Source organism: Cibotium barometz, chromosome 11 (genome assembly GCF_041138505.1).
Source record: "Cibotium barometz isolate CiBa-2024 chromosome 11, ASM4113850v1, whole genome shotgun sequence".
Classification (NCBI taxonomy): Eukaryota; Viridiplantae; Streptophyta; class Polypodiopsida; order Cyatheales; family Cibotiaceae; genus Cibotium; species Cibotium barometz.
Window position 1 is genome coordinate 8,421,954 of NC_141056.1, and position 122,963 is coordinate 8,544,916.

General features: G+C 40.3%; 3 protein-coding genes across 4 annotated transcripts; 2 read left to right on the top strand and 1 right to left on the bottom strand.

Moving 5' to 3' along the window:
• Positions 1-11,922: 11,922 nt before the first annotated feature.
• LOC147633715 (uncharacterized) lies at positions 11,923-14,074 on the bottom strand. Its single transcript, XM_086805579.1, has 3 exons — positions 13,787-14,074; positions 13,189-13,275; positions 11,923-13,068 (listed from the first exon to the last, which is right to left on the bottom strand). The coding sequence occupies exons 1-3, from the start codon at positions 14,072-14,074 to the stop codon at positions 11,923-11,925; spliced, it is 1,521 nt and encodes a 506-aa protein (XP_086661705.1).
• A 1,894-nt stretch (positions 14,075-15,968) lies between these two features.
• LOC147633716 (uncharacterized) lies at positions 15,969-16,661 on the top strand. Its single transcript, XM_086804476.1, has 2 exons — positions 15,969-16,473; positions 16,557-16,661. Exons 1-2 carry the CDS (start codon positions 16,059-16,061, stop codon positions 16,583-16,585), a joined length of 444 nt encoding a protein of 147 aa, XP_086660602.1. The 5' UTR covers positions 15,969-16,058; the 3' UTR covers positions 16,586-16,661.
• Positions 16,662-25,440: 8,779 nt separating this feature from the next.
• LOC147633717 (uncharacterized) lies at positions 25,441-98,041 on the top strand. Of its 2 annotated transcripts, none has more exons than XM_086804478.1 (2): positions 25,441-25,894; positions 97,905-98,024. In XM_086804478.1, the coding sequence occupies exons 1-2, from the start codon at positions 25,480-25,482 to the stop codon at positions 97,931-97,933; spliced, it is 444 nt and encodes a 147-aa protein (XP_086660604.1). In that variant the 5' UTR covers positions 25,441-25,479; the 3' UTR covers positions 97,934-98,024. The 2 variants fall into 2 exon arrangements, with proteins under 2 accessions (XP_086660604.1, XP_086660603.1); XM_086804477.1 differs by lacking the exon at positions 25,441-25,894 and adding an exon at positions 97,401-97,821 and having other exon boundaries at positions 97,905-98,041.
• The last annotated feature ends 24,922 nt before the right edge of the window (positions 98,042-122,963 follow it).

Sequence of the window (122,963 nt, forward strand, 5' to 3'; positions counted from 1 at the left end):
TAGCTGAGGTTGACATCTGTAAGAGTGAGAAAAAGGTCATCCTTACGACTGGTGAGAGCATGTGTCTGTGCCTCTTTTTCTTCTTCTTCTTCTTTTGTTTTTTGTGGAAGTGTGTGTAAGGGTTATATTTGATGAGAAGTGTGTTAGTGGTGTGAGAAAATAAGAAGGTATGAGTTTACAAGCGAGAAGGTGCATACCGTAAGAGTGCATGTTTATGTACCATGAGATGGCAGGGTACGAAACCCGTGAGATGGGTAAAAATCTTGAAATAGTTAAACCCGTGAAACAATTATTCTATGAGATACGTTAAAGCTATGAAAATGCAGGGTAAGAAACCTATGAGAAGCCTGCTAAAACCCGTGAAACAATTATTCCGTGAGATAGGTTAAATTTGTGAAAGTGTAGGGTACGAAAACCATGAGATCCATGCTGAAACTACGAGATGGGCTAAAATCATGAAACAATTAAACCCGTGAAACAGTTAAACCCGTGAAACAAATTTTTCATGAGATAGGTTAAAGCTGTGAAAGTGTAGAGTACGAAACCTGTGAGATGGATTAAAACTCTGAGATGGACTAAAACCGTGAGAGATGGGCAAAAACCGTGAAATGGTTGAGCCTCTGAAATAGTTTGAAACTGTGAAAGTGCAGGGTACGAAACCCGTGAGTCAGTTTAGAACCGTGAAATTTCTGGGTGCCCGGATTTTCTGCATTTTTTGATTATTTTTTAAGAGTTAGTGAGTGTAGGTTTATGTCGTGTGGAGCAACGGATCAAACATGGAATAATCACAATTCGTGAAATGGTTAGAACCTTGAAAGTGCAGGGTTCAAAAACCCGTGAGATAGCAGGTGCACACACCCAGTTTTGTATTATTTTTTGATGAGTTACATTATGATTGTGTAAGGTTTCATAAACCATGAGAGTGTAGGTTTGTGTAGCCAAGGGAATCAAACACGCGCATGTAGTCAATCACACTCAGGTTCTTGCATTATTCGATCCTACCATGCAATTTCATTATGTAAAAGAAGGAAAGAAATGGAAAAACAAAAAATACACAAAAGCAAGGCACAAGCTTCCACCTTAACTTGAAGATGTCGAATATGCAAGCAGACGACGAGTTGGAAATCAAGCACAGGGAGATGTAATGCTTGGGGATGTTACACGATGAAGAATTGCAAATGCAGAATGCACAAAAAAAAAGAACGAACTTAATTTTATGGCGTGGTCGTCGGACTGGGCGACTGCCTTAATGAAGTATGCCACATGGCTTTCAATGATTAGTCGAAGGAAAGGTGACTGTTTCATGCCATAACCATTTAGAACTAGTTCACGACATGAGCTATTTAGACTGGTTCATGGCATGAACTGTTTTGGATAGAGTGCGTGCAAGGTTGATACCCTACATGCCTTTCATACTCAAAAACTGTTTTGGATAGAGTGCGTGCAAGGTTGATACCCTACATGCCTTTCATACTCAAAAACTTGATTACAAAAGTGGGTTGAATGAAGTTAATGATCATGTTTCATTTTAAACCTTTTTTACCTTGTATCCACTTTTGAGTAATGGATAGCTTTGTACTTCCTTTTTGTTTATTGCCATGGAAACCAAGGTGGTACTTTGGGCACTTCTGGGCATTTGTTGTTGCAATCGTTTTAACTTCTGTGAGAGTGCTTGATCTTTTCTTCCATCCAACTGAAGAGTGCCTCTACTGAATCTTGTTGATTGAGATTTGTCTCTATCTCCATTTGTTGCACCTTTTGTTTTTTCTTCTCAATAACATTACCCAGCTCCTCTATTTTGGTGGGTGCAATTGGTAGGATTGCTATCTTTAGTTCATCCCGTTGAATTGTCTTCTTTCTCCACACCAATGTTTGTGCATTCCTAGCATTTGTTTTAGTCGGGAATCAGCTTTGGTTGCTCTTACTATCCCTTTCTTTGTTTTTGAAGGTATTTGCAATACGATGGACTTTGGGGTGGGATTTTGGCACCCATATTGTTGTATTGCCTTGGTGATAGCCTTGTGCTGCTAGAAAATCCCTTCAAATCCATTTCTTATGAGTGCCTTGTGGATTGTGACTTTGTTTGGAACACTCTCGGGCTAAAAGTTGAAGGCCATCTCTGTCCCTTGTCTATAATTTGAACTTTTTTCCATGATTCCTTATTTACTCCCTTTACAACATTGTATAGTTGGCTTTCGAGTTGATCCTTGGCACCCACTACTTTGGTTATTTTTTGCGTATGTATTGTGGGGTTGATGTCTTCTCTAGTAAATGAGTTGCTGTTACTGCCCTTGGTGTTTCCATACCATCAATCATAGCTTGCTTCCCCTTGTTTATTGGGCTCCATAAGGGAATGGTAATGACATTGTTGCCCTCGTCCAGTTGTGTCGTCCTCTTTTCCCACTGGATATTACAATTACTGGTGCAAATCCAAGATCGTCTCCCAGTATCATTTCTTCCTCCATAGATCCTACAGGCGTAAGAAACACCTTTCCAACCAAGGGATTATTTCTGACGGAAACATTAACACTTAGAGATCCCTCAGCTTTCATAGTTGACAAGTGCACACTTTGTACTTGTGCATTGGTGGCCTCAAGGTGTGGTTTGTCTACCTCTACCCATTTCTCATAAAAGATTAGATTATGATGTGATCCCGTATATATTAATGCAATGCTCGTCGTATGACTTTTAATCATAGAGACTTTCACCTTGAGTCGTGCTGGCTCAATGTCCAGTTCATCCTCATCAAGGAGGGTTAGTGAAGCCATATTCACATGCAATACTCTTTTTTGGAGTATATGTTTGGCTTTGGCCTCTCTTGCCTTAGCTTCTTCCTAAGCTTGCTTAATTATTTCCTTTGCTAGCTCATTCCATTGTTTTAAAAGATGCTCGTGCATAAGAATCTCTTGGGTCAATGGTCCATAATATTTTTAAAGCTTACTTCCATTGATGTAACCCTCCATTTGTACGCCCTTAACTATTTCAATTCGAACTGACCCTTGAGGTGTGATTTTAGACACTCGAAAAGGCCCTAATCCTCTATACTTGAGTTTCTTTTTTATGGTGCTTCCCACACCATACATGAGGACAAGGTCCTCTGTTTCTAGTTCCTTTTATTTCAAGTTATTGTAAAACCAATGTTTTCTTCGTAATTAGACCATGTGATGCAATTAATCGGGTTTCATCAAGTTTCTCTAAGTCAACTAGCCTCTCGGCTAATGCATTCTCAATCAATCATTATTGCACCACAATTCTCAAGCTTGGAACTAGGTACTCCATAGGCATTACTGCCTCAAAACCATAAGCTAGATGGAAGGGAGTATATCCTGTTCGCTACCTTATATGATGTTTGATATACCCATAGAGTTGCCGTTAGCTTATGTTTCAAATCTGTTCGACTTGCTTCTAATGTTTTTGTCAAGATAGTACACAAAATCTTGTTTGTACTCTCCACTTGACCATTAGCCCATGGATAATAAGGAGATGACTTTCGGTGGACTACACGGAATCCAACAAGTAAGATCAATCACCTCATTATTAATGAAGTGTAAACTGCGATCATTGACTAATTCTCATGGGCAACCGAATCTCAAAAAGATTTATTCATATAAGAACTTAGCTGTTGTTTTGTGCATCAGCTCACTTAGAGGCTCTGGCCTCTGCCCATTTTGTGAAATATTATGTGGCCACAATCAAATATCGGGCTTGTGTTGGATGCACAGCTGGACAAATAGGTCCAACAAAATCAATTCCTCATTTCTCAAAAGGTTGTCTTACAATAACACGGATAAGTGGCATCTTGCTTCTTTGTTGTGGAATAGAAAATTGCTGACACTCTTTGCACCTTTTAACAAACTCCATGGCATCCTCGAATAACATAGGCCACCATAGTCCTGCTTGAAGCACCTTGCAAGCTATAATTTTTCCAATGAAATGTCCTCCAGCTATCCCTAATAAGTGTGCTTCATCTAATATTGTGACAAATTTGTCTTCCTACACACATCTCCTTAAGACATTGTCCTTACCTAGCTTGTATAGTTCTCTAGCCAATTAATTGATAAGGTGCAGCCAGCTTAATAAGCTGATGCATTTTATCTTTATTAAAGGTTCGTTCTTTGCGAAAAACCATAAGCTAGATAATCTGATATTTCTTCGCTCCATTCAGGCACCATGTCTAGTTTGAACAAACAAGCATCTAGGAGGTCATCTCATCAACACCAGTTACTAGCTCCCCATTTGGAATTCTTGACATATGATCGGCCAACACATGTTGTGTTCCCTATCTTACCACCGTGAAGTTGAATTCCAATAGTAATAACAACTAGCGTGTGATTCTTCCCATGGTGCTGCATGGTGGACAAATAATACAAATTTGTTGGCCAATAGCTCGCCAATAGGTAATGTCGATACTTCTTGACCGCATAGACCATGGCCAAACCTTCTCGTTCTGTGGTGGTATAATTCACCTTTGCATCATTCAATTGGCGAGTTGTGAAGCAGAATAGGTAGTCCAGTCTGAACTCACCAAGCTGTGCGAATACACATTCGATAGCGAAGTTCGATGCATCGATGTGTACATGGAATATAAGATCCTAATTAGGAGGTCTCATAATGGATGCACTGGCTTATACTACTTGCTTCAATTTATCATATGCTTCTTGAGATTCTTCAGTCCATTCGAAGACAATGAGCAACCTATATAATGGTATGGCAATTTTAGCATAAAATACTATGAAGCGGCGATAGTACCCCACGTGGCCCACAAAACTCTGTACCCCTTTGTAAATAGTGGGTGGGGGCAGTTCCAGAATCAATTTAACTTTGCCTTTGTCCTTGGAGATACCATTCTTAGTGACAATGTGTTCCAAGATCACATCGTGTTTGACCCAAAATTGGCATTTTAAAGGGTTTAAGGATATACGATACAATGGACATTGCTCAAACACCTTTCTCAAGCAAGCTAAATGGTCTTACCATCGGGAGTGTGCACATACGTCATCAATGAATACCTCTAACCACTTTTGTAATAAGTAATCTTTTAAGGCTATACACATTAACTGTAGGAACCTTTTTGAGGCATTGGTGAAAAACTTTGTAAGAGTACTAATCCAAAAATGTACTAAGCACTAATCACTCCTTTATCTAAAAACAAACTAAGTACTAATCACTCTCTAATCTAAGATATCAAGATTTAAGCCAAGGAGCTCTGATATCGAATGTAATGGAGCTCATGAAACTTAAGCTAAGATATGGGATAAATCACCATGGAAGATTGCAATCAAGCTTTTTAACCATGATTCCTAAGCGGTTTAACCTCATACATGAGATATCATTTCATGGCATAATGTGAGTGGATCAACACATGAGATCACTTGCATATACCGAGGATATCATCAAGAGCATGCATGATAACCTAGCATTAATATTTATGCACAAACACAAGAGGATAGAATGTGTATTAGATAATCATGGAGAGCATGAATTATGTCCTATCATTCATCTTGATGTAAGACGACACAATTCATATCCATAAATACCACATAGACATAAACACGCCAACTAAGAATGGAAATTTCAACATCAAATGCAAATATACAACAGAGCATAGGTCCAATGCACCAATGACATAGGATGCATGACATTTGTGAGACGATTCTAGACCCCAATAGAGGGGACCCCCATTTTCATTTTTATGAGGTGCACCATGCATCTACGCCATCCCATTCACTAGAAAGAAAAATACCATCTCATTGTAGAGGACTTCCTCCTTATTGTAGACGCTATGGGCAATTATATGAACACACAAGGAACAATTGAGCCATTGCAAGGCATAATATTAGCATGGAGACACACGAGATAACATTTCAAGGCATAATGTGAGTGGATCAGCACATGCGATCACTTGCATCTACCAAGGATATCATCAAGAGCATGCATGATAACCTAGCATTGTTCTTTATACACCAACACAAGAGGATAGAATGTGTATTATATAATCAAGGAGAGCATGAATTCTGACCTAGCATTCATCTTGATGCAAGAAAACACCATCCGTATCCATAAATACCACATACCCATAAACATGCCAAATAGGAACAGAAATTTCAACATTAAATGCAAGTATAAAGGCAAGGATATGTCCAATGCACACGACTGACATAGGATGCAGACATTTGTGAGATTATTCTGGCACCCCAATAGAGGTGACCACACTTGTCATTTCTAGGAGAGGTACACCATACATCTACGCCATCCCAACCACTAGAAAGAGAAATACCATCTCATTGACTCCTCATTGTAGGCGCTATGGGTAATTATATGAACACATAGGCAATGATTGAGCATGGCAAGCCATAATCGTACACCAGGGAGACACACGAGATATCATTGCAAGGCATAATGTAAGTGGATCAACACATGAGATCACTTGCATCTACCAAGGATATTATCAAGAGTGTGCATGATAACCTAGCATTGATCTGTATGCACCAACAGAAGAGGATAGAATGTGTATTAGATAATCATGGAGAGCATGAACTATGACCTAGCATTCATCTTGATAAGACAAGACAATCCATATCCATAAATACCACATACCTATAAACGTGCCAAATAGGAACATAAGTATTTAACATCAAATGCAAGTATACAGTAGAGCATATGTCCAATGCACGACTGACATAGGATGCATGACATTTGTGAGATGAGTCTCGCACCCCAATAGATGTGACCACCCTTGTCATTTCTAGGAGGTACACCATGCATCTACTCCATCCCAACCACTAGAAAGAGAAATACCATTTCATTGTCCTCCTCATTGTAGGCGCTATGGGTAATTATATGAATACACATGGAATGATTGAGCCATGGAAAGGCATAATCTTAGCATGGAGATACACGAGATATCATTTCAAGGCATAATGTGAGTGGATCAACACATGAGATCACTTGCATCTACCAAGGATATCATCAAGAGCATGCATGACAACCTAGCGTTAATCTTTATACACCAATAGAAGAGGATAGAATGTGTATTAGATAATCATGGAGAGCATGAATTATGACCTAGCATTCATGTTGATGCAAGACCACACAATCCATATCCATAAATACCACATAGCCATAAACATGCCAAATAGGAATGGAAATTTCGACATTAATATGTATCTTGCCTATACCTAATATTATCAATATGCATTTTGCATTTACATACATAAGCAAGATGCATATTGATTATGTAATTTTTTCACTATGCATGTACAAAAGAGACAATGGAGAGCATTTCCCAAGAGAGTGAGAGAGACACACAAAATTAGAAGAGGAAGACATGTGATGATGGCTTCTGAGAAACACCACAGCAGCTTAGGCTTGATGTGGTGTTGATGGCAGAGTGTCCTCAGTAGAAACCTAATTGCCCATATTGTTCACAGCTTCTAATGCGACCAAAGCATATGGGTCAGAATACCTATATTCATGTATACATTTGCAGATGGGAGCATGCATACGGCATGCACATATATAAGAAAGATGCATGTTGATATACATACATACATAAGCAAGATGCATGTTGATATACATACATACATCAGCATATTAATGAATATAACATAGCCATATTAATGAATATAACATGCCATATTAATGAATATAACATGCATATTAATGAATATAACATAGCCATAAACATGCATGTTGATATACATGCATATTAATGAATATAACATAGCCATAAACATGCGATATAGGAATGGAAATTTTAACATCAATATACATCTTGCTTGTACCTAATGCTATCAATACATGCATCTTACATATACATACATACGCAAGATGCATATTGATAATGGCAAGGCACATGCATCCATGGCCATGAACAAAACCTCTGATGGATACATCTTCACGAAAAAGAAGATTACAAAAACTCTCTAGAAAAATAGGCTAACTAAAATAATCTGATAGTCCTCCTCCTCCAAGCTATGCTGGTGCCTACGATCCCCCTATCATCATAATCTCTGACATCCCTATCTCATTAGTGGTCAGAGCATGAGCACATACTTCAATCTACATTTTTTTTAACAATACGCTTGTTAATTTTTAGAAATATGCCAATTCTTTTAACAATACGCTTGTTAATTTTTAGAATAAAGTCTTTAAAAAAAAGAATTTATTTTAGTACTAAGTATATATATAAACTAGAAACAACCGTTGTACTTACAAGTGCGATGACGCAAGGTTTGCCACCGTTGCTGAGGCATAGGTGTGCCAAGATGGGTTACAATACATGTCCTCATCCTTGTCCATTTCGGACTGCACATTGCTATTGCATCTATCTCTTCTTTCTCTTGACCTCATCTTTTATATGTGTCCATGCCTCACCCCACTGAGGTCTCAAGAGGACGTATGCTCTTCTTCTTTATCAAGCCTTCCTCCTATATTTTTTAACAATGATAAGATTAAGTTATGAGAGTTTAAAAAAACTTTAGAAAACTTTGTATTTCAATGAGCAAAACCCTAAACTATATAACCAATAATGATGAAAAAATGTATGCATAATGCAACAAATCAACTAAAGCGTAATTGATCCCCTTGGCATAGAACAACCCATATGTTTGTGTACCCTCCTAGAGGTATATGAATATGTGTTTATTGAGAGCTTGCCAATGCTTAATTGCTAGGCTATGCATAAACTTTCTTAATAGGGAAACACCATAAGCTATGTCTAGCTGTGTCATCATACACAAGTAGATAAGGCTCACCTGCATCAAACCTACTGAGATTTATGCATGTCTCAATTGGTGTGGTAATATTCTTGTAAACCTCCATGCAAAACTATTGAGATTGATACATGTCTCAACTGGTGTGGTAATATGCTTGTAATCCTCCATGTAACACCTTTTCAAAATACTATAAACATACTTTTATTAAGACATAACTATGCCACCATCATTTGGCCCTGTAAAAATCATGTCCCTGCACTCATTTCTATATGCATCTACATACTTGACCTAGTACCCTTCATCTAGATGAAATTCTCTCAATGCCTTTGAACACGATAAGATTATTCTAGAGCGTGTCTATGGTGTGCAGGATAACACATTGAACATTGGGCCTTTGGCATGCACAATGCACACAAATGTGGTCCGATAGTAACTAAAATTTGCAAGAGTGTATTTGTGGATCCCACCCTCACTCTTACAAATTTTGGTCACCATGGTATACATTGGGTTGCAATGTGTGTTGGAAATGACCAATTTTTAGGGAGCTCTCTAAGGCCACATTACATTGAAAAGTGGGCCTTTGGCATCAGGAATTTAATATTCACGTGATCATAAGTTTTTTTGTGATAATAACACATGTGAACAAGTTATTCACATGTTCTCATGTTACCGTTCACAAAATAACAGGTCACTTGCCATTTGGGAACCCCTTAAAAGCTTGGCTACACATGGGAATAAGCTATTCACATGTTATCATGTTACCATCTTCACATAATACAGGTCAGTGACCACCTAAGAAGATTTTTTATGCCCGACAAAGATAAATTTTTTAGGCCCTTGTGAAAGCTTTGTGAATATAACATGTGATCACAAGATTTTTTGTGTTATTAACATATGTTATTAACATGTTCACATGTTTTCGTTTACGTTAGTGAAATCCCTGTTTGGCATGCACATTGCAACCAAATGTGATCCTATGGTGACTAAACTTTGCAAGAGTGTATATGTGAGTCCCACGCTCACTCTTGTAAAGTTTGGTCACCATCAGACCACATTTGGTTGCCAAAGTTTCAATGTGTTGTGACCTTAGAGAGCACCTAAAAATTGATCCTTTAGCATGCACATTGGATGGGTGGCCAAACTTTGCAAGAGTGTATATGTGTGAAATATGCATTGAAAAGGATGAGTTTTTAGGGGGCTCTCTAGGACAAAAACACATTCAAAATTGAGCCTTTGGCATGCACATTGCAATCAAATGCGGTCTGATGGTGACAAAAATTTGAAAGAGTCTATATGTGGACCCCACCCTCACTCTTGAAAAGTTTGATCACCACCTTCAAACCACATTTGATTGTAATGTGTGTTAGAAAGGCCCAATTTTCAAGGGGCTCTCTAAGGCCATAACATATTGAAAATTGGGCCTTTGCATGCACATTTCAACCAAAATCAAAGAGAAAAAACATTAGGAGGGTGTGCATGTGTAAATTCATGTGTATTATGTAGGTTTGTGTGTGTGCGTGTGTGTGTTTGTGTGCGTGTGTGTGTGTGCATGCGTGTGTGTGTGTGTCTGTTTGAATTCATGTATATTATGTAGGTGTATGCGTGTGTGTGAGTGTGCGTGTGTGTGTACGTGTGTGTGCGTGTGTGTGCATGTGTTCATTACTAAACAAAAAAGTGTGTGCGTGTGTGTGCATGTGTGCTTTAGAGAGAGAGAAATGATACCCTTCTATATGTAACCAAAATGGGATGATGTATTCACATAAGAGAATAATACATAGGATAAATCATTAGATTACAACATAAGGGTGCTAGCACAACTAATCTAGGCTTAGCCACCAGACAACAGTAAAAAAACATCATATAATGACTACAAAAATAAGTGCTAATAAGCCAGATACTCTGGGTTTAGTCGCTGTCACTAGCCAATCTAGATCATCATCTACAAAATGACCTCACTCTTGAGGAGCCTTTATAACTTGTTGTGCAATAGTAGAATCCCATTGTACAGTCTCCACCCTAGGTGCACACAATAGTATGCCTATTCACACTACCTTAAGAGCCCTCTATGCATCTCTCTCACGATGGTCGTAGTCTAGCCTATCTCTGTAGCCAAAGAGTGAAGTCAGCATGCACACGTGTCACACACTCCACACATTTAATCTCCTAAATTGTCATGACTCTATGTCAATATGTTGCGATAGATGTGCCACTAGGTCCAGTACCACTAACACACCCAAGTGTTGTGCACTTGCTCTCCTCTACAACAACTTGTAGCTACTCAAACTCTGTATCGTTCCACTTCAACTCTACTGGCTCTCCTCGAAGCCCTCTAGGGGGAGGGTCTCGTTTCCCAACTCATGAGGAATGTCTTGCAAGTCCTCTTGTGTCGTATGAGAGACTGGCCCCCTATCTCTGGATCAATCTTTACTCTCCCTGAAAAAAGGTCATCAATACCCAAAACTCGATAGGTGGCTAGGTCAATGTCAAATCTACAGATTGGGCACCTAGCTTGTCAAACCTAGCGTATATGCACATGTCACATCGACGGGCTGAAAACATTCAGCACTCTCCCTCGCATAGAATTTGGGGGGCTTGTGCAGGAAGTGGTCATCATGCTAAGATCTTCGATGGAAGTTGAGGATATAAGGCAAGGTAAGGGTCGGACTCCTCGGCTGCAAGCAATCTATGAAGACTACTGAAAAAAGTGCTCCTCCCTATGCTTGGCTATGTGGCACCTCGTGACCTCCTCATGTAACCTTTGCCTCTGCCCCCTCGTTTGTCCTCTCATCTTCTTTATGTCTATTCCCATGTGCTCGACCCATGTAGTCTACTTCTACTGATGTTGGCTCCATAGTAAAAGGTGTAGGTTTCTACACAACACAGAAAATATAAATAAGCTACGTAGAAAAACTACACAAGACATTAGAATACATGTAAGCAAACAAATAAAAAACAGGTACCAACCTCAATCACTAAAGGTGTTGTTTGTAAAAATAACTACACCACATGCTGGATGCTCTTGGTAGCAAGACGTACATTGACCCCAATTTGTAATTCAAATTCCTTAACGATCAAAACTAGCACAAGTCTTAGAGAGAGTGTTGGATCAATGTCCAAAACTCCTTTAACTCCTTATATTGTTTAGAACTTAAGTTGAGAACTTTAAATGCAAGCCAAGTCCAAAGAGATTCAAGTGCAAAACTCCTCACATAGTTTTAGACACAAGAACTAGAGCTTCCCTATGTGCAATACAATGAATGCTTGTAAGATGGGGAATATCACGCTTCAGCTTTGCTACCAAACCTTCATTACAACCAAGCATGGAGCTATCGCCATCAGTAGCAATGCCCACCATGCGATGCTTCTCAAGTCCAAATTCAGCCAACACTTTACTCAATTCATCATACTTGGTTTGTGCACAACCATCAGATACAGGAAGCAGACGTGCAAACTCTATTTTGCTCAATCCCTTTCCATTCAATGGTATAAAGCAAACATATACAATCAAATGTTTCTCCATACCTCTGTCTGTTGATTCATCTAGTGTAACACCATAAAAAGGACTCTGTAGCAATTCAGCAAGATGACGATTTTTTATGTATTCAGATATGCAAAACATGAAGTCTTTTCCGGCTACTCTATTTGTGTAAGAAGAGTAGTCGTTTCGTTTAGGCATGCTCTCTAAACCCAAGGCATAAGCAAGGTCGCATAGTTTCTCATACTTCCTCAAGGCCAGGTCTTCTCTTGCATTGAAGTATGCAAGTTTCATAACTGTTATTACTCTAGAGGTATTTCTACATGTCATCACTTCCATGTGTGCAGGCAATTGTACGCCACTCTCACTACGAAATTGTGATGCAGCCCATGCATGTTCTTTAGACTTTCTAGGCTTTCTGATTGCACTCAACATAATCGTCTTGCAGCCATTACCTCTACCCCAAGGACCTTTTAGTTTGTACTGCTCACACCAAAGGCATTTCATAAACTCCTGTCTACCACGGACTATGTGCTTAAGAAAAGCATACTTACGTGTCCACTCTTGCCGAAACTTACGTATTGAACCTTTCTTCGCTGTTTGTGTTGCTTTGCTCTCTTCCATGCCTATTGAAGTCGCATTGAGAGCTTCCTCTTGAGTGCTTTCTCCCAAAATCTCCAAATCTATACCAAGCTCATCCTCAAACTCCTCTACTTCTGGATCATCATACTCATCATCATTCTCAGAGTCTCCACTGGAACCAAATAGCTCCTCCATGACTTCTTCGGTTACCTTTTTCTTTTTCGGTCTCTCTACATTGATAATGTTATTCACTCTCTTGTTGCCAAAGAATTGCACAAGAGTAGGTTGAAACACCTGCAAATATTTTAACATTGTACATTAATGACCAACATAAAACCCAAATACTAATGATTAGCACAAAAGCATATCAAAATCAATCAACACAACTTGTCAACTAATAGCATGTCAACTTACTTTTTCACATTTGCTGCTATTAGCCATGCCCTTGGATGTTGAGGGTGCACCAAAAGTAGTAGACACAAACATATTGGGCAATGGGAACTGCAAACAAGTAAGATGAGCCATCAATTTGCTTCGAATGTCTTTGTCTCTCTATCTCTCCACGCATACACATACACACAAAAAGAACTTAAGGTTATAAGTATAATAGCCTTGGGAAAGCCTTTGTATACACTCATGAAAGCAGAAGTGACAAACACATACACACACATCATGCAGTGTGTATGAATGTCTATAACACTCTGTCATTGTGTGTGTGGCCTGCTGCTACATAGTGCCATGCACTATGTAGTAGTTACTGTAGCAGGCTAAACCAAAGAAAAAAAGGAAGAAAAAAGAGCAGAATGATTGGTGGCCACAGCATTCGATGGGCTATCTACAACATGCAGGTTCAGATTAGTTTCATGCAGTAGATGAGAATGATTCATGGCCTCTTGCTGCTGCACTTGATCTTCCTTGCTCCACAACTTCTCTTCGAAAGGCATCTCGAGTGGAACTGGTGAAGCCTCAGTAACAAGGGGATCAAGGACATGAGTAGCAACATTATCCACACATAAATTTCCTTGCTTAAAGCATCACGGCTGTGATCATCTTGGGCATTTCCCTGGCTCAGGACATCACAATTTTGATCTTGAACATCCAGACCATCCCATTGCACATGGTCAATTCCCACTGCAGCACCTTGGTCAGCAGAATAAGAGAATTCATTTTCCACATATCTTGAGATTTCTGTCCCATTGGCAGCCGCTGTAAGGTGACCACTCTCTACATCAAGCGGCAGCTTTGTGTGATCGTCCACATGATACATGGAGGACATCAAGCTATCATCACACATGCCCATGGTGTCCTGATCGTCAATGACGTCTCGGTCACACCTAGAGTCAGAGTTCTTTTGTTTCTCTTGCCTTGTGCAACATTGTTCCAACTCAGGGTCATGTGCCACAACTTGCAGGCGACCTTCATCTACATTTGGTGTAGTTTGCAACACTTCTGTAGGTAAACAACTCAGGGTCATGTGCCACAACTTGCAGGCGACCTTCATCTACATTTGGTGTAGTTTGCAACACTTCTGTAGGTAAAGAAGTTGCAACCAGACCATCGTCCTGCTCAACACTCTCTGTCCCACCCTTGTAATGAGTGTTCTTTTGTTCAGAGTCGTGCTCCATGACATCAACTTGGAGACTTTTATCTACTTGAAGAGTAGCTTGCCACTCTTGATCTGCAAGTAAAGGAGATGCAGCAAGTTCATTTTCTGATTTTTCCATGTGGGTGCGCTTGGCACTTGAGTACAGACCCTCATTGCCCAATAATTCATCAAAATTTTCCATCATTGATACTCCAAAATTCTCATCATTCGATTCGACTGACACATCTAATGGATGTGAGGGCTTCCTTTTTCTATGCAGATGGTTATCTGGGGCTTCAAGCCGGCAACCATAGTGAACAGTGTCAAGCTGTAAACTACCGTCTGTAGCTATTTCATTCAAATCCTTAATACTTAGCTCACTCTCTGCGGCCATAGTCCTGAAGGCTGATGCGCTTGCAAATCTCACTCTGCCCAGCACCACGTATCCCTTTGCTTTTATGCCGCAGTTGAACAGCCACCTTCATGCATGCATGCGCACATGAACAGAATAAACACAGCAAGGACAAGCAATTCGAACAAAAAACCAAAAACTACCACTTTGATGCCCTTACAAATGTCTCCGCAAATTCTCTCTGAAATGTACCTTCTCTCTACAGACAACTATGATGTATCTGCTCTGCAAACCCTAATTTGCCTGCTAAGCAAACCCTAATTTGCCTGCTAAGCAAAACCCTGATTTTCCCAGAGATGTATTCCTAAAACGATCTGCAAGCCCGGATTCTAACCCCGCCCTAGGGATGTATAAACTCTCAAGCCTCCGATGATCTGAAAACCCTAATTGCCTTGAGCGTATGCATGAGAATGAATCGATGGAGGTGCAGGGAAAAATCAGGGTACCTTTTTTCCGAGGCGCTGCAGATGAATCGCAGCCTGCCGCCCAAGATGCTGGTGAAGGTGATAGACCGATGCGGCGATGCCCGTGCAAAGTGTCGGAGTCTGGAGATCGTGGTGGGTTGCCTGGGCATGCAGCAGACCGGTGTGGACCCGAATCTCCTCTGTGTCTACGATAGTGCGGGCAGCACCTGCATGATGTTTAACGGCGCCTCCATCGACACCAACAGCATGCGTGCCCACTGCCTTCTCCTACAAGAACCCGCCCGTTCAGTTCCTGTCTCGCAGCCTGCAAGGCGATATGGATAATGGCGCCAACAAGCGCTACAAGGACAACCACTGGTTGGGTTAGAAGGAGATGACAAGATGTATAATGTATGTATTATAAACATATTTATGTAATTATTATATCTGTATATGTTATATACCCTTGACCCCTAAGGGTCAAAAATAGGGTATCATTTGACACCTTAGTTTTTATTTAAAGATTTCACTTTGACACCTTTTCCTTAATCGACAGGCGTATTTTGACACCCAAATTGGCTCTTGAAGCCCAAATTGGGAGTCAAATTTCCGGCCTGCCTTAGGGTCCTTACGTGCCGGACAAAATGCATGCGCGTGCATGCAACCCTACAGCCGGCGAGGCGCCGCAAGCGTTCCATGCATGCTCGTGTGGGCGGGTGCGTGCATGTAATGCGGCGAGGCACCGCACCCGTTGTGCTATATAAGTTTGTGCTGAGTTACTACACCACGGGAATGTACGTTCCTACACCCGTTGAGGTACGGCTAATTTTGTGAGGTGAGAGTAGTGTACGTATCATCAGTCGACTTTCGGGGGACAGTAATTATGGCTTGCAAGCTCGCCGTTGTTAATGCGGGGCTGTTAATACTCCTGCTGGTCGCGGCCTGCGCCAGCGCCAATTGTGAAGGGGAGAACGGGAAGTGGAGTGAGCAGCTGAGGGCCTGCGACGACTTCATGCAGAGGCAGCAGCAGCACCAACAGCACCAGCAGAGAGGGACGGAGCCTAGCCAGCGCTGCTGCCCAAGCCTGCAGCGCATCTCACCGGAGGACCGCTGCCGTGCCCTCAGGGAGGCCTACGGCCGCGAACGATACGTGGACGAAGAAACAGAAGCCGCTGAGGAGGGCCGACAGCCATACGAAAAGCAGCAGGAAGAGAAGACAATGCAGACGGCCTCCCGCCTTCTTCAGAGGTGTGATCTCCCCCCTCGTGATTGCAGCCGCAGCAGGAACGCTAACGGAGGTACGTTTTAGAATATAAACTCATCAATGATCATTGCATGTTTCTTCTATGTGACCGTTGCTTTGTTTGTATGCTGCATGCAGAGCTCCTGGACGACCTGCTGTGGTGGTGAGATGGGGACAGCTAGCTAGTCAAGGCGGTAGTACCGATGGGTGGGTGTGTATAAGAGGAGATTGTATAAGAGTGATGAAACGGTTCCCCCTTGCAATAAAACTGCCTTGTCTACGTCTTGCAATCGCTCTCTCTCTCTCTCTCTCTCTCTCTCTCGCTCGCTCGCTCGCTCTCTCTCTCGGCTATTGAACTCTCTCTCTCTCTCTCTCTCTCTCTCTCTCTCTTTGTCTCTCTCTCTCTCGGCTATTGAACTCTTTCTCCCTCCGTTATTGAACTGTCATCTTAATTGTAACGTAGTTTATCCGTCGTTAAAAGTGTACAAGAGTGTGTGTGGTTTGTTTCCCGTAATTCACCATCACAATAAGAGGCATAGACAATCAAACTAAAATATATAGAGGACTTTATCCTTTCCACAATTTGATGCAGCAATGTATCACTTATGGAATATATAAGTTAGCGCACGCCTTGTCATTTTGATATAGATCATGCCGTATTATTTTATTTTAAGAAAGCTCATTAGTTTCATAAAATAATATGTTCATGTACTTGGCATCTTTATGTGCCATGGTCTTAGCATACTCAGTAGAGCATTATATTGCATAGTAATTGAACCAGCTTTTCCGAAGTCACTTTTGGAATGAATATTGTTCTTGCGGTATTTGCAAAATGAATCCTGGCAACATTCGTATCAAAATAAAACCATTCAGATGTGATTGTCCGAGCCTCATTCCATGCTTGTCTGCGCTACTCTTTCTCTAAATCCTCCTCTAGGGCAGGTGCATCTAACCTAAATTGATGCTCTCCCTTCCCCATGTCCATGAGGCTTTCACCCGTGTGGACTTCCGCTTCTTCTTAGAGTGCTTAGGGGGTGGCCTTGCCTGAGTAAGTCCAGGCAATTTGAACAATGTCCATTGTTTAGGAGGCATTTTTCTATAATCAATTCTCCCTATGAAATCATTTGAACATTCTTTAAATCTACAAACCAAGTTTAAAATATATACTATTAACAAAATAGGATTAGCCTCCAGCTCCTTTCGCATGAGCTAAGTAGCGTCGTTAAATAGAGACTTCAGAGGCATTTCTCAGAAAATTAGAAAAAAACAATGGCAAGACACATGCATCTCCAACAGAGATGAGAGAAATTTACCTAAATGAGTGACTCATAGGATTAAACTCATGAATACTACGGCAAGATAGTAGCACCAATGACATAGGATGCATGGAATTTGTGAGATTGAGTCTGGACTTCAATAGAGGTGACCACCCTCTTCATTTCTAGGAGGTTCACCATGCATCTACACCATCCCAATCACTAGAAAGACAAATACCATCTCATTGTAGAGGACTACCTCCTCATTGTTGACGCTATGGGTAATTATATAAACACACAAGGAACGATTGAGCGATTGCAAGGCATAATCTTATCATTTCAAGGCATAATGTGAGTGTATCAACACATGAGATCACTTACATCTACCAAGGATATTATCAAGAACATGCATGATAACCTATCATTGATCTTTATGCACTAATACAAGAGGATAGAATGTGTGTTATATAAACAAAGAGAGCATGAATTATGACCTAGCATTCATCTTGATGCAAGACAACACAATTCATATCCATAAATACCACATAGCCATAAACATGCCAAATAGGAACTGAAATTTCAACATCACATGCAAGTATACATATGTCTAATGAGGAGAGCATATGTCTAATGCACGACTCACATAGGATGCATGACATTTGTGAGATGAGTCTGGCAAGACAACACAATTCATATCCATAAATACCACATAGCCATAAACATGCCAAATAGGAACTGAAATTTCAACATCACATGCAAGTATACATATGTCTAATGAGGAGAGCATATGTCTAATGCACGACTGACATAGGATGCATGACATTTGTGAGATGAGTCTGGCACCCCAATAGAGGTGACCACACTTGTCATTTCTAGGAGGTACACCATGCATCTACGCCATTCCAACCACTAGAAAGAGAAATGCCATCTCATTTTGTAGAGGGCTACCTCCTCATTGCAGGCGCTATGGGTAATTATAGGGAATGATTGAGCCATGGCAAGGTGTAATCATAGCAGAGAGACACACGAGATATCATTTCAAGGCATATTTTGAGTGGATCAACACATGAGATCACTTGCATCTTCCAAGGATATCATCAAGAGCATGCATGATAACCTAGCATTGCTTTATGCACCAACACAAGAGCATAGAATGTGTATTAGATAATCATGGAGAGCATGAATTATGACCTAGCATTCATCTTGATGCAAGACAACACAATCCATATCCATATAAACATGCCAATTAGGAACAGAAGTTTCAACATCAAATGCAAGTACACAGTAGAGCAATTGAAGGACTGACATAGGATGCATGACATTTGAGTCTAGCACCCCAATAGATGTTGCCACCCTTGTTTTTTCTAGGAGGTACACCACACATCTATGCCCGCCTATTCACTAGAAAGAGAAATACCATCTCATTGTAGAGGACTACCTCCTCACCGTAGACGCTACAGGTAATTATGTGAACACACAGGGAACAACTGAGCCATGGAAAGGCATAGTCTTAGCATGGAGATACATGAGATATCATTTCAAGGCATAATGTGAGTGGATAAACACATGAGATCACTTGCATATACCGAGGATATCATCAAGAGCATGCATGATAACCTAGCATTAATATTTATGCACAAACACAAGAGGATAGAATGTGTATTAGATAATCATGGAGAGCATGAATTATGTCCTATCATTCATCTTGATGTAAGACAACACAATCCATATCCATAAATACCACATAGCCATAAACATGCCAAATAAGAATGGCTAGAAAGAAAAATACCATCTCATTGTAGAGGACTACCTCCTCATTGTAGAGGACTACCTCCTTATTGTAGACGCTATGGGTAATTATATGAACACACAAGGAACAATTGAGCCATTGCAAGGCATAATATTAGCATGGAGACACACGAGAAAACATTTCAAGGCATAATGTGAGTGGATTAGCACATGCGATCACTTGCATCTACCAAGGATATCATCAAGAGCATGCATGATAACCTAGCATTGTTCTTTATACAACAACACAAGACGATAGAATGTGTATTATATAATCAAGGAGAGCATGAATTCTGACCTAGCATTCATTTTGATGCAAGAAAACACCATCCGTATCCATAAATACCACATACCCATAAACATGCCAAATAGGAACAAAAATTTCAACATTAAATGCAAGTATACAGGCGAGGATATGTCCAATGCACGACTGACATAGGATGCATGACATTTGTGAGATTAGTCTGGCACCACAATAGAGGTGACCACACTTGTCATTTCTAGGAGAGGTGCACCATGCATCTACGCCATCCCAACCACTAGAAAGAGAAATACCATCTCATTGACTCCTCATTGTAGGCGCTATGGGTAATTATATGAACACATAGCGAATGATTGAGCATGGCAAGCCATAATCGTAGTAGGGAGACACACGAGATATCATTGCAAGGCATAATGTAAGTGGATCAACACATGAGATCACTTGCATCTACCAGGGATATTATCAAGAGTGTAGCATTGATCTTTATGCACCAACAAAAGAGGATAGAATGTGTATTAGATAATCATGGAGAGCATGAACTATGACCTAGCATTCATCTTGATAAGACAAGACAATCCATATCCATAAATACCACATACCTATAAACATGCCAAATAGGAACATAAATTTTTAACATCAAATGCAAGTATATAGTAGAGAATATGTCCAATGCACGAATGACATAGGATGCATGACATTTGTGAGATGAGTCTGGCACCCCAATAGATGTGACCACCCTTGTCATTTCTAGGAGGTAGACCATGCATCTACTCCATCCCAACCACTAGAAAGAGAAATACCATTTCATTGTATAGGACTACCTCCTCATTGTAGGCGCTATGGGTAACTATATGAACACACATGGAATGATTGAGCGATGGAAAGGCATAATATTAGCATGGAGATACACGAGATATCATTTCAAGGCATAATGTGAGTGGATCAACACATGAGATCACTTGCATCTACCAAGGATATCATCAAGAGCATGCATGACAACCTAGCGTTAATCTTTATGCACCAACACAAGAGGATAGAATGTGTATTAGATAATCATGGAGAGCATGAATTATGACCTAGCATTCATATTGATGCAAGACCACACAATCCATATCCATAAATACCACATAGCCATAAACATGCTAGATAGGAATGGAAATTTCAACATCAATATGCATCTTGCCTATACCTAATATTATCAATATGCATTTTGCATTTACATACATAAGCAAGATGCATATTGATTATGTAATTTTTTTACTATGCATGTACAAAAGAGACAATGGAGAGCATTTCCCAAGAGAGTGAGAGAGACACACAGCTTCTGATGCGACCAAAGCATATGGGTCAGAATACCTATATTCATGTATACATTTGCAGATGGGAGCATGCATACGGCATGCACATATATAAGAAAGATGCATGTTCATATACATACATACATAAGCAAGATGCATGTTGATATACATACGTACATAAGCAAGCTCACGCATATTAATGAATATCACATAGCCATAAACATGCAATATAGGAATGGAAATTTCAACATCAATATACATCTTGCTTGTACCTAATGCTATCAATACATGCATCTTACATATACATATAGAAACAAGATGATGCATATTGATAATGGCAAGGCACATGCATCCATGACCATGAACAAAACCTCTGATGGATACATCATCACGAAAAAGAAGATTACAAAAACTCTCTAGAAAATTCCATGGATGGAGAAGTACAAGAAAAAATAAGCTAACTAAAATAATCTGATAGTCCTCCTCCTCCAAGCTATGCTCGCGCCTACGATCCTCCCTATCATCATAATCTCTGACATCCCTATCTCATTAGTGGTCAGAGAATGAGCACATACTTCAATGTACATTTTTTTTAACAATACGCTTGTTAATTTTTAGAAATATGGCAATTCTTTTAACAATACGCTTGTTAATTTTTAGAATAAAGTCTTTAAAAAAAAGAATTTATTTTAGTGCTAAGTATATATATAAACTAGAAACAACCGTTGTACTTACAAGTGCGATGAAGCAAGGTTTGTCACTGTTGCTGAGGGGTAGGTGTGCCAAGATGGGTTACAATACATGTCCTCATCCTTGTCCATTTTGGATTGCTCACTGCTATTGCATCTATCTCTTCTTTCTCTTGATCTCATCTTTTATATGTGTCCATGCCTCACCCCACTGAGGTCTCAAGAGGACATATGCTCTTCTTCTTTATCAAGCCTTCCTCCTATATTTTTTAACAATGATAAGATTGCTCACTGCTATTGCATCTATCTCTTCTTTCTCTTGATCTCATCTTTTATATGTGTCCATGCCTCACCCCACTGAGGTCTCATCAAGAGGACGTATGCTTTTCTTCTTTATCAAGCCTTCCTCCTATATTTTTTAACAATGATAAGATTAAGGTTTGAGAGTTTAAAAAAACTTTAGAAAACTATGTATTTCAATGAGCTAAACCCCAAACTATATAACCAATAATGATGAAAAAATGTATGCAACAAATCAACTAAAGCGTAGTTGATCCCCTTGGCATAGAACAACCCATATGTTTGTGTACCCTGGAGGTATATGAATATGTGTTTATTGAGAGCCTGCCAATGCTTAATTGCTAGGCTATGCATAAACTTTCTTAATAGGAAAACACCATACGCTATGTCTAGCCGTGTCATACACAAGTAGATAAGGCTCACCTGCATCAAACCTACTGAGATTTATGCATGTCTCAACTGGTGTGGTAATATTCTTGTAATCCTCCATGCAAAACTATTGAGATTGATACATGTCTCAACTGGTGTGGTAATATGCTTGTAATCCTCCATGTAAAACCTTTTTAAAATACTATAAACATACTTTGATTAAGACATAACTATGCCACCATCATTTGGCGTAAACTGTATGCCCAAATAAAAGCTTTGAAATCTACAAAAATATCTCATTGTTCCCTGTAAAAATCATGTCCCTGCACTCATTTCTATATGCATCTACATACTTGACCTAGTACCTTTCATCTGGATGAAATTCTCTCAATGCCTTTGAACACGATAAGATTATTCCAGAGCGTGACTATGGTGTGCAGGATAACACATTGAACATTGGGCCTTTGGCATGCACATTGCACACAAATGTGGTCTGATAGTAACTAAAATGTGCAAGAGTGTATATCTAGATCCCACCCTCACTCTTACAAATTTTGGTCACCATGGTATACATTGGGTTGCAATGTGTGTTGGAAAGGACCAATTTTCGAGCTCTCTAAGGCCACAATACATTCAAAATTGGGTCTTTGGCATGCACATTGAAACCAAATGTGATCCTATGGAGACCAAACTTTGCAAGAGTGTATATGTGAGTCCCACCCTCACTCTTGCAAAGTTTGGTCACCATCAGACCACATTTGGCTGCCAAAGTTTTAATTTGTTGTGGCCTTAGAGAGCACCTAAAAATTGGTCCTTTGGCATGCACATTGCAACCAAATATGGTCTGATGGATGGCCAAACTTTGCAAGAGTGTATATGTGTGCAATATGCATTGAAAAGGATGAGTTTTTAGGGGGCTCTCTAGGACAAAAACATATTCAAAATTGAGCCTTTGGCATGCACATTGCAATCAAATGCGGTCTGATGGTGACAAAACTTTGAAAGAGTCTATATGTGGACCCCACCCTCACTCTTGAAAAGTTTGGTCACCATCTTCAAACCACATTTGATTGTAATGTGTGTTAGAAAGGCCCAATTTTCAAGGGGCTCTCTAAGGCCATAACACATTGAAAATTGGGCCTTTGCATGCACATTTCAACCAAAATCAAAGAGAAAAAACATTAGGGAGGGTGTGCATGTGTAAATTCATGTGTATTATGTAGGTTTGTGTGTGTGCATATGTGTGTGTGTGTGTGTGTGTGTGTTTGTGTTCGTGTGTGTGTGCATGGGTGCGTGCATGTATGTGTGTGTGTCTGTCTGAATTCATGTGCGTTATGTAGCTGTATGCATGTGTGTGAGAGTGTGCATGTGTGTGTGTGTGTGTGTGTGTGTGTGCATGTGTTCATTACTAAATAAAAAAGTGTGTGCGTGTGTGTGCATGTGTGCTTTAGAGAGAGAGAAATGATACCCTTCTATATGTAACCAAAATGGGTTGATGTGTTAACATAAGAGAATAATACATAGGACAAATCATGAAATTACAACATAAGGATGCTAGCACAACTACTCTAGGCTTAGCCACCAGACAACAGTAAAAAAACATCATATAATGACTACAAAAATATATGCTAATAATAACCCAGATACTCTGGGTTTAGTCCCCGTCACTATCCAATTCTAGCCAATCTAGATCATCATCTACAAAATGACCTCACTATTGAGGAGCCTTTATAACTTGTTGTGCAATAGTAGAATCCCGTTGTACAGTCTCCATCCTAGGTGCACGCAATAGTACGCCTACACTGCCTTAAGAGCCCTCTGTGCATCTCTCTCGCAATGGTCGTAGTAGCCTATCTCTGTAGCCAAAGAGTGAAGTCAGCATGCACATGTGTCACCCACTCCACACATTTAATCTCATAAATTGTCATGACTCTATGTCAATATGTCACGATAGATGTGCCACTACATCCAGTACCACCAACACACCCAAGTGTTGTACACTTGCTCTCCTCTATAACAACTTGTAGCTACTCAAACTGTGTCTCATTCCACTTCAACTCTACTAGCTCTCCTCGAAGCCCTCTAGGGGGAGGGTCTTATTTCCCAACTCACGAGCAATGTCTTGCAAGTCCTCTTGTGTCGTATGAGAGACTGACCCCCTATTTGTGGATCAATCTTTACTCTCCCTGAAAAAAGGTCATCAATACCCAAAACTCGATAGGTGGCTAGGTCAATGTCAAATCTACAGATTGGGCACCTAGCCCGTCACACCTAGCGTATATGCACATGTCGCATCGATGGGCTGAAAACATTCAGCACTCTCCCTCGCATAGAATTTGGGGGGCTTGTGCAGGAAGTGTTCATCATGCCAGATATCTCGATAAAAATAGACATGGGGAATAATGTTAAAAGCTTGGGGCTAAGTTCTGGATTGGCTCGAAATCTTAGTGGTCCATGACGTGTTCTCAGTAATCTAGAATGGTAGTGAAGTCTCTACCAAGTGTTGTATGAGTTCTTTTGAACCAACTTGAAGCAGTTGTTGAAAGTGGTTATGTCCATGATGGAGCTAGGAGAACCACTCCCTAACGATGTAGTAAGCTGGGCACGTGATTACAACACGTTCTAGCATATGTAGGTGACATGGAGCACAAAAACAAGCCCTTCGTCTCAAAAAGATTTGGCCTACGATCCCTCTTTGTGCCCATGTCGGCATGGGTACACGGACCCATGGTGGAGCACAATCGTCAACCATATGTACCTATACAACCGAGGAGATTAGTTAAAAACACCTTATCTTTTCTTAAGGTTTTCTTGCGGAAGTATTAAAGTAGCGGGAATATGCTTATTATAGCCCTTAGGGTACCTTATCTCCTTACAAAATATAGAAGGCCTATCCTACAAAATGGGAAACTTGAGGCTGTCCATGTGCGTGCATGCAACCCTACAAGGCGCCGCAAGCGTTTCCATGGATGCTCGTGTGGGCGGGTGCTACACCACGGGAATGTACGTTCCTACACCCGTTGAGGCACGGCTAATTTTGTGAGGTGAGACTCGAGAGTAGTGTACGTATCATCAGTCGACTTTCGGGAGACAGTAATTATGGCTTGCAAGCTCGCCGTTGTTAATGCGGGGCTGTTAATACTCCTGCTGGTCGCGGCCTGCGCCAGCGCCAATTGTGAAGGGGAGAACGGGAAGTGGAGTGAGCAGCTGAGGGCCTGCGACGACTTCATGCAGAGGCAGCAGCAGCACCAACAGCACCAGCAGAGAGGGACGGAGCCTAGCCAGCGCTGCTGCCCAAGCCTGCAGCGCATCTCACCGGAGGACCGCTGCCGTGCCCTCAGGGAGGCCTACGGCCGCGAACGATACGTGGAAGAAGAAACAGAAGCCGCTAGGGAGGGCCGACAGCCATACGAAAAGCAGCAGGAAGAGAAGACAATGCAGACGGCCTCCCGCCTTCTTCAGAGGTGTGATCTCCCCCCTCGTGATTGCAGCCGCAGCAGGAACGCTAACGGAGGTACGTTTTAGAATATAAAGTCATCAATGATCATTGCATGTTTCTTCTATGTGACCGTTACTTTGTTTGTATGCTGGCTCCTGGACGACCTGCTGTGGTGGTGAGATGGGGATAGCTAGCTAGTATAAGAGGAGATTGTATAAAACTCATCTCGAGTGATGAAACGGTTCCTCTTGCAATAAAACTGTCTTGTCTACGTCTTGCAATCTCTCTCTCTCTCTCGCTCGTTCTCTCTCTCTCTCTCTCTCTCTCTCTCATGTGAGTATCAAAACACGAGATCACTTGCATCTAACAAGGATATAACTAAGAGCATGCATGATAACCTAGCATTGATCTTTATGCACCAACACAAGAGGATAGAATGACCAACACAAGAGGATAGAATGTGTATTAGATAATCAAGGAGAGCATGAATTATGACATAGCATTCATCTTAATGCAAGACAACACAATCCATATCCATAAATACCACATAGTCATAAACATGCCAAATAGGAATGAAAACTTCAACATCAAATGCAAGTATACATCAGAGCATAGGGCCAATGCACCAAGGACACAGGATGCACGACATTGTGATGAGTCTAGCACCCCAATAGAGGTGACCTGCACCCTGGTGATTTCTAGCAGGTGCACCATGCATCTACACCCCATCCCAATGGTGCACCTACACCATCCCAATCACTAGAAAGAGAAATACCATCTCATTATAGACCACAACCTCCTCATTGTAGACACTATGAGAACACATAGGGAACGATTGAGCCATGGCAAGGCGTGATCTCAGCATGGAGACATGAGATATCATTGCAAGTCATAATCTGAGTGGATCAACACATGAGATCACTTGCATCTATCTTGGATATCACCAAGAGATACACGAGATATCATTTCAAGGCATAACGTGAGTGGATCAATGCATGAGATCACTTGCATATACCAAGGATATCATCAAGAGCATGCATGATAACCTAGCATTAATCTTTATGCACAACACAAGAGGATAGAATGTGTATTAGATAATCATCGAGAGCATGAATTATGACCTAGCATTCATCTTGATGCAAGACCACACAATCCATATCCATAATATACCACATAACCATAAACATGCCAAATAGGAATGGAAATTTCAACATTAATATGCATCTTACCTATACCTAATATTATCAATATGCCAAATAGGAATGGAAATTTCAACATCAATATGCATCTTACCTATACCTAATATTATCAATATGCCAAATAGGAATGGAAATTTCAACATCAATATGCATCTTACCTATACCTAATATTATCAATATGCATTTTGCATTTACATACATAAGCAAGATGCATATTGATAATGCAAAACTTTTACCATGCATGTACAAAAGAGACAATGGAGAGAATTACCCGAGAGAGTAAGAGAGACACGCAAAATTAGAAGAAGAAAAGTGATGATGGCTTCTAAGAAACACCATAGCAGCTCAGGTGGCAAAGTGTCCTCAGTAGAAACCTGATTGCCCATAGTGAAAATAACTTCTAATGTACCCAAAGCATATGGGTCAAAATACCTATATGCATGTATACATTTGCACATGGGAGCATGCATACGGCATGCACATACATAAGAAAGACATACATAAGAAAGATGCGTATTGATATACATACATACATAAGCAAGCTCATGCATATTGATAAATATCACATAGCCATAAACATGCCAAATAGGAATGGAAATTTCAACATCAATATACATCTTGCTTATACCTACTACTATCAATATGCATCTTGCATATACATACATAAGCAAGTGGCTTCGCAGGCCTGGCCGCCTGGCTACGCAGGCCTGGCCGCCTGGTTATGCAGGCGCGTGCAATCCACCCGTCCCTGGCACTACGGATCACGCCGTGCCAGTCCTAGCGATGGGGCACCCTCACGGATTGATAATGGCAAGGCACATGCATCCATGGCCATGAACAAAACCTCTCTGGAAAACTCTCTAGATGGAGTAGAAAAAAATAAGCTAACTAAACTAATCTAATGGTCCTCCTCCTCCAAGCTATCCTGGCGCCTACGATCCTCCCTATCATCATCATCTCTAACATCCCTATCTCATTAGTGGTCAGAGCATGAGCACAATCTTTAATCTGCATTTTTTTAAACAATATGCTTGTTAATTTTTAGAAATATGATAATTTTTTTCAAAAAAAAATATGACTTTATTTTAGTACTAAGAATATATATAAAGTAGGGATAATTGTTGTTCTTACAAGTGCGATGAAGCAAGGTTTGCCACCCTTGCTAAGGCGCAGGTGTGCCAAGATGGGTGACAATACATGTCCTCATCCTTGTCCATTGCTCCACTCAGGACGTATGTGCTTCTTCTTTATCGAGCCTCCCTCCTATATTTTTTTAACAATGATAAGATTAAGTTATGAGAGTTAAAAAAAACTTTAGAAAACTTTGTATTTCAATGAGCTAAACCCCAAACTATATAGCCAATAATGATGAAAAACAGTATGCAACAAATCAACTAAAGCGTAATTGATCCCCTTGGCATAGAACAACCCATATATTTGTGTGCCCAATAGGTATATGAATATGTGCTTATTGAGAGCCTGCCAATGCTTAATCCCTAGGCTATGCATAAATCTTCTTAATAGGGAAACACCATAAGCTATGACTAGCCGTGACATACACAAGTAGATAAGGCATATTCCCATAGCTTGATTATACATGGTAGCATGAAAGGATCACCTACATCAAAGCTACTGAGATTTATACATTTCCCAAGTGGTGTGGTAATATGCTTGTAATCCTCCATGCAAAACTATTGAGATTTATACATGTCTCAACTGGTGTGGTAATATGCTTGTAATCCTCCACGTAAAACCTTTTCAAAATACTATAAACATACTTTGATTAAGTCATAACTATCCCAACATCATGCTACATAAACTGTATGCCCAAATAAAAGCTTTGAAATCTTTTAAAAAATCTCATTGTTCCCTGTTAAAATCATGTCCCTATACTCATTTCTATATGCATCTACATACTTGACCTAGTATCTTTCATCTAGATGAAATTCTATCAATGCCTCGGAACACTATAAGATTATTCCAGAGTGTGACTACTATGTGCAAGACAACACATTGAACATTGGGCCATTAGCATGCACATTGCACACAAATGTGGTCCGATAGTAACTAAAATTTGAAAGAGTGTATATGTGGATCCTACCCTCACTCTTGCAAATTTTCGTCACCATAGGACCACATTTGGTTGCAGTGTGTGTTGGAAAGGACCAATTTTCAGGGGGCTCTCTACGGCCACGATACATTGAAAATTGGGCCTTTAGCACACACATTGCAACCAAATGTGATCCTATGGTGACCAAACTTTGCAAGAGTGTATATTTGAGCCCCACCCTCACTCTTGCAAAGTTTGGTCACCATCAGACCACATTTGGTTGCCCAATTTTTTTTCAATGTGTTGTGGCCTTAGAGAGCACCTAAAAATTGGTCCTTTGGCATGCACATTACAACCAAATATGGTTTTATTGGTGGCCAAACTTTGCAAGAGTGTATATGTGTGCAATATGCATTGAAAATGACCAGTTTTTAGGGGGTTCTCTAGGACCACAACACATTGAAAATTGAGCCTTTGTTATGCACATTGCAACTAAATGTGGTCTAATGGTGACAAAACTTTGCAAGAGTGTATATGTGGACCCCACCCTCACTCTTGAAAAGTTTGGTCACTACCTTCAGACCACATTTTGTTGTAATGTGTGTTAGAAAGGCCCAATTTTTAGGGGGCTCTCTAAGGCCATAACACATTGAAAATTGGGCCTTTGCATGCACATTGCAATCAAAACCAAAGAGAAAAAACATTGGGGGGGTGTGCATGTGTAAATATATATGCATTATGCAGGTTTGTGTGTGTGTGTGTGTGTGTGTGTGTGTGTGTGTGTGTGTCTAAATTCATGTGCATTATGTAGGTGTATGCGTGTGTGTGTGTGTGTGAGTGTGTGTATGCATGTGTGTATGAGTGTGTGTGTGTGTGTGTGTGTGTTCATTACTAAAAAAAAGTGTGTGTGTGTGCATGTGTGTCTTAGAGAGGGCGAAATGATACCCTTCTATGTAACCAAAATGCAATGATGTATTAATATAATAGAATAATACATAGGACAAATCATGAAACTACAACATAAGGGTGCTAGCATAGCTACTCTAGGCTTAGCCACTAGACAACAGTAAAAAAACATCATATAATGTCTACAAAAATAAATGCTAATAACCCAGATACTCTGGGTTTAGTCACTGTCACTATCCAATTCTAGCCAATCTAGATCATCATCTACAAAACAACCTCACTATCAAGGAGCCTTTATAACTTGTTGTGTAATAGTAGAATCTCGTTGTACAACCCCCACCCTGGGTGCATGCAATAGTACATCTATCCACACTGCCTTAAGAGCCCTCTGTGCATCTCTCTCGTGATGTCCGTAGTCTAGCCTATCTCTCTAGCCAAAGAGTGAAGTTAGCATTTACACATGTCACCCACTCCACACATGTAATCTGCTAAATTGCCATGACTCTATGTCGATATGTCTTGATAGATGTGCCACTAGGTCTAGCACCACCAATGCACCCAAGTGTTGTGCACTTGCTCTCCTCTACAACAGCTTATAGCTACTCAAACTCTGTCTCGTTTCACTCCATTTCTATTGGATCTCCTCGAATCCCTCTAGGAGGGTCTCGTTGCATGACTCACGAGCAATGCAAGTCCTCTTGTGTCTGTGGATCAATCTCTACTCTCCCTGAAAAAAGGTCATCAATACCCAAAACTTGGTAGGTGGCTAGGTCGATGCAAATCTATAGACTGGGAACCTAGCCCGTCACACCTAGCGTATATGCACATGTCACATTGAGTGGCTGAAAACATATTGAGCACTTTCCCTCGCATAGAATTTGTAGGGCTTGTGTAGCAAGTGGTCATCATGCTAAGATCTCAGATGAAAGCTAAGGATATAAGGCAAGGTAAGGGTCACTATGGACTCCTCGCGGGTGCAAGCAATCTATTAAGACTACTGAAAAATTGCTCCGCCCTATGCTTGGCTATGTGGCACCTCATGACCTCCTCATATAACCTTAGCCTATGCTCCTTCGTCTGTACTCTCATCTTCTCCATCTCTATCCCCATGTGCTCAACCTTTGTAGTCAGTCTATGGACTACGTCTAATGATGCTGGCTCCATAGTAAACTGTGTAGGTGTCTACACAACAAAAGAGAAAATATGAATAAGCTACATAGAAAAACTACACAAGACATTAGCATACATGTAAGCAAACAAATCAAAAACAGGTACCAACCTTAATCACTAAATGTGTTGTGTGTAAAAATAACTACACCACATAATGGATGCTCTTGGTAGCAAGATGTACATTGGACCCAATTTGTAATTAAAGAGCCTTAACGGTCAAAAGTGGCATAGAGGCCAGGTCTGTCTCAAAGACAACTCAAAGGTCCAAGGGTGGTCTACTACCCTCCTGCTCGCTTAAAGTGACCCTTTCCCACACCAGTGCTAGGACGAGTAATACTATAGTCTACCTCCAATCCTAATACAAACTCTGCATATAACTGCTTCGTAAAGTATATGAAAATTTGGCGATGGTGCGGCATCCCCCCATGAGCAGGATACATATATCGGCTATAGATATGTGCCACCATGGCTAGGTGGGAGCACTCGGAAATAAGACGTGGTTTCCCAACTACAGGACAGACTCCCTGGCTATCTCTAAAAAGATCTAAAACTCAATCCCTAATGCCAAGTAGCTTGTCCACTTCACCGGTAGGACAAGCAAGGTGAAACTCCAGTGGTACGTTGCATCTGTGGCCACTTGTCTATAAACACGATGCTACCTAGGCTTCATAAGGAGGGTAGCCTCACCTCAATTCTGCCATGATGTGCAAGGTGGATGGTGTGTCACCCTCACTCGCACGGACCTCTAAGAGTGAACAATGAGAATGGGTGGGGGGGGGATTAAGGCTTTTATATCTCGACCAAGTTAGGGTTAGGTTTTACAGCCAAGGAACACATGTCACTCTTCAATTGGTTCCTTGTAACACACCTGTCATATATGCATTGGTACCCTCATATGGAAAATTAAAAATTTAAAATGTTTGGATTTTTTATTTCATTCGCAAAACATCGTCGAGCTAGACAAGTATCCATACTCAAGTGGGTTCCCATACAACTCGGTTGAGGTAACCATACATGGATGTCCACTATGTAACTCGACCAAGTTACACAGTGTCTTGTGGACTTCGTCCATGTAAATCGGTCGAGTTATGTGGTGATTGGCATTATCCTAGGTGGCAATTTTGGTAACTAGGCCGAGTTATGTCATGAACCTCTACTGACTGCTATGACTTGGGATGGTGCAATCGGGTGTCTAACTTGATCGAGGTACTTCAAGGGTGTCCCATCCGCATGACATGACCCCAAAGTGAGGACCATTATTGTATAGCCACCCTATGGTAGGGATTCACCAAGGCTTTGGACTCATTCACATGCCTCAATTTCCTAGTTACTGTAAGGAAAGAAAGCACATTGGAGCATCTGGACTCATCATTGACATGTGCTTTAGCACTTCTGTAATACCAATAGCCAACCATGAGTATTCCAAAGGAACTTTTAAAATGAAAACCAGGAACATGATCTATATTTGTTTTGACTCTACAGTCAAATTTATTGAAATATAAAGCTAAAGTGTTTGAATAATAATGAAAAGAAACTTTGAATAATAAGGTCTTGAAATCATACCAAACAAGAGACCCCATGCCATGTGTTTCTTTTCTCAGAGCTACAATTACTGATGCACCTTAGTTGGTGCTATGAAAGATCACAAATCTCCACATATTTGATGTAGTTACTACTTTAAAATTTAACAGTTCATCTTTTGAATTTCATGATAAGTATATGCTCTCTCATCATTTGTAGAACCACTCGTATTAAAACCATATGCATTGATGTCAAAAATAATGAGAAAGTTATCTTTCTTTGGAATGATATTTTGAAGATTATTTACATCCCCACAAATCACTTTATTAGATGTTGCTTTACCTTCTTGTCTAGAAAGAAAAAGCTCTTCTAGTTAATCTCCTTTGGTTAGAGCAGTATTTCGTATCATGGACACTTTTATTCCTATTGAAAGAGTGACTTCTTGTCATTTTTAGAGTTGGAGCCTTTTGTTATTGCACATGCTTTTAAAAATTTTGTTTATGTCAGCAAAGTTGATCCAATGCATTAGCTTTAGCATATAAACTTGATGTTGGGCACATCAAGTTGATGCACAACATCAAGTTTGTATGGCAATGCATCAACTTTAAAGCTTTGTTTATGCGGAAAAGTTGCTGCGATGCATCAACTTTAAGAAAATTTATTTATGTATGCAAAGTTGATGCATTTCATCAACTTTTCTACACAAACTTGATGTTGTGCATCAGGCAACATCAAGTTTGTGTAGCAAAGTTCATGCAATGCATCAACTTTAAGAAAAAAAAATTATAGAAAAAGTTGATTTTATTTTATTTTATGTATGCAAAGTTCATGCTTTCTTAAAGTTGATGCATTGAATTGCCACCACACAAACTTAAAGTTGATGCACTGCATAACTTTGCTACACAAACTTGATGTTATACATTGAGTTAACGTGCACAACATCAAGTTTGTGTGGCAGAGTTTATGTAGTGCATCAACGTTAAGTTTATGTTGCAATGCATCAACTTTGCATATATAAACAAAGTTTTTAAAGTGGGTGCATTTTTTCAATGGATGCATTGCATCAACTTTGCCATACAAACTTGATGTTATGCATTAACTCGATGCAAAGCATCAAGTTTCTATGGCAAAGATGATGTAATACATCCACTTTTAAAAACTTTGTTTGTTTATGCAAATTCAATGCATTGCAGAACCTTTGCAACACAAACTTGATGTTGTGCATCGAGTTGATACACAGCATCAACTCACTTGATGCACTACGTCGTCTTGCCACACAAACTTGATGTTATACATCAACTTGATGCACAACATCAAGTTTGTGTGGAAAAGTTGATGCAATGTATTAACTTTTCAAACACTAATATGTTTTTTAAAGGTTGATGCAATGCATTAACTTTGCAAACACTAATATGTTTTTTTTAAAGTTTGTGTGGAAAAGTTGATGCAATGAATCAACTTTGCATACAAAAACAAATCTTCTTAAAGTTGATGCATTGCATCAGCTTCACATATACAAATAAATTTTCTTAAAGTTGATGCATTGGATCATCTTTGCCACAAATTTAAAGTTTTGCATCAAGTTTAAAGTTGATGCAATACATCAACTTTGCATACACAAACATCAACTTTTCAAAAGTTGATGTTTGTGTATGCAAAGTTGATTTTGCATAGACAAACTTTAAGAAAATTTATTTGCGTAGCAAAGTGGATACATTGCATCAACTTTGCCCACACAGGAATTTGATGTTATGCATCAAGTTAATACACAATAGCAAGTTTGTATGGCAAAGTTGATGCAGTGTATCAACTTTCAGAATGTAAAGTTAATGCATGACATCAACTTTGTAAAGGTAATTGGCAAAGGTAACATAATGATACACGAGGCTATTTTTACTGTGGTAAGCCTAGACATGTGCAGGAAGATTGCTATAAGAAATAGAGTGACATGCGAAATGAAAAAGTACAGTAAAATAACTATACATCCTCTAGCAGAAATACTAATGAGGATAATGAGAGGTTGTTTGTTATGCAACATGTAGTCAATGTTGTGTCTACAAATGATGTAGTAGCATGTAAGGATGATATATGGTATGTTGATTTAGGTGCTTCAAACCACATGACAAGTCATGGTGAGTGGTTTAAGGAAATGAAGAGTCTTGAAAGACCAAGTTTTGTTGAAACAGGGAATGACACTGCTCATCTGATTGCCCATGTTGGAGATGTGCCATTGTCTATGTAGGATGGTAACGTGAAGTACCTTTCAGATGTACGTCATCTTTTGAATATTACAAAGACTCTGGTTTCAGTTGGCCAGATGATTTTGAGAAGGGTTTGCAGGTCCAATTTAACCTTAATGGTTGTTATGTAGAACAATTTAAAGATAAGTGCAGGTTGGTTGAAAAAGGCAACAGAGTGGGAAGAATGTTTACATTAAATGTAAATATGACTGATGTGAGTGCTGCAATGTTTGCAAATGGTTCAGGAGTTGTTGCAAATACAAACATTTGGATAAGAGAATTCGGCATGTAAATGTACAAAGAATAAAGTCAAAAGAAATTATGACAAGGTTGCCTAAGTTTAAAGTTAAAGGTATGTAGAAAGTATGTGAAGCATGTCAATTTGGAAAGAAAACAAAGCATGTATTTCCACATGATAAAACTGTAAGCAAGAATGTACCAGATGTTATGCATTCAGATGTATGGGGTCCTATGAAGACTATGTCTATGGGTGGCTATAGGTAATATGTAACATTCATTGATGACCACACGAGGAAAGTGTGGGTGGCTATAGGTACTATGTAACATTCATTGATGACCACATGAGGAAAGTGTGGGTGTATTTCATGAAGGAGAAGAGTGAAGTGTTCACTCCTTTTTAGAATTTCAGAGTAATAGGGCTGAAAAATAGGCAAGAAAGCATGTGAAGTGCCTAAGGTCAGATGGAGGGGAGAATACTTCTCCAATGAGTTCTCTGAATTCTTGTGAAAGAATGGCATTCAGAGATAATTTACATGTAGAAACACTCCGCAAAAATAGAGTTTCTGAGCAAAAAAATAAGCACGTTGCAAAGATAGCACGAGCATTGATAGCAGAAAAGAATATGCCACATAACTATTGGACTAAGACTGTGTCTGCAGTAGCAGTTTATATCATGAGCAGGACTCCTACTGCAGCCATACATGATGTAATGCCATAGGAGAAGTTTATTGGCAACAAGAAACCTGATTTGTCTCACTTAAAAGTTTTTGAATGTATTGCATATATGCATGTGCCATATGAGTTGCATACTAATATAGATCCAAAGGCTGAAAAATGTGTGTTTATTGGGTATTCACTTGAGCAAAAGTGATATAGATGCTATAATCATGCTCACGTGAATTGAGGGTAAGCAGAGTAGTTGTATTTGATGAGATGAGTAGCTAGTATGCTACTGAAAAAGATGTTATTGGAGCTAATGTAATTGGAAATGTGGTTGCACAAAATGCATGTCAGCAATCATAGTCATTGAGTGGACTAGGAGAGTCCTCATTCAGTGGTTCTATTGATAGGCCATGTTGGTACATCACATAAAGGCAAAGAGAAAGTGGTTGATCCCCTTGGTATGCCTGATATTTTTGCAGGGCATTCTCTTGTTAATGGAGAGTCTAGTGGCTTGGAGATGAGCCTTAAGATAAGGAGCTTGGGATTCTAGCCATGAAGAAACCTAGTGGGAAGAAGGCTATGGAAGCTATGAATGCAAAGTTACAAAGATCTAGAAGAGTCAAAAACCCTATGCATAGGTTGACTTATGATGGTTATGTGGCATATGACTATGCTTATATAGCAAAAGTTATGTAGGTTGTAGAACCCACATATTTTGATGAGGCTATTGGAAATGTGTGTTGGGAGAAAGCTATGGATTTGGGGAAGATGGATGCATTGTATGGAAATGAGACTTGGAATTTGGTGCCATTGCCTGAAGGCAAGAAAGCTATTAGTTGTAAGTGGGTATATAAGGTGAAACATAACAGTGATCATAGCATAAGTAGGTACAAGGCTAGATTGGTAGCCAAAGGATATGCATAGACACATGGGATTGATTATGAGGAGATATTCTCCCCAGTTGCAAAGATGGCAACTGTGAGAGTTGTGATTATGGTAGCTACAGCTAAAAGCTAGTTTTTACGTCAGATGGATATAACAAATGTGTTCTGCATGGTGACTTATAGGAAGAAGTGTACATGGATCAGCCACCTAGTTTTGAGGATACAAGTCACCCAGAGTATGTATGTAAACTTTGTAACGCTTTTTATGGGCTAAAGCAAGCTCCACAAGCATGGCATGACAAGATTGTTGAGTATCTTGTCACTATTGGTTTTCATCTGGCAGATGCAGATCACTCTTTTTATGTGCGCAAGAGTGATAAAGGTATTGTGATCATCACCATCTATGTAGATGATCTTATTATTGGGGGTGACAACTTGGATGAAATTGAGCATGTCGAAAGTCTTCTCAAAGGAAGTTTGAGATGAAGGATTTGGGAGATCTGTGCTATTTTTTGGGAATTGAAGTCATTCGCACACCTGATGGTATTTGGCTATCACAGAGACAGTATGTATTAGACAAGTTTTCCAAGTGTGGGATGGTTGATTGTAAGCCAATCTCAGTGCCATTAAATCAAAATGGCAAGCTTAGTGTGGATGCAAGTTATGAGGATCCCACTATGTACAGGACGATTGTGGGGAGTTTGATATATGTCACGATCAACATGCCAGATTTGAGCTACACTGTTGGGCTTAGAGAGCCAGTTTATGTAGGTTCTGCGTAAACCACATCTTAACAGTGTGCGACACACACTTCGGTATTTGAGGGCCACTTTTGATTATGCATTATTTTATGCAGTAGGTGTACCATTAGAGCTATATGGATACAAAGATGCAGATTGTCACTGAGTGAGGGAGGTAGGTGCCTTATACATGGGTGTTCCTTCAATTGCTTGATTAACTGTTGAGGCCACTTGGGCTAGGCTTGTAGACAACCGTTCTTTTATTTTCTCCAAGCTTGGTCCTCTCCCTAAGTGCTTGCCTTGAGAGTAAGATATTGACTTAGTGCTTTGTAAAATTGCATTTGCCATATCGGTAGTAGATGCATCATAAAGGGAAACTTGTGTCTATATCCTTTCCCTGCAAGCCAACTACCATGCTTTCTTTTTGCTAGGTTTGTTCTTGGGGTATTTTCATTACTTCTCTCTATTATTCTCATGAGACTGAACCCCAATGTGCTATGTGCACCTCCCACCAGTTCACCCAAGAGTCCATTGCTAACATATTCCTATCCATCACATGACAATTGTACCACCCATTGATGTATCAATCGAGCCTCTATTGATGTAGCTTAACTGGTAGGAGCCATGTGCCACTTCTCACACATTGCTTTGTGCTCTCCTTGAGATGTAGTGCACATATATTTTGTTGTGTGTGGGAAACCATGCTCTTCTCCCAATGAAATATGCAAGACCTCTCCCTATCTCTATCAGGACATTATTTTTCCCAACATTGAACACATTTTGAGCTACATTCCAGTTAACTTGAGCCTCATTTGCCATGAAACCAAATAAATATGGCCTATCACACAACCATGGTTTTCCATCACCTCATTAATACATTCCCAAAAAAGACATTGAGCCTCCATATCCTCCTCTTTCATTTCACATGTCGCTTGTTAGAAGATCGTGCATGCTGCACATCAAAACTGTAGTCATTTATGATGTAACACACTTGACCAGCTCTAACCACTTTTATCCTCTACATTTGTAATATGCTATCTTGGATCATACACATGACAAGCCATGGTCACCCAAGATGTTCATCGAGTGTGGTTGAACTGTATCCATGCATGTCGTTGCCCAGAGCCGATCCATCACATTCGATTCACCAAATCCAATCCTGAAGGTGACTCTAATGGTGGACATCTTGAAAAAAAAGCACTTCTCACCTAAGGACCCTTGTCCCAGGAACGTGCTTCCATGAAAGAAGTCATAAGTGCACTCTCGTTTCAAAAGAACATCCAAAGCCAAAGCTCTCCTTTGAAGGCCCATGTGCCAGACTAACCTCTGAAACCTAAAAATCAAATTGTTTAAGTTTCACACTTTACTTATCTAGATTTTAATAACTCTGTTATAAAAACATAATTGCCCAACTAAATTAGCTTACGACCTATCTTCCACTAGTGGTCCCATCTCCTCTGCAATGTTGATGAACTCTTGTTCCCCAATGAAATGTGAGGAACCACCTTCTTGCACTAGTGCTATTGATTTCTTTTACCACACACATTTGTACCTTTTTTGCCCCTGCGTTGCAATCTACTCCTAACACCCTAGACACTATTTGCTTTGTCCTATGAGTTAGTGCCTTTCATGTGCCTGCCTGTACAATATGTTCATGGAAACTAATATGTATCATCAATCAACTCATCGTCTTGTCTTCGGAGGGCATCATGTAATAGATGTAGCAATTGCATGTAGCGATGCACATCGTCGACACTGAGTAGTAATGGCAAAGGAGCTTTCCAGATGCATTGCTACACTTCTCTCCAATGGTTGGTGCCTTTAACATGCTTCTAGTAAAATGTGATGTATTTGAGACTCTGAGGTTATTTAAATCCAAAAAAATTTCATTCACACACTTCAAACTACCTAGGCAATGTCTTCTCCGATACACTCCAAGGAAGGCAATGTCAGAGGTTTGCGGCTTTAACCACCAGTGGGGATCATACTTATACTCCATGGAGTCCATTCTTGCATGTGTTCCCATGGTTGGTGGGGACTCAAATGCAATATCACATTATATTTCCTAGGAATCTCCACGACCTTGATAACCTCTTTGACATTCAACAAAATCTTTGTTAATGTGTTTCCCTTCTTCATTCTCCACCAAAGGTATTCTAAAATGCTCTTACCATCTCCTCTTGCAATAGTGGATGAGACTAATGCACTAGTTTTGTTGTTATCTTGTAAGGGGTTGCATAAATCTATAATATTAGACTAAGTTAGAAGTCCTCTAGGAGGACTATCTAAGATGGCTATTGGTTGTGGGTTTGAGTTTAATGAAGTATCAACTATTGGGTTTGAGTTTAATAAAGCATCAACTATTGCGGGGATAAATTGGCTAAAAGAGAGTCCTCAAGTATATAGAACTCCTCTCCCTCATGATTAGAGGTTGGCTCTAGAGGAATGTGAAACTCTTGGGACCCAATATTTACTATTGCATGTAATCCATAGAATGATAAGGGAGCTACTTGTTCTTGTAAGAACTTTGCACTCACGAGAACTCGACCATTACTGAAACATAGATTCTTCTTAGAAGATGGGAAGGAGATTGTACAGCTCATTGTAAAGAGGAACAGAAAGAAGTATGCAAGAACAAAAAAGAATGACACAACAAAGAAAATGCCTCCCTGGACATGTTTATAATCTAAGGGCTTCACCAAAAATCTCGACGAGATCGTAGTATCACAAGAAGTGGGCATGTCACAAGTTGCCACATCAAGTAAGCTAACTAATACATTTGGATTGCAGAGTTGGGTGTGAGGCCTACTCTTGCAATGCCCACCAACAATCATGTTGTCATCAATAGTACCACAATTGCCAAAGAAGAGGAGTCCATAAAGGAGATTCTCAGCCACCACCAACAAGTGGTTGATTAACACATCTCCACGAATTTGGAGGACCACTTGGTTAATAATCATCACTGCCTTCCTAGAGTGCCTCTTTGTCACCTCCTTGTTTGCAAACCTGAAAATTTGTACGAATGAGGATTCCATCAAAGGGATAATTAAAAGCATGAAAGAGAGCACATACCAGTCGACAATGGCAGCATTCATTGTCTCTAACAGTTTCCCTAGCCAAGCCCCTTCCATTCGACCATCGAAGTGCAGTTGGTCCCAACCTATCATTGTCATCAGACTTTGACACAATACTAGAGTAGACGGAAGGATGGCAACACATGGTTGCAAATATGTTTGTTGTTTGGGATGGCAACCATTGACTCAAAGCATGATAGGAGTGGGCAAAGACCACTCGAATTGAAAGAGAGAAGATTCCCAAGGTGATTTGTAGAGTGGTTTGATTCATTGAGGAGGAGGAGGCTGAGTTCTTATTGGTGTTCCACATAATAAACAAGTAATTGGATTGTATCTTGTTTTTTTGTGATTAAAATGAACAAACATCTTATATGTCATCATATACCTTATTTATTATGCATGCCAAATTGCTAGGGTTACTAAGATTCATGTGTTGCACATAATATGTTTATAATGCAACGTGTGGCCCTTGTCGATCCACATTGGTTGTTGGCAAAGTTCAGTGATGTGGATCATGCATGGGCCAAGAAAGCTTTTACTCATCTAGGGGCCTAATAGATCAAAGTGGCTGAAGCTTCCCATGGCGCTCCTCTCACAATTGGTTTTCAAGGTATGTGTGCGTCTCGTTCTCAGACCACAATAAGCCATGTTTTGATTTCAAAATATGTTTCTAAAACATAAATGCATTGCAATCGGATTTTGATGCCATGTACCATGCAAGCCAAGGTCAGTGGTTTGCCTCAGCAAGGGAGTAGAGAATACATTCTAAATGTATTCTCAGTGGTTTGCCTCAGCAAGGGAGTAGAGAATACATTCTAAATGTAGAAATGTTCGATAACAATTATAAAGATGCTCTGAAGGAGGTGGAGGCGCTATTTACAAAGAGGGGACATGAGCTAGCACAAATTGCCAACCCCGACTATGGCAAAGAGTTTTTCAAGAAAGTGATCTCCTACCAGGGCTAGGGTGAAAAGGCTAGCAATTTCACTACTCCCAAGCTAACGGAGATCGCTTGGACATATATTCCAAATGCAGAGTAAGATCTCTCACTCTCTCGATGCATTAAAGTTTTTTTTATATGTAGGTAGACACATAACGCTAGTTCACAATGCAGGAAGTGTAGGCTCCTTGACATATTGGTGGGTGGCGAGTTTGCTATGAGGGACGTTTACCACAGCCCTGAGTGCTTGCAGATCTTGGAGGAATTAGAAATCAAAGACAAACTAGAAAAATTTGGCCTAGGACGAATGGTAGAATGTCTCCACCATCAATAAAAAATTGTGTGCGGAGTACCTCAAGTCTTATGACAAGGCCACTAAGAGAGGAAATGTGACCAAAGCAAATGGAACTACAGAACAAGTACTACTCTCAGAGGATTTGATACGGGAAGCTCTACAGTTACCACCACCTATTAAAATCCACTCTCACAACTTCGAGAAGATGCCCTTGGAAACCATGCTGAAGAAAAGCTCTTACAACTCCAACGAGGCTAAATATGAAAATATCAGAGATTAGGTGATAGAGAAAGCTTGCAGATCCATGTCCCTCATAATGTAGGTGAAACCAATGGAGAGGTACAACAAGGTTTCCCTAATAGAATCGCCAAAGTACATGAAGAGGATGATTGGGCATGGTACATCCATAGGGAAATTGAAAACTATCTGAATCCCATAGGTAGTCTAGACTTCCTTTCTTATGATTGATCCATGGAATGCCTCTGCATACTGACTCAAATAGCTTAATTTTGGGCCTCTTATGGGTCTTTTCTTCCTCCTAATTGGTGACCCAGCTGCACTGTCTTGTGTTACTGTTGACGTCTCTCAGCTTCTAGGTCAGAAGTAGCTGAGGTCGACATCTGTAAGAGTGAGAAGAAGGTCATCCTTACGACTGGTGAGAGCATGTGTCTGTGCCTCTTTTTCTTCTTCTTCTTCTTTTGTTTTTTGTGGAAGTGTGTGTAAGGGTTATATTTGATGAGAAGTGTGTTAGTGGTGTGAGAAAATAAGAAGGTATGAGTTTACAAGCGAGAAGGTGCATACCGTAAGAGTGCATGTTTATGTACCATGAGATGGCAGGGTACGGAACCTGTGAGATGGGTAAAAATCTTGAAATAGTTAAACCCGTGAAACAATTATTCTATGAGATACGTTAAAGCTATGAAAGTGCAGGGTAAGAAACCTATGAGAAGGGCTAAAACCCGTGAAATAATTATTCCGTGAGATAGGTTAAATTTGTGAAAGTGTAGGGTACGAAACCCATGAGACCCATGCTAAAACTATGAGATGGGCTAAAATCATGAAACAATTAAACCCGTGAAACAGTTAAACCCGTGAAACAAATTTTTCGTGAGATAGGTTAAAGCTGTGAAAGTGCAGAGTACGAAACCTGTGAGATGGATTAAAACTCTGAGATGGACTAAAACCGTGAGAGATGGGCAAAAACCGTGAAATGGTTGAGCCTCTGAAATAGTTTGAAACCGTGAAAGTGCAGGGTACGAAACCCGTGAGTCAGTTTAGAACCGTGAAATTTCTGGGTGCCCGGATTTTCTGCATTTTTTATTATTTTTTAAGAGTTAGTGAGTGTAGGTTTATGTCGTGTGGAGCAAAGGATCAAACGTGCAATAATCACAATTCGTGAAATGGTTAGAACCTTGAAAGTGCAGGGTTCAAAAACCTGTGAGATAGCAGGTGCACACACCCAGTTTTGTGTTATTTTTTGATGAGTTACATTGTGATTGTGTAAGGTTTCATAAACCATGAGAGTGTAGGTTTGTGTAGCCAAGGGAATCAAACACGCGCATGTAGTCAATCACACTCAGGTTCTTGCATTATTCAATCCTACCATGCAATTTCATTATGTAAAAGAAGAAAAGAAATGGAAAAACAAAAAATACACAAAAGCAAGGCACAAGCTTCCACCTTAACTTGAAGATGTCGAATATGCAAGCAGACGACGAGTTGGAAATCAAGCACAGGGAGATGTAATGCTTGGGGATGTTACACGATGAAGAATTGCAAATGCAGAATGCACAAAAAAAAGAAGGAACTTAATTTTATGGCGTGGTCGTCGGACTGGGCGACTGCCTTAATGAAGTATGCCACATGGCTTTCAATGATTAGTCGAAGGAAAGGTGACTGTTTCACGCCATAACCATTTAGAACTAGTTCACGACATGAGCTATTTAGATTGGTTCATGGCATGAACTGTTTTGGATAGAGTGCGTGCAAGGTTGATACCCTACATGCCTTTCATACTCAAAAACTGTTTTGGATAGAGTGCGTGCAAGGTTGATACCCTACATGCCTTTCATACTCAAAAACTTGATTACAAAAGTGGGTTGAATGAAGTTAATGATCATGTTTCATTTTAAACCTTTTTTACCTTGTATCCACTTTTGAGTAATGGATAGCTTTGTACTTCCTTTTTGTTTATTGCCATGGAAACCAAGGTGGTACTTTGGGCACTTCTGGGCATTTGTTGTTGCAATCGTTTTAACTTCTGTGAGAGTGCTTGATCTTTTCTTCCATCCAACTGAAGAGTGCCTCTACTGAATCTTGTTGATTGAGATTTGTCTCTATCTCCATCTGTTGCACCTTTTGTTTTTTCTTCTCAATAACATTACCCAGCTCCTCTATTTTGGTGGGTGCAATTGGTAGGATTGCTATCTTTAGTTCATCCCGTTGAATTGTCTTCTTTCTCCACACCAATGTTTGTGCATTCCTAGCATTTGTTTTAGTCGAGAATCGGCTTTGGTTGCTCTTACTATCCCTTTCTTTGTTTTTGAAGGTATTTGAAAAACGATGGACTTTGGGTGGGATTTTGGCACCCATATTGTTGTATTGCCTTGGTGATAGCCTTGTGCTGCTAGAAAATCCCTTCAAATCCATTTCTTATGAGTGCCTTGTGGATTGTGACTTTGTTTGGAACACTCTCGGGCTAAAAGTTGAAGGCCATCTCTGTCCCTTGTCTATAATTTGAACTTTTTTCCATGATTCCTTATTTACTCCCTTTACAACATTGTATAGTTGGCTTTCGAGTTGATCCTTGGCACCCACTGCTTTGGTTATTTTTTGCGTATGTATTGTGGGGTTGATGTCTTCTCTAGTAAATGAGTTGCTGTTACCGCCCTTGGTGTTTCCATACCATCAATCATAGCTTGCTTCCCCTTGTTTATTGGGCTCCATAAGGGAACAGTAATGACATTGTTGCCCTTGTCCAGTTGTGCCGTCCTCTTTTCCCACTGGATATTACAATTACTGGTGCAAATCCAAGATCGTCTCCCAGTATCATTTCTTCCTCCATAGATCCTACAGACGTAAGAAACACCTTTCCAACCAAGGGATTATTTCTGATGGAAACATTAACACTTAGATATCCCTCAGCTTTCATAGTTGACAAGTGCACACTTTGTACTTGTGCATTGGTGGCCTCAAGTTGTGGTTTGTCTAGCTCTACCCATTCCTCATAAGAGATTAGATTATGATGTGATCCTGTATATATTAATGCAATGCTCATCGTATGACTTTTAATCATAGAGACTTTCACCTTGAGTCGTGCTGGCTCAATGTCCAGTTCATCCTCATCAAGGAGGGTTAGTGAAGCCATATTCACATGCAATACTCTTTTTTGGAGTATATGTTTGGCTTTGGCCTCTCTTGCCTTAGCTTCTTCCTAAGCTTGCTTAATTTTTTCCTTTGTTAGCTCATTCCATTGTTTTAAAAGATGCTCGTGCATAAGAATCTCTTGGGTCAATGGTCCATAATATTTTTAAAGCTTACTTCCATTGATGTAACCCTCCATTTGTATGCCCTTAACTATTTCAATTCTAACTGACCCTTGAGGTGTGATTTCAGACACTCGAAAAGGCCCTAATCCTCTGTACTTGAGTTTCTTTTTTATGGTGCTCCCACACCATACATGAGGACAAGGTCCTCTGTTTCTAGTTCCTTTTATTTCAAGTTATTGTAAAACCAATGTTTTCTTCGTAATTAGACCATGTGATGCAATTAATCGGGTTTCATCAAGTTTCTCTAAGTCAACTAGCCTTTCGGCTAATGCATTCTCAATCAATCATTCTTGCATCACAATTCTCAAGCTTGGAACTAGGTACTCCATAGGCATTACTGCCTCAACACCATAAGCTAGATGGAAGGGAGTATATCCTGTTCGCTACCTTATATGATGTTTGATATACCCATAGAGTTGCCGTTAGCTTATGTTTCAAATATGTTCGACTTGCTTCTAATGTTTTTGTCAAGATAGTACACAAAATCTTGTTTGTACTCTCCACTTGACCATTAGCCCATGGATAATAAGGAGATGACTTTCGGTGGACTACACGGAATCCAACAAGTAAGATCAATCACCTCATTATTAATGAAGTGTGAGAATTGCGATCATTGACTAATTCTCATGGGCAACCGAATCTCAAAAAGATTTATTCATATAAGAACTTAGCTATTGTTTTGTGCATCAGCTCACTTAGAGGCTCTGGCCTCTGCCCATTTCGTGAAATATTATGTGGCCACAATCAAATATCGGGCTTGTGTTGGATGCACAGCTGGACAAACAGGTCCAACAAAATCAATTCCTCATTTCTCAAAAGGTTGTCTTACAATAACACGGATAAGTGGCATCTTGCTTCTTTGTTGTGGAATAGAAAATTGCTGACACTCTTTGCACCTTTTAACAAACTCCATGGCATCCCCGAATAACATAGGCCACCATAGTCCTGCTTGAAGCACCTTGCAAGCTATAATTTTCCCAATGAAATGTCCTCCAGCTATCCCTAAGTGTGCTTCATCTAATATTGTGACAAATTTGTCTTCCTACACACATCTCCTTAAGACATTGTCCTTACCTAGCTTGTATAGTTCTCTAGCCAATTCATTGATAAGGTGCAGCCAGCTTAATAAGCCGATGCATTTTATCTTTATTAAAGTGTCGTTCTTTGCGAAAAACCATAAGCTAGATAATCTGATATTTCTTCGCTCCATTCAGGCACCATGTCTAGTTTGAACAAACAAGCATCTAGGATGTCATCTTATCAACACCAGTTTTACTGGCTCCCCATTTGGAATTCTTGACATATGATCGGCCAACACATGTTGTGTTCCCTATCTTACCACCGTGAAGTTGAATTCCAATAGTAATAACAACTAGCGTGTGATTCTTCCCATGGTGCTGCATGGTGGACAAATAGTACAAATTTGTTAGCCAATAGGTAATGTCGATACTTCTTGACCACATAGACCATGGCCAAACCTTCTCGTTCTGTGGTGGTATAATTCACCTTTGCATCATTCAATTCGTGAGTTGTGAAGCAGAATAGGTAGTCCAGTCTGAACTCACCAAGCTGTGCGAATACACATTCGATAGCGAAGTTCGATGCATCGATGTGTACATGGAATATAAGATCCTAATTAGGAGGTCTCATAATGGGTGCACTGGCTTATACTACTTGCTTCAATTTATCATATGCTTCTTGAGATTCTTTAGTCCATTCGAAGACAATGAGCAACCTATATAATGGTATAGCAATTTTAGCATAAAATACTATGAAGCGGCGATAGTACCCCACGTGGCCCACAAAACTCTGTACCCCTTTGTAAATAGTGGGTAGGGGCAGTTCCAGAATCAATTTAACTTTGCCTTTGTCCGTGGAGATACCATTCTTAGTGACAATGTGTTCCAAGATCACATCGTGTTTGACCCAAAATTGGCATTTTAAAGGGTTTAAGGATATACGATACAATGGACATTGCTCAAACACCTTTCTCAAGCAAGCTAAATGGTCTTACCATCGGGAGTGTGCACATACGTCATCAATGAATACCTCTAACCACTTTTGTAATAAGTAATCTTTTAAGGCTATACACATTAACTGTAGGAACCTTTTTGAGGCATTGGTGAAAAACTGTGTAAGAGTACTAATCCAAAAATGTACTAAGCACTAATCACTCCTTTATCTAAAAACAGACTAAGTACTAATCACTCTCTAATCTAAGATATCAAGATTTAAGCCAAGGAGCTCTGATATCGAATGTAATGGAGCTCATGAGACTTAAGCTAAGATATGGGATAAATCACCATGGAAGATTGCAATCAAGCTTTTTAACCATGATTCCTAAGCGGTTTAACCTCATACATGAGATATCATTTCAAGGCATAATGTGAGTGGATCAACACATGAGATCACTTGCATATACCGAGGATATCATCAAGAGCATGCATGATAACCTAGCATTAATATTTACGCACAAACACAAGAGGATAGAATGTGTATTAGATAATCATGGAGAGCATGAATTATGTCCTATCATTCATCTTGATGTAAGACAACACAATTCATATCCATAAATACCACATAGCCATAAACACGCCAAATAAGAATGGAAATTTCAACATCAAATGCAAGTATACAACAGAGCATAAGTCCAATGCACCAATGACATAGGATGCATGACATTTGTGAGACGATTCTAGACCCCAATAGAGGGGACCCCCATTTTCATTTTTATGAGGTGCACCATGCATCTACGCCATCCCATTCACTAGAAAGAAAAATACCTTCTCATTGTAGAGGACTTCCTCCTTATTGTAGACGCTATGGGCAATTATATGAACACACAAGGAACAATTGAGCCATTGCAAGGCATAATATTAGCATGGAGACACACGAGATAACATTTCAAGGCATAATGTGAGTGGATCAGCACATGTGATCACTTGCATCTACCAAGGATATCATCAAGAGCATGCATGATAACCTAGCATTGTTCTTTATACACCAACACAAGAGGATAGAATGTGTATTATATAATCAAGGAGAGCATGAATTCTGACCTAGCATTCATCTTGATGAAAGAAAACACCCTCCGTATCCATAAATACCACATACCCATAAACATGCCAAATAGGAACAGAAATTTCAACATTAAATGCAAGTATAAAGGCAAGGATATGTCCAATGCACACGACTGACATAGGATGCAGACATTTGTGAGATTAGTCTGGCACCCCAATAGAGGTGACCACACTTGTCATTTCTAGGAGAGGTACACCATACATCTATGCCATCCCAACCACTAGAAAGAGAAATACCATCTCATTGACTCCTCATTGTAGGCGCTATGGGTAATTATATGAACACATAGGTAATGATTGAGCATGGCAAGCCATAATCGAACACCAGGGAGACACACGAAATATCATTGCAAGGCATAATGTAAGTGGATCAACACATGAGATCACTTGCATCTACCAATGATATTATCAAGAGTGTGCATGATAACCTAGCATTGATCTTTATGCACCAACAGAAGAGGATAGAATGTGTATTAGATAATCATGGAGAGCATGAACTATGACCTAGCATTCATCTTGATAAGACAAGACAATCCATATCCATAAATACCACATACCTATAAACGTGCCAAATAGGAACATAAGTATTTAACATCAAATGCAAGTATACAGTAGAGCATATGTCCAATGCACGACTGACATAGGATGCATGACATTGGGTTTTGAGGATACAGGTCACCCAAAGTATGTATGTAAGCTTTGTAATGCTTTTTATGGGCTAAAGCAAGCTCCACAAGCATGGCATGACAAGATTGTTGAGTATCTTGTCACTATTGGTTTTCATCTCCCAGATGCAGATCACTCTTTGTATGTGCGCAAGAGTGATAAAGGTATTGTGATCATCACCATCTATGTAGATGATCTTATTGTTGGGGGTGACAACTTGGATGAAATTGAGCATGTCGAAAGTCTTCTCAAAGGAAGTTTGAGATGAAGGATTTGGGAGATCTGTGCTATTTTTTGGGAATTGAAGTCATTCGCACACCTGATGGTATTTGGCTATCACAGAGACAGTATGTATTAGACAAGTTTTCCAAGTGTGGGATGGTTGATTGTAAGCCAATCTCAGTGCCATTAAATCAAAATGGCAAGCTTAGTGTGGATGCAAGTTATGAGGATCCCACTATGTACAGGAAGATTGCACATGGGGAGTTTGATATATGTCACGATTAACATGCCAGATTTGAGCTACACTATTGGGCTTAGAGAGCCAGTTTATGTAGGTTCCGCACAAACCACATCTTAACAGTGTGCAACGCACACTTCGGTGATTATGCATTATTTTATGGAGTAGGTGTACCATTAGAGCTATATGGATACAAAGATGCAGATTGGGTAGGTAGCATCTCAAACAGGAGATCTACGAGTGGATTTATGTTTTCATTGGGGAGTGATGTTGTGACACGGAGCAGCAAGAAGTAGCCCACAGTTGCCTTGTCAAGTACAGAGGAGCTACGGTGGCAGCATGCAAGGTAGCTTGGTTACACAAGCAACTTGTTGATTTGGGATTGCATGTGGAGAGAAAGGTTGTCATTTATCAATAGTGACAATCTTAGCAGTATATAGTTGAGGCCAGGAACCCAGTTTTCCATGCACAGACAAAACACATTGAGGTCCATTACCACTTCATCAGAGAGAGGGTCTTGGCAGGTGACGTCGACATGGCCTACATCATCACACAAGATCAAGTTGTTAACATCTTCATCACGAAGGTCTTGGGAGCTAAGAAGCTTTGCAGATTTTAAGATATGCTTGGAGTTTATGAGCTGGAGTTGAGCTTTAGGGGGAGTGTTGAGATATCAAGCTCAATATAAGCTGACACTCACAAGGCACCTGCATGACCATTCGATATTTACATCACTGGCAGGTTTGGAAGTTGGCACTGACATATCTTCACAAGAGATTCTACAGCTAGACTACACCGACTAGTCCATATCTACCCAGTCCACTTAGCGTGTTCACTTTATGGACCGCTTGTATATACTCTATTATGTGAGTTAGTCACTTTATCTTCTTTGTAGACCTCTTTTGTTGTGTGAAGAAGAAGAAGAATTTTTCAGCCTCTCACAATGTGTTTTCTCTTCTAGGGTTTTGGTGAGTGTGTGTGTGCTTGCAAGAGCTCAAGCTCTCTTCTCCCCTGCATCTTTTCAGGAGTCCCCCACCGCTGAAACTCTCTGATCTTCTTTCTATCAGTTATTGAGAGAACTAAGAGAACTTGGAAAAAATAGCAAGATATTATAGTGATTTCTACTTGGTGAACCTCAAGTTATCAATTTGAGCCTTGTTAAGCATGCATCATGTAGGCTTATAGAAAAACCCTAATGGTATTTTTTCTTAAAAGGTGAGTTTTCATTTGGTAATTTTTTACTAGTGCAAAGTTACCAAATGGTAATCATCAATCTAAATTAGATTACAATTTGTAACTTTTTAGTCGTTTGGTTCCAAGGTGGTTACCAAATTTATACTGTGATAAGGTTGCAGCGATTCATTTTAAAATTGAAACTTTAATTTTGTTAATTGGAGTTTCTAAAAGGTGATCCAAACCATTGGATCACCTTGCCTTAAGTGTCAATGTAAAGGGGGTTTCTAAAAGTTATCAAACAACTCTAAATGTTGAAATTTGTTTCTTGTTCCATCAAATTTGTTCATGCATGTGGCAATATGTGTTAGTTTTGCATGTGGGTTTCTAATTGTGTGGACTACCTACATGCCCAACCCCTTCCTATGGGTTTAATATTTGAAGCATACCTTCAGTGTAATCCCCGAGAGGTGTTATATATGGGTGGAAAATTACCATGTCTCATGTGGTTGCATTAAGGGTGCTCGATTCTTTGTCATGGGTGACCTAGCAAACACAATTATGCTTGCACTACAAGTGTATCTGGGGGCATATAAGATTTCTATAATTGATTTAGTGAACCTGAAGCTCCGATTGAAACTAGATAAGTTTAAGAAGGCGAGGGTTAAGTTTTTTTTGGGGGATTTATGCTCGTAGGCACTTATTCCAACTCACTGTGCCTATAGGCACTTATTCCAACTCACGGGTTACAAAAAAGGGTTGTGAAAACCCTTGTAAAGCATAGGAATAATTATAACATTAAGGTGAGGCTTGTGTCGAATATGATGTTTTTGAGGTCATGTGTTGGGAATGGGTCAAGTTGATACGTGGCCCCATCTCACCTTCTTTATAAATCTAGAACCACCAACAAATTTATGCTTATGTGTGTATTAATTGATGATCAAGAGCCTCAGGTTAACAGGTATTGAGACTGAACATTGCCCTAGTTTTGATCATTAATTGATATAGATATTTATAACTTCTTCAACTTACCTTTTTCAAGCCTCGTTAGGTCTTTTTTTAATTGTAATGTGAAAAGACTCTAGTGTTTGTGGAAGTGGCACGTGGGAATGGTCCCTTGACTGGAGGGAGGGAAATTCAAATTTGAAATTTGAATGAAGGAGCCTAGCTATGGCGGTGGAAGATGGAGCAGAGAGAGAGAGATTTCCATGTGTGCGCACAGGGGCAGAATTGCGAGGGAGAGAGAGGTGAGCGGTGGGCATGTCTGGCCCAGCCCACAGCAGCCCGGATGGGAGAGAGAGGTGAGCGGTGGGCATGGCTGGCCCAACCCGCACAGCAGCCCGAATGGGAGAGAGAGGCGAGCGATGGGCTGTGAAGCGATGGGCCGTGAAGCGATTATTTAAATAGGATTAAAGCTATATTTAAATATGTAGGTTAACTATAGTAACTTAAAAAGACTACAAGTTTATATAGATTTTTAGGACTAATGGAGTCTAACCTTTTTTCTAGATCCTTGGTTCTCATCATGTGAAGTAGGTCTCTTCTTGGAGTAATTAGTTTTATTAATCTGCATTAGCTCCACCACATGGTAGAGCTAGACCTCAAATAATTCCAGCTCTACGATGTGGTCTAGGTAGAATACAGCTCTACCACGTGGTAGAGCAAGATCAAATGCAATTCTAGCTCCTTGGTTCTTGTCATGTGAAGTAGGTCTCTTCTTGGAGTAATTGGTTTTGTTGATCTGCATGGTACACAGTTAGATCGATGCATTCTAGCTCCACCACATGGTAGAGCTAGACCTTAAATGCAATTCTAGCTCCACCACATGGTAGAGCTAGACCTCAAAGTATTTGATCTAGCTCTACCACATGGTAGAGCCGTATTCTACCTAGGCCACATCGTAGAACTTTAAGGTCTAGCTCTACCATGTGGTGGAGTTAGAATGCATCAATCTAGCTATACCATAAACCACATTGTAGACCTAGAATGCCTAGAGGTCTATCTCTACCATGTGGTGGAGCTAGAATACATTGAACTAGCTCTACTATCTGGTAACTATATCATGTGGTGGAGCTAGAATGCATCAATGTAACTATATCATGTAACGGAGCTAGAGTTCATTGATCTAGCTCTACCATGTGGTAGAGCTATATCAAAATAATCTATCTAGACACCATGGTATCGCTAGAATGCTTTGAAGTCTAACTCCACTACATAGTAGAGATAGTCTTCAATGGGTTCTATCTCTACCATATGATAGAGCTAGTTCTAGCTCGGCCACATGGTAGAGCTATACTTCATGGTAGAGTCTGATGTAGGTTCCAATCTAAAAAAAATTGCTTGCTAGATTTGATTACTAGTTTAACAAGTCCAACATGATTATGTGCAGGATGGATTTCCAATCTGGAGGGAGGGTCTACATGATGTTGAACAATGATTCTGTTGTTATTGGCTATATGTGTAGAATTGATCCAAATTCCACTTGTAGTGGAACAAAGATTGATCAAGGAAATGTGTCATTACTTGTGGAGGAATGCTTGAAGGATGTGGAACTACCATTCCCTACAATGGATACCATTTATCTAAAAAATGCATTATGGAGTAATGTTCGTTGGCCAAAAATGCTTTTAAGGCCTTTCATAAGGGAGCTGGAATTTGGAGAGTGGAGTGAAAGATGCAGTGATGTAGATCAAGAAGCAGATCAAGAAGAGCCTGTGGAACCTCCAATTATAGATGCAATACCGATAACATCTCCAGAACTTGACATGCAAATCCGGACAATCTTGGAAGAATGAGATGGTTCTTCTAAAGGATGAGAGCATGATGCAAACTATCAATCAAGGGACTATCTTATATGTGTTTCCATTTGAATGTGTCAACTTTCAACAACTTGGTGATGATTGTGTGGGTGTGGCTATTGAAAGTGCAAATGAATTTCAAACTATGCCGCAAGTGGATAGTATCACCCTAGTTAAATGGCCTATTAAATAGCTGACAATGCTGGATGGGAGCCCATTGCAATGCTATGCTTCGCTTAATGGCATGCATGTTGAACATGCTGATGTATGTAATGAGGATAATGATGGAGATGTAACTAATGAGGTTATTGTTCCCCAAACCTCTACAAAAAGACGCTACACTTTCATAAACAGAATTCCAAAGCAGAGACCACAACCAGCTTCTGCATTATATATGTCACATGAATCAGTTCAAAGGATTTCATCCATTGATTGGTGTGCAAAAAAATGTCGTTAGCTAATCGATCGTGATGTACTAATGAGGATACGACAAGACTTTTGGGGACAATCTCAGGAGTCTCGTACAAATTATGTATATGATGTGCTTTCTACAGCTTGGCATCATGATTTAGCTCAAAAAATTAAATATGAATTTAGGTTAAATGGGGTGATTGTTTGTTGCAGAGCATGGTATGAGATGCATGGTATACCAAAGACATCCTTTTACCGTTACAGGGAAAAGTTTGAGTTCGGTGTGTGTCAATATCTGCATGGAAACACAGGGGTATTGAGGAGAGGCCTACAACATGCTAGTGAGGCAAGAGCACTACTTGATGAATTTGTGAACATGAACTCCGAGCCTGCGCCACACAAAAGTAGAACAATGCTAGATGGCTCAAGGGAAACTAGGTTGTCAATTCCATCAATATTCAAGCAAGTTGACATTTTAAATGAAATCAATGCAACACTTGAGCAGTTGGGACATGAGAAGAGGCTATCAAAGTCATCGTTTAGTAGAATTTGGAATAAAGAGTACCCACAAGTGTCCCTAACAAAGGCAAGTGAGGTCTCCAAGTGCACCTTATGTAGTGGTTTCAAGGCAAAACTAGAAGCCAAACCTAGTCTAGAAGAAAGAGCAAGGCTTCTCAGTGAAAGAAATATTCACATGCGACAACAACAAAGTTGCAGGAGCTTATACTATGCATGGCGCATATTTTTGGAAACCCAACCACAAAAGTATGTATGCATCATCCATGTCAAGATGGATCAAAAGAAAATAGCCATTCCCAGACTACGGGTCCTTCCCAAGGGTGTGGATTCGGGATATAATTTACCAATTGCATTGATTGGTATGATCACTCATGGCCATGCAAAAGGTCATTTTATGGACACTTTATTTTGAATGGTTTATGGCCATCTGATCCCAATCTAACAATTGGCTCACTTGCAAGTTGTTTACATAACTTAGAGAGGATGGATAAGCATCCTCTTGGTGATCTAGTAACAAATGGGCTTCCAAGGAGCAATGTTTCACTTATACATGCTTTAAATTCAAGGACAGCTTTAGACAACCGCAATATGGGTGATGGTAAATATCCCATTATTGAACCATGTATAAATCAGGGAGACACAATGAATTGGGTTTCCTCGTTTCGCAAGTTACCGGAAAACTTGTTGCTACAACTAGATAATTGTGCTGGAGAAATTAAAAATCGGTACTTAGTTGCCTATTTGTCATTTCTTGTTGCACGGGGTACTTTCAAAACTGTACAGTTGGGATTTCTAATGGTCGGACATACACATGAGGATATAGATGCCATGTTTAGCAGGTTTTCATAGAAATTAAGAGTGGGGCAAACCTTTACTTTACCACATTTGATGGATACTTTAAGAACCAGCTCAACTTCTTCTCCAACTCCCTTCTTGCTTACAGAGGTCCTTGACTTCAAGGCATATTGTGATGGCTACATTTGTGATGGGCAAGAAGCACTTATAGGTCACTCCAAACCACTTCTATTCAGGTTCTTCATGGAAGGAGACACACCGGTAATGCAATTTAAGGCACATGTAGCTATTCGTAATTAGAGTGGAAGTATCTGTCTTTGGAAGACAGACAGTGAAGGTAAACCAAGGTTACCAAAAGAAGATCCACCTCTACTATCAATGGCCGAGCATATAAAGATGCATGTAGAAGTAATATCAGGATTGAAGGGTTACATAAAATTTTGGCAGAATCTAAGTAATGGTTCATTTGTGCCAAGATATTATAGGCCGGTGATAGATTATTGGAGTAATGTAATCGAAGAGCTTGGAAAACCAATACAATCAGAGGCAAGAAAGTACACAAATTTTTGGCCAAAATCTAAAGGGTCCCATCAATTAGATGATATGAATGTTGAACAATTGCAGGCACAAAGATTCTTCGGTATAGAAGAACATAATGATCATTATTGTGGGCCTGCACGGGATAAACCAAGGGAGGCATTTAACCCTATGCTACATGTTCAACAAGGACACTTTGTTATGCTGCACCCAGATGACACAAACATCTATCCAGTTTGGCTTGCTATGGCTGAATCGGATATTGATGATGAGCCTACATCACCAAATTACAAGAAACTCTTGATTCAATATTGGGGACCTTGTGCAAGGAAGAAAGGTTTGACAGATACTCAAGCTTATACTGATTGTTGGAAGGGATATTGGCAAATTAATGAGGCAGAACAATAAGTATGGGAAAATGCTGATGCAATTCTTTGGTATATCAAATGGGCATATACTATTATTGAAGATGGGCATGTTACAACCTTCCCCCCTTAAAGAAATTGAGTTGTCCTCATCTCGTCATCATGAATTCAGGGTATTCTTTTAAGAGTGTAGCTTCATCTTCCCAATTGCATCCTCTTCAAGGTAATCTTTCCACTGTACTAGATGTTCTACAAGAGTTCTATTACGGAGTTGCCTTTCTCCAAAATCTATGAACCTACTAGGCTACAATTCAAGGACTCCTTGAGTTGGGAATCGGGATTACAACTTTCTCATCATCAAGAACATGATTGAGACTGGGTACATAAGGCTTTAACAAACTTACATGAAATACATTGTGAACTTTAATATGGGTTGGGAGCTATAGCTTATAGGAAAAGAAGCATACAAACCAACCAGAGGATCAACCTTCATGCACAAGTCTTGACGTACCATTCCACTAAGACCATGATGAATTTTGTGATAATTTGACATCCCATACCATCAAATTAGAACCAAACTAATTAGAAACTAAGATCATGATGAATTTTGTGATAATTTGACATCCCATACCATCAAATTAGAACCAAACTAATCGTTGTGACATGTAAGTAGACTATTTCCCTCCTTGAAAGATCACCACAAACTCTCAAGAAGCGAGATGACTCCGCATTACAAATTTATCATCGTCAGCTGAAAGACTATAAAGGGTTTTTGAGCACTTCATCTCAATACTATACCCATTCCGATTTACCTCTAATCTCTTCATATCAGCCCTAAATCTGTAATCATCTTCCAGACACTGACCAATCTCTCTAGATAGATGAGCCATCCAAGGTTGTGAGCACCACAAGCCCCATAGCCTAGGTAATACATACCTTATGTTTTACTTTTATAAGTCAAATTGTGACATAGATGGCAAGTAAGAGACTAGGATCAATTAAAATCTTAACATCATATACATATTCCCTCGAGTATTGACACCAACAATCCCATGAGGGGTAAAAACTACGTGACATAGATGCCAAGTAAGAGACTAGGCTCAATTAAAAGCTTAACATCATATACCTATTCCCTTGAGTATTGGCACCAACAATCCCATGAGGGGTAAAAATGGCCTATTTCATAGTTAGAAACAAAAAAATTATTCAAAATCATCCGTTTTTAAATATCAAACAATTGTGGTAGGTAATTTGACCACCTATAGACAGAGTAAGTACGTTCTCACATACATGTTAAACTTTAATATGAGCCTTAGTTCACACTGTCGGTAACCATCAACCAAATCTTTCTCCGGATATACAAGTTCTAGAAATAAAATAATTCCTAGAATCTATTGAACTTCAAACTCTGACTACGCCAAGTTAAACATGGTCAATTCACTAACCACATTGCTTTTGACGAAAGAAACTTATCAAACAATGTAAGAAGTTATCTCTATGGATAATTCCAACTGTCATCCAATCAACATGGATGGCCACAAGGTGTTGATGGAAATCAAACTTTGGAAAGATTGCAAAACTACCCAACTTCTATGTTAACCCTTTTAGAAGTTGGATATGGTTGCCAATGACTAGTACTTGTGTCTCACGGACCAAGAAATCCCTTATTATCAAAAGTAAGGAACAACTCTGACAAGCAATTATGTGATTACTAAACAATAATAAGTATTAAAATGTGGTACCCAAAGATGATTTCTTATCAACTATCGATAAGAACACTAGGTCTATTTTGGTCTCAATTTTGTCAAAACCAGAGAAGTAAACATGTCTCATTCATTTTATGCATTTAACATTGATGAGCTACATAGCCATGCCAAACATGTTCCTAGGCACACCTAAATGCGACTATGTGCATGTGAAAGATGACTACAATACTAGAATAATCATGCTCATGAAAAAGCTTACACGCATAAACTATCGACGCGTGGGAATTCTCTCCAAGGTATGAGAGAGATAAAAGACCAGGATGACAAACATAACTCGATGCACATGAATGCGATTATGTATGTAACAATACCATGAAAGGCCAGCCCACGTATGAAGCTCTGTCCATGATATGCGACTTGTGAACTACACCCCAGGTAATCGATTTCCCAATCTATAATGAAATGGCCACTACTTGTGTGTAAATTTCAAATCCATTTGTGTGACCAGTACTACCCAAGCAAGATTGTGTGGTGACAAGTCCATAGATGGGATCCATCATCACACCCCTAAACATGATTGGGGGAATAATCAAACTCAAAGGAAGATCCTAAAAAATATAGATCACACACCTTTGAATGATATCACCTTGCTACAAGCCCAAAACCAACATGTTCTTGAGCAATGATCTATGGCCTCGGTAGCAAAATCTAAGAAGAAGAAGGGACACATGAGAAAAAAGTCAGTTAAGAATGGGAAAATAAAGGAAACCAAAAGGGACGCCTCAAGAGCCAGTCTTCATTAGGGACCTAGATGAGGATGAGGACTCCTTGGACATAAGGGCTTCTGAACAAGGTAGGGAAGTACCCTCCAAAGCCAAGAGCATGGGGAAGAAGACCCCACGAGGACCTGTAATTCCTGAAACTAGATTGCACATGATAAAATGGCTCTTATCCTCCTGACCCTAAAAAGGATATTGAGAAACTCCAAGAATTTAGTGATTTAGTTATGAAAACACACAAGGAGGTAACCAAAACCTAACCAAGTGAGAGTCTTAACGTTGATAGGTTTTTTTGTTCCCAAAGAAAATTCCCAATAGATATTTTCTCCCCACCTCAAGAAAATAAAATAAATCATTGGTATATGGTTAGAAACCTTATGAAAAGATGACTACTGCATGGCCACTTTCCAAAAAAGGAAATTAGCCACTCCAGCAAAACAGAAGAAAAGTACACTTGTATGCAGTAGAGAGGGGAGATTGCAAAGAGAAGGGAAATAGTTGTGGGAAGCGATGAAGAGAAGCTTGGAATTGGAGATTCTTGGAAAAAGAAGTTTGTAGAAAGAGAATATTGGATTGTGTGTGAGCTAGACGTTGAGAAGAGAGTTGAGACACCTCCACTGCCATAACACCCGCATCATCCAACGTGGCTGGATCAATTGCTTTGGAACTAACATATCTGAAAAATAAATGAATAGTACGTTATACCTCATGCACATTCATTTTGCAAGGTATATTGAAGGGTGATCTGACATACCACTTACACACCCAATATGAAATTGCCTTTTTCACAGATTCAGTGGTCTTTAAAACAATCTTTTAATGAAACTATGGAATCACTGATCATAGTCCCCCAAAGTATCTGGTTGATTCCTAATTTCTAATTTTTTCCCCTTGCGGATCCTCAATAGATGAGTCCATGGCTCTTTCATATGGATCTGTTGGTTGATCTTGCTGATCTTCAACAGAGATTCCATTTTGATTTTTATAAGTGAATATATTGCCACTATCGAAAAGGCACCTCAGTGGAGTGCGTTCTGGTTGCCAATGATGCCATAGGTACTTTGATGAAGGAAAAATTGGAAATTAGGAATCAATTGGATATTTTGGAGGATTATGATCAGTGATTCTATAGTTTCATTAAAAGATTGTTTTAAAGATAGCTGAATTTGTGAAAAAGGCAATTTCATATTGGGTGTGTAAGTGGTGTGATTAGTTTTAAGTTTGTATGAATATCCGGCAAGGGAGCCTGGGAACTCTTTTCCCTAGTACCCGGGACAAAACCTAACCAAATTCTTAAATGGATCCCATCACTATAGTGGTTGGGCGGTTGGAGCGGTTGGCTAACCCACGGGACTAGGCTGGACTGATGGATCCCTAAAATGAGACTCAATTCTGTTATCGTACGATAGATGAAGTAAATCCTGGATAAAAATTGTTCTACGAAAAAGAATCAACGGCTGTGCCTCTCAATGAGGAAAAAAGTGTTGGTCTCTATGATCCAAGTGTAAGTTTTTTCCTTGATCTGACTATGGGACTTATGGGTTCCGTCAGATCAGTTCAATTAGTTAAGACTCTTGACTACATTAGGGTAAGTTTATCCTGGAGGAATCGCCGGTGCTTTTTGGGCGAGGGAAGTTTTTTCGGGTTCGATTCTGGAAGAACCAAGGGATTAGTCTGGAAGTTTTTCTGGGTTTGGTTCTGGAAGAATTGAGGGATTAGTCTCTTGTTCGGATATCTGTGGGCGAGGCCCCGAGTGAGGGACCTTGCCCCGTGCAAGAAGTGCTACTTCCACTGCTCGCACCCCAGAATTGAGGGGATAGGGATCTTTCAGCTGGTATCAGAGCGAATTGGCTAAAGTGGATTAACCGAGAAGCCAAAAATGTCAAAAATTTATGAAGTAATAGTAAAAAGTTAGAAATGTGATGAAATTCATACAAATTGATATTCAGACTGAAATTCATAAAGTAGTAATTGGGTCTTCAGATGGAAGTACCACAATTGCATGGAATCCCTGACTTGCTTGAGGCCTAGACATGATAGTATTTACCTTAAAATTCCAAGGACCGTGACTACCCGTATATACTGACAGTATGTACGAGTAAATCTAAGACCTTGAAATTATAAGCAAAAATGCTATCCAGATGATGAATTCAAATGTGGTTGATATGATTTTAAAATTCTGGTTGAGAACTGATGAGTTGATTTGGATTCTGATTGAAAAATGGTGATTCTTGAATTTGGGTTGAAAAGCGATAAGCTGAGCAAAACCACAATGAGGATGAATGGAACGACCCCCTCTAATGATGTTTGTAACTGGAATGATGAAAATGACTTCAGCAAATCACTATAAGATTAGTGGATTATGCTGGACATATTGCTACTGTTAACACTTGACCTAATGGATCAAGTTAAGGGATGACAAATTAAAAATCTGTATAATTGAAACTCCCATGGAGGACTATTCAGATGGAAATTTCAGGCTAATAGACCATTATTGTGTTAAAGATATGAATGATATGATCTCAATGAATTGTTGTCTGATGATGAGTTCTATATAAGGGATCTTTATCCCAGGATTCTGTTGGGTTGACCAGACTATAAGGAACCCGAGAATCAGTTGGATCTTAAGGGAAAGAGTTGTCCTCTAGTTTGCGAGATGAGGACATCTCGCGTTTTTTAAGTGGGGTAGGATGTAAGATTCCTCCCTCGAGCTTTTAAGGTGTGCAGGTGTAAGAATCTCCCCTTCTGATCTTATAATTATTCCCCTCTCTGAAATAAAAGAAAGATCATGTTTTACCCTGTTTTGGCCTGGAGAGAGAAAATGTCTAGAGGGAGGTAATTTAAAATTGAGATATTTTTGGATATAAAAATCCTCCTAGTGTCTAAAATGGTTTTTCCTAAAATAGAAATTAAAAAAAATCCAATATGTAATTGGAATTAATTAAAAATAGGTATAAAGGACCTTAGCTTAAGGGTCCAGATTTTTAAATTTTTTTGGATTATGGTCCAATTAAGGTTCTTATGGACCAATAAGACTAATCCAAATGTAGGGAGGAGATAAATTGAAGAATAAAAGAACCCCCTCCTCCAAAAATAAGTAAATGCTCACATAAGATGAAGAGTGGACTAAGGATCAAAGAAAAGAATTAAAAAACTGAATTTTGACACCTCAGTGTGGGGATATTCCCTCATGAAGTAGGCACCTTTTTCTCATCATTACCCCCAATTTTTAATCAATAAAATGAGATATTTTCATCTCTCCTCTCTCCTATTTCAAAACTAGATCCAAAAAGTAAGATCCAAAAATGGTCAAAAATTAGCCTAATTGATCTGGAAAATCTTAGAATCAGTTTGCTTGGTTAGAGGGTCACTTTTTCCTATAAATAGAAGTCTCGTCCTTTGTAAAAGCTTAATGGTGTTTATGCACTGTTACTCTGCTCCTGTGTCGTCCTAAGCCATCTATATTATTGAATTTTTTAATAATTCAATTATTTTTGGCCTAATCCTCTCCAAAGTGATTTGGTGGCCACTCTTGCTTCAAACAAGAGTATAACCCTCAACCCCTCAAGCCAAAGGAGAGCTTACAAGCTCCATGTAAGCTAATTTTCTTACTTGTTTAATGAAAAATCTATGGTTTTCTTAATTTTTATGTTTTGCAGATGTTGAATTAAATTCAAATGCTATGCCTTTGATAAAAAGGCCACCCCCTTCTCCTCTTTACATTCCAACCTTTCTCAATCCTAGAAAGATTAACTAAAGGATTAATTAAACTCTTCTTCTTTTACTCTCTTGAATTTAGAAAATTGTGTAGATTAGAGTTCTATAAATCTAATTTGGGTTGATTTAAGTTAAATAAAGAATGATAAAAATGAGAAATGGTCAGCCATACAGGTTATGGTAAAATTTTCTAGAAATTTATGGAAAAGAAAGTTTATTTTTATGTTATTCCAAAAGAGTAATTCCCACCATTCTTGCATCTAAAAGAAATATTCTAATTACTCCATGTATATATTCACCTATGAATATGCATGGATATCATTGATATTAATTATTAAAATTGATTTCTATGCATAGAAAGATGCATTAAGGATTTTTTTATTACAAAAATGTTATTCTCATTAAATTTGATTTCTATGTATAGAAAGATGCATAAAGGATTTTTTTTTAATAACAAAAGTGTTATTCTCATTAAACTTGATTTTTATTCATAGAAAGATGCATAAAGGAATTTTTCTAATTACAAAAGTGTTATTCTCATTAAATTTGATTTTTATGCATAGAAAGATGCATAAAGAAAATTTTTTTAATTACAAAAGTGTTATTCTCATTAAATTTGTTTTTTATGCATCGAAAGATGCACAAAGGAATTTGTTTTATTATAAAAGTGTTATTCTTATAAAAATTAATTTTTATGCATAAATAGATGCATAAAGAAATTTTTTTTATTTTAAAAGTGTTATTCCTATTAAAGTTGATTTTTATGCATAAATAGATGCATAAAAGGATTTTTTTAATATAAAAGTGTTATTCCCACTTAAGTTGATTTTTACCCATAAATAGATGCATAAAGAATTTTTATATCAAAATTAGAATTCTCTTAAATTCTATGAGTATTTGATAAATGAATAATTAAATACTCTAAGAGAGAAATGTCTATTTTTTTTATATTCACACGGATTGTAAAAAGAGAATTCAAAAAATTTATCGAGATTAAAATATTCAGATAAATGATTAATCTATTCCTCATTGGAACTCGTAACTAATTTAAAAATTAGTTAAGTGAATATTCAAAGGAAGAAATTCAGTAAAATAGTAACTGAATTATCAAACCTTTTTGAGAAAGATAGATCAGGAAAAATCTTATCCAACTCGAACCTTGAATCACACTATGACCAAGAATAACTCTTTCGTTAGTTTTGAGGAAAGAAGGTGTGACCAGTTTAGAAAAATACACTCAAAACTCCCGCCAAATCTGAAACTAAATTTGAGACCCTTTGAATTGATATATGGATCAAGGTTATAGAATTTGAGAAATTCTGGTATGAAATTCAGAATTCTGATCAAGAAACTTTGGAGATACTGATTTAAGAAATACTCCTTGTATTCAAAAGAAAATCAAACTCAAAACTTGCATAGAAATGAGATGTGATGTGAATAGATGTGATGAGATGTCACGTGAATCAGATAGATGTGAATGAATGGATGAATGAGATGTGATGAGATGTAATGTGAATAGATGTGATGAGATGTCATGTGAATCAGATAGATGTGAATGAATGGATGGATGGGATGTGATGTGAATAGATGTGATGAGATGTCATGTGAATCAGATAGATGTGAATGAATGGATGGATGGGATGTGATGTGAATAGATGGATGGGATGTGATGTGAATAGATGTGATGTGATGTGATGTGAATTAGATAGATGTGAATGAATGTGTATGTGAAGAATGGATGTGAATGTGTATGTGAAGAATGGATGTGAATGTGTATGTGAAGATTGGATGTGGATGTGTATGTGAAGAATGGATATGGATGTGTATGTGAAGAATGGTTGTGAATGTGTATCTGAAGAATGGATGGATGTGAATGTGTATGTGAAGAATGGATGTGGATGTGTATGTGAAGAATGGATGTGGCTTCAATACCACAAGAAGCTCCATGCAATACAGTTGAGCACATTTCCATGCAATATAGTTGAGCACATTTCCCTTTGATGTGTGCAGGCCGATGGAAAGCTCCGAAGGTCGTGATCCCCATGCAGGAAAAATTCTGTACAACTTTGGTAGAGTTCAATGCTGCTTGTGGCCTTTCCATGGAGGGTTTAGATCCCAAAATGGTTAGGTGGGAGCAGGTCACTGATGCTGAATGGTTCAGTGTGTTCAAACAAACAAAGGATCCCAGCCAGTACGACATCAAATGCAGCACCATCCACACCGAAATGTATGAGTTGATGATGAAACTGCACTACAATGTATACCAGAAGGCCCCAACCAACATGGAAATTTCCTCTGCATTTGCAAAGGGTTTCGTGAAAGAATTCAGTCCTGCCGTGATTGCAAGCGGGACAGCCATTAGGTTCAATTGGGCCGAGTTTGCAGTGCAGTACTTGCAGGATATTCAAGAGAAGGGCTATTATGAGGGCCATGTTAACAAGTGGAGGCTACGCAATCTTCAGCTTCTAGCTTCAAAAATTGAGGATGAGTCTGCTGACATCTGCGAGGAAAACATGGCATTGGCAGGAAAGAGTACTGCCAAATCTACCAAGGCCACACTTCAGCCTCATCAAGATAGTTGACAGGAGATGGAAGCTTCTTCATTTTGTGGGTTGGAGGAATGGCAGTGCATGAAGGCAGTTGTCCTTCAAATGAAAATATAGCTACATTATGAGAAACAGAATCTAAACAAAGTGCAAGAGGGCTTGGAACTTGCGAAGGTCACTCCTATTGTCACGGGCGGCCATGAGACAGAGGTTGCAAGCAGCTGAGATGGAGTTGCAGGCTCTATTGCAAAGCAATGATGTGAATGCCCGACGAAAGATGGAGCTTGAAGTCAGAATAGAGACAACCAAAGACACCATAGAGGCTATGGGGTTTCCTCTTCGTGAAGATGACCCCATAGATAGTGACATAGACATAACCTGTAAACTGGTAAGTGTCTGTAAGTTTCATCTCTGCACTTTATGTTTGGTACATGTACTCAGGTAACTCATGTACTTACCATGCTTTTTTTGTCTTGGTTTTGTAGGTTGAGGTGGAAACTGCAAAATCCAAGGTGCAGAACTCTGAAAGCCAACTTGAACTTTTGATGCACATGCAGGCCAAGCTGCAGGGCTCGTTTCTCCAAACTGCCCTAACTAAATTAGCCCTTGCTAGTTTTATGAAGGATAGAGAGGTGCAAGACAGCATCAGAACAAACCTGTGTACTGGCTGTGGTCTGCCCCTTGAGGTCCAACCATTCCTTGCAATGGTCAAGCTCCCTTGTGAGCATAATTATCACCTTCTGTGCTTTGCTGCCACATGCTCCCTTGGGACCGTATAGGGCTCCCTTCTACAAAAAAAGCATACCTACTGCATGGTTGTGCAACCTTGCAACACAACGACATCCAACCACACCAGAGATTAGTAAGAAACCATACTTGAATGTATGCTTGCTAGCTAGCATACAGGACATACAGTCTGCAAGCTTGATCATATTGGGAATAAAAGGTGTGCTAGTTTTAGCATAATGAATATGCTAATTAGCATGCCAGGTATGCTAGTTATCATACTAGATATGCTAGTTAGCATATACAATATGATAGTTAGCATATTGCATATGCTAATTAACATATCCAGTATACTAGTTAGCATACTAGATATGCTAGTAGGATGCTAACTAGCATATACCGTATATGCTAGTTAGCATACCCTGCATGCTAACTAGCATCCTCGTTAGCATACTCTGTATGCTAACTAGCATCCTAGTAAGCATACCCTGTATACTAACTAGCATAGCATATATGCTAGTTAGCATACCCAATACGCTAACAAGCATACCGGATATGCTAATTAGCATATCAAGTAGGCCTACTAGCATATCCAGTATGCTAACTAGCATACGGGATATGTTAACTCTAGGCATGCTAACTAGCATACCGGATATGCTAAAAAGCGTATCCAGAATGCTAATAAACACATCGGATATGCTAGTTAGGATACTAGATACGCTAACTAGCATACAAGATACGCTAATTAGCGTAACCAGTATGCTAACTAGCACGCTGGATATGCTAGTTGGATGAGTGGATGCTAATTAGCATATCCAATATGTTAGTAAGCATATTGGGTATGCTTATTAGCATACCGGAGTTAGCATATTGATGAATGCTAATTAGCATATCCAGTATGCTAGTTAGCATATTGGATTGCTATCTAAAATGCTAATTAGCATACAGGATATGCTAATTAGCATATCTTGTATGCTAACTAGCATACTGGTTATGCTAATTAGCATACTAAATATGCTAGTTAGCATACTTGATATGCTATTAAGCATGTTGGATATGCTAATTACCAATTTTTATATGCTAGTAAGCATTTTGGAGCATATTGGATTAGCTTATAAGAGGTTATAAGGTCTACTAGTTAGCATACTAGGTATGCTAGTTAGCATATTGGATATGCTTATTAGCATACCGGATATGCTAGCTCGAATTATAGTTAGCATACAGGATATACTAATTAGCATATCCAGTATGCTGGTTAGTATACTGGATATGCTAATTAGCATATCGTGTATGCTAACTCTAGCATACTAGATATGCTAATTAGCATACTTGATATGCTATTAAGCATGTTGGATATGCTAATTAGCATATATTGTGCTCTAGTAAGCACATAGAAGCTTTTGGGTACACTTGAATTGCTTAGAGATTATAAGGTTTACTAGTTAGCATACCTGGTATGCTTGTTAGCATACTTGATATTCTAGTTAGCATATATGATTATGCTAGCTAGCATACACGAGAATACTAATTAGCATACTGGCCTAGCTGCACACATAGTTAGCATATGAAACATACTATGTAGCATACATGACATGCTTATAAAGGGTGTAATCAAAGATTTTTTTGTTGCAGGCCTCTCAAAGCCCCTACAGGCTACATGATGTGGGCAGTGTGCATGACACCAAAGGTAAGGAAAAGGCTACAACTGAGAACCCTTCGACTGAGAAGGGTGGTGAGCTAGATACAATGAATGAAGGGGGATCCTAGCAAATGCAAAGTGCAAGCATGAAAACAATAGAGGAAGGCGGTGACGTGAGCAGTAAATCAGAAGAAGATGATTTTTTTGTCATGGTTCCTCATGTGCGTGCCATGCCTACTGCAACTGACACAGTAAAAACTTCTCAGCAGACAATGGCTAGTGCCAGTGAATTAGGGGAAACATTGAAGACTAATAGCATAGAGGACCTGCAGGAAGTTGGTGATAACGGCCCTCTCGAGGGTTTTTTGCGAAAGGCTAAGGCAAAGAGAAAAGTGGGCCCGGAAGAGGTACCTGAAGAAACTGCAAGCAATGGCTATGGTTCCCCAAAGAAGATGGAGGACAAAGTTGAAAGCACCAAAGGTGAAAAGAAAGCCACCCGCTCAAGAGCTTGCAAAAAACTGTGTTAACACCTTTCCTTTTTTGCCCAAATTCTTTACTGTAAGCAGGCAACTGTCACTGTTCAGTTGTTTAGCCTTTACTTAGTGTTCCCATACCTATGCCCTTCACTCTTATGGCTATGCCATTTTGAAAACCTAATGCCTCTTGTGGCTGTCAATGTAATTTTTTTTATTTTCCTGGTGAAAATGTCTGTGTAATATAATGTTGAGCAGCAGTCCATTATAATTTTCTGCCAATCTATGAACTTCTTCACTTCGTATCACTGTTTCTTTGCAGAGGAAGAGAAACTGGCATTAATTGCCTTGCCTGATGTAAATGCTGCCATGCAATGGCAGAAATTACGGAAATGGCGAGTCCGCAAAGCCAGGCAGATAAGGAGATAAAAATTGGAGATTGAAAAGCGGCTCGAATGATATTCACAGCATGCCCGTGGAATTTTTGAGCGCCTAAATTATGTTCACCCATCAGGGGAGGTTAAATATGCTGAATGGTATCCTCTTCCAGACCCAATATGGGTGCCTAAGCGACTGTGTGATGAGAAAAGGGCTCTTTTACTACATCTCAACGGTCTTTTGCTGAGGGTGGTAGAGACTCGCTTCGGCGAAAAGCCCCCTACATATGCAGATGAAATGTTAAAATACAATGTAGAGAATAAGCAGGTGTTCTGTCGCAAGGACAACCACATGAATTTGCACTAGTGTCTTGAGTTCTTCAGTGTGTATATTTGGAGCACAAGCATGCATCGTAAAGTCATGAATATTTGCAGTGCTGTTTTTAAATTGCAGGTGCCAAGGATTGTCGGTTTTTTTGCACAAGAGCACTGCAGTCCGCAACCCTGGCAGATCTTGAATAAACCTGTGTTTATGAAAGATTTAGCCTTGTTTTGGAAATACAATCCGACGTACAACACCCAAAACACGCTTCTGATTGATGATAGCCTCTACAAAGTGTTTCAGAACCCAGCATAAGCTTGGCTCGTTACTCCAAAGCTAGAGGACCAGAGTGCTGAGGAGAGACAACAGTTTCTTACAGAAACTTTGAAAGACTGGCTTTTTCTTTGGCTGCAGTCGGATGATCGGGCAGCGTATGTGGCTGACAATTTCTTTGATACAGGCTCTGATAACTTCTCTGATGCATTGCTAGAGGCTGAGAGACAAGCAGAACTTCGTCTCGCAAACAAAAGGAAGATGACCTAGAAGCAGAGAGAGAGGAGAAAGCTAGGCTGGAGAGGGAAAGAAAAGAAAAGGAACAGCACAGAGGCAACCTAGAAGCAGAGAGAAAGAAAAAAGTAGAGGAAAAGGAGAAAGCAGAGAAAAAGGAGGGAGCAAAAAAGCCCGGTCACTCTACAAACGCCCTCTGAGGAGGCCTAAAGATTTTTGGCGGGTGTGACTCATTGTAAAATTAAACCCTATGTAATGTTATTTGATGCTAGAAGTTAATGATGAGATAATCTTTTCAACAGTTGCCTCCTACTATTTTTATGTGTTACAGAATTATGTATTGGGTTTTTTGTTAGGTAGCACACACGTTAAAGTGGCAAGTATACAGTTAGCATATACTGTGGTAGTTAGCATAATCCTGTATGCTAGTTAGCATAATCCTGTATGCTAGTTAGCACACTATATAGCAGCTAGTTAGTATACAGTTAGCATACACTGTGCTTGTTAGCATACACTATATGCTAGTTAGCATATACTGTATACAGTATATGCTAACTAGCATATACTGTATGCTAGTTAGCACACACTATGTAGAAGCTTGTTAGTAAACAATTATCATATACTGTGGTAGTTAGCATACAATATATGCTAGTTAGCATATACTGTATGCTAGTAAGCACACGCTATATAGTAGCTAGTGAGTATACAGTTAGCATATACTGTGCTAGTTAGCATACCCTATATGCTAGTTAGCATACACTATATGCTAGTTGGCATATACTGTATGCTAGTTAGCATACGCTATATGCTAGTAAGCACACAATATAAATTAGGTAGTTAGTATATAGTTAACATGTACTGTGCGAGTTAGCATACAGTATATGCTAGTTAGCCTATACTATAGACTAGTTAGCATACTATATATGCTAGCTAGCATACACTGTATGCTAGTTAGCATACGCTTTATGCTAGCTAGCAAACACTTTGTAGAAGCTTGTTAGTCAGCATATACTGTATATGCTAGTCAGCATATACTGTTTGCTAGTTAGCATATAGTATATGCTAACTAGCATATACTGTATGCTAGCTAGCATACGCTTTATGCTAGTTAGCACACACTATGTAGAAGCTTGTTAGTAAACAATTATCATATACTGCGGTAGTTAGCATACACTATATACTAGTTAGCATATACTGTATGCTAGTAAGCACACGCTATATAGTAGCTAGTGTGCATACAGTTAGCATATACTGTGCTAGTTAGCATACACTATATGCTAGTTGGCATATACTGTATGCTAGTTAGCATACGCTATATGCTAGTAAGCATACAATATAAATTAGGTAGTTAGTATACAGTTAACATATACTGTGCGTGTTAGCATACAGTATATGCTAGCTAGCCTATACTATATACTAGTTAGCATACTTTATATGGTAGTTAGGATACACTGTATGCTAGTTAGCATACGCTTTATGCTAGCTAGCACACACTTTGTAGAAGCTTGTTAGTACACAATTAGCATATACTGTGGTAGTAGTAAGCATACACAAGATACAAAATAGAATAAAAGACCATGACGCTCATGTCAAAAACCGAATGGCATGCTATTATAGATTGCTTCATAATCTTCGAGGGTGATTGTGTACATTTGCCTTCTCTTTTGCATGTGTTTCATGGGCATCTTGATACAATGTACAAGATTTGAAAGTATGTGAACAACAGGTTGATTGTAGTCTAGTTTGAAGGTGTATGCATCCACTTGCTTGTAATACAGTCCTTGCACGACATAAGACCTTTGTCAATTACATTGTTCCACTCATCAATGTAACCCTATTTTGCCTTTTCTTTTACTGCAATGCACTTTACCAAGTAAAAGTCTACATTCTCATCATTGGTTGTAGCATCCGGATTCACTACAAAAGTGTCACCAACACACAAAGCACTACTTAATGCATCATGGTGGCCTTCATACACGAATTTTTCATATCCAATGATCTGTCCTTCAAGGGCATCATCAGTTGGAGTGTCTTCTTCATCCTCAACTTCATCAGACAATGGCATCAGAATGTGATAATCCCAAAGCTGCACATGAGATTTGTTAGTGCAGCGATTCCAACTATGGTTCATGCATGCATCAGAAAAGCATGCCAATGGTCTTGTGGCAATGGCAGTTGCATCCTGCCGGTTCTGACCGCGAAAAGCATGCAAGGTGCGAGACTTCTCAACCGTGGCACAATTCCATTTAACCTCCCTGTTTACATCACCTACTTTGATCTCCCAAAACACACGGGCACATTCTCTTTCTTTTAGAGGATATGATGCAGCTCCTCCCTTTGTTGATAGGTTGGCTTGGCAATAGGCAACCACATCTGCAGCACACTTTAAAGTGGCCCCATTAGGCTTCAGCTGTTCATGTGTCAACGATCTTTTAACAACTGCGCCTGCACCGTCATGCTCTCCCTTGCCATGTCCTGATCCAAAGAAGAACCAGCTCATCTCCATTCCTGTCAGTCCAGCATACCTTGCAACAAAATAGAAAGGCCTAGAAGCCTAAAACTGTGAGGCAACACCATCTGACTAGACCCAGTGACGATTTGGAGTGACACCTTCTCTCTGTAACCAGCCACAATGCAACATAAAACAATGTTGGACAAACAATGTGTCATGCACTTTGTCATCTGATATGAAGAAGTGGATTTTCTTCACTACTTCCCCTTCCCTGTGGTAGTATGTTATGTGCACAAAAATAGTTACTTGACTTAAGTGCCAATGCATGGATTGAATCTCATTTTGCTCCTTGAATGCATAGTTTTCTGCAAAGTCTACAACTGACATAACCACATCGTCAGGAAATCTAAGAATACAATCTTTGAACTGTTATGCTTGCCATCGAGCGATATAGTTATGTTTGATAAAAACCTTCAGCTTGGTCTGTAAGAGTTAAAGAAACTCCCAGCACTGCATTTCTTTAGTCACAAGATCTTTTCTCTCTTTTTTGTCTCCATGCTTATCTGTTGCCTCCACATATGCAAACAATTTTACAAAGATATTCTTACCTGGGCTTTGTGTCTCTAAGCAGCATGTGTCTAGCTTTTTCACACCACATTTCTTACATTCGCCCATCAAACACTCACTATTGTGGTAAAGCCATGCAACCCCTGCTAGTTTCATCACGTGCACCTCTCATGCAAACGCTGCATGTACTGCATTAGGCTCCATGCAGCCCGAATGACTGAGACCGCATATAGTTAAGTGTGTCCTTTAAAAAGGACATCTGCATATGATATTTGCAGCAGCATGTGTATCTATCTTTTAGCCGCCGTACAAAAAATGGCTTCATCATCTCAAACATTCTCATACCTATTTTGCAATATGGATGCTTTTCTTTGAATCTATAGAAGATCTCAACCTGCAATTATGAGAGTTAGAAGGCGGTTATTATGCTAGTTATGCTAATTAGTATACATGCCATGCACGGAAGCATATTGTATGTAACCAGCACCTACAGTATGCTAACTAGCACTTACAGTATGCTTCCATGCATGTGCAGTATGTTAACTAGCACTCACAGTATGCTAACTAGCACTTGTAGAATGCTAACTAGCACTGACAGTATGCTAACTAACACATTCAATAGGCTAATTGGTACATTCAGTATGCTAAGTAGCACATTCACTTAGCTAATTGGTACATTCAGTGTGCTAACTAGCACAAACAGTGCTAAACTAGCACAAACAGTATGCTAACAAGCACATTCATTATGCTAACTAGCACATCCTGTATGCTAAGTAGCACTTATAGTATGCTAACCAGCACTTAAAGTATGCTAATTAGCACTCACAGTATGCTAATAAGCACATACACAGTGCTAACTATCACTAATCATATGCTAACTAGCACTTACAGTATGCTAAGATGCACCTACATTATGCTAACTAGCACCTTGAGTATGCTAACTAGCACTTAACTAGCACTTAGAGTATGCTAACTAGCACTTACAGTATGCTAATCAGCACCTACCATATGCGAACTAGCACTCACAGCATGCTTACTACATGCTAACTAGCATGTAGAGTGTGCTAATCAGCACATAGAGTATGCTAACTAGCATACACAGTCTGCTAACTAGCATTTACAGTGTGCCTCCAGGTATGGCTTGTATAGAGTGTGCTAATTAGCACATAGAGTATGCTAACTAGCATACACAGTCTGCTAACTAGCATTACCAAGTATGGCTTGTATACTAATTAGCATTACTAATATGATAAATAACGCACTCTGTAAGGTGATCAACATATTGAAGATTTGAACTAGCATATATAGTATAGCATGTTCTAGCATGTAGAGTGTGCTAATTAGCACATAGCATTAGGACCTCAATGGAGTCTTCTTGGGCCCTTTTATTTGGCAGTTTAAGGGAGTCAAACCTTTTCTCTTAAGAAGAAACGTTTTCTAATTTGAAGCTTCAAAACGGCTACTTTATTCGAATTTTAATTTTGGGGGGAAAATGGAATTTAAAATCTAGCGAATAAAACCATATCATGTAACATATCTATGGAAAGCTCTTGATGCGTAGATCACGGATCTGTAATCTTCGCTCAGATCGGAGCTTGTATGTAGAAGTTATGGAGGTCCGAAAATTGTAAAATTGCCCCTCCCCTTTTTGGGGGAAAAAGTGCACCCTTTGACCACTCTTACACCTCTCTTAATCACCAATGGTTTTTGCTTACATGGCGGGCTCCTATTTGTCAAAAAGTTAAACGTTTCCATAACCTCATGGCAAATTAAAGGGCCCAAAAAGACTCCATTGAGTTCCTAATGGAGTATGCTAACTAGCATACACAGTCTGCTAACTAGATTTACAGTGTGCCTCCAGGTATGGCTTGTATACTAATTAGCATTACTAATATGATAAATAACACACTTTGTAAGGTGATCAACATATTGAAGATTTGAACTAGCATATACAGTATAGCATGTTCTAGCTAGAATAAACCATAAACAACCACAATGTAAATAACAACCAGTATGCTAACTATAAAGTTTCACATGCTTTTTAGTGTAGTCGAATAATGGTGCTTTGGTTAGATCAATGACCTGAGGTTCATCAAGGAGGTGTACAGAGTGCTTTATGTAATTTTTTCTCCCCATCCTCTTTCGACAAACATCTTTTTTGTTAGGGGATACACGTGTCTCATCCCTCCAAAATGTGTAAACCAGCTCTTTCATTTCATTTGTGATTGTGCTACGATGGGCATGTTTTTTACATGCAGCCAATGAAAACATTCCACCGTCAACATTCGATGTCACCCGCAATTTAGCCTTGTACAAGGATCGACGCGGAACTTTAAGGAGTCTCGAGACTTTTGACATTTGCATGTTCTCCTTTGAATTCAACATCATGGACAATGTTGTATGCTTCAAATACAACTCCTCATTATAGCTTGGCTGCTTTACAAGCACCAAGGTGTTACGAACATTGCACATGATTGCACTTTGAATAGTAGACTCCTCTGGACACACTGCTTGCACGACAAGATGATGAGATACTAGATTCCAAATTTCTTGCTTGTCTTCTATACTAATTCCTTAAGTCCTCCTCTTGAACAGTGCCACAATCTCAGACGAGATTTTCTTCTTCTTTTCCTCCTCAAAGGCAAGCTCTCGAACCTAAACCTGCTTAAGGTTTTTCTTCTCTCGTTGTTTCCTCTTTCTTTGTCTCTCATAATCCCTAATGGCAGTACAAGTTGGGTCCTCCAAGTTCGGATTCATTGTCTGTAAAGGACCCCTTCTGCTACCTTCATCTGCTGCCCTTGAACGTGCAAGTAAACCTACCAGATCAGATTGCAAGGTATGCTTCGCCATAACTCTACGAGATGGGGAGGAAGTGGGCTACACGGAGAGAATGCGAGGCAAAGGGAGAGGGTGAGACTGTTTGAGAAGCATCAGAGAGAGAGAGAGAGAGAGAGAGAGAGCTTGGCTTACACAGATCATAGAGAACCTCGAGGGAGCAAGAGAGAGAGAGAGAGAGACACAGAGACAGAAAGATAGATAGAGAGAGAGAGAGATACAGAGACAGAGAGAGAGAGAGAGAGAGAGAGAGAGAGAGAGAGAGAGCGCTCATCCACTACACCATGACTTTAGTAACTGAAAAGATGCTACATTTGAATTTGGCGCCGAGTAAATTTAACATTAATTATGGAAAGTTTATTTCAAAATGGACATATTCTTGGCTCTCGAATGTATGCTAACAAGCACTACTAACTAGCATTGTTCGGGACATCATTTTTTGTGCACGTTAACATGCTTCTACCCTTTTCTCTTTGTAGGCATTGCATGTCTCCCCCCTTCCTAATTTGTGTGCACGGTAGGTGGACTGGTGGAGCGTGTTTGTATGCTCTTGTTTCCTGAGATCTCTGCAAAATGTCTTATTAACAAACAGGAAAAGAAAAGAATAAAATTTGTTATTGGTGCCAATCACCGAATATAGCCGAGGGAAAAAACCCAGTGGGAGAAAAGTGCCCTGGCGGGCTTGTTGATCTTATTGTGGAGTTGATGAGCTTACCCTTGCACTGGCAGTGGATCCGTGTCCACTTCTGCTGGAAAGATGGTATCAATCACTTCAAGATGCAAGGACAACCGTGTACAAAAGCCGGCCTCTAGAGAAGGTGGTAGAGGAAGGACAACCCTATACAAAAGCAAGCCTCTGGAGAAGGTGGTAGAGGAAGGAGTGCTTCCTCGCCTCGCTAAAATATGGCATTGGTTCTATGGGAAGGTTAAGCAGACAATTCCGATTTTGGAATTGCTCAATATAGGTGCTCATAGTGATCCAAAATTGACATGTTGAGGCTGGGGGAAGAAGGGCTTGCAAGATAGGTGGTTGCAAGGCATTTATGCATGTATCCCTCCATTGTTGTGCTTGAACCTCCTCAGGTAATCTACATTGATTTGGTCCTCGGTCTGGTACTCGGTCTGGTACTCTCACATCAAGAAGGTTATGGCGTTGGGGTGTAATTCCCACAATTTGTTTCATTAAGCCTGTGCCATATCGTCGAAAGTAAGAGCGGCGTAGCCAACAAATGTGTGAAGCTTCCCCTAATACGAGTCGTGCACACTCTTGACAATGTGGAAATGGATGATGCTGTTGATAGAATAAAGTGACAAAGTGATGCCCACAACAAATTTCACCTAAGGGAGCATAAAAGTACCTAGAATGAGTTTGAAAAGGAGGAGCACTATAACCCCCGGGATGTTCAGGTTGAGTACTATCAGGGTCAATGCATGGTGAACATGTATCTCGCCAAGTATCCATCAGAAGGTATCTGGGCGTAGAACAATGAAATTTAGAAACTTCAAACTTTATACACTCATATCCATCATTACAATCCCTACCAAAAACAATGTAGATAAGATCATCTCAAAAAGAACACAATCTTGTAGAGGCAGAAGGAACCACATTAGTAAAAGTGAGACTATTCAAACACTGATCTACCAAAGAGCTTCAATTGTAGTGCTAATGCCTTACCTTTGGTTTTGGGTATATCCTTCTTAAGAGGTGGGAAGGATAGCAACTGTTGAGGAATTTGAGCAAGATAAGAGGATTTAGGCAGTGAAGTGCTAGAATCTATGCTTAAAGGAGACTCATGTAAAGTTGGATTTGTCTTAGGGACACAAGTTGATGGTGGAAGTGTGTAACAAGGAGAAGTTGGGACAACTGGTGATTCAATACATGTTTGGGGAAGGTCAACACAAGGAGATTTGCAGGTGCTATCACAACCACCTATCCTATCTTGAAGAGGTTGTGGTGATTTCCTTTGTACCCACACCCACCACCACTGATATGAAAAATCAAGAGTGGCTTTTGGAATCTTATTGATACACTCTTCTGGCTCTATCAAACCATGGCATTTGGGAAGCCAAAGTGCTGTTGCACCCTCATAATAGCCTTGTGCTTTAAGAACATGCTTTGGGACCCAATAAATAACAATCTGAGGTTTAGGCTTGGAAAAGATATTCTTTTTAGGAGGTTTATCAACTAGGCTAGATGGTACAAGTTTGTACACATTTTTGGGTAGCCAAATTGACAATTCCTTCTTGCCTGGCCTTCTTTGAGCAATGACTAGAGTAGTTGGAACATGCCAGCCCCATGGCCCTCATTTGAGGACTCATCGATTATCCACATCATTTGTCTTGGTGCTTAAAGAGCAGATGTTGAAAGTGGGTTGTGTAAGGTAGAACTACCACCCTTTTGACATGATAAAACTCGTGGAGCAGCAGATCCCAAGATGCAATCAGAATCAATTTGCAATTTGTATTGTCTATTCTTCCAATCTAATGAACAATTGGTAGCACTTAACCATGATCGACGAAGAACAACCTCTACCACCGCCTTGGAGTTACTATCCACATAAGAGGGAACTGACATCAAGTGATCCTGAATGGACATCATAATGACACATTTTCCCTCTATAGGGTTATCTTCACCTGAGAAGCTTTGTAAGTCAATAGGAATGTACACAAGTGTTGGTTGTCCCAAGGCTTGTCCCAAGGCTACCTATGTGTCAAATGAGAGAACATTATAATCTGCACCAGAATCAATTAAGGTAGAGACAATGTAGGTAGTCTCATGAAGATGAAGACACACGTGAATATTGAAAGGATTGACTTATTGTTTATCAGTAGCCAACTGTAAGGTCAACACAGAAGCCTTGGGACGCTCCTTGGCTTTTGCAACTCTAGCTTTAGCTTCTTCTTGAGCCTGACATTTAAGTAGGTCATGTGCTTCTTTCCGTGTGTGGGCAGCATGCATTTGTTGAAGCATGGCTTCAGTTAATGGTTCATTATATTTCTTGAGACGACTTCCATTAATGAAGTTAGGCATTTGCTGACTTTCTAGTGTCACCACTAGGAGTAAGCTCATTAATCACAAACGGTCCTAGGCCACGTTTCTTGAGCTTTTTTCACTTATGCTTCTTAAGTGTGTACAAGAGCACAAGGTTCCCTTTTTTGAATCGGCCAATTGTTACATTTCGATCATACCATTGCTTTTGACTCCTCTTCTCGGCATACATCCCCATTACCGCCAATAAGGGGGTCTCATCAAGCTTTTCCAATTCATCAATGCGTTGAGAAAGCTCATGACCAGTCCAGTCCAATTGTTTAGCAACTCGTAGGGTAGGTACAGGAAATTCAATGGGAAGAATTGCATCTAGCCCAAAAGCAAGCTCAAATGGGATTGTGCCCACAGATGTTTCACTAGAATTAGAGATGTAGCATTATCTAGAAAATGAAGAAGAGAAAGATTGGGGGAAGGTTGAGGTCTATAAGGGCCCTTTAAGCTGCCATATTATGATTTAATGACTTTTTGTTATGACTTTTTGTTAAAATGTTAAGTTTCTTTGACTCTAGATACCTTCTTATTCTTCAAATGGCTAGAAGTTTGAATTTCAAAGTTACCCGCCAAAATTGAATTTAAAATTGAGTGGACAAAACCATATCATGTGACATATCTATGGAAAGAGCTCAGCGAGTAGATTCTGGATCTCTAATCTCCGACAAATTTTGAGCTCATATGTAGAAGTTATGGATGTCCGAAATTTCAAAAACTTTCCCTCCCACTTTTTGGGAATGAAAAGAACAAAAAGGCATCTTCTAGAGAATCTTTTGACCACCTTTAATCACCCAACATTTTTGTATACATGGCGTCACATGATTGGCCCTTTTCCTTAATAACCTTTTAATCACATGGCATCTTAAAGGGCCCCTATAGACCTCACCCTTCCCCTAATGGCCCAGAGACTGGGAAGAGTACAAGATAGCACTCCAGAACCAAATAAAGAAGGCATGACCAGTGGTGGCAGAAAGGGTACACCAAACCCAGAAAACAAGCTTGAAGTGGAAACTCGAGCTACGTGAAGCGAAAGAAGAGGTCACCAAGCTACAAGAAGAACTTGCCAAGGTGAAGACTGATGTGGAATTAGACACAAAAAACACAAAGATGCTATCAGCCCCGGTGTGCCAAGGAAAGAGCAAAGAGAGCTACTAGTTGAGGTCTAGAAGTTACAGGATGCCAACCAAGCTCTAAAAAAAGAAAATGAGCACTTGAAAGACAGACTAGCTAACAGCTCAGCAGCAGCGTGGGCCAGCACAGATAATCCATTCTTTGAAGCCTCCCATGTAATGTTCTCAGAGCTGTTGAAGGCTAACAAAGAGCTACCACCATACTTTCAGAATGGAGAAAGAATAAGGTCCATATTGACCAAGAAACCCCTCCCTCTAGAACATACATGCTCTCAGTACTTCTTCTCTCAGACCCCGGAGGGAAGGAAGATGCTACCACCAAGGATGCAACCACCAACCACCAGGACCGATGTCTAGAAATGGGGGGCCCGAAGATCCAGATGCAAAAAAAGATACAAAACCCACTTCTAGAACATCCAATAGAATACAAAGAAGCCACACAAGTCGAGTGGAGGCCTATCCCTATGGCAAAAAAAGATATTCTAAGCCAGACCCCACTCCGACATGTGGTAAGAGTTTCAACCTACAGACTTCACAGACTGACAGTAGGGGTCTTGGGTGCTTAGAAGAGTAGGAAACAAAATTAAAGAGAATGTAGAAGTATGCGACATACTTAGATAATGTGTACATTCTGGACTACACTCCTCTAGATATGTTCATGAAGTTTAAAGAAAACTTTGTCAAGAGAATGGGTTCCGGAGTAGAGGCTTCTGCTCCAGAACAGCCCGACATAACTCTCTCACTCTCTTTCACGTGCATAACATGTTTATTAAAATAGAGACACAGCATATCAAAGAGTACACAGAGGCATAATGGATGGCAACATTGCCAAGTGTTGCCCCAGTGGCTCAGTTGGTGACAGAACGCTCAGTTGGACCACCTTCCACATTGTGAGCACCACTTTAGTACTACACGTGTAAAGGTGGCAAGCTGTAACCACCAGAGTAGCCGTTGTTGCCCAAGATCAAGAAGACTAAGCTTAAAAGGATGTATGGTCACTACTGCAAGGTTAGAGGATGTACGAGTTTTAAGGTTGCAGAGGTTGCATGCTACAATTGGCTCACAACTAGTAGTTGACAACCAGTGATGTGAAGCCTAAAATAGTCGTAGTTCTTAGGAAGTTGTAGCCTTGTGTCGAGCAGTTTCACTTTAGTGATCCTATACTAATTCTGGAAGTAATACAGTAAACAAGAGCAATGTTGCCACATCCATTATGTCTATGTGTACTCTTTGATATGCTGTGTCTCTATTTTAATAAACATTTTGTGCACATGAAAGACAATGAGAGAGTTACGTAGTGGAGTGAGACCAAAGTGAGAGTATGTGAAATTCTAAAGCTGACCGGTGTTCTAAGTGTCCCCATGACCACCCTAGAGTTGGTGTTCAAATACAGAAGCTCTGGTGGCTGGCTACATGCCTCCCATGGCATTGCCTGACCGGTCTGTTACTGTAGGCCGCTATCTTGCCATTCTACTATTGAGAGAAAAATTGGTGAGAAAAAGCGGCATCCCTCATGATACATGCAGAAACAACTTCAATGCTAATATTTGATGAGGCCATCACAAACAATACAAACGAGGGTTTAGGGTTGTGTGCTCTACTAACAAGGCTTGGTGGCAATGGTGATTAACAAACTACTATGGAGCTTATCTCTATATTTATAGTACTGGGAGCAGTGTACTCTACTTTTGCAACAAACAAAATAAAAACACCATAATAATAAAGGAATCTTTTGTATTTTTTGGGAAGAGTGGGTATGTATTGTTTTTTTTAATACATGCAATTTTAGATAAGGGGTTGTGTGCTTTGTGGAACACCTTGCCTATCTCTTCCCTCTCTAGCTCCTCGTTCCCCTCTTATTTCCCTAAGATTTCTAACCATGTAATTCTCCTAATGTGAATACCATTCATCAATAGATGACCATGTTCTACAATACCATACCTGCTTGAAAATGCACAACCCATAGCGAGTGGGGGAAGAGGGAGGGAGGGGGGAGAGAAAGATATTGCACAACCAAATCCTCTACAATGAGATTGCTTCAACTGAGGTTACAAAAGTCCCAGAATACTACAGGACATGTGAAATTTCATACATTTAATGGTCTAAAATAGGCATTATAAAGCTCCAAGTCCAATAGGATAGGTTGGTGGATGAACATATTCTCGTTCTAGCTCAAGCCTAGCACACGCAAATAAATGAAGTACAAGTGCTTGCATGCAAGATACGTCTTCTTCTTGGATTCTCTATCTGTAAAACACGATTTGCCTTTCACATATACATCAAATTTTCCAATGTGTGCATCATCCCCATCGATTCGATCTTAAAAACTTCATACTTATGCTCCAGCCTCTGCACTTCTTCTACCACCATAGCTTTCATTTTCAAGGCGGCCTTTATTTTTTTGCCGCTTCGTATGATATCGACATGCGATACTTGACTCTTATGCCATTTTGCATGCATGAGCCACCTGCCTCTGTGCTAGTAGTGGACCCATATGGTTGGTTCTTTGGAAGTTTCTATTGTAAAGAATCTTGTAGCCACTCTACTAGGTGGGTTGGGCATAACACCTTCTGTATTCTTGCTCTCCACTTGGTATCCACCTTCCTCTGATATCAACGTGCATTACTTGACTCTTATGCCATTTCACATGCTTGAGTCACCCGCCTCTGTGTTAGTAGTGGACCTATATGCTGGTTCTTTGGAAGTTTTTGTTGTAAAGAATCTTGTAGCCGCACCGCTCTACTAGGTGGGGTGGGCATAACACGGAGTCCATATGTCGAAGTAGCCTATGGCTTCAGTTACAAAAATATATATACAACCACGTCCTGAGTATGGAATGTGTTACTATAAGTCTGAGTACTACTCAGACCCAGATGATGACCCGCTGCTCCCTCCATGATCAGATGAGCTCACATCGGTATACATGTCCGATGAGTAGTGCTCACGTCTAGCAGGAGTAGTGGCGGTGGCGGGTGGATCATCAGTGGTGGGCAGGAGCATCAGTAGGTGCAGCAGCAGCTTGTGCCTGTTCAAGTAATATATTGTATATAAGCATATATATATGTAATTCAATAAACCAAAATCATTTGTTTAGAGTTTTCAAGTACCTGTCGGCTGTATGGTCTCATGGCCATCTCAAACTGCGCGTCCGTAATACATCCCTTGGTTCTAAAGAGGGCCCACGTGTCACGTCTGCTATGCCGACGAGCATACCTAGTATTGTGGGCTGTGGGCTTCCTCCCCATAACCCGTCGCTGTAACATAATCAACACAATTTGTAAGATTAAAACAATCATAGAATCAATGAATTAAGTAAACAATCAAATAAAGTGGCAAGATACTTACGAACTCTGCCTCCCATGACTCGACGCCGTCAGATCCGAAATGCAAAGATCCAATGGTCTCCATCTGCATCCGTTGTGCCTCCACATGCTGCTTGCTCTTCACGCCACCCTCTGCTTGTTTCTTTGCCTCCTTCCACTCGCATTTGTGCGCAGTGGGACAGGTTTCTCGGTAGGATAGCCACCCGCAGTTACATTTAGCCCATCATCGTACGCGAGTTTCTTAAGGTGAGATCTTTTATTACTTCAGATCTCCTCTCACAGCGTGTCCTACTACCTTCCCCACCAAAGCACCTGCCGCATCCTCCACTCCCACTCTCCCTATTGCGGCGTTTGCTCTCCTCTGTACTGCGGGTGGAGTCGCGATTGGGGGATTGTGTACGTGACTGTGGCTGTGAGGAAGTACGTGATGGTGGCTGTGAGCCCTGACATGACAGTGCCTAGGAGGGTGTGCGTGAGTGTGTCTAGGACGGGGTATGTCTCCTCGATGGGCGTGGAAGAGGAGAAGCTGCATGCTGTCTCGCCGGACTCGCAGGCTAGACGGCATACTCAGGGGCGAGGTGACCATACCAGGGAATCCAGGAGGGGGATGGGCATACATGTACTCTGTAAGTTCAACTGGACCAGGATGGTGCCCAAAATGATTTAGCATCTCCGTCATCCAAGTGCCGTACGTAAATGGATCGGATGAAGAACCTGGATCCATGAAGAATCTGCAAAAATTAAAGTATATACATGAAGATCCATGAAGGGGATGGCGATAAGAGCTACTATGAGAGGCGATAAAGGGGATGGCGATGCCGGGAAACACTCTAAGTATCAAAGCACAGCCGCCATGAAGGGAATCACTCTATGTATCAAAGCACAACTAGCTATGAGTGGCTTGGAAACTGCTTACAAGATGATTCCTCATGTGAGATGCTAGGTGGCCGAATTAGTAACAAAATGCTACAAAACTAGTGCATCCTCCTACATGATTAATTCCCATAGGTAGGTAGTAACAAAATGCTAAGTAGTGGATCGTCTCTTTCTTGATTGGATCGGCAATCTCTATGCTTTGGAGGACCAAACATGCAAGCTAGCACATATGATTTTGTGAAGGCAAGCCATATGCAGATGGGATCATCTCTCTCTTGAGTTGGATCGAAAATCTGTATGCTTTGGATGACCAAACATGCAAGCTGGGACAAGAGGACAAGCAAGACACGCAAGCATGGGTGAACTTTAAGGACAAACACAATCGCATGTAAAAACCCATCCAAAAATGCGTGTATCTACGCGTGAATAATCTGTGCAAACAGGGTACACGCAGACATACATGCGGCCTGCACAAAAACTTCTTCGAAAACGACAGATCACCGATAAATCTTCATCGAAAAAGAAAGCCCAGACTATCACTATCATTCACAAAAATACTGAAGCAGGCACGACCAGAGAAGGACGGAGACAATCGCATAAGGAAAAGAGACAATCATAAACAAATGGAAGGAAAGAGATAGGACAAAGGAAGAACTGACTCACCTCTAGAAAAGTGTCTTCTTTTTGGCTGGTTTCCTTCATCCGTGTCCGCTCCTTGCACCCGTGTCTTCTCCTTGCACTTGGCTTTAGTTCTGTTGTTGGAAGAGAGAAGATTTGGCGGCGACGAAGGAGAGGACAGATGGAGTTTGGTAGAGGAGACTTTTCCACGAACCATTCTCACAAGTCAACTACATCTCATTGTGCATTTAGTGGACAAAATTGCTTTATGTGGCACTGTGCATGCACGTTGGATGTTCTTCCTAGAGCGCTTCATGAAGACCTTAAAAGACTTTGTGAGGCAAAGTGCAAGGCCCGAAGGAAGCATGGCTGAGGGTTGGTTGATACAAGAGTCTCTTGTATATATTTCAGAATTTCTTGGTCAGGTGGACAGCTCTTTGCCGCGACTATGGAGCAATGAAGAGGACTTGAGGATGACCTCTATTGTGCCTCAAGGAAAAGGACAGAGTAAAGTAATTGACAAAACATTGATTGATGATCTCAATTTCACTTGCATCCTTAATAGTGGTGTGATGAGCAGGTGGGTTACAAGATATGAGGATGCAAAAACAAAGACAAAAAGGCAAGCAGAAAGAGCTCTCTTTCGGAGGCAACATGGCTCTCGTAAGGCATACCCTAAGCATCTAGCAACACTTCCGAATGATATCCATGTTGATTGCTGGCATAAGGAAATGGAGAGAGCAGAGAGCGACGAGGAGCTGCATATCACGGCGGAAGAATGGGAGTATGCACGAGGATGCATGTTAAAGGTACATAGAACTAATGTTTTGCATTAGTTGTAAGTGATTTGCTTTTAATATTTATTCACATTGCTTACACAAATATTGCTTCTATTTTGGTCGAGTGCACTATGTTCAATGCTATATGGTGTGAAGGCAAGCATTTTCGAACACAAAGAATTGATGAAAAGAGGAATACACAAGATTGCGGTGTCATTAGTAGCTTTGAGGGAGCCAATGGAAAAATGGATGATTATTATGGCACAATCCAAGACATATTTAGGCTTGACTTTCGTGGCTTCTTTGTGTATGTTTTGGATGTCAAATGGCAAATGAACGTGGTGGAAAAAGGGCCTAATGCAACGATAAAACGCCATGCAAGTGGCTATGTAACTATTGACTCTACAAAGTTTTGGCAAACAAAGAAAGATAGGCTCGTATTGCCACAACAATGTGAGCAGGTATGCATTTTTTTACTAATGTGTTTCATGTACATATATATCTAAGCTCGCGTACCCCTTGACTTTTTATATGCTAATTAATTACTGCAGTATGTGTATTTGAGTAGGTTATCTATCTGCCAATGGTGCAGGACATTAAATGGTGGTACGTCATCCCTATTGCACCACGTTCCAAAGTGATGTATAATACATTCAGTGATATGGAGCCCCATATGGAGCATATGGAGGATGTAGCAAGCCGCAATGAAGATGATGTCAAACATGCCAATGAAGATGTTGTGATCGATGATCAAGAAATAAGAGATGATCATGATAATGAGGATGAGCGTGCCATTTCTCATGATCATGAGGATGACCCTACCATTGATGAGGATGATGGTGATGTTGATGAGGATGAGGATGATCAGGGCATCGGTACCATTATCAATGGACAAAATATCGATAGTGGAATAAATTTAATCGCAGCCTTACAAATTGATCAAATGGATATTGATGTTGATCGTTTGGCAAGGATGGATCTTATTGAAGATGAGATCAAACCCTAACCAATCCATCACTGTATCGTTCTAAATTGATGACATTTCTATTGTATATGTTGTCTTTTAATTATCATCTCATGATTTATTTTTGATTATATTACATTGTTGTAAATGCATGTAGTGGGATTGTGTAATGATATATACTGTAATGTACTATGAGATGGTTTAAAGAAAATTGTTTTTAATTTTGTAAAGGAATGGAGTTTTTCTTAATAAAGTTCTCTGTTTTCACGTGTAAGAAAGCGTGTATAATTGTGCGTATATACACGCGCTATTACACTTGTTTTTGAAACCAGTATACACGCGAATGTAGATGCCAACATATACGCGCTTGATACTACTCATATACATGCGCGACCATACACGCACCCGTAACTTATCGCGTGTATCGAACGCGTGTATGTTGCAGTGTCTTGTAGTGATGCGAGCATAGCGACTCTGGGGATGATGAGCATGAGTTCCACACATGGGGTGATAAGCAGGTGAGCCCGCATGGTGAGAGCAAAGAGAAGGGGTTGAAGAGTTCAAAACAAGACAACATTGCCCCATTGGGATCGAGTAAGTGAGCTTAACATGTTTAGCTTTTAACGTTAGTTCATTATTTGAATAATAGTAATAACATGTGATTGGTCTTCTCCAAATGAATGCTTCCATTCACAAGTGGTGGACCCTCTCCACTTAGTTCTGCAGTGTAACATTGATCACCTCCATCTCACACTTTTGGGAAAGCAAAAACACAAGTATGATCTCTAACACATGCCATTGACTCTCTCCATTTGTCATCGTTTAAATAGTTTGCAATTTTCTTATATGCTTTATTGTTTCAGGAATCTTGCAGTATTGCAATGATTCATGGGATCACTAAATGCCAAGGTAGGGAAGCATGGACGTGTTCATTAGCCTTAGAGGCATGCGCTTGGCATGGGCTGATTTCCCAACAAATCTAAAGCTCTAAAAGAACAAGGTTGGGGTTCCTTGATGGAATGTATTTAGGGAGGTACTTGTGGAGTCAGCTTTTATACTGGCTGCACAGTTCCTACATATTGATGGCACTATGGTTTGTACTCTCTATTGTTAAGGAAACCCTACCCTAATGTGTTGTGGAAGAAGATCCCAAATGGTCTTCCTGAGAGAGAGGTTGCATCACCTCCTGTTGGATTAGTGCTAATCACTTGTTCTACCTACAGGCGTAAGAAACACCTTTCCAACCAAGGGATTATTTCTGATGGAAACATTAACACTTAGAGATCCCTTAGCTTTCATAGTTGACAAGTGCACACTTTGTACTTGTGCATTGGTGGCCTCAGGGTGTGGTTTGTCTAGAGCTACCCATTTCTCATAAGAGATTAGATTATGACGTGATCCCGTATATATTAATGCAATGCTCGTCGAATGAATTTTAATCATAGAGACTTTCACCTTGAGTCGTGCTGGCTCAATATCCAGTTCATCCTCATCAAGGAGGGTTAGTGAAGCCATATTCACATGCAATACTCTTTTTTGGAGTATATGTTTGGCTTTGGCCTCTCTTGCCTTAGCTTCTTCCTGAGCTTGCTTAATTTTTTCCTTTGCTAGCTCATTCCATTGTTTTAAAAGATGCTCGTGCATAAGAATCTCTTGGGTCAATGGTCCATAATATTTTTAAAGCTTACTTCCATTGATGTAACCCTCCATTTGTATGCCCTTAACTATTTCAATTCTAACTGACACTTGAGGTGTGATTTCAGACACTCGAAAAGGTCCTAATCCTTTGTACTTGAGTTTCTTTTTTATGGTGCTTCCCACACCATACATGAGGACAAGGTCCCCTGTTTCTAGTTCCTTTTATTTTAAGTTATTGTAAAACCAACGTTTTCTTCGTAATTAGACCATGTGATGCAATTAATGGGGTTTCATCAAGTTTCTCTAAGTCAACTAGCCTTTCGGCTAATGCATTCTCAATCAATCATTCTTGCACCACAATTCTCAAGCTTGGAACTAGGTACTCCATAGGCATTACTGCCTCAACAACATAAGCTGATGGAAGGGAGTATATCCTGTTCGCTACCTTATATGATGTTTGATATGCCCATAGAGCTGCCGTTAGCTTATGTTTCAAATCTATTCGACTTTCTTCTAATGTTTTTATCAAGATAGTACACAAAATCTTGTTTATACTCTCCACTTGACCATTAGCCCATGGATAATAAGGAGATGACTTTTGGTGGACTACATGGAATCCAACAAGTAAGTGATCAATCACCTCATTAATGAAGTGTGAACCGCGATCATTGACTAATTCTAATGGGCAACCGAATCTCAAAAAGATTTATTCATATAAGAACTTAGCTGTTGTTTTGTGCATCAGCTCGCTTAGAGGCTCTGGCCTCTGCCCATTTCGTGAAATATTATGTGGCCACAATCAAATATTGGGCTTGTGGATGCACAGCTGGACAAATAGGTCCAACAAAATCAATTCCTCATTTCTCAAAAGGTTGTCTTACAATAACAGGGATAAGTGGCATCTTGTTCCTTTGTTGTGGAATAGAAAATTGCTGACACTCTTTGCACCTTTTAACAAACTCCATGGCATCCCTGAATAACATAGGCCACCATAGTCCTGCTTGAAGCACCTTGCAAGCTATAATTTCCCCAACGAAATGTCCTCCAGCTATCCCTAAGTGTGTGTCATCTAATATTGTGACAAATTTGTCTTCCTACACACATCTCCTTAAGACATTGTCCTTACCTAGCTTGTATAGTTCTCCAGCCAATTAATTGATAAGGTGCAGCCAGCTTAATAAGCCGATGCATTTTATCTTTATTAAAGGGTCGTTCTTGCGAAAATCCATAAGCTAGATAATCTGATATTTCTTCGCTCCATTCAGGCACCATGTCTAGTTTGAACAGACAAGCATCTAGGAGGTCATCATCAACACCAGTTACCGGTTCCCCATTTGGAATTGTTGACATATGATCGGCTAGCACATGTTGTGTTCCCGATCTTACCATGACTGTGAAGTTGAATTCCAATAGTAATAACGACTAGCGTGTGATTCTTCCCATGGTGCTGCATGGTCGATAAAGAATACAAATTTGTTGGCCAATAGGTAATGTCGATACTTCTTGACCGCATAGACCATGGCCAAACCTTCTCGTTCTGTGGTGGTATAATTCACCTTTGCATCATTCAATTGGCGACTTGTGAAGCAGAATAGGTAGTCCAGTTTGAACTCACCAAGCTATGCCAATACACATCCGATAGCAAAGTTCGATGCATTGATGTGTGGAATATAAGGTCCCAATTAGGAGGTCTCATAATGGGTGCACTGGCTTGTACTACTTGCTTCAATTTATCATATGCTTCTTGAGATTCTTCAGTCCATTCGAAGACAATGAGCAACCTATATAATGGTCTGGCAATTTTAGCATAAAATACTATGAAGCGATGATAGTACCCAATGTGGTCCACAAAACTCTGTACCCCTTTGTAATTAGTGGGTGGGGAAATTTCCAAAATCAATTTAACTTTGCCTTTGTCCATGGAGATACCATTCTTAGTGACAATGTGACATCGTGTTTGACCCAAAATTGGCATTTTAAAGGGTTAACTTTAAGGATATACGATACAATCGACATTGCTCAAACACCTTTGACCATCGGGAGTGTGCACATACGTCATCAATGAGTACCTCTAACCACTTTTGTAATAAGTAATCTTTTAAGGCTATACACATTAACCGTTGGAAACTTTTTGAGGCACTGGTGAAAAACTGTGTAAGAGTACTAATCCAAAAATGTACTAAGCACTAATCACTCCTTTATCTAAAAACAGACTAAGTACTAATCACTCTCTAATCTAAGATATCAAGATTTAAGCCAAGGAGCTCTGATATCGAATGTAACGGAGCTCATGAGACTTAAGCTAAGATATGGGATAAATCACCATGGAAGATAGCAATCAAGCTTTTTAACCATGATTCCTAAGCGGTTTAACCTCATACATGAGATATCATTTCAAGGCATAATGTGAGTGGATCAACACATGAGATCACTTGCATATACCAAGGATATCATCAAAAGCATGCATGATAACCTAGCATTAATATTTATGCACAAACACAAGAGGATAGAATGTGTATTAGATAATCATGGAGAGCATGAATTATGTCCTATCATTCATCTTGATGTAAGACAACACAATTCATATCCATAAATACCACACAGCCATAAACATGCCAAATAAGAACGGAAATTTCAACATCAAATGCAAGTAGACAACAGAGCATAGGTCCACAATGCGCCAATGACATAGGATGCATGACATTTGTGAGACGATTCTAGACCCCAATAGAGGTGACCCCCATTTTCATTTTTACGAGGTGCACCATGCATCTACGCCATCCCATTCACTAGAAAGAAAAATACCATCTCATTGTAGAGGACTACCTCCTTATTGTAGACTCTATGGGTAATTATATGAACACACAAGGAACAATTGAGCCATTGCAAGGCATAATATAGCATGGAGACACACGAGATAACATTTCAAGGCATAATGTGAGTGGATCAGCACATGCAATCACTTGCATCTACCAAGGATATCATCAAGAGCATGCATGATAACCTAGAATTGTCCTTTATACACCAACACAAGAGGATAGAATGTGTATTATATAATCCAGGAGAGCATGAATTTTGACCTGGCATTCATCTTGATGCAAGAAAACACCATCCATATCCATAAATACCACATACCCATAAACATGCCAAATAGGAACAGAAATTTCAACATTAAATGCAAGTATACAGTCGAGGATATGTCCAATGCATGACTAACATAGAATGCATGACATTTGTGAGACTAGTCTGGCACCCCAATAGAGGTGACCACACTTGTCATTTCTAGGAGAGGTACACCATGCATCTACGCCATCCCAACCACTAGAAAGAGAAATACCATCTCATTGACTCCTCATTGTAGGTGCTATGGGTAATTATATGAACACATGGGTAATGATTGAGCATGGCAAGCCATAATCGTAGCAGGGAGACACATGAGATATCATTGCAAGGCACAATGTAAGTGGATCAACACATGAGATCACTTGCATCTACCAAGGATATTATAAAGAGTGTGCATGATAACCTAGCATTGATCTTTATGCACCAACAGAAGAGGATAGAATGTGTATTAGATAATCATGGAGAGCATGAACTATGACCTAGCATTCATCTTGATAAGACAAGACAATCCATATCCATAAATACCACATACCTATAAACATGCCAAATAGGAACATAAGTTTTTAACATCAAATGCAAGTATACAGTAGAGCATATGTCCAATGCATGACTGACATAGGATGCATGACATTTGTGAGATGAGTCTGGCACCCCAATAGATGTGACCACCCTTCTCATTTCTAGGAGGTACACCATGCATCTACTCCATCCCAACTGCTAGAAAGAGAAATACCATTTCATTGTACAGGACTACCTCCTCATTGTAGGCGCTATGGGTAATTATATGAATACACATGGAATGATTGAGCCATGGAAAGGCATAATCTTAGCACGGAGATACACAAGATATCATTTCAAGGCATAATGTGAGTTGATCAACACATGAGATCACTAACATCTACCAAGGATATCATCAAGAGCATGCATGACAACCTAGCGTTAATCTTTATGCACCAACACACAAGAGGATAGAATGTGTAATTGATAATCATGGAGAGCATGAATTATGACCTAGCATTCATGTTGATGCAAGACCACACAATCCATATCCATAAATACCACATAGCCATAAACATGCCAAATAGGAATGTAAATTTCAACATTAATATGCATCTTGCCTATACCTAATATTATCAATATGCATTTTGCATTTACATACATAAGAAAGATGCATATTGATTATGTAATTTTTTCACTATGCATGTACAAAAGAGACAATGGAGAGCATTTCCCAAGAGAGTGAGAGAGACACACAAAATTAGAAGAGGAAGACTTGTGATGATGGCTTCTGAGAAACACCACAACAGCTCAGGCTTGATGTGGGTGTTGATGGCAGAGTGTCCTCAGTAGAAACCTGATTGCCCATATTGAAAACAGCTTCTAATGCGACCAAAGCATATGGGTCAGAATACCTATATTCATGTATACATTTGCAGATGGGAGCATGCATACGGCATGCACATATATAAGAAAGATGCATGTTGATATACATACATACATCAGCATGCTCATGCATAAATACATGCATCTTACATATACATATATACGCAAGATGCATATTGATAATGGCAAGGCACATGCATCCATGGCCATGAACAGAACCTCTGATGGATACATCATCACGAAAAATAAGATTACAAAAACTCTCTAGAAAACTCCCTGGATGGAGAAGTATAAGAAAAATAAGCTAACGAAAATAATCTGATAGTCCTCCTCTTCCAAGCTATGCTGGCGCCTACGATCCTCCCTATCATCATAATCTTTGGCATCCCTATCTCATTAGTGGTCAGAGCATGAGCACATACTTCAATCTACATTTTTTTTAACAATATGCTTGTTAATTTTTAGAAATATGACAACTCTTTTAACAATACGCTTGTTAATTTTTAGAATAAAGTCTTTTAAAAAAAGAATTTATTTTAGTACTAAGTATATATATAAACTAGAAACAACCGCTGTACTTACAAGTGCAATGAAGCAAGGTTTGCCACCGTTGCTGAGGCGTAGGTGTGCCAAGATGGGTTACAATACATGTCCTCATCCTTGTCCATTTCGGATTGCTCACTGCTATTGCATCTATCTCTTCTTTCTCTTGACCTCATCTTTTATATGTGTCCATGCCTCACCCCACTGAGGTCTCAAGAGGACGTATGCTCTTCTTCTTTATCAAGCCTTCCTCCTATATTTTTTAACAATGATAAGATTAAGTTATGAGAGTTTAAAAAAACTCTAGAAAACTTTGTATTTCAATAAACTAAACCCCAACCTATATAACCAATAATGATGAAAAAATGTATGCAACAAATTAACTAAAGCGTAATTGATCCCCTTGGCATAGAACAACCCATATGTTTGTGTACCCTGGAGGTATATGAATATGTGTTTATTGAGAGCCTGCCAATGCTTAATTGCTAGGCTATGCATAAACTTTCTTAACAGGGAAACACCATAAGCTATGTCTAGCCGTGTCATACACAAGTAGATAAGGCTCACCTGCATCAAACCTACTGAGATTTATGCATGTCTCAACGGGTGTGGTAATATTCTTGTAATCCTCCATGCAAAAGTATTGAGATTGGTACATGTCTCAACTAGTGTGGTAATATGCTTGTAATCCTCCATGTAAAACCTTTTCAAAATACTATAAACATACTTTGATTAAGGCATAACTATGCCACCATCATGCTGCGTAAACCGTATGCCCAAATAAAAGCTTTGAAATCTACAAAAACATCTCATTTTTCCCTGTAAAAATCATGTCCCTGCACTCATTTCTATATGCATCTACATACTTGACCTAGTACCCTTCATCTAGATGAAATTCTCTCAATGCCTTTGAACACGATAAGATTATTCTAGAGCGTGACTATGGTGTGCAGGATAACACATTGAACATTGGGCCTTTGGCATGTACATTGCACACAAATGTGGTTCGATAGTAACTAAAATTTGCAAGAGTGTATATGTGGAGCCCACCCTCAGTCTTACAAATTTTGGTCACCATGGTATACATTGGGTTGCAATGTGTGTTGGAAAGGACCAATTTTTAGGGAGCTCTCTAAGGCCACAATACATTGAAAATTGGGCCTTTGGCATGCACATTGCAACCAAATGTGATTCTATGGTGACCAAACTTTGCAAGAGGGTATATGTGAGTCCCACCCTCACTCTTGCAAAGTTTGTTCACCATCAGACCACATTTGGTTGCCAAAGTTTCAATGTATTGTGACCTTAGAGAGCACCTAAAAATTTATCCTTTGGCACGCACATTGCAACCAAATATGGTCTGATGGGTGGCCAAACTTTGCAAGAGTGTATATGTGTGCAGTATGCATTGAAAAGGACCAATTTTTAGGGGGCTCTCTAGGACAAAAACACATTCAAAATTGAGCCTTTGGCATGCACATTGCAATCAAATGCGGTCTGATGGTGACAAAACTTTGAAAGAGTCTATATGTGGACCCCACCCTCACTCTTGAAAAGTTTGATCACCACCTTAAAACCTCATTTGATTGTAATGTGTGTTAGAAAGGCCCAATTTTCAAGGGGATCTCTAAGGCCATAACACATTGAAAATTGGGCCTTTGCATGCACATTTCAACCAAAATCAAAGAGAAAAAACATTAGGAGGGTGTGCATGTGTAAATTCATGTGTATTATGTAGGTTTGTGTGTGTGCGCATATGTGTGTGTGCGTGTGTGTGTTTGTGTGCGTGCGTGTGTGCGTACGTGTGTGTGTGTCTGTCTGAATTCATGTGCATTATGTAGGTGTATGCATGTGTGTGAGTGTGCGTGTGTGTGTGTGTGTGTACGTGTGTGTGTGTGTGTGCATGTGTTCATTACTAAACAAAAAAGTGTGTGTGTGTGTGTGCATGTGTTCATTACTAAACAAAAACGTATGTGCGCGTGTGTGCATGTGTGCTTTAGAGAGAGAGAAATGATACCCTTCTATATGTAACCAAAATGGGATGATGTATTCACATAAGAGAATAATACATAGGACAAATCATGAAATTACAACATAAGGGTGCTAGCACAACTACTCTAGGCTTAGCCACCAGAGAACAGTAAAAAAACATCATATAATGACTACAAAAATAAGTTCTAATAACCAGATACTCTGGGTTTAGTTGCTGTCACTATCCAATTCTAGCCAATCTAGATCATCATCTACAAAATGACCTCACTATTGAGGAGCCTTTATAACTTGTTGTGCAATAGTAGAATCCCGTTGTACAATCTCCACCCTAGGTGCACACAATCGTACGCCTATTCACACTGCCTTAAGAGCCCTCTATTCATCTCTCTCGCGATGGTCGTAGTCTAGCCTATCTCTATAGCGAAAGAGTGAAGTCAGCATGCACACGTGTCACCCACTCCACACATTTAATCTCCTAAATTGTCATGACTCTATGTCAATATGTCGCGATAGATGTGCCACTAGGTCCAGTACCACCAACACACCCAAGTGTTGTGCACTTGCTCTCCTCTACAACAACTTGTAGCTACTCAAACTCTGTATCGTTCCACTCCAACTCTACTGGCTCTCCTCGAAGCCCTCTAGGGGGAGGGTCTCGTTTCCTAACTCACGAGCAATTTCTTTGCAAGTCCTCTTGTGTCGTATGAGAGACTGGCCCCCTATCTGTGAATCAATCTTTACTCTCCCTGAAAAAAGGTCATCAATACCCAAAACTCGATAGGTGGCTAGGTCAATGTCAAATCTACAGATTGGGCACCTAGCCCGTCAAACCTAGCGTATATGCACATGTCACATCGACGGGCTGAAAACATTCAGCACTCTCCCTCGCATAGAATTTGGGGGGCTTGTGCAGGAAGTGGTCATCATGCTAAGATCTTCGATGGAAGCTGAGGATATAAGGCAAGGTAAGGGTCGGACTCCTCGGGTGCAAGCAATCTATGAAGACTACTGAAAAAAGTGCTCCTCCCTATGCTTGGCTATGTGGCACCTCGTGACCTCCTCATATAACCTTTGCCTCTACTCCCCCGTTTGTACTCTCATCTTATTTATCTCTATCGCCATGTGCTCGACCTCTGTAGTCGGTCTCTAGACTACTTCTACTGATGTTGGCTCCATAGTAGACGGTGTAGGTGTCTACACAACACAAAAAATATAAATAAGCTACGTAGAAAAACTACACAAGACATCAGCATACATGTAAGCAAACAAATAAAAAACAGGTACGAACCTCAATCACTAAAGGTGTTGTGTATAAAAATAACTATACCACATGCTGGATGCTCTTGGTAGCAAGACATACATTGACCCCAATTTGTAATTCAAAAGCCTTAACAATCAAAAGTGGCACAAGTCTTAGAGAGAGTGTTGGATCAATGTCCAAAACTCCTTTAACTCCTTATATTGTTTAGAACTTAAGTTGAGAACTTTAAATGCAAGCCAAGTCCAAAGAGATTCACGTGCAAAACTCCTCACATAGTTTTAGACACAAGAACTCTTAGATAAGAATGCAATCTAGGTCACAAAATGTTTGGAATTAAGTCCAAATCTCCTCATATTAATTTGGATCTTAGGATTATAGACTAGGGATGCAATCCAAGTCTCCAAGGTTTGGACTCCACTTCGAAACTCCTTATATTAATTTGGATCTTTGGATTATAGACTAGGGATACACTCCAAGTCTGAAAGGTTTGGACTCCACTTCAAAACTCCTTATATTAATTTGGATTTTAGGATATAGGCTAGGGAAGCAATCCAAGTCTCAAAGATTTGGATTCGACTTCAAAACTCCTTATATTGATTAAGACCACAAAACTTTATAGTTGTTGTATCTCTTAATGCCTTCAAACAACCCTTGACAGTCCTTTATATAGGGAACTAATAGTAAGTCGTATACTAATTTGCCATCAATGTTTAAACCCCAAAAAAAGCATTAAAATGTCATTAAAGTTATTCATATTGTTCCTATTGCTTGTCCCCTTCAATATGGAAAGAATATTACTCCAATCTTCCTCCTCTCAACTTGCCTGTTACTCCAATCTTCGTCCTCTAAACTTGCCATTTACTTGGCTGCAAGGAAAACACATGTCCTCATGGAATAGATTGAGGTATGCATGGTGTGACATCCGTGCACACACACACACACACACACACACAAAGCCACATGCACACACATACGCATCTATACACATACACATACATGTACACATATACACATATACACATACACATATACATACATGTACATATCTGCATGTGCATGTGCATGTAAATACACATACACATATGCATGCACATACAAATACAGATATACGTACACATACACATGTGCATTCCCAAAAATGGTAAATGGGACCTTTGGTGGCAGCAACAATAAAAGTTGTATACAAGTATTCTTTCTCTACAAGGGAGGGAAATAATGTGAAAAAAGTACCAGATATCTCGATAAAAATAGGCATGGGGAATAATGTCAAAAGCCTGGGGCTAAGTTATGGATTGACTCGAAATCTTAGAGGTCCATGACTTGTTCTCAGTAATCTAGAATGGTAGTGAAGTCTCTACCAAGTGTTGTATGAGTTCTTTTGAGCCAACCTGAAGTAGCTGTTGAAAGTGGTTATGTCCATGATGGAGCTAGGAGAACCACACCCTAACGATGTAGTAAGCTGGGCACGTGATTACAACACGTTCTAGCATATGTAGGTGACATCCTTCGTCAAAAAGATTTGGCCTACGATCCCTCTTTGTGCCCATGCCGGCATGGGTACACGGACCCATGGTGGAGCACAATCGTCAACCATGTTACTCTCTCTATGTACCTATACAACCGAAGAGATTAGTTAAAAACACCTTAGCTTTTCTTAAGGTTTTCTTGCGGAAGTATTAAAGTAGCGGGAATATGCTTATTATAGCCCTTAGGGTACCTTATCTCCTTACGTGCCGGAAGGATCTGCGGTCAAATATAGAAGGCCTATCCTACAAAATGGGAAACTTGAGGCTGTCCATGTGCGTGCATGCAACCCTACAGCCGGCAAGCGTTCCGTGCGTGCATGTAATGCGGCGAGGCACCGCACCCGTTGTGCTATATAAGTTTGAACCTTGTGCTGAGTTCCTACACCACGGGAATGTACGTTGAGGTACGGCTAATTTTGTGAGGTGAGAGTAGTGTACGTATGCTCAGTCGACTTTCGGGGGACAGTAATTATGGCTTGCAAGCTCGCCGTTGTTAATGCGGGGCTGTTAATACTCCTGCTGGTCGCGGCCTGCGCCAGCGCCAATTGTGAAGGGGAGAACGGGAAGTGGAGTGAGCAGCTGAGGGCCTGCGACGACTTCATGCAGAGGCAGCAGCAGCACCAACAGCACCAGCAGAGAGGGACGGAGCCTAGCCAGCGCTGCTGCCAAAGCCTGCAGCGCATCTCAGCGGAGGACCGCTGCCGTGCCCTCAGGGAGGCCTACGGCCGCGAACGATACGTGGACGAAGAAACAGAAGCCGCTGAGGAGGGCCGACAGCCATACGAAAAGCAGCAGGAAGAGAAGACAATGCAGACGGCCTCCCGCCTTCTTCAGAGGTGTGATCTCCCCCCTCGTGATTGCAGCCGCAGCGGGAACGCTAACGGAGGTACGTTTTAGAATATAAACTCATCAATGATCATTGCATGTTTCTTCTATGTGACCGTTGCTTTGTTTGTATGCTGCATGCAGAGCTCCTGGACGACCTGCTGTGGTGGTGAGATGGGGATAGCTAGCTAGTCAAGGCAGTGGTACCGATGGGTGGGTGTGTATAAGAATAAAACTCATCTCGAGTGATGAAACGGTTCCCCCTTGCAATAAAACTGCCTTGTGTACGTCTTGCAATCTCTCTCTCTCTCGCTCGCTCTCTCTCTCTCTCTCTCTCTCTCTCTCTTTCCGTCTCTCTCTCTCTCTTTCTCCCTCCGTTATTGAACTCTTTCTCCCTCCGTTATTGAACTGTCATCTTAATTGTAACGTAGTTTATCCGTCGTTAAAAGTGTACAAGAGTGTGTGGTTTGTTTCCCGTAATTCACCATCACAATAAGAGGCATAGACAATCAAACTAAAATATATAGAGGACTTTATCCTTTCCACAATTTGATGCAGCAATGTATCACCTATGCAATATATAAGTTTATATAAGTTAGCGCACGCCTTGTCATTCGCACGCCTTGTCATTTTGATATAGATCATGTGTAGTGCATGGACATTTAATAAAGTTCATTAGTTTCATAAAATAATATGTTCATGTACTTGGCATCTTTATGTGCCATGGTCCATGGTCTTAGCATACTCAGTAGAGCATTATACTGCATATTAATTGAACCAGCTTTTGCAAAGTCACTTTTGGAATGAATATTGTTCTTGCAGTATTTGCAAAATTAATCTTGGCAACATTCGTATCAAAATAAAACCATTCAGATGTGATTGTCCAAGCCTCATTCCATGCTTGTCTGCGCTACTCTTATCCTCCTCTAGGGCAGGTGCATCTAACCTAAATTGATGCTCTCCCTTCCCCATGTCCATGAGGCTTTCACCCGTGTGGACTTCCGCTTCTTCTTGGAGTGCTTAGGGGGTGGCCTTTACTGAGTAAGTCCAGGCAATTTCCATGCTTGTCTGCGCTACTCTTTCTCTAAATCCTCCTCTAGGCTACTCTTTCTCTAAATCCTCCTCTAGGCAGGTGCATCTAACCTAAATTGATGCTCTCCCTTCCCCATGTCCATGAGGCTTTCACCCGTGTGGACTTCCGCTTCTTCTTGGAGTGCTTACTGAGTAAGTCCAGGTTGTTTAGGAGGCAATTTTCTATAATGGGGGTGGCCTTTACTGAGAGTCCAGGCAATTTGAACAATGTCCGTTTAGGAGGCATTTTTCTATAATCCCCATTAAGTGAAATCATTCTTTGAACAATGTCCGTTTAGGAGGCATTTTTCTATAATCTCCATTAAGAATTCTCCCTATGAAATCATTCTTTAAATCTACAAACCAAGTTTAAAATATATACTATTAACAAAATTGGATTAGCCTCCAAGTTTAAAATATATACTATTAACAATATAGGATTAGCCTCCAGCTCCTTTCGCATGAGCTAAGGTAGCGTCGTTAAATAGACTTCAGAGTCATCTCTCACAAAATTAGAAAAAAACAATGTTAAGACACATGCATGTCCAACAGAGATGGAGAAAAATTTACCTAAAACTCATGAATACTACGGCAAGATAGTAGCACCGATGACATAGGATGCATGGAATTTGTGAGATGAGTCTGGACTTTAATAGAGGTGACCACCCTCTTCATTTCTAGGAGGTTCACCATGCATCTACACCATAGAAAAATACCAACTCATTGTAGAGGACTACCTCCTCATTGTTGACGCTATGGGTAATTATATAAACACACAAGGAACGATTGAGCGATTGCAAGGCATAATCTTAGCATGGAGACACACGAGATATCATTTCAAGGCATAATGTGAATGTATCAACACATGAGATCACTTACATCTACCAAGGATATTATCAAGAACATGCATGATAACCTATCATTGATCTTTATGCACCATTACAAGAGGATAGAATGTGTATTATATCGTCAAAGAGCATGAATTATGACCTAGCATTCATCTTGATGCAAGACAACACAATTCATATCCATAAATACCACGTAGCCATAAACATGCCAAATAGGAACTGAAATTTCAACATCACATGCAAGTATACATATGTCTAATGAGGAGGCATATGTCTAATGCACGACTCACATAGGATGCATGACATTTGTGAGATGAGTCTGGCACCCCAATAGAGATGACCACCCTTGTCATTTCTAGGAGAGGTACACCATGCATCTACGCCATTCCAACCACTAGAAAGAGAAATACCATCTCATTTTGTAGAGGGCTACCTCCTCATTGTAGGCGCTATGGGTAATGGGTAATTATATGAACACATAGGGAATGATTGAGCCATCGCAAGGCATAACTGGAGACACGAGATATCATTTCAAGGCATAATTTGAGTGGATCAACACATGAGTTCACTTGCATCTTCCAAGGATATCATCAAGAGCATGCATGATAACCTAGCATTTCTTTATGCACCATGATAACCTAGCATTGCTTTATGCACCAACACAAGAGCATAGAATGTGTATTAGATAATCATGGAGAGCATGAACTATGACCTAGCATTCATCTTGATGCAAGACAACACAATCCATATCCATAACTATCATAGGATGCATGACATTTGTGAGTTGAGTCTAGCACCCCAATAGATGTTACCACCCTTGTTTTTTCACGCATCTACGCCCTCCTAACCACTAGAAAGAGAAATACCATCTCATTATAGAGGACTACCTCCTCACCGTAGATGGGTAATTATGTGAACACACAGGGAGCCATGGAAAGGCATAATCTTAGCATGGAGATACATGAGATATCATTTCAAGGCATAATGTGAGTGGATCAACACATTGTTTGTATGCTGGCTCCTGGACGACCTGCTGTGGTGGTGAGATGGGGATAGCTAGCTAGTCAAGGAGGTAGTACCCATCTCGAGTATAAGAGGAGATTGTATAAAACTCATCTCGAGTGATGAAGTAGTTCCTCTTGCAATAAAATTGCCTTGTCTACGTCTTGCAATCTCTCTCTCTCTCTCGCTCGTTCTCTCTCTCTCTCTTTCTAATGTGAGTATCAAAACTCATCTCGAGTGATGAAACGGTTCCTCTTGCAATAAAATTGCCTTGTCTATGTCTTGCAATCTCTCTCTCTCGCGCTCGTTCTCTCTCTCTCTCTCTTTCTAATGTGAGTATCAAAACACAAGATCACTTGCATCTACCAAGGATATAACTAAGAGCATGCATGATAACCTAGCATTGATCTTTATGCACCAACACAAGAGGATAGAATCAAGGAGAGCATGAATTATGACATAGCATTCATCTTAATGCAAGACAACACAATCCATATCCATAAATACCACATAGTCATAAACATGCCAAATAGGAATGAAAACTTCAACATCAAATGCATGTATACATTAGAGCATAGGGCCAATGCACCAAGGACACAAGATGCACGACATTGTGATGAGTCTGGCACCCCAATAGAGGTGACCTGCACCCTGGTGATTTCTAGCAGGTGCACCATGCATCTACACCATCCCAATGGTGCACCTACACCATCCCAATCACTAGAAAGAGAAATACCATCTCATTGTAGACCAAAACCTCCTCATTGTAGACACTATGAGTACACATAGGGAACGATTGAGCCATGGCAAGGCGTGATCTCAGCATGGAGACATGAGATATAATTGCAAGTCATAATCTGAGTGGATCAACACATGAGATCACTTGCATCTATCTTGGATATCACCAAGAGATACACGAGATATCATTTCAAGGCATAATGTGAGTGGATCAACGCATGAGATCACTTGCATATACCAAGGATATCATCAAAAGCATGCATGATAACCTAGCATTAATCTTTATGCACAACACAAGAGGATAGAATGTGTATTAGATAATCATGGAGAGCATGAATTATGACCTAGCATTCATCTTGATGCAAGACCACACAATCCATATCCATAAATACCACATAACCATAAACATGCCAAATAGGAATGGAAATTTCAACATCAATATGCATCTTACCTATACCTAATATTATTAATATGCATTTTGCATTTACATACATAAGCAAGATGCGTATTGATAATGCAAAACTTTTACCATGCATATACAAAAGAGACACTGGAGAGAATTACCCGAGAGAGTGAGAGAGAGACGCAAAATTAGAAGAAAAGTGATGATGGCTTCTAAGAAACACCATAGCAGCTCAGGTGGCAAAGTGTCCTCAGTAGAAACCTGATTGCCCATAGTGAAAACAACTTCTAATGTAACCAAAGCATATGGGTCAAAATACCTATATGCATGTATACATTTGCACATGGGAGCATGCATACGGCATGCACATACATAAGAAAGACATACATAAGAAAGATGCGTATTGATATACATACATACATAAGCAAGCTCATGCATATTGATAAATATCACACAGCCATAAACATGACAAATAGGAATGGAAATTTTAACATCAATATACATCTTGCTTAAACTCTCTAGATGGAGTACAAGAAAAATAAGCTAACTAAACTAATCTAATGGTCCTCCTCCTCCAAGCTATGTTGGCGCCTATGATCCTCCCTATCATCATCATCTCTAACATCCCTATCTCATTAGTGGTCAAAGCACGAGCACAATCTTTAATCTGCATTTTTTTAAACAATATGCTTGTTAATTTTTAGAAATATGACAATTTTTTCAAAAAAAAAACTTTATTTTAGTATCAAGAATATTTATAAAGTAAGGATAATTGTTGTTCTTACAAGTGCGATGAAGCAAGGTTTGCCACCGCAGGTGTGCCAAGATGGGTGACAATACATGTCCTCATCCTTGTCCATTGCTCTCACTGAGGACGTATGCACTTCTTCTTTATCGAGCCTCCCTCCTATATTTTTTAAAAATGATAAGATTTAGTTATGAGAGTTAAAAAAAACTTTAGAAAACTTTGTATTTCAATGAGCTAAACCCCAAACTATATAACCAATAATGATGAAAAACTGTATGCAACAAATCAACTAGCGGCGTAATTGATCCCCTTGGCATAGAACAACCCATATATTTGTGTGCCCGGTAGGTATATGAATATGTGCTTATTGAGAGCCTGCCAATGCTTAATCCCTAGGCTATGCATAAGCTTTCTTAATAGGGAAACACCATAAGCTATGTCTAGCCGTGTCATACACAAGTAGATAAGGCATATTCCCATAGCTTGATTATACATGGTAGCATGAAAGGATCACCTACATCAAAGCTACTGAGATTTATACATGTCCCAACTTCCATGCAAAACTATTGAGATTTATACATGTCTCAACTGGTGTGGTAATATGCTTGTAATCCTCCATGTAAAACCTTTTCAAAATACTATGAACATACTTTGATTAAGACATAACTATGCCACCATCATGCTGCATAAACTGTATGCCCAAATAAAAGCTTTGAAATCTTTTAAAAAGTCTCATTGTTCCCTGTCAAAATCATGTCCCTACACTCATTTCTATATGCATCTACATACTTGACCTAGTACCTTTCATCTAGATGAAATTCTGTCAATGCCTCGGAACACTAAAAGATTATTCCAGAGGGTGACTACTATGTGCAGGACAACACATTGAACATTGGGCCATTAGCATGCACATTGCTGTAGTCCGATAGTAACTAAAATTTGAAAGAGTGTATATGTGGATCCTACCCTCACTCTTGCAAATTTTGGTCACCATAGGACCACATTTGGTTGCACTGTGTGTTGGAAAGGACCAATTTTCAGGGGGCTCTCTACGGCCACGATACATTGAAAATTGGGCCTTTGGCACACACATTGCAACCAAATGTGATCCTATGGTGACCAAACTTTGCAAGAGTGTATATTTGAGCCCCCACCCTCACTCTTGCAAAGTTTGGTCACCATCAGACCACATTTGGTTGCCTAATTTTTTTTCACTTGTTGTGGCCTTAGAGAGCACCTAAAAATTGGTCCTTTGGCACGCACATTACAACCAAATATTGTTTGATTGGTGGCCAAACTTTCCAAGAGTGTATATGTGTGCAATATGCATTGAAAAGGACCAATTTTTAGGGGGTTCTCTAGGACCACAACACATTGAAAATTGAGCCTTTGGTATGCACATTGCAACCAAATGTGGTCTAATGGTGACAAAACTTTGCAAGAGGGTATATGTGGACCCCACCCTCACTCTTGAAAAGTTTTGTCCACTACCTCAGACCACATTTGGTTGTAATGTGTGTTAGAAAGGCCCAATTTTCAGGGGGCTCTCTAAGGCCATAACACATTGAAAATTGGAAATTTACATGCACATTGCAACCAAAACCAAAGAGAAAAAACATTGGGGGGGTGTGTATGTGTAAATATATATGCATTATGTAGGTTTGTGTGTGTGTGTGTGTGTGTGTGTGTCTAAATTCATGTGCATTATGTAGGTGTATGCGTGTGTGTGAGTGTGAGTGTGTGTATGTGTGTGTGTGTGAGTATGTGTATGTGTGTGTGTGTGTGTGTGTGTGTGTGTTCATTACTAAAAAAAAGTGTGTGTGTGTGTGCATTACTATAAAAAAGTATGTGTGTGTGTTCATTTACTAAAAAAAGTGTGTGTGTGTGCATGTGTGTCTTAGAGAGGGAGAAATGATACCCTTCTATGTAACCAAAATGTGATGATGTATTAATGTAAGAGAATAATACATAGGACAAATCATGAAACTACAACATAAGGGTGCTAGCACAGCTACTCTACGCTTAGCCACCAGACAACAGTAAAAAAACATCATATAATGTCTACAAAAATAAGTGCTAATAACCCAGATACTCTGGGTTTAGTCACTGTCACTATCCAATTCTAGCCAATCTAGATCATCATCTACAAAACAACCTCACTGTCGAGGAGCCTTTTTATAACTTGTTGTGCAATAGTAGAATCCTGTTGTACAGCCCCAACCCTGGTGGGTGCATGCAATAGTACATCTATGCACACTGCCTTAAGAGCCCTCTATGCATCTCTCTCGTGATGTCCGTAGTCTAGCCTCTCTCTCTAGCCAAAGAGTGAAGTTAGCATTTACACATGTCACCCACTCCACACATGTAATCTGCTAAATTGTCATGACTCTATGTCGATATGTCTCGATAGATGTGCCACTAGTCCTGCACCACCAATGCACCCAAGTGTTGTGCACTTGCTCTCCTCTACAACAGCTTGTAGCTACTCAAACTCTGTCTCGTTTCACTCCAACTCTACTGGATCTCCTCGAATCCCTCTAGGAGGGTCTCATTGCCCGACTCACGAGCAATGCAAGTCCTCTTGTGTCTGTGGATCAATCTCTACTCTCCCTGAAAAAAGGTCATCAATACCTAAAACTTGGTAGGTGGCTAGGTCAATGCAAATCTACAAACTGGGAACCTAGCCCGTCACACCTAGCGTATATGCACATGTCACATCGAGTAGCTGAAAACATATTGAGCACTCTCCCTCGCATAGAATTTGCAGGGCTTGTGCAACAAGTGGTCATCATGCTAAGATTTTCGATGAAAACTAAGGATATAAGGCAAGGTAAGGGTCACTATGGACTCCTCGGGTGCAAGCAATCTATTAAGACTACTGAAAAATTGCTCCGCCCTATGCTTGGCTATGTGGCACCTCGTGACCTCCTCATTTAACCTTAGCCTCTGCATCCCCGTCTATACTCTTATCTTCTCCATCTCTATCCTCATGTGCTCGACCTTTGTAGTCAGTCTATGGACTACCACTACAAGGGATCGGGCTCATACCCGCGCTCCTAGCCGCTAAAAATGACTTGTGAAAAAAAGTAGCGGGCCCGTGTATCAGCGCATGTATAATCGCGGCCAGAGAGATGCGTGAATAGGACTGTTCAGACGCACTGATACATGGGCGTATACATGCGTTTTGTCAGTTTAGCTGTGCTTAGATGCGCTGATACAAGCGTCTATACACACATTTTGTCAGTTTAGCTGCGCTTATACACGCGTATTTCACAGATTTGATGCGTCTATACACGCGTGTTTTACAGATTATCCACGTATATACACGCGACTTTTTGCAGAGTTGATGCGTTTATACACGTGAACAGAGAGCAAAAAAAAATCCAGAGAGTGCTATTTGGTACCTGAATGCTGTTCCAGCATTCCAACACCCAATAACACTCTCTGGATTCTTTTTTTTGGGTGCATTGGACCATCCACGAGGAAGATATCCACGAGGAAGATTAAGACAAGAACGACATGAATGCATACATTATCAATACACGATTCAAGACAGACATGAATGCAATACTATCGATTCATGATTCAATATTACTATCAAAATTTTATATGTACACATATATACAAGGAGTCCATATGTCGAAGTAGCCCATGGCTTCAGTTACAAAAATATATATACAACCACATCCTCAATATGGAATGTGATACTATAAGTCTGAGTACTACTCAGACTTGGATGATGACTCGGTGCTCCCTCCATGCTCAGATGAGCTCACATCGGTCGGAATGTCCGATGAGTAGTGCTCACGTCCACCCTCTGCAGTGGCGGTGGGTGGATCATCAGCAGCTTGTGCCTGTTCAAGTAATATATAGTATATAAGTATATATATATGTAATTCAATAAACCAAAATCATTCGTTTAGAGTTTTCAAGTACCTGTCTCGACCGTATGGTCTCATGGCCATCTCAAACTGCACGTCCGTAATACGTCCCTCGGCTCTGAAGATGGCCCACGTGTCACGTCTGCTATACCGGCAAGCATACCCAGTATCGTGGGCTTTGGGCTTCCTCCCCGTAACCCGTCGCTGTATCATAATCAACACAATTTGTAAGATTAAAACAGTCATAGAATCAATGAATTAAGTAAACAATCAAATAAAGTGGCAAGATACTTACGAACTCTGCCTCCCATGACTTGACGCTGCCAGATCCGAAATGCAAAGATCCAATGGTCTCCATCTGGATCCGTCGTGCCTCCACATGCTGCCTGCTCTTCACGCCACCCTTTGCTCGTTTCTTTGCCTCCTTCCACTCGCGTTTGTGCGCAGTGGGCAGGTTTCTCGGCAGGATAGCCATTCACAGCTACATTTAGCCCATCATCGTACGCGAGTTTTTTAAGGTGAGATCTTTTATTACTTAAGATCTCCCTTATTCGCGTCCTTCCCCATACATCCGAGAATGTAGCATGTGGGAGATTGGGGTACCAACTATGTACAGCCTCTATCACCTCCCGAACTAATCAGCTATTTTGATCTTTAAATCTAATAAAACAATTTCTATACAAGTTTGATACGACCCCACGCATGTACTCCATTACCTCTTTCCCCCTCGCATCCATCACTATCCCGCCCCTATCCGTCACATCATAGTAGATCACTCCCTCCACCTCTCTCATCTCCTCCTCATCCGAACTGTGTCCTCTAACTCTTCCTATATCTCCTCTCTCACCGCATGCCCTACTACCTCCCCCACCAAAGCACCCACCGCATCCTCCACTCCCACTCTTCCTATTGCTGCGGGTGGAGTCACGACTGGGGGATTGTCTACGTGACGATGGCTGTGAGCCCTGACGTGACGGTGGCTCTGAGGGAGTATGTGATGGTGGCTGTGAGCCCTGACGTGACAGTGCTTGGGAGGGTGTGCGTGAGTGTGTCTGGGACGAGGTTTGTCTCCTCGGTGGGCGTGGAAGAGGAGAAGCTGCATGTCGTCTCGTCGGACTCGTAGGCATAGACGGCGGTGGAGTGCCCTGGATACTCGTGGTAGGGGTATAGACACCAGGCATGGAAGGAGGGGGATGGGCATACATGTACTCTGTAAGCTCAACTGGACCAAGATGGTACCCAAAATGATTTAGCATCTCCATCAGCCAATTACTGTATGCAAATGGATCGGATGAAGAACCTAGAATATCCATAAAGAATCTGCAAAAATAAAAGTATATACATGATTGCATCAAAGCACAAATGCAAGCTAGCACATATGATTTTCCACCATCAAACGGACATCACTATCTAGAGAATTCACATCTTCAACAACACTCAGAACTATAGAGGTATCCTCCTACAACTCTTCAAAAACTACATCACTATCACCACAACATCCATCTTGTGTGGTTATCTTCAAAGGTTGCACACACATTATTGCATGCATGACTATCACCATCCTCATGTACATCATGGGCTATCTCTTGACTCACACAAATACCATCATCCAAGCCACCTATCAGCTCTAAGACAATAGAATGGGGAAACGCAGTCGCGTGTATACACCCGTCCAGAAATGCGTGTATACACCCGTCCAAAAACGCGTGTATATGCGCGTGAACCATCTGTGCAGACAGGATACATGCAAACATACATGTGTTCCTACACGTGGCCTGCAAAAAAAAAAAATTGAAAGCGATCGACCTCCGACAAATCGTCCTTATAAAAGGCCCATTGTCGCCCCCTGTCACAATCGTTCACCAGATGGCAACCAGAGAACGAGAAGTACGGAGACAGACCCATAAAGGAAAGAGACAATAGCATAAACAAATATGAGGAAAGAGACAGGGCAAAGGACAAACTGACTCACCTCTGAAAAAGTGAGTCTTCTTTTTGGTCGGTTTCCTTCACCCGTGTGTGCTCCTTGTTTGCTCCTTGCACTTAGATTTAGTGCTCTGTTGGAAGAGGCAACGACGAAGGAGAGTAGATCTATTTTTTGAAAGACGACGAAGGAGAGTAGATCTATTTTTTGAAAGACGACGAAGGAGAGTAGATCTATTTTTTGAAAGACGACGAAGGAGAGTAGATCTATTTTTTGAAAATGTTTATTTGGGGAAGGCGGGTTATTTTTAGGTTGAACAGGTCATCGCGTGTAAAAAGGCGTGTATTTTCGCGTTTATAATAAATCAACCGCGTTTATACACGCGATTTTTAGGATGTAGCTGCGTTAATACACGCAATTTTTAAGATCTAGCCACGTCAATACACGTGATTTTTAGGATCTAGCTGCGTTAATACACGCAATTTTTATACTTTCATTAAAAACTGATTATGATTTTGTGTTTTCTGGTTTGCGTTAGGATGTCATCAACCTTCTCAAGCAGTTCTGGTGAGGATGAGACAATGCGTCATCATAATCGCGATGTGTGGTTGGGACAAAGGATCAAGTGTATGTGTAATCGATGTCAAGCATGCATTGTACGAGCACGTCAAATTACCTTGAATCACATCTCCATGTATGGAGAATGGAATCAAACAGGTTTAGAGGTGAGTAGATGTAAATTGATAGTATTCAAATGACTCATGGTATCCAATTTAAATTAATGGAGTTGTAATATATATACTCTAATTGAAGCAGTATGTAGTACCACACCCTAACATGGTGCCCTACACGCGACGAGAGCACGCAAAGCGTCGACGAGATGATGCTGGAGCTTCGGGATCTATTGTCAGAGATGAGTGGGAAAGGGATGACATTAGGCCTGCACCCCAGGAAGTTGTGGAAGAGGAAGTGTTTGATGATATGGTGCAGTATCTTTTTAAGGATGATCCCAAAGGTATGGACGACGATGATATGAAACAAGAGCATCTTTACAAGGCTTCATCGACACCGATTTTTGAAGGGTGCACATTCTCTATTTTACGTGCTTCACTTGAACTACTCAATATACAAACAGTTTATGGATGGAGCAATGCAAGTCTTGACGCATTATTGAAGTAAGCATTCTAACTTGCAAATTTGAATTAGTGTTTTAGGGTATAAGCTTTAGGACTAATTGATGATATTAGATGCAGGCTATTATCAAATATACTTCCAAAGGGAAATAGACTACCCACCTCAAGAGACATAGCGAGGTGCTATGTGACATCTCTTGGAGGATTGGATTACGATCGCATACATGCATGCGTCAATGATTGCATTCTGTTTCGTGGGACGCATAAGGAGGCTCGACATTGTCCCACTTGTGGTGAAGCAAGGTATAGAACAGATGTGAAGAGTTTTGATGTACCTCGTAAAGTCTTGCGACACTTTCCTATAATTCCTTGCATCAAACACATGTTCATAGCAGAGCTCATGTCATGGCATTCCTCACATCGATCGGATGATGGCATGTGGAGAATTCCCGCAGACACTCCTGCTTGGAAGCATATTGAAGATGAGTGGCCCAGCTTTAAAACAGAGCCCAGAAACTTGAGACTTGGCCTAGGTATGGATGGAGTGAATCCATTTGGTTTCAAAAGCACCGCATACAGCATGTGGCCAGTTGTGTTGGTGAATTACAACCTTCCACCATCAATGGCGATCAAAAAAGGGACATCTTACGTTATCCCTTCTAATTCCAGGGAAACATAAAGTTAAGCATATGGATGTTTATCTCGAACCGTTGATTGATGAGTTGGAGGAACTATGGAGAGGTGTTGCAGTGGTGGACATTAGTAGGCCTCTCTCCTCTCAACACTTCGACTTAAAAGCAGTGTTGATGTGGACAATGCATGACTTTCTAGGATACAGCGCTTATTCTGGTAAGAATTCTAATTACCTCCCTACTCTAATACTATTGGCTATATTAATTATAAATATTGACTTTATTATTCTAACTTTTTTTTATATTTTAACAGGTTTGAAAACATCGGGTAAACATGCATGTCCTGTTTGTGGCCCTTCATTAGTACATGAGTATGCTGACGGTTTGTGTAAGACCATATTCGATAATCATCATCGATTTCTCCCGTCAGATCATCCTAAATATGTTACTAGTAAGAGTAACATTCCTCTTCGTGCAAAAGATTGGAAGCATATTTGGGAGTCTACAAATATTCTTCCTCCAGATGGCATGAATAGGTATAGTAATGTTTTTCAATCTTGTTTTGTGTAGTCTCTAATTGGATTAAAGGTCACATAGAGCAATCCCTTGTGTAGGTACTCCATTTTTTTCATCTACCATATTGGACCCATCTTAAGATCAACCATCTTCTTGATCCCATGCATATCTTCAAGAATGTGGGATCTGGTATTTGGGAACATGTTATTGGTAAACAAGACAATGTTAGCGTACGGGAGGACTTGCGGGTCGTAGGACGTATGCATCAAGCTTGGCCACAAGAGGAGGGTGGGCACGTTTGTCTTCCACCTGCACCATGGATTATATCAAAGAAAGAGGAGAAGCAGGTAAAGCAAGCCATCACCACTTTGCGTACTCCCACTGGATGCATGAGATCATTGAAGAGAGCCTTTACAACCACTAAGAAAAGAGACGTTGAGCAACTATATGGGTTGAAGTCCCACGATTGGCACAAGATGCTCCAAGTAAGTGTTTTTCAAGTCTTGTACGTTGAAATTAAATTTTGTAATGCCATAAACCATACATACATGTGCTCTTATGTGCGCAGTTCATACTACCTACTAGCATCGACCATTGTGCAAATAAGAGTTTGAAAAAATGTATTTATAAGATGGGCTAGCTTGTGAGGTATGTAAAACCCATGTCAGATCACCCTTCATTATACCTTGCAAAATGAATGTGCATGAGGTATAACGTACTATTCATTTATTTTTCAGATATATTAGTTCCAAAGCAATTGATACAGTCACGTTGGATGATGCGCGTGTTATGGCAGTGGAGGTGGTTTGTTTGGTAGAGGAGACTTTTCCGTGAACCATTCTCACAAGTCAACTACATCTCATTGTGCATTTAGTGGACGAAATTGCTTTATGTGGCACTGTGCATGCACGTTAGATGTTCTTCCTAGAGCGCTTCATGAAGACCTTAAAAGACTTTGTGAGGCAAAGTGCAAGGCCCGAAGGAAGCATGGCCGAGGGTTGGTTGATACAAGAGTCTCTTGTATATATTTCAGAATTTCTTGGTCAGGTGGACAGCTCTTTGCCCCCACGACTATGGAGCAATGAAGAGGACTTGAGGATGACCTCTATTGTGCCTCAAGGAAAAGGACAAAGTAAAGTAATTGACAGAACATTGATTGATGATCTCAATTTCACTTGCATCCTTAATAGTGATGTGATGAGAAGATGGGTTACAAGATATGAGGATGCAAAGACAAAAAGGCAAGCAGAAAGAGCTCTCTTTCGGAGGCAACATGGCTCTCATAAGACGTACCCTAAGCATCTAGCAACACTTCCGAATGATATCCATGTTGATTGGTTGCATGAGGAAATGGAGAGAGCAGAGAGCGACGAGGGGCTGCATATCACGGTGGAAGAATGGGAGTATACACGAGGATGCATGTTAAAGGTACATAGAACTAATGTTTTGCTTTAGTTGTAAGTGATTTGCTTTTAATATTTATTCACATTGCTTACACAAATATTGCTTCTATTTTGGTCCAGTGCACTATGTTCAATGCTATATGGTGTGAAGGCAAGCATTTTCGAACACAAAGAATTAATGAAAAGAGGAATACACAAGATTGCGGTGTCATTAGTAGCTTTGAGGGAGCTGGAAAAATGGATGATTATTGTGGCACAATCCAAGACATATTTAGGCTTGACTTTCGTCGCTTCTTTGTGTATGTTTTGGATGTCAAATGGCAAACGAACATGGTGGGAAAAGGGCCGAATGCAACGATAAAACGCCATGCAAGTGGCTATGTAACTATTGACTCTACAAAGTTTTGGCAAACAAAGAAAGATAGGCTCGTATTGCCACAACAATGTGAGCAAGTATGCATTTTTTTACTAATGTGTTTCATGTACATATATATCTAAGCTCGCGTACCCCTTGACTTTTGATATGCTAATTAATTACTGCAGTATGTGTATTTGAGTAGGTTATCTATCTGCCAATGGTTCATGACATTAAATGGTGGTACGTCATCCCTATTGCACCATGTTCCAAAGTGATGTATAATACATTCACTGATATGGAGCATATGGAGGATGTAACAAGCCGCAATGAAGATGATTGCGTGCATATACATGCGCTTATACATGCGTTTCTGAAACCAGTATACACGTAAATTTAGATGCTAGTATACACGCGCTAGTAGATGCCAATATACATGCGAATTGAAATGCCAATATACACGCGTCCGATACTATTCAAATACATGCGCGACCATACACACGCCCGTAATTTATCGCGTGTATGGAACGCGTGTATGGCAGCATTGTCTTGTAGTGTACGTCTAATGATGCTGGCTCCATAGTAAACTGTGTAGGTGTCTACACAACAAAAGAGAAAATATGAATAAGCTACATAGAAAAACTACACAAGACATTAGCATACATGTAAGCAAACAAATCAAAAACAGGTACCAACCTCAATCACTAAAGGTGTTATGTGTAAAAATAACTACACCACATGCTGGATGCTCTTGGTAGCAAGACGTACGTTGGCCCCAATTTGTAATTAAAGAGCCTTAACGGTCAAAAGTGGCATAGAGGGGTCTGTCTCAAAGACAAATCAAAGGTCCAAGGGTGGTCTACTACCCTCCTGCTCGCTTAAAGCGACCCTTTCCCACACCACTGCTAGGACGAGTAATACTATAGTCTACCTCCAATCCTAATACAAACTCTGCATATAACTGCTTCGTAAAGTATATGAAAATTTGGCGATGGTGCGGCATCCTCCCATGAGCAGGCTACATATATTGGCTATAGATATGTGCCGCCAACGGCTAGGTGGGAGAACTTGGAAATAAGACGTGGTTTCCCAACTGCAGGACAGACTCCCTGGCTATCTCTAAAAAGATCTAAAACTCAATCCCTGATGCCAAGTAGCTTGTCCACTTCACCAGCAGGACAAGCAAGGTGAAACTCCAGTGGTACGTTGCATCTATGGCCACTTTTCTATAAACACGATGCTACCTAGGCTTCATAAGGAGGATAGCATCACCTCAAATTCTGCCATGATGTGCAAGGTGGATGGTGTGTCACCCTCACTCGTACGGACCTCTAAGAGTGAACAATGAGAATGGGGGGGGGGGGAATTAAGGCTTTTATATCTCGACCAAGTTAAGGTTTGGGTTTATAGCCAAGGAACACATGCCACTCTTCGATTGGTTCCTTGTAAAAGTTTGATACATTATATCAATATTTAAAGAAATATTTTTATATGAAAAGTTAATACATTGCATCAACTTTGCCCACATAGGAATTTGATGTTATGCATTAAGTTAATACACAATAGCAAGTTTGTATGGCAAAGTTGATGCAGTGTATCAACTTTCAGAATGTAAAGTTAATGCATGACATCAACTTTGTAAAGGTAATTGGCAAAGGTAACATAATGATACACGAGACTATTTTTATTGTGGTAAGCCTAGACATGTGCAGGAAGATTGCTATAAGAAACAGAGTGACATGCAAAATGAAAAGGTACAATAAAATAACTATACATCCTCTAGCAAAAATAATGAGGATAATGAGAGGTTGTTTGTTATGCCACATGTGGTTAATGTTGTGTCTACAAATGATGTAGTAGCATGTAAGGATGATATATGGTATGTTGATTTAGGTGCTTCAAACCACATGACAAGTCATGGTGAGTGGTTTAAGGAAATGAAGAGTCTTGAAAGACCAGGTTTTGTTGAAATAGGGAATGACAGTGCTCATCTGATTGCCCATGTTGGAGATGTGCCATTGTCTATGTAGGATGGTAATGTGAAGTACCTTGCAGATGTACTTCATCTTTTGAATATTACAAAGACTCTGGTTTCAGTTGGCCAGATGATTTTGAGAAGGATCCAATTTAACCTTAATGGTTGTTATGTAGAACACTTTAAAGATACATGCAGGTTGGTTGAAAAAGGCAACAGAGTGGGAAGAATGTTTACATTGAATGTAAATATGACTGATGTGAGTGCTGCAATGTTTGCAAATGGTTCACGAGTTGTTGCAAATAGAAACATTTGGATAAGAGAATTGGGCATGTAAATGTGCAAAGAATGAAGTCGAAAGAAATTATGACAAGGTTGCCTAAGTTTAAAGTTAAAGGTATGTAGAAAGTATGTGAAGCATGTCAATTTGGAAAGAAAACAAAGCATGTATATCCACATGATAAAACTCTAAGCACGAATGTACCAGATGTTATGCATTCAGATTTATGGGGTCCTATGAAGAGTATGTCTATGGGTGGCTATAGGTACTATGTAACATTCATTGATGACCACACGAGGAAAGTGTGGGTGTATTTCATGAAGGAGAAGTGTGAAGTGTTCACTCCTTTTTAGAATTTCAGAGTAATACGGCTGAAAAATAGACAAGAAAGCATATGAAGTGCCTAAGGTCAGACGGAGGGGGAGAATACTTCTCCAATGAGTTCTCTGTATTCTTATGAAAGAATGGCCTTCAGAGATAATTTACATGTAGAAACACTCCGCAAAAATGGAGTTATTACTGAGAGTGAAAAAACAAGCACATTGCAAAGATAGCATGAGCATTGATAGCAGAAAAGAATATGCCACATAGCTATTGGACTGACTGTGTCTGCAGCAGTTTATATCATGAACAGGACTCCTACTGCAGCCATACATGATGTAATGCCATAGGAGAAGTTTACTGGCAAGAAACCTGATTTGTCTCACTTAAAAGTTTTTGGATGTATTACATATGTGCATGTTCCATATGAGTTACATACTAATATGGATCCAAAGGCTGAAAAATGTGTGTTTATTGGATATTCACTTGAGCAAAAGTGATATAGATGCTATAATCATGCTACACGTGAATTGAGGGTAAGCAGAGTAGGTATGTTTGGAGATGAGTAGCTAGTATGCTATTGAAAAAGATGTTATTGGGGCTAATGTAATTGGAAATGTGGTTGCACATAATGTAAGTCAGCAATCATAGTCATTGAGTGGACCAGGAGAGTGCTCATTCGGCGGTTCAGTTGATAGGCCATGTTGGTACATCACATAAAGGCAAAGAGAAAGTGGTTGATCCCCTTGGTATACCTGATATTTTTGCAGGGCATTCTCTTGTTGTTAATGGAGAGTCTAGTGGCTTGGAGATGAGCCTTGAGATAAGGAGCTTGGGATTCCAGCCATGAAGAAACCTGGTGGGAAGAAGGCTATGGAAGCTATGAATGTAAAGTTACAAAGATCTGGAAGAGTCAAAAACCCTATGCATAGGTTGACTTATGATGGTTATGTGGCACATCACTATGCTTATATAGCAAAAGTTGTGTAGGTTGTAGAACCCACATGTTTTGATGAGGCTATTGGAAATGTGTGTTGGGAGAAAGCTATGGATGTGGAGAAGATGGATGCATTGTATGAAAATGAGACTTGGAATTTGGTGCCATTGCCTGAAGGCAAGAAAGCTATTAGTTGTAAGTGGGTATATAAGGTGAAACATAACAGTGATCATAGCATAAGTAGGTACAAGGCTAGATTAGTGGCCAAAGGATATGCACAGACACATGGGATTGATTATGAGGAGACATTTTGGCAACTGTGAGAGTTGTGATTATGGTGGCTACAGCTAAAAGCTAGTTTTTACGTCAGATAGATATAACAAATGTGTTCTGCATGGTGACTTGTAGGAAGAAGTGTACATGGATCAGCCACCTGGTTTTGAGGATACAGGTCACCCAGAGTATGTATGTAAGCTTTGTAACACTTTTTATGGGCTAAAGCAATGCTCCACAAACATGGCATGACAAGATTGTTGAGTATCTTGTCACTATTGGTTTTCATCTCGCAGATGCAAATCACTCTTTGTATGTGCGCAAGAGTGATAAAGGTATTGTGATCATCACCATCTATGTAGATGATCTTATTGTTGGGGGTGACAACTTGGATGAAATTGAGCATGTCGAAAGTCTTCTCAAAGGAAGTTTGAGATGAAGGATTTGGGAGATCTGCGCTATTTTTTGGGAATTGAAGTCATTCGCACACCTGATGGTATTTGGCTATCACAGAGTCAGTATGTATTAGACATGTTTTCCAAGTATGGGATGGTTGATTGTAAGCCAATCTCAATGCTATTAGATCAAAATGGCAAGCTTAGTATGGATGCAAGTTATGTGTTGGAGGATCCCACTATGTACAGGAAGATTGTGGGGAGTTTGATATATGTCACGATCAACATGCCAGATTTGAGCTACACTGTTGCGCTTAGAGAGCCAGTTTATGTAGGTTCTGTCCAAACCACATCTGAACAGTGTGCGATGCACACTTCAGTATTTGAGGGCCACTTTTGATTATGCATTATTTTATGCAGCAGGTGTACCATTAGAGCTATATGGGTACAAAGATGCAGATTGGGCCAGGTAGCATCTCAGACAGGACATCTACCAATGGATTTATGTTCTCATTGGGGAGTGATGTTGTGACATGGAGCAGCAAGAAGTAGCCCACAGTTGCCTTGTCAAGTACAGAGAAGCTACGGTGGCAGCGTGCAAGGTAGCTTGGTTACACAAGCTACTTGTTGATTTGGGATTGCATGTGGAGAGAAAGGTTGTCATTTATCAATTGTGACAATCTTAGCAGTATATAGTTGAGGCCAAGAACCCAATTTTCCATGCACAGACAAAACACATTGAGGTCCATTACCACTTCATCAGTGAGAGGGTCTTGGCAGGTGACATCGACATGGCCTACATCATCACACAAGATCAAGTTGTTGACATCTTCACGGTCTTGGGAGCTAAGAAGCTTTGCAGATTTTGAGATATGCTTGGAGTTCATGAGCTGGAGGTGAGCTTGAGGAGGAGTGTTGAGATATCAAGCTCAATATAAGCTGACACTCACGAGGCACCTGCATGACCATTCGACATTTACATCACTGGCGGGTTTGGAAGCTGGCACTGACATATCTTTGCTAGAGATTCTACAGCTAGACTACACCGACGACTAGTCCATATCTACCCAGTCCACTTAGCGTGTTCACATTATGGATCACTTCTATATACTCTATTATGTGAGTTAGTCACTTTATCTTCTTTGTAGACCTCTTTTGTTGTGTGAAGAAGAAGAAGAATTTTCAGCCTCTCACAGTGTGTGTTCTCTTCTAGGGTTTTGGTAGTGTGTGTGTGCTTGCAAGAGCTCAAGCTCTCTTCTCCCCTGCATCTTTTCAGGGGTCCCCCGCCCGCTGAAACTCTCTGATCTTCCGCATGTGGGATTTGCCAAGGTCTTACTTCTATGGTTAGTATACAGAAAGAGAGAGAAATGCCAAACAACAATCAAATGGCACAACAAGACAAAGCACCTACAGACGCGCACACAGACGCGTTTACTCAACTAAAAAAAAACTTACGGGCGCGTCTATTTCGATGTCTATTAGCACGTCTCGAGACCCACATCTAAAGGCGCGTTTAAAAGGTAGCAAACAGACGCGCCTTTATACGCGCTTATATATGCGCATATAGACACGCATAAAGACGTGCAAATAGATGGTCAGGGAGAAATTTAAACAACAAACAGACGTGCTTTTAGACGTGCTTATATAGGCGCATATAGACGCTCATATAGACGCGCAAATAGATGGTCGGGGAGAATTTAAAAAACAAACAGACGCATGTGTAGACGCGTTTATACACGCAAACTAGACGCAGAGTAGACGCGTTTATAGACGCTCAAATAGACGCATCTTGAACAGACAAACGTGTATATACACGCGTTTATAGACGTGCTACAAAATATTTTTAAAATTTTGTGTGCTTTAACAGAATGCTGTGTATGTTGTGTATGCTATGTAGTTACAAGAATCCCATTTCCACATTGTGTAATTCAATTCTTACAGCTAATCCCATTTTAATTAGCACTCTTGCAAGCACGTCTATAGCTGACATTAATTACAATTCCAAATAAAACATTACAACTTCGAAACGTTTAGTTACAAGGCATTAATTAATAGCTCAAAAAGTGCTTGTATGTACATATAGCACGAAGCTAAGCCACGTCCTGTGGCTTCAAGTACCAAAAATAAGAGGAGTGTATATACAAGAGGCACGAAGCCAAGCCAGTGGCTAAGTACAAAAAAGAGTAGCTAGCACTACTCCTCGCTCCCTTCTGTGCTCCCTTCTCCACCTCCTTCTTCCTCGTCTTCTTCCTCATCTTCTTGTGCAGGGTCCTGTAAACAAGGGACAACATATATCAATGTATGAAAAATCAAATCTTTATTTATAATATTGACATTATTTAATTACTTTCAAATACCTCGGTAGCCCGGATATACTGCTCCTCAGTAATCAACCCGTCATTATAGAAGTGTCTCCATGTATCTCCTCTGATGGTGGCGGTGGTAGGCTGTCTCGACAGGAGTAGGGTACCTGCCCACGATATCAAGCTGCAAGATGACACAATTTGTGGAGGGGTTAGTACAAAGAAACAACCTCCTAATAAACCACATAAACAATATAATTTGAGATCGATACTTACAAACTAGGCCTCCCATGATTCAACACCCCTGCTCCAAAATGCATGCTTCGATATCGCTCCATTTGGATCCTTCGTGCCTCCACGTGCTTTAGACTGGGTTCCTCCTTCGCTGACTTCATTGCTTTCTTCCACTCACACTTGTGAGCGGTGTGGGGCGGGCCCCTTGGTGGTTGACCTCCCTGGAGCCTGGCAAGCTCCGTTAGTGCATGCCTCTTAAGCGAAGATCTTTTATTGCTAAGTATCCAAACAATCTTTGACTTGGCCCATTTATCTGTGAACTGAACATTGGGGGGGTTAGGATACCTAGAGCGAACAGCAGCGAGGGTCAGTGAATAAAGCAATCTTTGTAATTGTTAGCAATTACAGAGCGCATGAAGGCCATGATGTCCTTCCCCGTGCATCCATCAAGATGCCTCCTATCTGAGTGATGTCATAGTAGATCGTACCATCACCCGGAGACACATCTTGATCATCTGAATCATTCTCGCCCCCACCACCCCCCCCAAAGCACTATGCCATGCATCCCCCACTGCTCTCCCTGCTACTACGCCTACTTCTGTGTCGTGTCGAGCTACTACCCTGGCCACCTGTAGAAGCTGCTGGAGAACCAAGTCTCGAATGCACGGGAGTACGCCGATGGCTCTGCAGGACAGAAGGGCCTCCTGACGGCGTGGGGGAAGGGACATAGGATGGCATGGGGGAAGGGTCTCGGCTATGTAGCCGGCTGGGCTGTGTTGACTCCACTGCAAAAGGTGTGGGGTTGGGGTGGTTTGGAGTCTATAGTGCTGACTCCTGGGGGTGTTTAGAGTACCTGTCATGTAGCCGTATAACTCTACAGGACTGGGAGGGTGTCCCAAAAGGTTATATAAGTCCCGAAAGATGGATTCCCGAGGATCAGGTGAGCCTGAAGCGCTTCCTGGCCACATGATGAACTGGAAAAAAGAAAAAAAGAAGATTACTGATGAATTGAGAAGAGAAAAAGAAGAGAAAAAGAGAGAGAAAGAGAGTAGAAAAGGCATGCACAGCAGGGATAAAAGAGAGGAGAAAGGAGAGGAAAAGAGGGGATAAAAGAGAGAAAAAGAGAGGAGAATAGAGGAAAAAATAGAGAGAAAAAGAGAAGAGAATAGAGAAAAAGAAAGGAGAAAGGAGAGGAAAAGAAGGAAAAGAGAGGAGAAAAAAAGAGAAAAAGAGAGGAGGGGAGAGGGGGAAAAAAAGAGAAAAAAAAACAGAGCGTCTATCTGCGCGTTTAATAGCGCGTCTATAGACGCGGCTACCTGTTTCCAACATAGAGTAGACACGTGTATAGACGCGCTTTTAGACGCTTTCTCAGATGCATCTATAGATGCATTCTGATAGACATACTATTCAAATAGACGAAAAGGACATGCGTTGCGCCCGACGTGCCCGACACAAAAACACAGTTGTTGTACAAAAACAATCATTTCAAAGAGAGTAAAGGACGAATCAAACGAGAGCAACTTTCAAAGAAGATCAACCCTAAAGAGACTTACCTTGGATAGAGGTATGGAAGCTTCTTGTCCTTCTTCAAAGCTGTTTCTCTTTCTTCTCTTCCTTGTTCACCCTTTGCTTCTCTTTCTTCTCTTCCTTGTTCACCCTCTTCTCTTGTGTGCTTGGAGATGATTGTGTAAGCATGGAGATAATTGTGGGTGCTTGAAGATGAGTGTGGATGCTAGGCTGTGAATCTATTAATAGCAAAGCAAGCCCGTTAAAAGTATGTGAAGATACATCCGAGAATGTCGCATGTGGGGGATTGGGGTACCGACTATGTACAGCATCTATCACCTCCCCAACTAATCAGCTATTTTGATCTTTAAATCTAATAAAACAATTTCTGTACAAGTTTGAAACTACCCCATGCATGTACTCCATTACCTCTTTCCCCCTCGCATCCATCACTACCCCGCCCCTATCACCTCATAGTAGATCACTCCCTCCACCTCTCTCACCTCCTCATCCTCACTGTCTCCTCTCACTCTTCTCCCTCTATCTGCTCTCTAACTCTTCCTACTGCGGCATTTGCGCTCCTTTGTACTGCGGGTCGAGTCACTCTTCTCCCTCTATCTGCTCTCTCACCGCGTGCCCTACTACCTCCCCCACCAAAGCACCCGCCGCATCCTCCACTCCAACTCTTCCTACTGCGGCATTTGCGCTCCTTTGTACTGCGGGTGGAGTCACGACTGGGGGACTGTGTACGTGACTGTGGCTGTGAGGGAGTACGTGATGGTGGCTGTGAGCCCTGACGTGACGGTGCCTGGGAGGGTGTGCGGGAGTGTGTCTGGGACGGGGTATGTCTCCTCGGTGGGCGTGGAAGAGGAGAAGTTGCATGCCATCTCACCGGACTCACAGGCATAGACGGCAGTGGAGTGACATGGATACTCGGGGGCGGGGTATAGATACCAGGGAATCCAAGAGGGGGATGGGCATACATGTACTCTATAAGCTCACATGAACCAGGATGGAACCCAAAATGATTTAGCATCTCCATCATCCAAGTGCCGTACGCAAATGGATCGGATGAAGAACCTGGATCCATGAAGAATCTACAAAAATAAAAGTATATACATGAAGGATCCATGAAGGGGATGGCGATAAGAGCTACTATGAGAGGCGATAAAGGGGATGGTGATGCCGGGAAACACTCTATGTATCAAAGCACAGTTGCCATGAAGAGAATCTCTCTATGTATCAAAGCACAAAGATGAAGATTGAAAGCACAAACTTTATGCAGCATCTAGATCAAGGTTGTTCCTATACATGCTTGATGATTCCCCATGATGACAACATGCAAGCTAGCATATATGATTTTGTGAAGGCAAGCCATATGCAGATGGGATCATCTCTCTCTTGAGCTAGATCGACAAGCAAGACACGCAAGCATGGGTGAACTTTAAGGACAAACACATTCGCGTGTAAAAACCCATCCAAAAACGCGTGTATCTGTGCGTGAACAATCTGTGTAAACAGGGTACACGCAGACATACATGCGCTCGTACACGCGGCCTGCGCAAAAACTTTTTTTTAAAACGACCGAACACCAACAAATCTTTCTTATAAAGAAAGCCCAGACTATCACTATCATTCACAAAAATACTAAAGCAGGCACGACCAGAGAAGGACGGAGACAATCGCATAAGGAAAAGAGACAATCGCATAAACAAATGGAAGGAAAGAGACAGGACAAAGGACAAACTGACTCACCTTTGGAAAAGTGAGTCTTCTTTTTGGCTGGTTTCCTTCACCCGTGTGCTCCTTGCACCCGTGTCTCCTCCTTGCACCCATGTCTGCTCCTTGCACTTGGCTTTAGTTCTCTGTTGTTGGAAGAGGGAAGATTTGGCGGCATGAAGGAGAGGAAACATGGAGTTTAAAAATGGTTTTTTGGAGAAGGTGGCGGGTTATTTTAGGTATAGACAAGTGGTCGCGTATAGGAGCGCGTGTATATTCACATGTATTATAAAACAGCCGCATTCATACACACAATTTTAGACATCTAGACGCAACGTTACATGCGATTTAAAATAGTGAGACGCGCTATTACACGCGATCAACACATGATATAGAGACTTTTTATACTTTCATTAAAAACTGATTATGATTATGTGTTTGCTCTTTTGTACATAGGATGTCATCAACCTCCTCAAGCAGTTCTGGTGAGGATGAGACAATGCGTCATCGTAATCGCGATGTGTGGTTGGGACAAAGGATCAAGTGTATGTGTAATCGATGTCAAGGATGCATTGTACGAGCGCGCCGAATGACCTTGAATCACAT

Coding starts and splice junctions, on each gene's coding strand:
- LOC147633717 (XM_086804478.1), top strand. CDS start 25,480: ATGGCTTGCAAGCTCGCCGTTGTTAATGCGGGGCTGTTAATACTCCTG. Junction 25,895..97,904: donor CAGCAGGAACGCTAACGGAG/GTACGTTTTAGA, acceptor TGCTGCATGCAG/AGCTCCTGGACGACCTGCTG.
- LOC147633716 (XM_086804476.1), top strand. CDS start 16,059: ATGGCTTGCAAGCTCGCCGTTGTTAATGCGGGGCTGTTAATACTCCTG. Junction 16,474..16,556: donor CAGCAGGAACGCTAACGGAG/GTACGTTTTAGA, acceptor TGCTGCATGCAG/AGCTCCTGGACGACCTGCTG.
- LOC147633715 (XM_086805579.1), bottom strand. CDS start 14,074: ATGGGCATGTGTGATGATAGCTTGATGTCCTCCATGTATCATGTGGAC. Junction 13,276..13,786: donor CTTTAAGCAAGGAAATTTAT/GTGTGGATAATG, acceptor ACTTGTTTGCAG/TTCCCATTGCCCAATATGTT. Junction 13,069..13,188: donor ATAGCAGCAAATGTGAAAAA/GTAAGTTGACAT, acceptor AAATATTTGCAG/GTGTTTCAACCTACTCTTGT.